Raw genomic sequence first — 120,017 nt, 5'->3', positions numbered from 1 at the left:
TTTTTGATATTGCAAAATCAGTTTATACAAATTGCTTACATTACGAAATATGCCGAAACTATTAATTTAAATTAATAAAATATCGTATTTTGAAGTTTATAAATTGATATTTTGAAATGTAAGATGTAAAACATGTAATTATTTTTCGGAAAAGATAACTTTCGGTACGATATTCTTCAAAATTTACTATAAAAATATATTTGAAGTTCGGTGGTTCTCGTGGTTCATTATGGATCCGGGTTCGAATCTGCGCCTTTCGTATTAATTTATTCCTGAACTTTTCTACCGAAATGCGGATAGAACTTTGTTCTTAACCTATTTAGTATGAGTAATATTTATTCATATTATATAAATACGGTTGAAATTTACGTATAATAGGCAAAACTTGAGATTGAAAAAAAAAAATGTGTGCTGCAAGCCAGAAATTTCCCACATTTTAGATAATAACTTATGAAATTTTATTTATTATATTACTTTAAGTAATTTTTCATTTGTTTTTCCTTGTCAAAATAAACGTAAATAACTTTTTAAGTAGAGTTAATTCCTACTGCATTTTATTTATTATTATCATGAATCAATCAATGAAATCATAAAATAAAATGACTTTAAAAATTAAAAACACAATTTTAAAATTCATTAAACTTCTCAAAAAATTCTACATTTTCTTAATGAAATGACATTTTTTTAATGCTTTAAAAAAAGAATTGGTTTATTATATATAATTATTTTTAAATAAAATAATATAGATTATTTAATTTTTATTTATTAAAAATAAATAATTTAATATTTAATACAGAAATATTTTTTTACCTTAAAATTTTTAATCGTTAGTTTTAATACTTTGCGGTATTTATATCAATTTGAATTTATATTAAAAATAATTAAACTTAATAACATGTAAATGTAATTATAAATGAAATTTTTTAAAAATTTGTAACTTCATTAATTTAATCTACATTTTTAATGTTATTTTAATTATTTTTATTATTTTTTCTAGGTTAAGTATTTAAAATTTATAGTATCGTAACATATCTGTTACACACAGATAATATTGTGTGCATTTTTTCAAGTAGATTTTTTTTTATTTTTATTAACCAGAAGTAATTCTCTTTTCAACAAAACATAAAGTAATTAACCTTGCTATTATTTATTAGTGCCACGTAATTATTTTATAATTTTGACTTTTTATTCTTAACGAAAAAAAATAAAATTGTATTGTGCTTTTGTTCCAGACATCATTTCTAATCATTCCTCATCATAAATTTTCATGTTAAAAAGAATTATGAATGCATTAAGAAAACTTTAATTCTTAGTTTTATTCTCGTTTCTAGTGACATTATTGTGTCAAATCTTTTGTCATTCGACATCTGTTCTTCTATTGTATCGCGATTTGAGAGCATTTCAGATTATTTCTTCAAAGAAAAGAATGTTTCTTATCTTTTTTTTTCATTTATTTTTTCGTTTATTTTTCCTTTGAAAAACATTTTTTATCTCAATATTCGCTTTCGATATTACCTTATCGCGATTTTTTTAATTAGAATAATCTATAGCCTATATTAATTGAAATTTGCAACTAGTAAAATGTATTTGATATATTATAACCACTTACAAATTTAACTATTTTGCATAATTATTCAATAGAAAATAATTTAAAAAATTGTTTTCGTTACTTGAACATATTAATTTTTCAATTTATAATTAAAAAAATATCATAATTATTATAATATATCATGGTGTTAATGTTAGACAAGATTTATATTAATTTAAATGGTAATTACTGTATTACATTATCAGGAATGTACAGTACTGGTAATCCTTCATTCATATCGCGATAATTCAGAGATATCGATAATTATATTATCCCGATATACATAAATCTTATTCTCAAAACAGAATATATATTATGTGCTTATCCTATATCTTGATAATTCATAATAAAATTTGTAAATATCAAGAACGTATATTGTATACATTCCAAACATCAGCATATACGTTTCTTAGTATCTAGACTTATGAATGCCAATGTATACATGCGATATTTCATTTATGTGGTCTTATAAATATGAATAATTTAATAAATTATACATGAATTCCCATATATCTCTATGAACTATTTGCTCCGGGGAGAGTACTTTTCTGATATTCTTCTTGACGTAATTAATGAAAAATTTATCAGAAAATGAGATAAGAATAGAAGTTTTTCAAAGAGATTATATCTTAAATTTTAAAATTAGAATTTAGAGCTATTTCATATTATAGACCTACTTATTTGGAAACAATTTTAATGTAACTTTTACTTATTTATTACGATCAAAATTGTTACAGCTAACCTAACCTATTTTGAAATTTTTCTCAACAATGAAAATAAGCTATAAATTGTAATATATGTTAAGAATTAAAGTTAGAAAATTATTTTATGCTATAAAAGTTATGGAAAATATTTATAAATTTTTATATATACGGTATGCAATAGCAATAAAATCACATATATCCAGCACCATATTAAAAATCATGTTAAAAAGATAACTTTTATTTTTGGTCCTGGCCATACTGGCATACTAAGAAATAAAAAAGCCGACTTTGAGGCTAAATCAGCTGCAAAGGACACTGACTTGGACTATACTCTCATATCCCTCTCTCACGTAGCAGCCTTAAAAATTATATTCATGTCAATGCTATGCAGAAGTGGAACCAGTAATGGTTGAGCAGTAAAACTGGTAGAATAACAAGACTTTATTTTCCTAGTGTTGTCTCATCACCACTTAGAGATTTAACGCTTGCTACTGCTCAACTACTTACTGAGCATGGTAATTTTCGAAGCTACCTGGCGATGTATAACCGGGCAGAAACTGCCTTTTGCTTTTGCTTTACAGTAAACCTTGACACCGTCGACCATATGATCTATCATTGTCCAATTTATGATCAAGATAGACTTATTTTGAAATTAGAAATCTTCACGCATGGTTTCAGCTGGCCATGTCCACTGGATAAGCTTGTTCAGAAGCCACTGTTTGATGATTTTTACAATTATGTTCAAAAAATATGGAAGAAAAGACTGCAGTACTTATAATTTCTAATTTCTAGTTTTTTACATTTTAGTTTTCACTAAAAGCCGAATACTAATTTTATGTTTACTTTGTATCATTTATTTTGGTTTATGTATTCTTAGTGTTATACTCCCATAGGAGTGGTGCACTTATTTCTAATTTAAAAAAAGTGTATATATATATATACGGTATATTTGTAAAATCTTTATAAGTTATGTAAAAATATATATACACGTTGAAAGGAAAAAAAAACATTCATCAAAATTTACGATCCTGTTTATAAGCTTAATACTCGTACAGTACATATTTGAGTACATTATTTTCAGGAAAATTCACGGGTTATTAAACATTGAATAAAATAATATATCTATTATTGTCTTACTCGTGGTAAACTTTCATTGAATACTAATAAGTTCTCGCCAGATTTTATACAACTTCTTCCTTCCTCTTACCAATAAAAAAGTTGTAATAATAATCTTTATTGATAAGAGTTTACATTCTCTAATCTATGTGTGTGTGTAAATTTAATGAACGTTTTATATTCTCCATTTAACATTACAATTAACGTCAATATATCAACTGAGATATTCTACAGATTGAATGATGATAAAGTTCACTGGTAACGAAAATCGAAACACGATTTATAAACGGTACGTAAACATTTGATATACAATGGGAGCGTAGAACTGTTGATGTCTGTTTGTTTATTTATTCATATAAATGTATATTTTTGTACATAATTTAAAAAATAATTAAACATGCACAGAATGTAGTTTCTTTTTCATCAATATTTTTTAGTTTCATTATATAATAATCTTTATATTATAACTTTAAATTATATTTTTAATGATTAGAAAATAGCCTAATATGTTAGTAAGATCATTATATATTAATATATATAATTTTAAATTATAAAATTATATATAAAGATACATAAGTTAAATAATATATATCTTTATTTGTAAAACTATTCTATATAAGAAATATTATAATTAAAAATTGATTAATTGGACTATAAATAACTAAATTCTAAGTTTATTTTTGAATTTAATTAATTATAATTTAATTTAATTAAAAAACTAAATTTTAATTAATTAAAGTTTTATAAAATTTCAATTAATTAAAACTTAGTTTTATCAAACTTATTATATAAGTAATTAAGATTTTTCCCCATTATATTTAATGGTAGATTTTTTTTTTAACTATTCAAATTATTTCTAAATAAATATTCCTGGCAAGTCTACAATAAAACAAAAGGAAAATAATAACATAAATATGCTAAATCTTCTACATTAAAAAATTATGCTCAAAACAGAATATAAACAAGATTAACAAGTAAATTTATCTTCCAAATCATTTCAATTGGAAAATATTTTTATATTCTAGTAAAATATGGCTGATAAAATCAGTTTTTAAAATTTATTTTTGTATATTTATATATAAGAAGATTTAATTAAAATATAATTTTTTGAGAAAATATTATTAGATAAATTTGGTGTATAATAAATGAATTATTTAAAATTGATTTCTTTCGGAGTTTGAGTGTGATTTAACTTGATGTTGATTCAATATGTATATAAATTTATAAATTAAATTAAGTTAATAGCATCTTGTGGTTTCTCTCTTTATTGAATTTGCAAACAGTAAATGCAACAGAGTGAGGGGGGAAATCCATTTATGTGTTAAACAACTTTAAACTTTGTCTACAGCTTTCATTTTTTTTTCTTTTACATTCGATTTACGCTAGTGTTTTATGGATTAGGAGCAAACTTATCTAAAAACCAGTTAAATCTACACAAGAGAAGTCAATAGACAAGAGTTACTAACATAAAATCCTTTTATATAGAGCAATAAAATCCTGAGTTGAAGTTAGTGACTCATCCCATATTGTTAAAATAGGATTTATATTCTCTAGAATTTTTTCTAAGATTATAAATGCCAAAAATCTTCTAAAGTATGACCTTTTTTTAATATCAAATACTCGATTTATTACAGAAGACATTTATATTCGTCAATATCATCACGTTTAATAGAGAATCAATTTTTTATATAGATTTATATAAATTTATACTTTCGCACTTGGAATAATTTTAGATCGACAAAGATTAAAGTCTAAATGGATAAACATTTGATTTTCATTTATTTTTAACGCTCTTAATCTAGTAAAAAGCATTAGTAGATTAGAAGTATATCTATCTAGAGGCTTGTAAAACATAAAAAATGCTGTATAAAAATGTTTTATTTGGATACAAACTGTGTCTAGTTACAAAATTGATTTTGGAAAGTTAAAAGAAAAAAGAAAAATCCGATCAAAAATGATACAGGTTAGAAGCGATATCCGACCAAAATCGATTCTATGTCAGCAAAGTCTCACTGGATATAAGATTTTATTAGGATCAAGAATTCGTTCTATTGAAAACTAGCTTTAATATACTTCAGTGGTTGTCCAGAATAAAAGCAAAACTCGAAATTTAAAAACTTAACTTACATGAAATAAGGAAAATAATAATACAAAACGGAACATTCTTAGTAAATTTACCTACTTTATCGTTTGTTTACGCAATTTATACAGAATCACATTAATAGCATACACTATAACTTACCCAATTATTGTGTATATTTTGTTTCTATTTATCAATATTACTTCGAAACGAAAAGTAAATTATATCTTTTTTTTTATTACTTATCTTCAGTTTGTTATGTTTATATTACTTATCAGTTTTAAAAGAAGTTTAGAAATATATATCAGATAGGTGTGTATGTATGTATGTATATATATACACGCACACACACCTATCTGATAGGATGAAGCAAGTCGTAATCAACAGTTATGCTATTAATCGTTTCCTTTCACTTAGATTTGGCAAAGATTTATCTGTTGTGATCCGAAAATCATCACGCTAATTTCTCATCGGTCTCTTTCTAATTCCAATAGGTAAATAGTTCTTGGCCATTTTTGGACATCTCTACCATTCTGATCTATCTCAAATGGTTGATGGTCTCCTTCATTACACTGATTATCTTCAGTTCATTCCTAATATCAACATTTTTCATCATGCGTAATAGAGCTAATCGACTAACGATCTCAGATAAATTTATATGCTGCTTCTTATCATTCTAGTTTACATATAATTTCCATTTTGATAACAAATTTTTAAATTATTACAAGATTTTTTCTCCTCTTCTCTGAAAAAATATTTTTGGTTTTGCTGAGATAATTCACCCAATTCAATTATATTTAAAAGCATTTTCATTTTTTCCTATTATTTTACTTCTCATTAATGATGTAATTATGATGAGTGAATTTTAAAAAAAAAATCTATTCAATATACTTATCATAGAAAATCAATTGCTTTTGACAACTTCTTTCATTTAAAAACCGTCTTTAATTTGGTTTTATAAAAAGACTTTTTTAAAATGCAAGTTTCTATAGATAGGCAGAACACATATCGCCTTCACTTACACAAAATTAAACCTGACACAATTTAATTTATATAGATATAATTTTTTTTCTTATATTCTTTTTATCTTATGTTTCTTCCTATAGAAATCTATCTATATCTCTCTGTCTTTCGACTCTTCTGCAATACAGCACACACCTATATTATGCACACCTTTTTATAGGTTATATGACATATTTTGAAATTTAAAGAATCTTTTATAATGTTTTCGTCTCTGTATTATATACTAGAGGAGAGAAATTCATTATATAAGATGCTTACAAAGTCCGTGTGCAATTTAAAAATTTAATATGATAACTTTGGATGTGTAGATGATAAAAGGACATCGTAACTATATCTAAAAGCTTAATCCCTAAATTTTATCTCAATACAGCTTTATCTTTTAGCTCTCAACATAACTGCGATCATTCGCGACCATCTGTCAAGCAGATTTTCCTATCCCTCAGTTGCTGTTCGGTGACATCTTGAATTACATTCATGATTCTGACCTTAGGGTCATTCAAATTACGTGGTTTTGTCGAATATGCAACAACTTTGACCCAACGATGTTTAAATACACAATATGTAATTAACCTTTTCTTCTACTGCCACCATTTTCATTCAGTTGTGGGTTCTAAAAAGAACATTAAATTAAAATTATTTTAATTCATTGACTCAAAACCAAATACACAAAAATATCAGGAACAAAGCTTATAAATGCCTTTTATTTTGTACATTTAACATTTTAAGATACGTCTAAAATTATTAACGTTTAAAATTGCACACAAACCTTATAGGTCTACGATATAAAAACATAATTACAATTTTAACTGTATGCGTATATGTACCGTACTGTATATGTAAAATCTTGCATACATATACCTATAAATGCATTATTTTAATACTCGACTAAAAAATAATATGTCTGATTTCTAAAAACCATCCATCTTATATTCGTTACGTACAGTACAGTACATGTTATTTGCCTTATAATGTATACTTAAAATGATTATTCTCGATAAAAATAAGATACGTAATGACATTTGGATGCATCTATAAAGTATAAAAAGTTCCTACTAAAATACATTGTAGGCTATAAGTTGTAAAGACACGTATTAATATAATTAATAATTTCTCGTTTGATTTGGTAATGATATTAAAATAATAAGTGAATAAATAATTACAAATTTTGCATCAATTATTTTTTACTTATCTGAAGTTTTTATCTATATTAAGCTATAATAATTTATTTAACATCTTATCTCTTTTATAAATAATCTAAGTGTTTTGTTATAAAAATAGAATTCAGATCCTGTTTTTAGCATAAGTGTAGACTAAGCTAAGCATTATAACAACAATTTTCTTTAATTAAAACAACGTTCATGTTACTCGACTTGTGTACAACAATAAATTATGCTCTTAAATTAAGGAAGAAAAATATAACTTTGATAAATTAAATATTGGAGAAAAGTATCATAGCTAAGCATATTTTTCTTAAATTTATATGAGATTAACGTAATTAATCATTATTTTTAAAAAAATGTGTAAGCTATTTATATAGTAACTAACGTAAACTGTTTATTTTTACGCTAATTAATATAAACGATTTTATTTTGGTTTTTACAACGAAATCTTAAACGATAAAAATCATTTCCAGATCACCGATTGCATCAGGAGAAAAAAGAAAAATAAAAAATTCTCCAGAAATTCTTTACATTTTCAGAACTGATCCCATCTCGGAGATTATCCTTAATAATTTTGGGAAGTAATCACTGAAAAAAGAATACTAAATCCGAACTGATTTTCGTCTGGAACATCTGTTTTAAGAGAATTAAAGTCCTCGAAAAATGTCATCAGATAATGAAACTGAAAGCAGTTTTCTTGTCATTCTAATTGTGTAATTTATATTCTTGGTAACTGCCACGCAACTTTTAGATTTGTTCTTTTGGAACTTAATGAGTAAAAGTCGGCAGTCAACACTTGTAATACTATACTCTATAATATATAATATAATTACATAAGTATTAAATATTTGTATGCCAAACTTAGAATATTTTATACAGACCTAATTAAGCATGTTTATTAGTTAATGTTTATATATAATGTAATAGTCATAATAAAGAACTTTATATTGCCTTTAATATAATATACATAACTTAATTAAAGGAATATTTTATGACTAATAATAGAGTTACATATCTTACACATGATGTAATTATAAGAATGTAGGCTACATAAAATACGCTTATGCTACATTTGTTACAAATAATAAACGTGTTTTTTATGTTATAAATACTAAAATATACGTGTAAAAATATACTTTTTGATTATATTTTAACATAAAATATCGCACGTTTATGCTAAACTCGCTACAAACAGTAAAATATAATGTTTATGATAAGCATGTTCGTCATAATAGAGAATTTAATGTGTAAATAAAGTAGAGTCTTCGTATTAAGCAAGACAATAATTGAGTATTTTAATCGAAAGTAAGCTTCATTCACGTTTAAGTGAGTAAAAATAATTAATTTAAGAATATAAAAATATATAATATCTAAAAAGGCACTTTAATGTGGAACGTACAGCGCATTTTATGTAAAGTAGAGCATTTCGTGTAGGCCTACATGAGATACATAATAAAGGATTTTATCAAAAATTTAGAATCTTATATAATAGACATTTAATATAAGTTAATATTAAAATGATATTATTTGCCCTATTACGTTTAAAAATTAAGTATAGTGCATTCTTTAATAATTAATTAAATAACTATTTTTATCGTCATTAACTTTTGACCATTACTCAACGCTAATCGCATATTATGATTATGTTTGATCTTGGTATCTACTGATACTCTAACTTCCATTGTTCAGTTATTATAAAACATGAAATAATTTCAACGAAATGATAGTCCAAACAAACGTTGTCTGACAGGAATGATATTGAAGATAGAGCGAAAAAAAAGAACTTGAAAATCGGTTGTAAGCATTCCTCAGTTCTTTTTATTAATAAAATAAATATATTTTTTAGTTATTTTAAAACAAAAATAGTACCGATGCGGTTAAAATTTGTTGATATTATGCTACAAGCGTAAAACATCAATAAATTTAACTTTTTACAGCGACTTATGAAGCAAGCTAGAGAAGGATCAAGTGTATACCGGTTTCCTCACAACAGTATTTATGTTAAATCTCCAAGTATAGACAAATTAGACGAGAACTGTTATACAAAATTGTTTGTGAAAACATCTAAAAATAACATTCTACCTGTCAAGCTGCGTATATCCATACATTTGACATATTGTATCGGCTTAATAGACGTAATCAGACTTAATTAAGGCGCTTACTTTAGTTATAATTTATGGAATGAAAAGATACCATCGTTTATCTTTGCCCCCTAGCATTTCTATTTTGTGTGACAGTTTTGTCAATAGACAGCCCCTCTCTCTACAAGACATTAAATACCTTTTTAATGTCTCGATAATGGATCGTTCAGATAACATGTCATATCAATTTCGTTAAGAAAATTCTTGAGGTTATCTTAATTATAATGTAGTTTGACAAGATTTTTGTTTAAAATTCAATTTTAAAAACTTTTTTCCTTTATATATATATATATAATATTTTGTGTATATTTTAAGTTGACGAAAGTATGCGAATGTTTGCATGGAAATAGGAAGCCCTGAGGTTATTTTACTGTAACAGTTTTGACATAGAAAAAAAAATCGTGACCTAAAATTTCACGCTGGAGAAAGTAACGCATTGGCAGCCTTCAATGCCATTTTGAAAAATAATATGTTTAGTTTTTTCTTTAAAAAATATTCCCATATTATTAATAAATTAATATATTTTAACGTTATTTAATTAATTTAAAATTATTTAATATGAATTAAGTTCTTAATATTTTAAAATAATTTTAACCTCCAGTTTTTTTTTTTTTTTTTCCTTCTAATTTATTTGTAGTTAATTAGTTTTCTCCGAAAGCAATCTAGAATTAAGGAGTATTCATTTATGTAAATCCTCGTTAATGCGTTAATTATATAATTTAGAAACGAAAGTCGTAATTAATTATAAATTATAATTTTTTAATAGTTATAATTTAATTATCAACGTGATGTCAACGGAATCGATGTAAATGTATAGAAAACCTACACTTAAATATGTTCGACGTCAGATATTTGTAAAGTAAATATTAAAAAAGAAAAAAAAATTGCGTCAATCTCGTTAATATGTATTCTGCTTGATTATTTTATGTAGGATTGCTGTTAGAAAACGTTAAAATGTATATATTTTCGCACTAAAACAGCTTTAAAAGTGACGTTTAACGTTAGAAATTTAGCTATAATTTTGCCAAATAAATGACTGACGATATTCTAAACAGGAAAAATAACTTTAGAATTTTATTTATTTATTTTTTTTAAACAATTTTTTGTATTTTTATAATAAACTCGTTGGCACTATCTATGCAAAATGATGCGGAAATAAATAAATAAAGTACAACAAACAACATCTGTCACTGACAGTGTTAAGTGACAAACAACATGAGATTATGTAACTATTGCTGCAGGCTAAAATGAAGAAATACCCTAGAAAATGTTTAAAATTTTCTTAATTTAATTAAGAAAATAAACATAGTAATTAATATACTTTTTTTAAAAATATAAATTTATAAATTTTTGTTGATATAAATTAATAAAAAATACGCTTAATATTTAAATTGGCACCGACATTAAAAATATTCTTATTATTTATTAAATTACAGTAATAATTTAATTATATTAATTTTATTATCATATTTAAATAATTGGAAATATTTTATGAGAATATTTAGGATAAACATATAATTTATAAGCCTATCATGCAAGTAGCCTACATAATTATAGGCCTACATATGCATATGGGTCTTTATGATGTGATTTATGTAGGCCTAGATATATAATAATTCTATGTAAGTAACTGTAAATATATTTTATCTGTCTGAAAACGCTTAATTTTGTGTAAAAACCATTTAAATAACCAATAACATGTATAAGTATTAGTACATGTATATGACTCTGCGCACCTATATATTTATAGTATATAAAATTTTATATTAAGAAAATATTGACTTTTTTCGATACTGAGAATATAAATTATGGTTATAAACTTTGAAAAAACGTTATATATTTTAAACGATACGTCACATGAGTTATTTTATTTTAAATAATTCGTGCAAAACGTTTCTTTATTGGCACGCAACTCACAGTTTATCTTACAATATCTTCTTTTATAATGTTATAATATCGTTAAAATATAAGAAATTATATAAAATAAATTAAAGAAAAGTTGTTATTTGTTTTACTTTATATTAAAAGGCGTTACTGTAATGTATGCAATAACATATTCTGTCATAAGGTATCATTATCCAATTATTTTTTAGTCACGCTGTTTTGTATATAAAGACAGGTGTACGAGATTGGTTTTTCACGTGAAGTAATATTGCTTCCTTTAGTTAATTCCCTTTTTTTATTTAAAAAAATTATTTGGTTACTTGATTAATTTCATTCTGTTGATATTTTTAATATTATTTTTTAAAGAAAACCAAACAATAACTCGAAAGAAGAAGTAATAATAAAAATGTATCCAGTCTGAAAAGTAATTTTAAAGATGAATTCGTGCAGAGCAAACATTGAACTTTTACGTTTTGGAGTTTATCCAGTAAAGTTCATTACTTTCATTTGTCAATACCGTATAAGAGAGATGTATACTAATTTAAGGTACGCTATCTTTATTTAATCGCATCTAAAAATAACTAAGTTTAGTTTGAAAAGAACACAATGCATTTTTTTCCTTTTTTTTCCCCTGATTACCTCTTGATTTTTTAATTTGCATTTTTTTAAATATACATAAGCGGAAACATCGGGCAACCCTTCAAAAATACAAATACAAATCGAATGGTTCGTGGAGGTTTACGCATCGAACACAAGCGCAATTCTCGTCATACAATCGAACTGTAGCAGCAATTTTGCACTGGTGTAATAAGAGTTGATAGGATCATCTTCAACTTGTCAACTACAAGATTAACAGGAGATTTATTTGAAAGCGAAAGCCAATTTAGAAATGTGCTTACGACTAAGTTACGGTTGCTATAGACGTACTTTATAATTAAATTTTATCTATATATTAACAAATAGAAACAGCAAACATAGATAATTCTTTAATTACTTAGCTTAAAATAGCATTTTATTACATTTTAGAACTTATTCGAAAAGGAAACAAGACAGTTGAAAGAATAAGAATTTACTTAGGAAATTAAGATGCGATATACGGTTTATTTATTTATACAAAGTTGTTTTTTTATTGAAGTAAAATTACTTTTCCGAGTTAGATCCAAAATAGAAAAGTTTAGGCTACTTGACAAAAATCACTAAAGTAAGATCTCTGTAATTGAATAAGAATGCACGAATGGCAGTTACAACAACAGACACGTGTTTAGGTAATTTACTATTATAGACGTAATACATAAAAGAAGTAAATTTGATAAGTTTATTTTTATATTGGCAATTAAGCATTCCTTGATATTTTACGAGTCTGTTAATGAACTATTAATAGGTTAACTATTAATTTAATAATATAGAGTGAACGTATTTAAGATTCGTGCAAAATATATTTTAAATTGCATTGAGTTTATCCGTGCAATTATATTTATCTTCTTGTATTCAATTATTGAAATCAATTATAATGTATAGTAATGCTGACTGGTTCGCATTATTTGATACACATTTAAATAACCGTGTAATAAAATTATTTATGTTTTAATCAGTAGTGGTTGTAAATTTTTCAAGTATTAAAAAAGACAGTAAAAATTGTAAGATTTTCATATATTTTTTATGTCCAGTTTCTGAAGAGATTGATACACCCACGGGTGTTTTTAATAAGGTGTTTGTTACGATAGGAGCGTTTCAATTTTTAGCGTAGTTTCGAGCCAGTACCTTGTAGAAAAGTAAGCCGTTCTACCTGAGCTACCGTATTTTATCGATCACCAAAAATCATCCGCCATTGGCTAGACGTGACGATCGCAAGTCTAGTGACGCCAGACTTCCACACGTGTGTTGACCGAACATGAACATGGAACTCGGTATGCCAGAAAGAAGAGAATGATGTTAGAAATTCCTTTATCAGCTGGTGAACTGCAAAATTATAATTTGCTCGCTCCATCGAATAAATGTCGTTCGTTAAGTCCTTCTCCATTGATTTCGAGAAATGGAATGCCAAAGTCAGCATCTTTTCACGACTTGAAGAGTACTTCATTGGATATCGAAGATTTCTCAGAAGATGGAAATCAGAAGACGGAGGTCCCTATAAGAAATACAAGAGAAGAAAACGAAGAAAGTAACAAAAAAGCGGCTCTTGTCGTTGCTACAGTTACGATATTTATCTTCCTGGTAGCATTTCTACTTGTTGGTATCTCGCTATCTTTATCGCCTCAAATCGACGAAATGTGTAAGTAATAATACATCTAATAACTTTCAAATGTTATATTTATTTTGCAAACAAATATATTTATTACTAAACATTTTTATTATTAAATTTGCTTGCATGCACAATGATCTTTCTATTACATTTTCGTTTTTTCTAATGTGACATCACGCTATAATTCTTGATTATTTTACAAGTCTGTTTACTTCTTAATTTTTTTTTTTTAACTAAAAATACCAAATTTAATGATGAAAGAATAATAGCAAATTTTAATTATCATCATTCTTTTGTATAAGTATTTTTTTATTTTAATTTTTTCCATAAATTCTCCGAGTGCTTTCTGATGTCGTTAACTTGTTATTCATCTTGTTTAAAATAATTAATTATTTCCTGTAAGATTGAATCTTCTAATTTATAATTATCCATTTAAAAATTAATAATAATTATTATTATTTATTTTTAGAATGTTCAAAATGTAAACATATATTAATAATAATTTTGTTATTTGTTATTATTTCTGCATTTGTGCGATCAAAATGTTTATTTCAGTCTTGTAGAAACCTGTTAATGATTTTTAAAATATTATCTTGGATAAAAATCTATTCATAGATTAAAATAGAAAGTTTTAACTGCAACAAAAATGAGAGAGACAGATTCATTTTCTGCTACGTCTACATTATTTTCTATTATAGCAGGATATTTTAACTTTTACTTTAACATTTTTAAATAACGCGTTATTATTAAACCTTTTTTTTAATTATTTTCTTTTACAATATTTTCAACTCGTATTTTTGAAATGTTCTTTTTGAAAATTTTCCTTCCGGTATATTTAATTTTTAATAAAAAATGTTTTTAATAAGACAAAAAATAAAATTAATAAAAATACATTTTAAATGCTTTCGTTTCTTTACAAAATATTGTTATTTTTCATGCTCGTATTTTAAATATACTTTAAAAAATTACATTAATAATGATTGCCTAATTAGTTTAAGTCGTTTAAAAACCATGGATTCGTTTAAGAGCACTTTAATTAATTTAGGGTTTAGTCATATTAGATAACTCTCCAAGTCCCTGATCTGATAGAAACCCTTAAATCAATTTGTAAATTTACATGTAAATAAATAAAATTTTAAGTATAACTTATAGTGAACAATATGAACGTAGTAACATTAATAGTCTTTTCAAGAGGGTACAGCAGAGCCAGCATCTTGAGTATGCTTCTTGTACTGTACATTCGCATAGGGCTACGCGCTTAAAGGGACCTGTCAGGGTCTGGCACTTTGTTAATGCTCGATTGTCAGCCAGTAGCTAGAACTGATATTAGAGGAGTTCGAATTAAAACATGCAAACCAGTGGCGTACTCGGGATTTATTTTTGGGGGCCGAGATGAACGGATAAAAAATTTTTAATGCAAATTCAATAAAATTCCCATTTTATGTGACTGCTAAAGTAGTAGACACCACAAAATATAAATAAAAAAATAAACTTTAATTAGGAGAGAATGCTTGAAAAAATGTTTACTGTTTGTTTTCCTTTTTCTTTGTAGGGGCCAGGGCCCCTTGGCCCTCTGGGTGCGCCACTGTACAAACATACTTTCGTTCCTGTATCACTTGCACTGCGGATGAAGAGTAAACTGAAATATTGTATACATGTGTATAGGTACTGTACAGTACAGTCATCACATTTAAATCTCTTTCTTCGTTTATTTATTCACAAAAGATAGAGGGACCAGGACTTCAGGGCCTATGGTTACGCTATTGCCCTCATCATCTTGCTAAAATCCACATTTATATTTTGCACTGGACCCTGTGAACTACAGTGTGAAACCACTATAGAGAACTAGTAGTAGATATAATAAAAAAATTATTAAGCCTTTTCGAAAGGCTCGAATCGTATGTTTGCCTAAAGTCCGAAATTTCCTCAATCCATCGCTAAATTATTGTAAAATATAAAAGGAATGGGTTTATAATTCAATATAAAAATTGATTTCAATTTTATTTTTTTTTTTAAGAAAAGAAAATATTTTAGATTCAAAAAGCGCATTACGTAAATTTTCATTTTCTATTTTCGTTTCTCTTATATATATATATATATATATATTTTTTTTAGAAATAGAAAATGTTCGAATTTAAAAACAAAAGAAAAAAAAAACTTTATTTATTTTTATTTTATAAAAATATATAAAATATTCTAAACGTTAATCGTTTTAGTTTAACTGATTTCCAACTTTTCTGTAGTGAAAATTATCCAACGGTTAAAATCCAATAGATAATGAAGTGCAGAATCAAAAATAAATTTCTGGACTTTAGCATTTTGAATGTAATGATATGTACGTATATATATAGAAAACAAAATCCCCTATCGATTTTATAATTAGGAAAAGTTTGTATGGAATTTAAGTTTCACTATTTAAAGGGAAAAAAAGGAACTGTGTTCAAATATTTTAAATTTGGAAGATAAAATTACTTTCTGAATAAAGATCACGGCCGGAAAAAAGAAAAAATATGCCGGCTTAAAGGGCTTAAAGATTAGAAAACGCTAACATATAACCGTACAGTGCAGTAAATGATACATTTACTGTACTGCATTACAATAAGAAACTGCATTACACTGCTCATCTCTCGTACACTGTGGTTTTCTTCATATTTTTGAAAAATTAAAAAGAAAATTATTCGTTTATTGTGTAAATTTTAAAATGTAATACTGAAAAGAGTGAGAAGTTAGCTACCTCTAGAATGAAGCCCCAAAAAAAAAAAAAAAAAAAAAAAAACAAATACGAAGAAAACAACAATAATAAACAGTACACTATAGTAAATATATAATTTATCTTACTGTTTCTTTATTAGCTTTCTTATATATCTTTTCAAAAATCGTTATAAATATTTATTTATTTTACATAAATTTTAAAAGTTAATGGTCACAAGAGCAAGAAATTGTCTACTTCTTGGAAAGAGCCTCATTTTTAAAAAGATATATCAGGAAAACAACAGTACAATATTGTATTCTGGTTTCCCTTACTGTACTGCATTATACTTTACTGTTGTTTTCCACGTTATCTTTTTAAAAATCTTTCTAAGAGGAGATAATTTACTCTTTAATTTTTAAAATTTACGAAATAAATAAATATATAAAAAAATGTTAATCATATTTTATCAGTAATTAAATTTTTTGTATATAAATATATATTTATATTTTTAATTTATAAATTTACAAGAAATTTACACGTAAATAAATCAATAATAATTAACAAGTAGTTAAATAACCTTTCAGTAGCAGACGTAACTGTTGCAATTGAATATCTGATTATGTTAATATATATCACAAATATGCTTAGTTAACCTGTTTAAGCCGGATATATAGACATCAAAATAATTGTTCGTTTCATAATATAAAATTTATACAAAAAATATGTTTTAAATATACATATATTTTGTTATTATGCTGTGATATATATGCAAAAATTAACCAAAATAAAATATTTTTGTCTGAATCATAGAACTATATGTTAATATTTATCACTGAGAAGTTTTATTTTTGTAAAATAATCTTTTTATAATGAAAAATGTATGTTTAAATGTTTATACAAAATATTGTTATCTATATACATGTTTATAGATTAAATAAACTAAATTTAAAATACAATCAAATCTCGATTTAGCGCACGATTCGTTCATCTACGAAATTAGCATTAAATCGAGGGTGACTCTAAGGTACCTCAGACAATTAGAAATATATATGGTAATGAGGTCCACAATGGTTTGAGTTCGAAAATTTAAAATTACACGACTCGTTATGAAGTCATTTCAATGCAAAATCGTATTGGGGAAGGACCATTAACGAGTATTCATTAACGTTTTACGAAGGTGGTGTTATTTAGAAGAGCGCTATATGGGGTTTGACAGTATTTTAAAATCTACATAAATTAGTTATATTCCAAAATAATTTTTATATAATAAATATATATATTTTAACTCGTAATTTTATAGAGATTTAACAGTCAAAACAAAGAGAAAATGTTTGTTTTTATCTCTTTTAATTACAGTAATTTCGAAACAAATGCATTAATTAATTACATTTTAACTGTATTAAAATGTGTATATTGAAATATAAAATAATTATTTTTGTAAATTTTAATTATATCAAATATAATATAATTCAACTAATACGTTTGTAACGAGTGATGTACAGTACTTCTATAGTATGATGATAGAATAAAAAATAATGTTGTGTTGAAAAGGCAGGAAATCAATATGGGATGTTTTGCAACAGGTGATAAATTTTCTGCAGGGGATATCAGTTTAAATCAAGAAGTTTATATGTTACTACTACAAAACATATATCATTAAATGCAATATTATTTCGTGTATTACATCGTTAATCATCGTGTAATCTGTATAAGTATTAAAAGACTACGTGAATTATACAATTTATTATAGTGAACTGCAGCTCTTTTATCGTTAAGATAAATGCTAAATTTTGAATTTATTCGTTAAATTTATATAATTATACCGTATTCAACTTATAAAAATAATCGTGCCCAATTATCGTAAATAAACATTAAAATAATTGTCGATATTAAGTTGTTATACCGCATTAGTAGAAGTTAAATTTCTCTGATGTGGTCTCTGACAAGCACTGGATTATATAGCAGCAGTTGAAAGTTAATTAATGTAAATTATTAAAGTTAATTAATGTTAGAATAATTATGAAAATTGTTATTATAATACATATATTAATTATTTTATGCGAATTAGTGAAAGTTTTAATCGTGTTTTATCTGTTAAAAACTTATTTTTCGTACGAAAGGATAAAAATTACTCGTTAGATCATGATGAATTTACCCTATTTTTAAGAAATAGCAGCTGCTGAAGCATTTATGAAGTATTATTGCAGATGATTTTTTACTAATTTATAAGATTTATAGTGCAAAGAATAAACCATCCATCTCAGATAGAAGCTGATTCTGAGTTACAGATGTTCCTTGATATACTGTATACATTAGAATAAACTTTTCTAGAGATCGATAGTCGAAAGCTTGATTATAGGATCCAAAATCGATTCGAATACTCTTCTAAATTTTAACCATTTTGAAAAAAAATTAGAAAAATTCGTGTGATTATATTTGAAGATATGCACTTTGGGTCTGTTAGCGCATATCAATCATATATGCTAAAGGTTAGAGAAGACAAAATACTGTTGCATTACTCTTCTTCTATCACGTTTAATCTCAAAAAATAATATTTTGAAGAATATTCTAAGAGAAATATATTATTTTTAGCTCAAGTATTATCTACTGAAGCTCGAAACGATCGAAATTTGCTCTGGAAAACTACCCAATTATGACGTAACGAATATGATAAACATCTCGAGTTTGCATTATAATTACATATATATACTGTATATTGTTTGTTACTGATACTTAAATATTTATTTTCATCGCAATGATTAAATGAATAACTATGATTATATTTAAAACATTCTTCTTTGCTACCAATTTAACGATTTCAATACATTTTGTATATTTCAAAAAATATTATCGCTAAAAAATTGATAGATGGATCTTTTATATCAATTTATTTGTAATTTTATAAAATATTTATTTATGATTTCATTTTATTTATTACTCCTTCTATATTTAGAAAATATTATTTATATTTTTGTTGATATTTTTATGTTTTCATTCGACTAAACTCCGCTTCTTTAATGCTTAAAAATTTTTGAAAATTTTCCGACTTGAGCGGAAATAAACTTATACCATTAAAATACATAACATTCTACCCTACAGGAAATAGTTTTGGAACAGATAAGAACTACATCTCTATATAAAATTTGATTTATATTGATCTAGTACAGGTTTTGAACTTTTTAAAAACGTTGAAAAGAGCAAAAAGCGTTGGAGTAATGCGCCCCACTTACTACGTATTCCGTTAAATTTAAAAAAAGCAGTTGATAAATTGTATAAATTCAATATTAAAAAAAATATATATCTCCTTGATATTTATATACATTTTATCTTTAATATTATAAGAGTTGTGTGTAAAAATCTGTAAAAATTATCATCGCATTGGTTCTTAATTGATATCACGTATAAGCTATATTCCTCCAGGTCATACTCTACATGTTACGATCTATATGGATTGTGGTAAAATTAATAAAATTACAACAGTTTAGATATTGTATTCAACACGGAAAACTCTTGATTTATACATTTTCTAGCTTCGTAACTGGCTTATAACGCTTAAGAAGTATTTTGAATTGTGTACAAATTTATGTAAATATCATTAAGAAGTCGGTAAATATTCTCCAAGAAAATGTAAAAGAATATTATAATTGACTTAATATTGAATTTAATATATAAATTATGAAGGAAATTCTCTTAATATAATCTTATAAGAGATCAATTTATTTTTTCTGGCAGTTAAATTTATTCCTGTTTTAATTAATTAATTACTATATAAGATTTTTCATAATTAAAATGTCTGTTTTTATTTAATTATTCATTTAATTTTCTTTAAAACGGAATGTTTAATAAATATATAAATTCAAAAAATTAATATTTATAAGAATTAATTAAATTTTTATTTATTAACATGAGAAAATTAAGCTGCATTTTTTTTTCGGTATTTTCTAAAATTCGTGTAAACGAAGAGGAATAAAATTGCTAATAAAAATAAAAATTCGATGTTATAATAAATTAAATATCATCATCAAACAATTAATCTAATTATGTATAATTTAATAAGTTAGAAAGTTTAAAGTTAATGTAAAATTAGTATTCATTAAATGCAACTTTTAATAATAAATTGTAAATTTTATCAAATCGTAAATCACTTATCATCATCAATTTTAATTATAACTAAAATTCATTTTAATAAAAATTAAATAAAATACGAAAAATTGATTTTTGTGTATTTAAAAATTAAATTCACGCGTCCAAAAGAATAAAAATTTCCGTTTCTTCCTTCTAAAATATGATAATTTATTGAAGAAAATAGAATCAAATTATTTTTATATTTTTTTAATATTTTCAAAATTTATATAAAAGTAAAAATATTTTTATTTTTTCTTTTAGTTTTGCGAAACGCGATCGGAGAAGAATAGTAAAATAGAATATTTCGCTATACTTTAGATCGGTATCGGATTATATATTTTTAAAAAAAATGAAAATAGCGAAAAATTTCTGTTTAAAATCCAAATTTCATAAAGAAAACTTTGGTAGGACCAGGCGAAAATATGAAATAGTGCGCAGGCGCCATGTGTTTCATTCTCACAACGAAGCGTAGGCGCTCTTGTAAAAGGTGGACATGAAACTCGCGAGATGAGAGAAGAGTGCGGGAATGTCAAGTGAACTAACGAATCATCAGAGCCATCTAGTGAGCCCGACAAGAGTCCGTCCTAGTAGCCCAGAATATTTCGAAGTAAGAAAAGTAGATTCCGGTATTTTATTAAAGGTAGATCAATGGCAAGAGGAAAGCAATCCACCTGGCTCCTGGTGCAGAGGTGCACATTACCTATCTCTTCCAGATAGCATCGGCTTTACGGACGAACTAAACACCTCATTGAAGAAAAATAGAATCTGGAGAGTCTGTTCTTATCCGGACGAGAAATTAAGAATCGCAACGAAAAGAAGAAAAATGTGCCTACGGCCGGAATGCGGAAGCAAGAGCGACGGAAGTGGTAGAACGGAGGGTCGCAGGAGGCATCATCATCATCATCATCATCATCACCACCATCATCACCATCATCGTCGTCATTATCACAGGCATCATCATCATTGCAGAAAGAAGCCTCCGAATGCTACACTGTTTGCATCTAGAACAATTAGCAATAAAACTTACACGAACACACCGCTGTATCTTCGATATTCATTAGGATCTGCAGGAACGTACGGAAAAGATCGGAATGCGGCAGAAGGAAGCGGTAGACGACGGTTGGTGGTCGCAGTAATCGGTGCTGTGGCTGTATTCATCATGATGACTTGTGTGTTCTTAGTTGGAGCCACTTTATCGTTGACTCCGGCGATTGACGAACTGGGTGAGTTTAACATCTTATAAAAATATTATTACTCGAACAATTTGCATAATTTATGCTTTAAAAAAACAACCCGCATCTTTGCGGTGAATTTTTGAATACTGTCCAAATATTGTTTATAAATTTTCTTATTTAATTACACTTTTAAAAAGATTATAAATAACCTATCTCCTCTTTTTATTTTGAAAAAATGAAGTTAAAAAAATCACAAAAACCGTTTCGATTTTCTGTAACAGGAATATACGAAATACAAAATTTTTTTATAACAAAAGCCACAATAAAATGGAACAAGAACATGAGAAAATGCCTTTATATATATATATATATATTATAAAAATTGGAGAAAAATTATTAATTTTTATTATTATATAATATAAATCAAAACACGTAACTTCGACAAAAATATAAAATATAATAACTAAAGAATTACCACGAGAAAAAAGTACAAAATTCTTTAAAAATCATCTGCAATTAATATATTTATACATGTAAATAAATGCATATTTATTCAAATAGCTTCATTTCCTTTCTTCCATGAATAAAATATGTCTATTTTAAAATATTAATTAAAAAATTTAATAAAACGAATTAAAATAAAATCCAATAAACTTTAAAACAACAAATTAATTAATAAAATATTATAAATAAACAAATGAAAAATATCTAAACATTTAGATATTTTATACATACATCATATATATCCATACAAAAATCTGATGTATATAAATCCAATAACAGAGATTCCAGATGAGATCCATGATACATTGCATATATTCATCCAAAAGTTTTGTCTTGTATACTTGTGTAGTGTATTATATAAATCTAGGATGGGCAATACAGAATATAAAATAAATCAAAAATGGATGTTCCTGTGTAATTTTGAATTCATTCGTTGTTTGCAGCTGTAAGGTTGATTTATTTAATAATAATAAAAGAATTAAAAAAAACCCGAAAATATTTTTTATTCAGGAACAGCAGCAATGCGGGAAATTGGGAGACAGCCAAAATTTATCCATAAACAATAAAAATATATATTGTGTATCTAAATATCTTTAAAAATGCATAATAAGATGAATAATTTTCCAATATTTTTGATTTTTTAATAATTATTTTAAATATTAAAGTAATATTTTGATAATTAATTTTATCATTTTTAGTTAAGAGAATTTGAATAAAAATTTGCATTTTGATAATGTTAAAGCATTTTTTTTTCTAAAGAAAATTTAATGAAAATGTAAAAAAATAGGAATTTTTTACGTTGAGAAAAAGTAAAAAGTTTCGAGTTTTACTAGACTTTTGTTAAGAAATAATAACAGTTTTATTAAAGCGCGCATCTTGATCAATTTTTTTCTTTATCAAAAACTGAACTACATCTCAAAGAAATAGATTTTTGTAAGGAAAAAAAATTAAAAAAACTAAAAGTTTCAGTAGCTTTATTACAGTTTTTAATACAGTAAAAATCCATGCATAATCATTAATCAAATCCACATATTATAAATCACTTGTACCGGGATGTACAGAGTAAAATCAATCACGATAATGGCTATCAGAGTTACGTAAGTACTTAAAAACTTCCTAAGTTTACGCCAGATTAATGCTTATTTTAGTAGCAATTTTTAACTAAACGGAAGCACAAATAATTCATATTAAGGTTAATTTTCCAGTTTTAATACGGATTATATACATATATGAAAGAATTTCCGAGAATGTACAGCTGTCGGTGATAAAATCTGACATCATGACAGTTGTGATGGAGTGTCCTTCACAATATTTTCCAATCGGCTACACTGTTGTAGAAACACTCCAACATAGTGACGCAATTATAATCAATGTTATTAACAAAGTTTAATTTAAAAATTATCAAAATAATAAATAATTATCGAATATTTTAAAAAGATTCCAGCTGGCAACTTGTAAAGAAAATTCTAATCCGTTCATCCCATTGGTTAAAATTCAAAGTTAACGAATCGTTTGAAATTAGTTTATTAAGTGAACTATGAAAATATTATTTTTAAAAAATCTTTCTGGAATTTTATATTTATAAATATTTTACAGTCTAAAATTAGGCGCATAAACAGTAAATAATTGGACAAAATTTTTGATCGGATGTAAACAAATTAACATTGAAGAAACGGATACTATGTTAAAATGATGATAATTTATTGAAATTTAATCATAATTATTTAATAAATAGAATTTTTATTACGAAATTTATGCAATTAGCTTTTGATCAATACTCTTAAAATTTATTCAAATTCTATTAGCTGATTGGTTAAAATTTCAAAATATTTTTATACTTTATTTAATTATAAATATCAATAAAATCGATTTTATATCTAACTAAATTAATTTAAAATTATTTCTCATACAAATTTATTATTAAACGTTTTTATTTTGAATAAAATTTGCTCGATTAATTAATATTTTACGTAACGTAAACTGGTATAATTATTGAACATTTTATAATTCTTTTAATAATAATTAATTACAACAAATTTATTGAAAATTAAGGAAAATAATTTTAATAAATATATTAAGTCGTAATTTTATATATTTTTTCACATTCTTCAAATACGTAAATTAATTATTATATAAAAGCTTAAATATTTTCATATTAGATAATGTAGTAGTTTATTAAAAATAAATAAAAATTGGATTTTTAATTATCAAAGCAAAATTAGAAAAATAAATATTTTATTTTCGATATTTTAATTTTTAAATTATTTTTTAAAAATTAAAAATGTTTAAGATAAATAAATTTTAATATGTCCAAATTGGTTAGTACAAGAATCTTGATTGGTAGAAAATGTAATAATGACGTAAGTGCGAACTTTGGTTTATATATATATATATATATATATATTATATTATTACAAATTATAATAATATATGTAATAATTTACCATATAAAATATATTTTTAAATTTATTAATTATAATCTCTCGATTTGTTATCGTGACGTAATTTTTTTCCTGTGAACAATAGAATTGAAGTTATAGATTTTTGACATACTGTAAACAGATAAGTTTTTTACTTAATAATTCAATTAATATAGTTTTTACCGATATTTTTTATCTTAAAAATTCACAATTATTGATAATAATCGTAACAACTGATTAACGTGGTAAAATAGAAAACAACGCAATTTTCGTGGGGTATCTTAAATATTCCTATTCAATTGTTTCAAAATTAGCATTTTCAAACGAAAATTACAAAAAATAAAAAGGTTATTTCTACATAAATAGACTTTTAAGGTAAATTCAAAGACCCAATTTTCTTCAGAATAGTAGTTTTCGGTCCCTTAAGTGTCGTCAAATAAGCTTCTAGTCCCATAGATTCCCGTAAAATACAGGTTCTGCCACAGATGACCATGAGATATAGAGTTTTAGCCCTCATAAATATCTTAAGGCAATTCTAATTCCTAAAAGTTTCCATAAACTGAAAGTTTCGAACCTTTTATGCGACCTCCGCGGGATCATAAATATTAAGCTGAATATATTACATAAACTTAAAAGATATCAGAAAAATGTTAAACACATGTTATAGTATATTAATCTTCCGAGTCGGTACACGTTAGAGTAATCAAGATTTTAAAATTCCTGTTGAATATTTACAACTTACAGAAGAGATATTACAGCGGTAATTAAGCGCTGACACCATTTTAAAATTTACTAAGTAAAATTTATGTTAATTATTTCGAAAGAATTATTTTCTAAAAGAACTGAGAATTCTTGAACTTCCTTTAATTAAAAAAAAAATCAGAATAAATCGATTGAAAGCTTATGATAATATGTAAAAAGTAAAATAATTCGATAAGAAAGAGACTATTGCTTTAATTATTTGGCATAAATTTTTAATTATTGTAAATTAAGATTTAGTCACTTAATATCTATTCATGCTGTATATTTATTCCGGCCTTTTAACGCTCCTCATTTTTAATTATTATTTTTAAAAAAAAATATTAATTAATCATAATAGTAATTAACAGTCGAGCAGATGTATTAATTAAAATTATAAAATATAAATCACAATTTAATTAAACAGAACATATGCATAGACTCTGATTTATATTTAAACTATTTTAATGAAGTTTAAATTCCTCGAGTTATGAAGTTGTTTCAACCGAATAATAAACTGTAAAAGTTGCCATTGTTCAATCTGTTACTAACAAATTGAACTGTTGAGTTTTAAGTCTATTGTTATTTATTTATTTATTATTATTATTATATAAAATTTTTTTAAAAAAATGACACCTTGTTTATTCCTACACGAATTTGAAGCCTGTGTAACAATTTTTAATTAATCAGAATTCCAAAATATTAAGAAACTACAGATATTTAATTTGTATATTCAAGAGCTTTCTATCTTGAGAATTTTACAAACTACAGTAATAATAATTATTAAATCATACTTGATTTACAGCCATACTTATTAAATAATAATTGATCTATGGAATTATAATATTCTTTTAACTTTTATTTTCCCCCCTTTTTTTATCTTTGATATTTTAAATAAATAGTCAAACGTGTTCGTGATAAATTTTTAGATATTCATTCATCCGTTTTAAAGTTTTTCTAAAAAGTAAAATGGTAGTTTTTCTCTTAGAATAGAAGCTTCAGATAAATATAGATACGATTACTTCAAAAGAGGATAAACGAGTATTCGCTTATTTTTAAGAACTAAATTTATGCTAATCTGCTGAATTTTACAAAGATCTAGGCAGTATTGTTAAAATATAAAGTTTTCAAAAAATAATGAATAATATTTCCAAATATTTTTCTACGTGTAATCATCCATAAAAGATGTTTTTACAAATTAAATTTTTAGTACCCACATACATGTATAAATACACACACGCACATATATATACACATATATATCGTGTGTCAAAGGTTCTGATTATATATTATATATTTAAAGCATCCTTTTTAATTAAATTCTGCACAATTATTCAAAATGGAAATCCTATTATAACCAGAATTAAAATGATTATAACGATTTACTTAATAATTTCTAGTCAATTTTATATTATTCACTAATATTTATATAATATTTAGTTTTAAACGCCATTACGAGTAAAAGTATTCAATAAATTATGACGTAGGTTGTAATTGTCACTTCATCTAATCAATTGATGGAAATTTGCCAAGATGTTTTTTAAAGCATACCTGTCTTAATCTCGAAAAAGTTTCAATCTATTATTTCTGCATTACAGATATTCATTATTAACAGATTTAGGGGTGACTTGTCACGTTTTACGTGTTGCGTTAATAATATTTAGATCTTAAAACTGAAAAAATTCTGTTTATATCATATTAAATTTCGTAAACTTTTTAATCTGTTGAATGTTATTCTATTCAGTCGTTAACTATACAGTAATTTAACATATACATTTTTTATAACACAGGTATATTGCCAGTAATCTGTTATATTTTCAAATTTTGTTATCCATTTAACTTTTTCGACAACCCACTTTTTAACTTTTAGATACTAGAAAATTTTTTTACAGATTCAATTTTGTACGTTGTTTTTTCAGCTCATTGATTTCAGAAGCAAAAACAACTTCCCTGAAAGATAAAACATCGAAAACAAATGGCCTTCAGCATTAACCTGTACTACATGTAATCTTTGCGATATTCAGAATTGATAAAGATCGTATTTTAATGTAAATGTACTGTATCTCCAAATGAAGAAAATGATTATATTGTTTATTATTTCTTGAAGCTGTAGATCATACACGACAATATTGATAAACAAGTAATAAAAAAAATGTATTTAATTTGAAATAATTCTGAATGTAATTATATTGTAATTTCTATTAAAATTATAATTTTATATTATTTAATTATAATTACTATCTTTTTATATCATATTATTATAGTACGAGAATGCTAAATATATGATATGTTAAGTCAAGTTAATAGTTTTTAATGTATCTGCATTAATCTAATTACTATTTCCTGCTATACAAATATAAATAGGCTTGACGTAAAATTAGTAGAAATTGGGAAATTACTTTTTTACTATTATATTACTTTATACGACATCATTATTTATCAATCATATATTATAGATATAAACTTTATATACCATTCTGAATTTTATTATATTATATTATGTACTACAGATTTTTCTATTTCAACGTAAGTGCAAACAAAATACCGCAAATTATTAAATTTTTTTTTGTATCAGAAACTAACTTGTAAGTTTGGTGTTTATCCTGTATCGTGCATGAATTCTTTTTTAAGTAAAACGTAATAATAAATTAACAATTTATAGTCTGTTACGTAGGCATTATACTTACAGCATTATATTAAAGTACTTCAGTTATTTTTATTATTTTTTAAATATTTTTAGCATTAAAAATTGATTTCATGTCTAAATATAAAACTTACAGTTTTTTTAAATGTATTATTATTATTTTTTATATCACCAAATATAAATTAAATTGGCTTTTTATTATGCTTTATAAATTTTAATTGGATCAAAATAATTTATCTATTTATTGGTTGTTTTTTTTCTTTTGCAGTAATTATTAGTCACTTATACGATTTATCCGGAATTGTACGTATTTTTCTTAATTTTCAAATAATAAGAAGATAGCTAAACTGTAGTTCTTTCTTATAGTCTTCAATTATTATATTAAAGAAAACCGAAAGTTTTGGGTATTATTAAAGAATCTTGTAAGAATATCTTATTGCTAGAGATGGGCAAAATGTTAGTAAGTTTTCGAGTATTCGAGATTTTGAATATAACGTTGAAAATAATAAATTCGAATACTACTAATACCTTTAACACCAGATGCTGAAGAAGCGCACGGTACGTCAACGCTTCTTCAGCATCTGGTTTAATTTGATTTTAAAAAAGAAGCAGACTAAATTCTGGTGGTGTTCGAATTCTTTTCGTAAGTAAAAGTCTGCAGTTAGTGGAAATGAGAACAATTATTGATTAATCTATTATAGTTGAGATGACAGTACCTAAGAAAACACTGTACAGTACAACTCAAAGTTAAAAAGTGAAAAGTTTTATTTCTTAGAATTTAGTAAATTGTTTTTCTTTTTTACTTTTTATTTTACTTTATCAATTTATTAATATATAGAAATAAATAAAACAAGCTAAATAATAAATATTAAATGAAATTATTAACTAAATAAGTTATATAAGGTAATTGAGTTCACTAAGTATTCGAGTATTCGAATTCGAGAAAAGTTATATTCACCCATCTCTAATTATTACGATATTATTCAATCTAGTTACAATTTTCTGGTTGATAATCTTTCGCTGGCTACTTTAAAGCTTAACAGTTAGTGAAGCTGTCAATTCAAAATATTTTATCTTTAGAAAAAAAGTGATTTTTAATGAATATAGAAAACTGCTTTTTTTCATTATTAAATTATTCAAATTATTTAAGTCCATAACGCCAATTTTTTCATACGAATAATAATGAAGTGTTTTTGTAATTACAGTGTTAACATTTCTATAAAGATTTTATGCTTAGAAACATTATGGTCACTTTCACTCATTATTTAATTTTATATCGATTTTTAGATGAAGATTTTGAAATACCCCAAGGAATGCCGAGAAATGATATCATGCGTGTTATCTTTGTAAATTAGTTTTAATGCCGATTTCACGATATAGTTAACATTAAGTACAACTATAACCATAAATAATTTCAAATAGAAATTTTTAATAGACTATTACAATGAAATCGTAATCACTCATTCGTTATTTTCGATCCATTTTGTATGTTCGTTTATTTTTAACTATAAATCTCATTAAGATTTTGTTAGAGATTACTATTAATTGACACTGATAATAAATTAATTAAAAAACATAAAACAAAACATTAGTAATAAATAAATAAAAAAAAATTACAGATCTTATCTGTATTCTGCATGAAAACAAAACAACTTAATTCTTACTTCCTATTTTACTGGCTATATAATGTAATATAAACATGCGAATTTGATACTAAAATTAACTTGCTTACTTAAGAATGGCTAAATGCTAATTTTGAATTTTTATTTTTAGTTATAGATAAATTTAAACCATTCCATTATCATTTTTGTTACTTAAAAATGATCAATTAAAGACTTCCACGCAGAACGCAATCAGCTGTAACTTAGTGATTCAGATATAAATTTTAGTTATCTCGTTTCGTGCTTTAAATGTCCCATCGAATGATTTTGAATCGTTCGTTGCATGCTGAATTGTCCAAGTAGTGATTAACGGTCTTTATTCAGTGTACGAATCGGTTTTTAACAGTGTTGAAAGCACCTTGAAAATTTGTCGCTCTTTTGTTCTTTTCTTTTGAATTACGATTTAATGACGCCTTAAGTAATTCTTTTACGTCTCTTTGAAATAATATTGTGAAACTTTTACATTTTTAACCTTCGATTTTAATACACTTTTAATTAAAAGTATTTTTTTTTAATTTAAAGAAATAATACGTTTAAACAGCGAGAATATTTGGACGTAATGTTTCAATGTAATTTGGACCGGGTCAGGATTCTTTATTAACGAATTAACAAGTTCGAATCACAGATTGTAATAGTGGAATTCTAGTCTGTGGTATTTGACATGATCGAATACAGTAAGAAAACAATTAAGATTTAAATACAATAAGCATTAGGAAAATATTAAATACAGTAAAATTATATGCATGGTATACATTTTATTGTGTTTAATATTATTTATTAATGCTTAGTTTATTGTATTAAAATCTAACGAAAACGTTATATTCAAATATTTCTTGCTATTTAAAGGTGTCGTTTCTTTGAATTTTAATTTTCACGGCGTTAAAGACGATTATTGTTCTTATGTTTGATTTTTTTATAATGGAAACTAAATAAAGAATTATTATTGCTTCTAATGAATAGCGTTACAATAAAACTTCAATTATCCGAATTAATTAGGGTATGCAGAATGTCCGGATAGTTGAATTTTGCTTCAAATAGTCTTTTTTTTTTCTATCCAAACATTTCATTTTGTACGTGTGTACATAATCATATGCAAATAAATGACTACTGTTCATGCATATACTGTACATATACATGCATGCTTATTTATTTTTAAGTTAACAAAGTCAAAGGACAATCCGGATAATTGTCGATCCGAATAATCAGCGTGTGGATAATTGTAACTTTACTGTATCTAGATCTTATATTTATGTTTAATAAAAACATTTATTTAAAGTAATTACCTTAAATAAAACGAGAATATTTTAAAGAGCGTTTGATAAATGTAAAATAATCTGTATATGCAATAAATTTCTCTTTATTTTGTCTTTTAAAATTTGATAATGATAATGATAATAAAGCTATTCTTTCAATAAAATATATTTATTTTTCTTTATTTATAATTTTTCACATTTTTTACACGTTTATTTGTCTTAAGAAGAAAATTCAAATGTAACTTCAACGGTAGCAAACGGTTTAAAATTAATTAAGAATAATTTTAATCCAAATAAATTCTGCTTTCGTTCCTAATTTTATACGTTTATTTTAAAGTTTAATTAATTTAAGAATAAAGTAACATTTAATTTTATTTCAAAAAAAAAATTCTTATTAATAATTTTCTTTATCTTTTCCTTGAATAATTTTTTAAATTATTTAAATTCGACTGGCAGTAAAAATGAAATACACAGAAGATTAACCATTCTTTTGTTTTTTCATATGTAATATTAGCTTTTGTTATTTGTGGGTTATATTATTTTAATTTATTGAATTAAGTATCGAGTTGGTTTAGCATTTTTAATGCGATTTGCTATCTTTGTAGGAAGATTAAAATTAACAAGATTGACAGAAATCGAGTTTGTGTGCATAATCGACAAGACTTTTTGGCACCAAAATGAGCGCCGACAAGACTAGATTATAATTTAGTTATTCTATGAAAATTAGAAAAGTCTGTATTTTTTAATATAAAATTGGAGATTGAAGAAATTTCATTCATATCTTCTGTTCTAACTTTCTTGGCAATGCAACTCCCTAAAAGCAGTGGCGTAGCTACGGTTCTCCGGGCCCGGTGCGGAACCAGATTTGTGGTCCCCGAAAAAATTTTTCGGGTCTTTTTTCTTGTGATTTGGGGGCCCCCATGGGCCTATCCCTTTCCAGGGGCCCGGTGCGGATCGCACTTACCTCACCTCCTAGCTACGCCACTGCTTAAAAGTAACAAAATCTTTAAGGCATAATCATACAAGTGTTTCGCTTTAATTTAAAATATTACAACCAGTTCGAAATAAATCGTATTGAATTCTGATTTAGACACGTAAAATCATATAATAGAAGACACACCAATCTGTCGAAAGTGAATTTGTGATGTTAAAATGCAGACTGTAAATTGTAATTCCAATAAATTCAATTTATTTTAGAAAAATTTAGTAAAAGAAAATTGCCATAACATTTTAAAATCTGATATGAAAATTATGTTTTAGATTAAATTTTCTAAAAAAATAAATTAAATAATTTATCGTAAATGTTTTCAAATTTTTATAGATAATGAATTCAATTTTATATATATATATATATACTTATCTACGAACACTTTTAATGACGGATTATTGACTCGAAGAAGTATTTTGCTACCGACATTATCAGAAATATTAAAGATAAGATTTATAAATAAAACAACATTTTTAGACGTAAATGTATCACAATAGTTAAATTTTAATTATGCTTTAAGTCTGTTTAAAAATTCATTTAAAATCGGTCGTTATGATTAAAAGAATGAGTAATTTTCCTTTGATTTTGATACTAATTAAATATTCATTTAATATTTAATTCCGTATTATTTCTCCGTATGTTAAAATTAAAAAGACAAGCTTAAGAGGATACTAAGAATATTTATGGAAAATAACTAGATTTAATAGTTTAAATTTTTAATTTATTATTATTATTGTTAAATTTACTTTATTTAATATTTTTAAATGGAAGGAAATTTTTGGTTGTTTTATAGCAAAAAAAGATTTTTCCAATAAATTCTTTTTATATTTAAGAATAAATTACTTTGTGTAAAAATTGTCGATTTTTGATATGTAAATTATTTAGAGTCAGTGTGAATGCATCTTCTTGAAATTAATATTCATTGTTCTCGAACGATTTAATTTTTAATATTTAATATAAGCTTTTGTTTTTTCATCTGTAATTTCTTTAAAAACTTATATTAATATGGATATGGTAGCATTTTCTAATTCTCAATAATGTGTTTTATGTTGATTTTCTCGTCTTATATATTTTGACTTGCCTTTCAGATAGTCTTGTGTTAATTTTTTCTTATTTAATGAAGAAACTCTGTTTTCATTCCCTCTTACCGAATGATTTGATTGTAGGTCCAATTTAATACGTTTGTTTCGTTGCTCTGTCAATAGTCTAAATCAAACATGCTCCCTTCTTATTATTTTCTGAAGCATTTGCTACTGTGTAATTTCTTTTGCATATCACGATTTTGTTGTTTAGAAACAATTGAGTTATTATTTTCCTATTTCAACGGCAGGGAAACGAAGCGTTTCACAAATCTAATGGCCGAGTGGATAAAACCACCGAGCAGTTGGTAGTTGATCATGGGTTCGCATCTTGCCGACGGGCTGGCCACGTGGAATATAACGCCTAAATGGGAGCTAGTTTTCCATAGAAAGTCCTCCTGCGAGTCACGTTGCCATGTACAAACAATAACAACGAAGCGTTTTCTTTAATTTATCGTTTCTTTTTTTATCGATAGCAGTTGAAATTTTTGCTGCTTCACCAAACGATTGGGCAACTTAACAAAGTATTTCAATTGAAGTCTATTTTTTCGGAATATAATAAAACCACAGAAACGTTTTCGACCCTTCAGGATCTTTGCCTTTTATTAAATTACTTCTAGGCTAAAGATAGAACTTTTATTGACTTTCCTATACAGCCCAGAATTTAAAATGCCTTGGTGGAAATGCTGGTTTAACCAAAAAATAATAATAATAATAATCTACATTCTTATGAAAAAATTAATAGAATTAACTCACTTAATTAAGTTTGTTAATTTTACTGGCTTCTTGTTATTTATTTAAATTTAGTTGTGTGTTAGTAACATTATAAATATCGTTAAAGAAAATATTACATAATAAGTATATAAATTGGTATAAACAGTTCTTATGCTATTTAATAAAATTTTATAGCAGTAAATAATAAACAGCGCATCAATTTGTCTTTTATTCTTCATTCAGTACATTAATTTTTAAAGTTTTTAATCTATATATTACATAATGTTGTTTTTTAAATATATATTTCTATAAAATTTAAGTAATAAATTTAAATTATTATAAGTACATAAAATTTTAATTAGATTACTAAAGTAAATTATCATAATTCATTAATTTGTAATGAATATTTTATAATAATATTAAACTTTTATTTAAATTGTTGGTTTTTATATGAAGATTCTACAATAAGTTTATATTAAAAATTATATTTCTCAAATTTTTCAATATATTTTTAAAAAAATAATAATAACGTTTATAAAGTTTTTATTGTTTTATTTATAATAATATTACCATATTAAAATAATTCACTAATATATTTTCAAAAAATGTATTTAAATGCAATATACGTAAATTATCGTAATTTGTGTAGTTAAATTGATAATATGAACTTCTGTAAATCAATTTATACGAAGAGGATGTATTAAAATGTCGCATTAATTTTATATATAACACTTTTAATAATTTAATTTTTGAAATTTGTTATATAAAAAGATTAAATTATTAATAAAAATTTGATTATTTATGTATGGCACGTTTTTAGGATATATTATTAAATAATCTTAGCAAAAAATAATAATATGATCACAAAGAAATTTCCGCAAAAGATTTATTAAATTTCTAATTTAAAGAAAAAGAACATTTACGCTCAACTGATAAAAAATCTGAAAAGTTTAAAATTTCTTTATCATTGAAATCATATCAGAATTTATATTAAAATTGTAAAATCGATGCTACTTAAAAAAAATTTTTTTAATTAATTAATAATTCATATAAGAACAGATTCAAATTTTTTACTGCGAAAAATTATATTGCCTTTGAATTATTTTGTTTTGTTTATCTTAAGTTGTAGGCCTAAGTAGAGATTAGCTTTCTTTTGAAAGTTAATCTCCACATTTGTTAGTTTCTTGTTAGGAATTATCGATTAAACGATTTAAAAAAAAAAAAAAAAAAACTATACCTATCTTCTAAATAAGAATTTAAGGAATAAATAATCTGAAAAATAATCTTAAAATGTACAGTTTTCTGAAGAATTTTCTCAAAAGATTCTTTCGATAACACATAATAGAAGCAAAGAATTCAAAGGTTAGACTCGTTTCTCGTTTATTACACCTTATCTTCAATACTTCATCGTAAGAGAATAAACTCCGCAATTGTCTTGTTTAGTCAATAAATAAATGGAAATTATTTAAATATTCCGTGTTAAAGTAGAACTTAGAGAATCTTAGCAATGAAATTTCAAGCATTCTTTTTAAATTAGGAATCGTAGTTTATTCCAAAAGTACTGTATATCTATCATGTTTTCTTAATTATTGTATATTCTTTCCACGATTAAATTGACCTATATTTTTACATATTATCTACCAGTTATTATTCTGCTTCATATCTATCGGTGTTTATTCGTATTACTTAAGCTAATTAAATGTAATTAGCATATTTATTAATGTTTAGAGTAAATATCAGTAATATCCTTTCATCACGCGTACAGGGCGAATCTGCAAGGAGAGCTTTTCGTATTTTTATCAGGAATTTATGGCCACTAATATACTATAGTGAAAATATTTGAAAGTGGTAATCTTATAGCAGGGATTTTAAGAGAAATTAAATTATAGATCTCCTTTTAATTCCATCTGGCGCCACAGGTATAACTATAATTTGACTATCCAAACAAATTTTATTGTCATTAAAGCGTAATATTTAATGATTTATATTGTCCATTTTCGAATAAGTCTAGGAAAACAGGCGCCATTGGAAATTTCTCGGAATTTATTTTATATTCACAGAATAACTGAATTGAAATCGAATAATTGGATTTGAATTTCATAAATGCCATCCGCTCAGAATATTCTAACGAACAGGCATAATTTATCTGTCGTGTCGCATTAAAATGGCAAATTCGATAAAGTAATTTCTACATTTTTTCTCGACCGGTTTGCATCTCGTTAAATGTTTTCTTAAACAGGAAAATATAACGGCATCCAAATACTGTATAAAGCGGACATAAAAATACATTATTTGTCATTTTGAGTATTCATCGCGACACGCATGCATTTTACGAACGAAATATTAATCAGAAATTTTAATTAAGTTATAAATTATTAATATATATATTATTACACCCTTGCAATAAATGCATGTTTTATTTTGTCTCGCACAGAAATTTATTCGATAAAATGTTACAAACGACGAATTTATTGAACAGAAAATTTGATGCGTTGCGTGCTCTGTTTTCGTGTTAGTTTCATCTGTCAGAAAATGAAAAATATTCTCCCGAAAGTAAAAAAATTAATTTTGCTTTTTTTCTTTATTCATTTATCTTTTCAAAGTTATCGAACACAAAACTTAATTTTATTTAATTAATATACTTCTACGCCAATGCCATTTCGGATGATAATTTTATTTCCAAATATATGAATTTCGACTAATCTAGATAATTTTTTTTTTTTAATGCGGCGAAAGCGGAAATCATTTCAGGTTGTAATCTATCGAAAGTACGTACATTTTACGACTCTATGAAACAACTTTTAATTATTTTTACTGTTTCATTTCATCTTCAAATAATTATCTGTAAAATATTAATTTTCCGTACGTTATACGATCGAATTATGCAGAAATGTAATAGTTAAAAGTAGTCCTATTATTTGAATATAATTATAACCTTTAACAATATTAACTTTTGAAGGTATTTTTTTAAAAAAATCGAAGTACATATAAAATTTAAATTTTAATTATTTAAATTGGTCTGTGACGTTATTTTACTGGGACTTCTTCTGAAAACTGTTAAATTCTCATTATCAGATTAGGAACCTATGTTAAGAAAAGAAAGCTCGCTGTAATTAATTTTTATAGAATAATCTTGTTTAGAATAATAAAGTTGCTGCATAATTAACAAAGCACTTTTATGTACTACATAACATTTCCAAGGACAACATTTATAATTATAATAATTGAAAGAACAAATTACTCTATAATTAAATACTAGCTGAGTGTTTTTAACACAAAAATTATCTCACAACTGTAATTTTTGCTTTATAGTTTAATAACGTTTCAATTAATAGGTATTTTTTTTAAGTTAGAACGAGGTTAAAGACTTTTTTTAAACATTGATACACTCAATATCTTTATACGAATTTTTGTTTAACTTAAAAAACTTGTGTCTTATCGAATGAAATTAGAAGTAAGGAAAGAAAAAACTTTTGTTTGTGAAAGTTTAACATTTGTTATCAGTTTTACTTGAACGAACACGTTGTAAATAGTCCTGTGCAAACTTGGATAAGAAAGATATAATAAAAGGTGTATCTTCTTCTATTCTCGGGACAAGTAGTTGTCTTTGCGCCTTGGGATATTCTGATCTCTACAAAACATTCGTTCGATGGTCATTGATTGAGTACTGTCCCCGAACAATGTTTGTTTTTCTCTGGTGTATGATAGATTTAAGAAGGTGAAAACGCTAAATTTAAAACTATTTGAAGCTTAATAAATAAAACAACCAGACTGTTCAGTAATGTTTTAATAATTTTCTAAAAAAAATAATTAAAATAGTACTACACAGTCTGTTTTATTCACAGTCATTAAACTATTACTGCAGTGATTTTCTAAAAAAATCATACATTTTTTAAAACTATTATTTTACATTATTCTTCGTTTGTAACAGAGGAATATGGTCTAAAATGACACACCCTAAGGAAAATGTTAAAAAAATGTTAAATGTTTTCTTCGACAAGATGTTTAATGATAAGATACTATTGACATGTAATATTACACTGAATAATACAAGCAGCACTACAAAAACGGAAAAATTCACTGTTTTTAAGTAATAGGTGCTTTAAAAATAATGATACTGTTTTAGATGTTGTATCGTTTTACCCTCGTGACTAGGATAAAACGATAACCTAAACTAGTTTTTGCATAAATTGTATTTAAAGTTGTTTCCCTCTTGGTGAGACCTCACATTTATTATGTACTCACAAAGAACATTTCTTACATTTAAGCCATGTTTCTCCTGTTAGAACGGCTGTATTTTGTTCCATGACTTCCTTTTGTATTTTCCCGACAAAATCTAAAGTAAAAATAATATAAATTATTAAATTATTATGTTAGCCTGTGACATTCAATCAAGCAGCTGATATTTTATTTTACCCTCAATGAATAATAATAACAAAAGTAATACAGTAATATAACACAACCATAGAGATGAAGAGCTAGTTTGTTACAATTTATAAAGATCACTTATACTTGAAAGCATTACGTTTCAATTATTTATGAATTGCGTGTACGATGACAAAAACGTGCATAAACAGTATTATATTGCAGAGAATTTGCTTGATTTTCTTTCTTCTTCAGCAAGCACTCTTTGTGATATCGAAACTTTGTAATAATCATAGAATGGTAAATTCAAATGTATCAATATTTTATAGCGTTTTTCAAATATAATCAGTGTACCGTTTCACTCCAGTGTGTCATTTTAGGGCAGATTCCTCTACAGATTTGAAAATTTTCATTTGTTACTTCTAAGCATGCTCTAGGAAAATAGACTCTAAGAGATTTTTAATTATTAAATTTTTACATTTCCAGTAAACATATATTCAGCTAGATTTCTTTCTTAATTCAATATTTTTAAATATATATATAAGTTATAAATAACATCAAGTAAACATTTTAATTATAGATTATGTCAGATTATGTTCTAATTAATTATAAAATTGTTTTATAGTCTAATTTTAAAAATATGTAAAAAACAGAGGATTATTTTATTAATTTACTTAACTTAGTTTCATTATGTTTTGCATTTTCCTTCCTTTTTTAAACTAAGACTAATAATAAATTTTGCAAATATTTTATAAACTATTTTTGTATTTTGTTTTATAGATTTGCTTTTAGCAGGAACTTGCAAAATAAATTCGATAAACAATTTATTCAGTTTTGTTCTTTCAAAATGTATTTTGCTATTTTTGTAAATAAGAAAGAATGAAAGAACGAACTTATATTTTTCTTTCGAATCGCATTGTTTTTAAAATTAATCCTTAGAGAATTGCCTTAAATTGAAAGTATAGGGATGACAACTTTCCTGAGAAAGCTAAAGCTAAATTAGGTAAAGTAATGAAAATTTTATGGGCTTAAAAAGTATAGTTTATATATAACTTTTTAGACGCTATTTACGGATTACGAAGTTTATTGTGTAAAATCTCTTAAAATTAATTATTATAAAGTCATGTAGCGTGTAATATTCCGCAGATTGTATTTAGTATTAATTTGGAACTATGAATAAATTTAAAAATTCTTAATCATATACAGTACACTTATTGATAAAAAAAAAAGTTATGCATCAAGAAGGAGGCATTGAAATTCAATGAAGCTGATTTGTGCAAACGTAGTGACAATGGTAATGAGTGACTAGATTATTATAGCAAAGAAACAATTTCCTGTGGAACAATGATGCAATTTAAAGGAACCTTTTATAGCATCTGATAGGATCTACTCTTGTCTGGATACATGCGACAATACGGTTGGGCATGGATGCATACAGGAACTGTACGCTATCCTGTGGCAAGTTTGCCTACATCTGTTTCAACTACCGCTCCAGATCCCATATATTTGTAGATAACCAAAGATGACGTCCCATCTTTTCTCGTAAATGCCCCATACACGACAAATGTGGAGACCATGCAGGCTTAGGAAATGTGGCAACGTAACAGAGACATTCCTAGATTCCCTAGCTGTGTGTGGTCGAACATTATCCTGCAGAACTATGGCTGTTTAGGCAACAAACCAGAGCGCAGGATTTCTTGAACGGACTGCTGTGTCGTTTAATGTCCCTTGAGCAAAACTAAGGATGATCGACTGTCATAAGAGATAGCTTCCTAGCAGTGGTATACTCAGAATTTAATTTTGGGGAGCCTAGTGGAACTGTTTAAAAGCTTTTTAATGCGAATTCAATAAAATTTTTACCTTATATGACCACTAATTCATAAGTATATAGAAATAGAAGACACGACACAATATACAGAAAAAATGAATTTTAATTAGGAAAATATTTTTGGAAAGCTTTCTATCGTTTTTTCCTCTCTTTCTTTGGAGGATGCCAGGATCCCTTCACCTCTCACTGGGTGCCCCACTGATTCCTAGACTAGCATGTCAACAGTGGGGCAGTATGCCGCTAAACAGTAAAGTGGGATTGAAGTCCTCGCCGGGAATCATTCACACTAACACAGTGGTCGTCCGTTCATAAATAGAACTGAAATTCGTCGCTAAAGATAATGCACTGCCAGTTTGTAGTAGCCCTCTGTCACGACACCATTGCAAACTAAGCTGACGATGTTAAGATGCTAATGTCAGGACGAATAGCGGTCGCCACGCATTCAAATTTACTTGCCTATGCTAGTTGCCTGCTAGTGGTACAGGAAGAGACAGGATTCTGTAGTGAAATTTTCAGCTGTCTCTGGATAGTACGAACAAAGACGTAATTGCAGCTGTTCGTGTTTGTGGAGTCCAGAGTCTGGCCGCCATGTAGCCTATATGTGCCACGTATCCACTGACCCCAACATCATAGTCAAGTCAGAACGGTCCAGATAGCGGGCAACTTGCGAAACAGCCATTCTGATTCCCTCAGCCTTATGATGCGTTTTTTCTCAATCTCTGTCAGCTGTGCATAATGTTTTTCATACAGGCATTCGAAGACCTCCACACAATAGATACATTGAAAATTGTGACACGCAGTGATCCTTTTTATTGATAACGATTTAAGGCACTCTGATGGTATTGCATAGCGTGTAATCGGACGACAACTGTAATCATTTACGTATCTGAAACAGCCGTTTTTGCAGTAATTGGACAGTTCTATCTGAGTAAGTAACTTTTTGTTATTGATTATATAATCAGATTAATGCATAAAATAAAGTAAATAGCATCTTTTAGTTTACATTTACAATTGAAGCATTTCAGATAAACTCAAAAATATCTGCCAAAATGCAATATTTTAAAGAAATCCTTTACTACCTTGTAAGAGAACCGATTATATCTCCAGTATATTTGGCAAATTGATATTGATTACGTTTCTATCCGCTATGTGATATATTTCTTAAATTTATTTTCTTTTTTTTTGTTTATGATGAAAAGTGATTTTTCAATAAATGATGTTTCTCGTTTTAAAAATTAAAGCAATTTGAAGAATTTACAAGGATTTTTTTAATTATATGAATAATATAAAATATATACGTTATATACGAATTATTTTCTTAAATTTTTCACCAATATAAACAGTAATTATATAAAACTTACAAATAGCGTTATCATGCTTTGCTGTTTCTTTTCATTCTACAGAAGAGACTAACCTCCTCTATGATTCATAATATTCTTTACTTTCAAAAATTTCAAATATAGCATACTTTTCAGTATTTATTTTAAAATATTTTCTAAAATTATAAATTCTATTACATTTAATCAAAATATAGTTCTATTCACAACAGATAACTTTGCATTTTGTAGAAATGACACTTAAAATCAAATCAAAATTCGTAAATTTTGCGAATTTCTGATATGATTATTATGTGATATTAACACATTACAAATAATATCTATTACTTACAAATCAATATTAATTTAAAATTTGGAATTTTACTAGCATTGTTATTATGTTTCCTATTTCATATACTACAGTTGTAATAAACTTTATCGATTATTAATCATTTCAAAATTAAAAACTTCTTTGCACAAGTTCACAAAAAAAAGAGACTTTCCGAGTTATGTTTTCATTGCTTTTTAAATTCTATTATCTGTAGACATTAAAGATTATTCATTTTCACGAAAAATATAGTTACGAAATTCTATTTAAAGGAATTTTTCAAAAACTGTTTATGAATAATTACTAATAAAAACTGAATAATTTTTAAAAATAAAATACGGTGTCTTAATTTGAAAAAAAACCAAAATGTTCTGTATAATTTTAAAAGTAAAAATACAACTAAACAAGCAAATTTTCTGAAAAGTACATTCCATAATGACAGCTTTAATTTTCTCAAAATATATCTCTTTCGGTCAAAAAATTAGTTAATATCTATTAAAGAACTTTTATAGATTAAGCTTTGTTTCAAATTTCATAAAGAAGTAATTTTAATAATTTTATCATTTTTCATTCAAGCAGAAAGAAGATAAACCTTTTCAATTATTATTATTTTTTTCGAAAAAAAATAATAATAAAGAATGCATGAAAAGAGACTAAAATCAATATTTAAAAAAATTCTCTTTTGTAATTATTTGACATGTCCGCTGCATAATTTTCTTAAATTATACGTACGGTATATCAGAATATTTTAATTATGATAATGAACTTTTTGGAATTAATAATTATTATTATTTTTTATTTTTTATATCGATTAATTCGAATGATTTTTAAATATTTTCTTTGGTACTTATTCATTATAAACCAAATAAATTTATTTGTCGATTCTAAGTAAATATTTACTAACAGAAAATTGAAATTTACTATTTTTGTAAAGTGCTATAGAATAATCTCTTGTCTTTATACATCGTTATCATATTTTTAAATGCCTTCGGGTGTATAAAATGTCTTAACGATGAATAAAGATAACATTTAACAAGATTTTGTGTATTTGATATTTTATCCTTCAAATATTTTGCATAATAAAAATAAAGCAATTAAGAAACGTGGTTGTTAGTTTACGTATAAATATATGTATTCTGTATAGAATTTTAACTAGGAGTAAATCTCCTGAGGGATAAACTTATTTATTTCGAGATAGGAAGAAGTATATTTTGGAAAATATCATGTAATATTTTCTTGAATATTTATCGAAGTATTTTATATGCAAAGATTTTTATTCCAATGATATTTGAAAAGTCAAAAAAATACTTTTTTCGAAGAAAAATAATCTTGTCTTGGCAACAATTCTGTTCTTCAATCGGCGTGATGCATTTTTTAAAATGAAAAGAAACAAATGAGATGAAACGGCATGAAACGTTCTCTCTGGCAGCAACTGTTTATGATATCGTCCATAAATAATATATATCTTTTTATAAAAATTCAATACAATTTATTTTCAAAATTCAATAACATTTCTTTTGATTATTGTTATATATATATTTATATATATATTTCAATAAAAGGAATAAATGATATAAAACAAACTGATTTCGATACTTAAGTAAACAATATTTGATAGTAAGCGATTGTTTTTCTCTTATAGATTGTTAGGAAAATATGTTTTTAGCTGGAAAAGATTATAACAAATTGAAAGAATTTTACATGGATTTCTGAAATTGTGAGTTGAGTATATTAAGTTATCGAAAATTGAGTTGATATATCAAATTTGTTCGACGAAAACTAATCAAAGTTACAACTGTGCGATGTAAACTAGGAGAAATGTTTGTCTACATTTTTCTATTCTACTTGAGATGACGAAAATATCGATATAAAGCAATAATAAAAGTCATACGTCAATTAATGATAAAAATAATATGCCATGCTCGCATTTTTTTCCATTGAGCACAAGGAGGCTTTTATGGGCTGTGAAAGATTACGAATGTCATAAAATTGTGTAGGTAGTAGCATAAAATGAATTGAAAATTTGCATTCTTTTCGCTTATTATACACATGTATATAAGTAACGCAAAAAATTACAATTGAAGCGGAATAATAATTAATATCATAAGAAATATCTTTTTATTTTTAATTACTTGATATTCAACATGGAATAAAAATAGTTTTAATTTATGATATCCAAAGGCTAAAATGATAAGAATTGAGATCAGTCCTTATCATTTTAGTTGGAATATCAATGAATTGCTGGGCTACGAATGAAAAAGATATTTAATATTCTGCAAAACAAAATTATTTTAAAATTTCTTTTTAAAAAATTTTCTCTTTAACCTCGGTTAAAATAGGATTTTTTAAGGAAAGAATGTTGGGTATAAAGAATAAGAATAATGATCGTAATTATATCGCTCATTTTAACTAAAACCGATGGCAACAGTAAATGTATAAATGAAAGAAGTTTTTCTCGAAATGAAATAGGTTATCAATAAGTTGCGGTATAACTTACTGCAGGTTTTTTGATGGCCTGCTTCGTTTTAACAGTCTTTCGTTTTCTATATGCTGACTGCAGAAATTGCAAATGTCTTTAAAAGTTATTCTATACGGCTTTATTTTTCTAAATTGTGATAATATCTGTAAATTAATTTTTGTGCAAATTATAAGGAGTACAAAAATAATCTACGATTTCAAAAATTTATTTAAATAAATGTAATATTTTAATTAATAAATTTTAGTAAATAGCCTTTACATTTATCTTGTTAAAATTAATAATTTAAAAATATTTATTCGAAACTTATAAATTGGCAGGAAATTATTACATCTTTCAAATCTACTAAGAAGAATGAAATATTTTTTATGTAAATCTTAAATCATTCTTATCGATAAGATTTGTTTTTCAAAATAATAATTTAATTGAAAATTTGCTGCCGAATTGTGTAGTATCATAGAGTTTGTAGAGAAGATATCATAAATTATTCAGGATTTTATAAATAGTATTTTAAACATATCATTTAAAAAACTTGAAAAGCCTCTTCGTATAGTATGTCCTGTCTTCTAATCCACGTTTAGAAGATTATGTTATCAGGGTCTTCTAAAAAACATCAAGAATCTATCAGACTACTAGTATCAAATAACGTCAGAACTTTTTTATTTCTGTTGATTACTTTTCATTCTAGTCACATGGGAAATGAAAAGTTCGCCCGGAAAGATTCGTTGAGCAAAAAAAAAGAACTGTTTTCTAAGATGCCACAAAAACATTAGTTTTTTGGGAATTGTTTTTGTGACATCTCTGAACAACAACTAGAGATTTTCTATATACTCACTTAAGATTTACTTATACATGATGTAGTATAAAAAATAAATTGTTTTAATATCTCAAAAGAAGAATTTTTAAGAGTTAGTTAAATGTAATTTATATTTTAAAAATTTAATATAAGCCAAAAATTCTGGAATAAATATCTAAAATTCGTGATATTTATATCCACGAATTTGTGTAATAAATGACAAATATACATGTTTAATTTAAAGAAACTTAAATTGTAACATTAGCTAGATCATTGTTAATGATTAACAGTCGCTTAATGATCTTTGTTCGTCTCATTACATGCAACTACTGGAATGTTTCATCGTAATTATTCATTAAATCAAATTTATCTTGCAACAAATAAAATCTGCTCAAAGAAAACTTCAGTCCGTGGATCGATTTCTGAAAGTAATTCTAATCGATTTTATAATATACGATACAAAGATTGCGGATATAAGCTTGATCGCATTGCAGCAATCTTTAAGCAGAATTATCATACTACAAACGTTTAGAATAAAAACGCCATTAAAATACAATTTTTTTCATTTTAAAATAATTCTAAATTTATTAATATTATAATATGTAATTATTTAAGTATAGAGTAACTGCAGCGATTTATTAACTTTTTTCTTATAACTTGAAAAGGCTTTTGACAATGATAAAAAACAGCAATTAACTCTCCCTAATGTTTGATGATGCTACTTGTTTCGGCTGTTTGATTGCTACTTAGATAATTGTGTTTTGATTTCTATACCCAATTACAGCGTACACACTTCAGTTTTTTTTCGTTTTTTCTTTTTGTTTTTTGAAATACTCAACAGTTTTCTCATAATTAATTAAACTCTTAGCTACTAAGTTGGGTTCTAATTATTACGAAATTGTATTAAGAAGCAGATTTATTTTCTTTTAATTGGCACCGAGAAGATTTATCTTGTTTTTCAGGATAAATTTGCTGCGGTTGACAAGATTAATGAACTGTATGAAGGCTTTTAATGTAGGTTGAAGTAAAATATTGATATAAGAGGATAAACAAAAATTAACGATTTACCAAAGGATTAATTTAATTTTCAAAAGCTTCTAAATGCCGTATGTGAATATGTAGTAATTTAATATTTTATTCTGATTTTTTTATAATATACACTATAATCTATTTATAAAAAGTTGAAGCTATTTTTTAAAGTTATATCTTGCCAAGTAAACTTCCACTATTTTGGGCCTCGGGCTCTATCTCGATGTGCTCAATCGTAAATCCACCGTCACTGGAGGTGATAACGGCAAAGCTAAAAAAATATATAGAAAACTTTGAACTAAGAGGTAGATGATTTTAAAAAGATCAAGTTATCGCAAAGAATTAAAATTTAGCAAAATTCAAACGAAAATGAAACAAATAATTTCGAAATTTCGTCAAATGTATCTTCGATCATTATTTGTAAAATAAATTCCCATTATAACACATGTTTGTTGGTAAAGAAGAGTTCTAGACGATTGCATTTTCGCAGAAATGAACTACCGTAGAAGAAACTGTTTTATGTTTGCAGCATTGGGAGTTCTAGCAGCCAGATCCTAATCAATTCCCGAAGATAAACAACAGAAGTACGTCAGCCTAGTTACTGCCTTGAGAATGCGATTTAGAAACTCATTTGTAACAATTCCATGTCATCCTGCTGAAGAACCGGAATACAGTGGAACAAAGGATGGTCATTAATATCGAAAAGTTAGTTCTCATCTCTGTTTTTTTATCCGATGTTCAAGATGCCAAGCATCAGCAGCGTTTTCTGGATGCTCTTTATGAGCAATTAAGAAAACTTTTTCAGTTCGATTAACAAGATTACTTAGTCCAGTCAGATTTCATTCTTCTATAAATACTAATCCTGTCGATCGTGCTTATTGTTTATTGTATCGTTAAATCCTGATATTCGCAAGAAAAGAAAAAAACCGAAAATATTATAACAATTTTAGTTAAAATCGATGAATAAATATCTATAAAGTAGATTTAATAACAAAATTTTTATTTATTAAAAATAATAATTTACTAATTAAGTTGTAAATTGTAGAAGTTTAAAGACAAATACTGTATTCAGTAAAGCAGAAATGAAATTTTAGATTTCAGAAAATCTGTACAAATATTTCGAAAATTGATCTAGAATCAATAATCAACAAATAAATATAAAGATTAAAAAATTGTTACGAGTTTTTTTCTATAATTCCGAAAGATAAATAATTTTTCTAAGCAGAAGTGACAAGGTAAAAACATTCTTTTACATTCTTTAGAACAGTTTTTATATTCTTTATAGTTTTTATAATATAAAAACTGTTCTAAATATTACTGTATTATTGCTGCTGGGACGGATTTTATGTTGTTGTAAGTAAAAATCGTATTGTATCAATGTACACTTTTTAAATAAAATTCATGCTTTACACATCGTAAATACTTAAGATTTTTCCATGACGTTCTCGACGTTTAGTACTCATTCTTTCACATCGACGGTGCTCTTTTACAGAAAAAAAAATGAAGCCTTTTCGAGCGAGGTCAACATATAAAATTTTATCCAAAATCATATTGAAGAAATACGTCACTAAAGTATACACCTTTAACAAGATTTTGGACAAAGTTCAATATCTCCCGGACCATGCCAAGACGACATCGATCGATATTGTCGTTAAAGTGAAATCTGAGTTCGGTAAAGATGTGAAAGACTAAATTTCGATTCAGTCCTTTGAATTAGGTTTACTACATATGAAGCATTAGTTTATATGAATTTCCTTCACCAGGATCGATCGAGTGACTAATATTTGCTTTCAATTTCGATAGTTTATTAAATTAGCTTGATTTATTCGGTTTATCAAATACAAACCATTATCTGGTTATATATTACATTAAGGTGTAATATATATTGTGATTATTATAAAATTTTCAGTTTGTTTCAAGGATTGGAATGAAGATTTCTGAAATTTTATCTTTTTCGAACGATAATTATTATATTTTATTTGTTAAAATATTGAGATGATCAATTTTTATGTGGATCTATATTTGTGTGATCGTAAAGATGGTTGATTATGCAGGATTTTTAAAATGGATGCAATTTGTGGCTCTGTATCATACGTAAACAGTTCAGAACAATAGCTTCCATTTTAATGTAAACTGTGTTTATTTAAATGTTGAATTAAAAAAAATAGTAATTTTAGATGTTTTTTTCTTAATAAAATATTCTCTCAATAATAAGAAAAGAAATTAAGTTCTTTGTTTATTACCAGATAAAATAGAAGTCCTATTCAGTCAAAAAAATCGTAAATCACAAAATTCTTTTCAGTAAGCTTTGGCAGATCGAGTCCATTTGTTTATATTGTAAATAGAGAAATTAGAGACAAGAATTATTATTATTGAAAGAAAAGTCGAAAGTATTAATAAAAAGTCACGCAAGCGAATAGCATTTATTCAGAATAAACTAGACCAAAAAACATTATATTTTGAATACAATCATAAATGAAACATTTAGAATAAATTTTTATTCTAATTAATTAACCATTTATTGTTATCGAAGTTACTTACGAATTGAAACGAAATGAAATAATACAAGACCTTTAAAAAAAAAATAATTTTTGTTCAATTTGAGGAACTGAACATATGTTCTTCGATAATAGAATAAAGTGTTCTAATTGCTTTTAGGAAATTACAACACTCATTCGGTTTCCTCAGGAAATCGAACACGTTTTTCTCTTTTGTGTCTTTATTACCATCTCATTGATGGACTTTGATTTTGTACTGTACATTAGAATTTAAAATTTTACATGCTTCTTCTTTATTACTCAAACTAATTACTCATTATTATACAAATAATAAAGCATTTAAATCTTTGCACTATTAAGACACTAATCCTTTGTACATTATTACAGTGAATGTCTCCATATTAAATATATCATAAATTTTACACAAGGATAATTTATATTTTGTCTAAGTGTATACAGTATATCAATTTCGATGGCGAATCATTAAAGTGAATATTCACAAATTTGTTATCTTTAGCAAAATTTACGTTAAAGCCACTCATTTTTCGAATGGGATCAATAATCCGAAGAGTGAGAAAAATAGTATTTTGTCATAGTTTCTTCCATTATATCTTTTCCATATTTTCAAAATTCACAATGTTTATTTCAGACGATTCCATTATATTTTATACTTCCTTTCAAAATTCAAAATGCTTTTTCAAAATTTACGATGATGTCACGCAGTTGATTTATCGTTGAAGCTATAAGAACAGTTTTGAATAAAACGAGAACCATCGTTAAATATCTCATAACGGCAAGTCCTATATGAAATTTGGAGCAAAAACTGGAGGAATTCTACGATTTTTTGGTTCAATGTCTTCTATTTCGTATATTTATTATGTACAAGCTGTAACTTCTATAAAAATGTTAAAATCTTTTAAATAACATTTCGAATTTAAAAGAGGCAGTTATTAAATATAATCATTATGTTTAAACATCATATCATCGAGCGATCGAGTGAATTTTAATATCATTTTGATGCTAATTTATTCTAAGTGTTTGTTAAATGTTTTAATATCTTTGAAAGTTCTCGAGTATCAATACAATAAAATTGCACTTTTAGCGTTTTAAGTACGTGTTTTATTTAAGAATAATTTTCTTACAATATTTTTCGTTCTAATTTGCATGACTTAAATGCCAAGTAAGTAACATTCAATGTTTTAAAAATTCTTATTACACCCGGAAATCTTAAGCGATCGCACAAGAAACACTTTGCATCGAAGTATGCATCAGCGAACAAAAGCAAAAGACGATTTTTCTCCTAGAAAGATTTTGAATAAAGCGTAAGTCTAAGATAAAATAAACGTAGGCAGGGAGCTTGTATACAAAATTAACCAAATAGAGTTAGCTGGTATGAAGCAAAATTTCTTCTGACGTTTGCTGTTTGTGCATTACGGAAATACAGTAAGTTTGACGTTCATATCTAAAAAATATCATTCGTTATCAGATAGAATAAATAGCATAAAATAATCTAATTACTCTCTATTAATATATTATTTTCATTTTTAATGAAAAAAAGATTATAGATACTAGAGCGTTGTGATATTAGCAGCTGCTGTAGTCATATTTAGTTATCATTATTTTATCCGCATGTTATCTTAAGTAAACGTAGAATATTTTAATATTTAAATCAATTAACATACAATAAACAATAAAAATTAAAATAAAATATGATTTCTCTTATCATATTATTTTCAAGTAATATGTGTCTAACTCTTTGTAGCTACTTTCTATTATGTTTAGCTATATTGTTTATGGCCATTTTATCGCTATTTAAAATCGATCTTCGAGTATATTTCGTAGAAGAAATCAATATTTGATATTGTTTTAATGAAATAAAGTAATCTAACGGATTTATAAATTGCGTAACATAATTTACGATGATTTACAGGCTTAGATTATATCTGTTTTATCGTAATACATAATTTACATTTATGCTAACATAATTAAAAGTAACTGCAGGCTAAAAATATAGAAATATTTATTTCTTTACTCTTTAAATAAAAAAATAAAACTATAATTCAACAAACAGGTCAACGATTTCTGTAATAATAACTCTCTCTAGAACATTTACTAATGTGTTTTTATTTTGCCAATTCTCACGACCTGGTGAACCATCAAAGATTAAATAATGAGCTTATTGTTTAGCAGTTTGAATTATTTTTAATATTATTATTTATTTCTTTTTATAAAAGCTCTCATTTTTCTATACACCATTTAAAATCTCACCAAACATAAATTAAACGAAAGTCGTCTTTCTTTATCTTTCTTTTAAATCATGCTATTATTTCAATTATAAAAAGTGCTGTATTAACGTAATGATGTTTCTTAAATTTAATTCTACATTTTTATATTATAAATTTCGACTGAAAGTGGCTGTTTCAGTTCTTTACGTAGTACGTAAATCACGTCATTTCTATTACCAAGAAAGATTTTCGAACAAAAAAAAAGAGAAAAAATAAACTCTTTCCAATCTGCGACTACAGTACGATAGGAGAAAAGCGATATCAAATTCCAACCGAGAATCAAAATCTGGATGTTATTGAGGAATCGGAAACGACGTTACATTAAATTCTATTGGTGTGAATATCATGCAGGAAAGAGCCAAGAATAGTTGAATGTTTGTATAGATGCTCAGAAATCGTTTCAGGTTTACAGGTAATCTCACAATTCCTCTCATTCAACAATAGTGACCACGATGTGTAATCCACGAATTATGAACGACATAATTTTAATTTTGTTTCCTAAATAATATTTTCCATTTTAATTTCCTAGTTTTAAAGTTTAATTATGTCGGCATTTGTAGTAGATTTTATACTCTGTATCGTGTCTAACCTTACGATTCTTAAATATTATTTTATATGTTTACATAGTTTATTGTCTTCGCAATATTTTAATTATTCAATAGTTTATTAACGTTCTACACAAAAGTTTATAAGTAAAACTAATAGAATGAATTATTTTTTCTATTAATTATAATATATATAGTCATATATACAAGCTGACACAAAATACAAACATAATATCTTACTAAAATCTTCAAAAGGTGTAATTTTTTAAGCTGAAAATCTTAATCTTAAAAATTTATATCTGAAGTTTGTTATCTTTAAAGATGTTTTTCTTAATTTATTGTAAATGAAATTTATTGTAGGCAGTATTTTTCTATTAGTGTCTTCGGAGAATCTATTATAAACTTTTTCAAAAGTTTACTGGAGCCGTAATATCGACCATAATAACAACTTAGGTAACGTTCATTGTCTTTTTTTATACGATAATTCTTTACATTTATCGATTTTACAAAAGAATCGTGTTATTACTAGAAAATCGCCGTTGATTATTTTTTGAAAATAGAATTTTGTAAAGTTTTAATTTTTTTTTTTTTCAACCAGAATAACATGTAGATTAATTCCTGAGAATATTGTTTCATGAATGAAATCACATTTCTGGAGGTGAATTTTAATAATCGTGTTAAAGAACGTGTTAAATTACCTCTATGCATCTTTATAACAGGTGTTTCACATAACCATAAACAAAGAATAATAATCGATTCTAGAAAGAATCTATCGATTATAAATGCTCACATGTATAATTCACAGAGTAACTTTTTGAAAATACGCCGAAAAAATCAATTTTTGTAACGTTTGAACAATTTTGTCGTCGGTTTTCGTGTTTTGCTAAATCATAGGCCATTTAAAGTCTTTTCTTCGCCCATTTAAATAATTTATTACTGTTTTTAAATGTCCCATTTTCCCGTAGAGAGTTAATAATCAAGAATATTAAACAGGTAAATTTTAAATTTCCATTAAAATTACTTTAAATAATGAATTTTGTCCATTAATAAATTTCGGTCATTGATTAAATTATAATGAAAAATTTGCAAATCGGTCATCCATCAAAATATCTCTTCTTTTTTCTTTTTTTTTTTTTGTTTCTTTCCTTGGTTATTGCTTATATGATTGATTTTGATACTCTTTTAATATTTTATGGCTTGAAATAAAACGTTTAAGCCGTATTTCACATTAGTACTTAAACTTATAACAACACATAAATTTTTGGTATTAACAACTTTGTTCATATCCATGTCTTACTTTTTTCCCCCAACGTTTTATTACTTCTTGTTTACATATTTCTGAATTTCTTTTGGTTCAAAAGATTTACGACTTACCTTCATTTAGCTATAAGATAATTGATAATAAATTATTCATTTTTCTTCTTTTCAAAAGTTTCTAAATTAAATTTTAAAAAAATAATTATAATTATAAACAATTCTCTGAAATTTTTTTAAAAAAAATAATAAATAAACTTTAATAAATTAACATTTAATAATAAAAGTAGCAAAAGTAGATTGAAAATTGTAAATATTTCTTTCACATTTTACAAATTATCTCAGAGCTTTTGTATTAAAAAAAAAAGAAAAAAAATTAAGATTAAAGTAAAATAATTTAACCAGTGGTGATTTCAGTACAAAGGACGGATTTAATTAAAACTTAGGGTCAAATTTTACATAATTTTGTTCTTAAATTAATGACGTAAATTTAATTGCGTGATGTTAGACTCGCAGACGACATTATTTGAATTTTAACATTTAAGAATTCTGGATGATGAAAAATATCGATGAAAACGAATACCTTAATTTATTTTAGAAATAGTTAATTTTGTTAGATAACGTTAGAATATTCAAAGATTAAGAATTTAATAATTGACGATATCAATAAAAATTATAAGTTTATCTTTGCAACGTGATTAGCTGCTTGTTCTTATTTATGGGAAAGGCATTTGAATTCAGAAAGAAATTCACGAGTTGATCTTCTTGAATCCTAAATAAGGCAAACTTTTCTACTTTATATTCTACCAAGCCTCTTGCTTGTTTTTCAGTCTTGAGTAGGGAATGTTTTAGAAAGAACGGTTTACCTAAATAAAGCCTCTCTGTCAAAAAGAAGTGTTTTATCTTCACATTTTTTTCCCTTTTTATTAAGACTCCATTCAATTCCGTAAATGATCTCTTATATTTATTATTATTTCTTTTTTATGGAGTTTCATTTATCTTTTAATACTTTTTGACTTCTTCTAAATCGATTATAATATACAATGTGAGTTTAAGATAGTGCCTAAAATAGAAGATTTTCTGAAAGGATAAGGTCAATTAACTTTTCTAATAATGAGGCCTCTTCTAATCGATTTCTGAACCATTAGTGACTCCAATGTATAGTTTTTTCTTTTCTTTTTTATTACAGTTACACGATGCTATCAAATTTTGAGAGGAAAAGATATTATCGTCTAATCAATAAACAAAAAATCGCACGCACTATACCACTATTCTGATTCTACATTAATTTTTGTCCTACAGTTAGAATCTTGGCTACGTCGTTCCCTTCGTAAATATGTTGTTATCTCTTAGAATTTATAAACTATAAATTATTTTTTTTATCAAAAAACATAAATTTTATTTTAAGCTTTTAAATTATGTACACGTAATATTCGTAAAATAATATTTTCAGAATTTTTAATTAAATTATGTATTTCTACACACATAAATATTTAATTTAAAAAATTTCTAAAAAAATAATTATTTAAATAAAAGACATATTCGAATTCTTTTAAACAAAGTTTAATATTCTATTCACGTTTAAATGGCACAGTTGAAAAGAAAGTTTGATTGAATGGATTCAATTTTTGCTATGTAATTTATTCCAGAGTTTACTGATAGGATCTAGAAAAATATATAAATATATATATATATATATATTTTTCTAGAAATAAATTATTCCTTGAAAATTTATGTCACATTAAATTATGATTTATTTTCTAGTTGTGTTTCTTCGGTTTTTATAGTTAAGCAAATGGAGCCATAAAGCTGTAACAGAATCCAAAATTTGATAAATTTGCATTAATTAAAGCCAGATAAATATAAATTTCCGATATATATTCGATAATAAAATGTAAATATAAAATGAAAGCCGAGAAAGAAAAATAATAACGCGATAGCTTGATATATATATAATATATATATATATATATATATATATATATTAATAAATTACTTTGAAAATGCATACTGTCGAATCGATACTTGAAGTATGATAATCGATCGGAATATTTCAATACAACGGAAAATTTTTCCATAAAAGAAATTAAAATATTGTAATAATCATAAAAATTTCAATTCTTGTAAAGTAATCATAATTTAATTTTAACGACATCACCAGTCACCGACTTTTTTTAAGTTATTTTGTCAGTTTGTCATGTCACTTCGGAAGGTGGTAGGAAATTTCTAAGGAAACAAAGAAGAAAATGTTAATAAATTACAATTTTTTAAAAAATTCTTTTGACTTTTAAACAATTGATCAAATAATTTAAATTTCTTACTTTAAAAAAAAAAAAATCATAGATAATTTTAATATTCAGATTAGTAAAAATTTAAATTTATAAATATAGTAGAGTTTGAAAATAAAATTATTTGATAGATTAAAATGTATAAGTTTTATTATAATTTATATTGAAAAATGATAAGAATATAACTATTTGAATTTGAAAATACGGCAATTTTTTTTTTATTATTTTGTAAAAGTTATAATTTTACTTGTTTGAAGTTAAATTCATAATTTCCGTTGAAATCTCGAAAAGGAAATTAAATTTGTGGAGAAAAACAAAAATGGAAGCTATTTGAAATATCGACTTTTAAATAAAATTAGATGAATATAAAGACATTTAAAATATTTTATAATATAAAGTTATATTAATCTTACCATAAATATTGTTTATATCTCCATTAAAAGCTTTAAATAATATAGTTTATAAACATTTTTTATGATGAAAAAGGCTTATATATGTATATATTTATACCCAAATTTTAAGAAAGAAAACATATATTAATTCAGTTAGAATTCGGTATTTTACTACCGAATAAAGCAAAATTAATTTAAAAATTGCTTAATTACAATATATATATATATACACTTTAAATTTTATTGTTTATATCTCATTTATTCTAACCCCTATTTCTTTTATTTTTATACATCTCATGCAATCATAAAAGCTAATTTGTTATAAAGCAAATAAAAATAAATTTAATGATCATAATAAAATAATTAAATATGGTTTTATGTTTTTGAATTTACGATGTAAGAAACTCACTAAATTATTATTTTTTTCTGGGTTTTTTTTTCCTGCTGGTGTTCTCATAAATATAAATGAAGCTAACCTTTTTTTTAGCATTGAACTATTCATTAAATATTTTTTAAAAATAACTTGATTGTTTTTTCTATATATTTCTAATTTTTTATAAAAAATTCTGCTTGGTATTTTGCTTCAAAACAATAATTAATCAAAATTTTTTTTATATTACTTTGGATTATATTATATTATACTATTTAAAGTATAATCCAAAATAATAAGTAAACTTTTATGAATTTTTATAATTTATCGGGCATCGAATACAGTTGTAAAACGAAATAGCCTATTTATATAAATTCATAATTTTGAAAAAAAAAACAGCAAAAATTGTTACAAAATTACGTTTTAATTTCTCAATAAATAAATACATTCTAATAAATTTCAATTTATATTTTCATTAGATTTAAGTTACGAAATTCTCGTTTACATGAATACGTTTCTTAACGATAAAAGCTTAAATTTATTTAATAAAAGTTTAATAATCTTTACAAATGAGAGTTGAAAGTAAGTGTCAATGTCGTCACATTTTACTCCATCGAATAATATGATAATAGCAGCAATAGCAAGAGAATAAATAGACTAATTATATGATCAGAACGAGTCATGTAAATGAGTTAATAGAACAGCCAATTAAATGTTATATGTAACAACTATCAGTTCAAGTATTTAGTGAACTCTGTCTTCATTCAGGAAACGAACCTACTACTTCATCATGAAGTGTAAGTTTAGTGATTTCTGAGAATTCGATAATGTCCTCGAAACTTCTTCCAACAACTTTGATAAATGCCTTATTGTTTAGTCAGTTTGTTCGAAGGCAGTATTTGTAAAAAAATGAAGATTTATGACATTCTTGAAAGAAATAAGATTGCAAAATCTTTAATTATTTTAAGCAAATAGAGCTTTTACTGTTTATAAATAGGAAATTAATTAAGTTTTTATTATCATAAATTTTATACTTAGTTTTTGCGATTTGCCAAACATTATTAAATAAAAAGTCAAAAAGAAATTATGAAAATGATATATTAAAACATGTAACTTATTACGAAATACCGATATATATTTTTAAATGTTTATTTTATCTGGCTGAAACTTAATTTAAACGATATACAGTCCTATTTACAGAATTTTATTCAGTATATTTCAGTAATATCTTCGACACGTTGTAATATTGAAATAACTTACGTTATGTTTATTTGTATGAAAATTTGTAAGCAACAGTCAGACAAAAATCATTTTCAGACTCGCCACATACGGTAACGACTTAATATATTTTAATTATTGATTTAGAAATGAATTCCTTTACGGTACATAAGCCATATTATTGAAAACACTCATTAAGGAAGATGTTTAAAATCAATTATTTAAATTTATATTGTAGCTTCATTAATTCTCTCTTTCAAACGCTTGTTATTTAATCGTAATCTATGATGTAATTAATTTTCACTGCTTATGTTGTCTCAAAATGTTATAAAGTTTATGTAATACTCCTTTATGATAGAAGCTATACTTGGATAAAATTATATTTCTGTTTTCTTAAACAATTAAAGTAATTCGCAGACTTTTGTCATGTTAAAACTTTATACGCTTTCTTTAGTTTTAATAGGAAATAAAAACTATATTTTTTCATTATTATTTTATACATCATAAAATATTTTATGTTTTTATTTTGAGAATGTTTCTTTGCTAAACATGATTTAATTGAATTATTGGCCAAACTTCTACAATAAGAGCATTCGTATACGATTCTATCCACAATATAATGAATGCTGTAATTTATTAAATCAGCAAATAAAGATGACAGTCTGTGATTGTTATGTACCGATCGTAAAACAATATAAACTCTATTTTATTTTGTTATTAGGCGTCTGTAAGTCACGTAAAAGACTTTTAAATACCATTTAAATAATATTTATGTAGCTGCAAGATATATTTTTAATTGAGTAATATATTTTATAATAAAATATACTGTATATACTTATATATGCATTTTCTTTATCAACGTGTATCATATAGGGAGTGAATTTTTCTTTTCTTTTTTTGAAGCTTTAGTAGTGAGCAGTCAATTAATCTAGAAGCGGCAAATACATGTTAGGGACTATTGTATTATTATATTCTAAGAATAATTTTCTAAGTTGCGTGATATAAATCATTATAATAGAATCTATAGAAATGATTCTCATTATTTTTAAACCACCTTATCTGTTTAGAATTTTCAATGGAAAAAAAAAATCAATTCTATGATTTCTCTTCTTACTGCTTTACTAGAAAAATGTTTAGTTATTGTGTTAATTCATTCAACCACCTAAATGTGTTTTTTTACTCCAATATATTCAGATTTATCGGTAATTTAAAATTAAAATCTTTGAAGGAAATTCTGTTATCTCGAGACGTATGGTAAAGTATTTTAAATAATGTTATACGAAAATAATTAGTAAAATATTAAATTTTAAATCAACCAGAGATGCAAAAAGTCAGTATAAATAAGTAAAAAAATAAATAATTTTGATAATGATATTTCTAAAATTAAATTACTGCTATAATATAAAGAATGAATTAGATAAGAAAATAATAAGAGTTTTCTTCTTCTCATTTTGTTTAATATTTTATAAAGGATATACGCAATTTTCTAGATTTTTTTCTTCTTAGAATAATACATAATTACGTATATAAAAACAAAATAAATAAAGATTAAAACAGCTGTAGATTTTTTTTTAAAAATTCGAGGAAATTTCCAATTTAACTTTTTTCTCTTTCTAAAATTATTTCACGTTGATTGGAAAATGAACATTATTAGAATCATTTGTTTTATATAGCAATTACTCACATGTTGATCATATTAGGATATTGTTATCTCTGAGAAAATATTGTTCAAAATAACATGATTACATACAGTTTTATTTTATTTTTTTTTATACGAATATGTTTTTAGTTTTATTTTATTCCATTTGTTATATTACTTTCCTAATTTAAAATTTTATTTTTTTTATTTTATTTTTTCATCTTATAGATTGGAATTTTTTGCAGAACAGAAAGAAACGAATTACAATTTTCTTTTATTCTTTATATATATATATATATAATATAGCAAAAACAAAAATATAAAATTACATACGTAACTTAATATATATAATAGATAGATTATTTTCAGAATTATAACAAATGTATTGTTTGCTATTATATATCGAATAAAGATTAAAGGAAAAATTTTAATTTTAAAAAAATAAAACATTTAAATGTATGTTTTTACTCGCATCAGTTCGGATAAATAGGTTGTATATATACAGTGTATATCTATAATATCGGAAATAAAAATTAATTTGTTACATAAATTGTTACGTTTATCAAATATAAATAAATTGTTCGTCGTTAGCTAGATTTATTTTTTAGATAAAGTTATATTCAATCCGTAAGTCTATTTGTCTTTCAATAATTGATGACCTAGGTTAAATACAAGTTGACACTTTAGATAGAAGTGTGGGTTTCATGCCATACACTCTAGGAAATGCAGTATACAGACAGTATATATACTGTCTGTACTATATATAGGGTCTATATAAAATATACTTTAAGTATCCAATTGATTTAAAACGTTTATTTAATTCCGTTCTTAATAAATTAATTTTACCTTATTTAGAATGTCTAAAAATGACATCGTAACGGAAGGATATTTGGTATCTAAAGAGAAAGGTTCGTGTTAGTAAAAATTATACACAGTTAAAATGATAAATTAGCAAAATAAACAGTTTGGCATCAACTTACAAAATTGTTTTGTTATTCGATGCTACTAATGTTTTTTTACTCGTAGGTGACTTCATCATTTATTGTGTTACTTGATGGATGAGATAGAATTTCGTTTTTATAAATATACGTATTATGCTAAATGTTTTAATACCTTTATTACTCGTAATATATGAAATATCAAAAGTGTAAAACAACCAAAACTGTGTAATAGAAGTACTAATTATATATTTATGTATTAAATTATTAAATTCTGTCAGTATGTTGAAACACCGAATTTAATAAAATTCATATTTTATTGTTAAATTCATTAAAATGTGAATTTTGTTATGAAGGAAATTTAATATTAATAAATATATTTTTGGAAAAAATCACTTTTTTTTTTGTAAAAATTTTCGATTTTGTCAAGAGGAAAAAATATAAATTTCAAATTTAAGAAGCTTTAAATATACCAATATTTTTGAATTAATTTATTTTCTGAGAAGTTATTATCGATAATGTATAATATTCAATTAAGATTTCCAAAAAAATACATGTATAATTATAAAAAAATAATTATTTAATATAAAAACATGCATCTTTTGTTCTACCTTAAAGGAATTATTTATTGATGCACTAAGTCATCATTTTGAATTTTTGTAGCAAATTTATAAATTAAATTATACAATATTTATTATGTAATATTTTATATAAATATATAATTTAAAAAATGACTGAATTTTAAGTATTTAAATGTTTTGAAATTGTTGCACTTAATTTTTTCCCTTGTAAAGTTTTTGAAACATTGAAAGTACTTAAAGTAAACGAGTTTCCATTAAATGTATTGATTTCCTGCATATACTTATCTTTAATCAGAATGATTAATTTTATGTTTCTAATTTTTAAAATTAAATGGATTTTTTCCTTTTAATTTATTCAATTTTATTGTTGTTTTTTTAAATTGAAATGCACGAATTTATCGATTTTTATTTAAAATTTTTAATAATATAAATTCAATAAACGAGATTTAATTAATTAAATACCTCAAATTTTTAATGTATTAATCTAATGCAGCCGTATTGAATAACTTATTAATGTATGCAAATTTTTAATTAAGAATGTTTATAAATATTTCAATAAGCTTTTATCTAAATTAATATTTTAAAACATTTTAAAAACAATATATCGTATGTTTAGAATATATTAAAATTCCAGTAATTAATTTAAGCAATTATTAAATTATTTAAATCGATATTTACATGAAATATTACTTTAAAAATTGTTTTGTTGTTAAGTGATAATACATTTACATATTTCATATGTATATAACAGAGAATAATGCTATAATTGGGCCATCTGGTGAGAGAAAAACGAAAGTATTATATTTATTATATTTCAAAAATATTAATAAAATGTAATATTTTAATGCATTATATACTTTTCTGCAATTATTACCATTTAAAAAAAATTTATAATTAATTCATATTTGAAACAATTGCAAATAAAACACGTATTTTAATAGATATTCTAATATTGTTTACACGTTACTTGTTTACATTATTGCATGCTTAAATCAAAAATAATAAATTTTTGATAATTTTCCTGTATATATTACTGTAAAATTATATTAATAAACGCATTTATGTTCCGTTTCGTTTATTTTGAAAGTATTTTGATAAAGTTTTAACACGTTTCGTGCTTTATATGCGTTTCTATTACAAAAGCCATTAAAGAATGCAGCCTATATCAAAGCTCTTATATGTTTAATTCCTAAATAAATAAAGATAACATCTGTATTTAGACACTGACCAGAACTAATTATTGATAGTAAATTATAGACTTTATATATAAGTAAATTTCTTAACCCCTTAGCTCTGTCTAATGATTAAATATGGACAAAATATCTCTATTTATAAATATATACTGTATATTATAATTTATGAATTTTATTGTGCGTGTGTTTGTTTGTAACGATATATCAAATATATATAAACCAGGATTAATAATAACTGATATAACCGAGAAGGAAATAAATATGATATATCTTCATTAAAGTAGGAAGATTTTGTTTTCTTCTCGTTTCATTGATATAGAAAACATTAGAATAATTTCCCAAAAGGCGTTATATAACATCCAATTTTTCAAAGTAAAATGTTAAACCTGATCATAAAGTATAAAATTTAAAAACTTTCCCTTAACTCTACGGAATGAAAGGATTTTTATTTTATTTACGTTTTAATTTTCTTTCGGAGTTGTATTATGTCATTTTTTAAAATCTAATTAATATATAATACAGAAAAAAATAATTTTTAAATTAAAATTCATGAATGTAAACTAATAACAATGCTAAAATTTTTAAGCTGACTTGATAAAGACTTGATGAAATAATTCTTTAAGAAGCTTGGCCTCAGGAAGAAAAAATTAAAAGAACCTCTGGGTGTAATTCGGATATATTGAGTTAATGTGGAATTAGGAATTTAGCGAATCAGCTTCGTCACGAATTCATTAATGTTAATAGTATTCCTTCTATCGCCTGTCTTTCTTAAAGGGTTTAAATAATGCAATTGTCTCAATAAAATAGTTAGAAACGTTAAAGTTTAACACTTCCCATTGCATTTTCAAGATCGCTTTAATACAAATTCACCCGTATAATAAAGAAGAGGGGAGAAAAAGGTACAGAAAAATGAAAAACAAAATATATTTGTAAAGTTACTCATTGAGTAAACAAACTTCAATTTATTCTGAATTAATTGCATTATAAATATTCAATCTCATTCGCCCAGGGGTTTGATTTGTAAGAACTAAAAAACATTCTTTTCTAATGGTTTTAAAATGCATTTTAACTAGATTTTATTATATATATATATATACAGTAGAGCATCAATTATCCGATTTCCGATTAACCGACTTATCGGTTAACCGATCGCGTTCTAGTCGGCAAATTCAAATGTCCGCTGGTGATGTGGCCCTACAATATTTAGTTATGTATTGGCTACTTTAATATTATTTTTGTTAAATTTTTGCATGTTTTAGCTGGCAGACTGGCTCGACCATGAAAGGGAAGCTAGTATTTAAACCAGGCCTAATACACTATACTAATAATGTATTTTTTCATACTTTTCGGTTATTCGACTTTTCAGTTATCCGACCAACCCCAGTCCCCAATTAAGTCGGATAATCGATGCTCTACTGTATATATATTTTTTATTGGTTAATATAATTTGCTAAAAAAAGCTATTACAATATGCAAATCATACAATATACGTTTAATATTAATTTGGATATCCTCCATGCATGCAGGTTTTGAGTTTCTTAATTATTTTATATTCGAATATAATTAGAAAAGCATAAAAATTTTAAAAATGCTTTTAAATTAATATAATATTTAGGAAACGAAGTACAAACTCTAACAATTGAACACATTCGTCTGGGAATTACTATGAAAAATTTCAGTAAAATGTTCTTAAATCTGTTGCTCGAAACTTATTTATTAAAAATTAAAATAAATTTAGGATAAAAATTTAGGAATTCTAGTATAAACTGTAATCGTTTTCGAAATTAGTATGATATATTAAGAGCTGATACTTAAGCTTTAACAGATTTAAGCATTTATCTTTACGCTATTTTGGATATTTTTTTATGATTTGTAATTGTTTAAGTTGAAGAACGAATTTCAAAATTATGGAATAATTTCTCTATTAACAATTCCTGCACTAAATTCCATCAAAACCTGTTTAAGCAGTTAATGTTGTTTACGCGGATAGATAAACCAGTTGAATGCTCGACCCACGCAAATACAGTATATATTTTCAACATTGACGTTGAAATGCATTTAAAATATAGTTGTAAAATAATGGAAAATTTATATTTACACTATTTTTAAAAACAGAAATGAATTTTCGACATATTGAGCGACATCAAGCTTGAGTTTGATCGGCCTAATTTTATTTTTAGAATTATCTAATTTATATTTCTCGGTGTTGTTTAACGGTTATTATTATTATTTTTATTTTTATTTTTTAAATCTTGAACGGAAATTGATCATTGCTTTATATAAATTGTTTACACAATTTCGCATTATAGCCTTAGGCCTAAACTTATAAGAAATAATCCAATATAAAATAATGTTTTCTCCAACCTTTAAGTTAATTCAAAATTAATGGAAGCTGGCCGGGATTGTTTACTTTTTCAGTTTTTGATCGATTTTTCGGAATGTCGCAGGAGAGCAACATGAAAATGATTATATAAAAAATGTTTTATCGAAGTTGAAATTCCAGTTAGTCTTCCATAAAGGAAATTTGCAAATATTTTTGAGATATAAGTAAAAAAAAAAATGAAATTTCAGATTTATTATATATACAAACAATAGATTTTTTCCTTTTATTTGTTTAAAAACATTCATCTATAAAATATATTCAAATTTAATACGGATTTTCTCTGAGAAAAATTGAAAACTTTGCTTTTTATTTATATTTATTGATAAATTATTTATTTGCTATTTTTTCGATGTTTTCGTATTTTTTAAAAAAATTATATTTTAATATCTTTAATTAAATTTGTTTCCATGGAAAATTTTAATCAAAATGGGCTTATTTTCGGCATTATTATTTTTTAAGACTTTGCTGTAATATTACAAACAGTTGAAACTTACATTTATCATGTGTTAGTTTACCTTAAAATTTTGCAAATCCAAACTAAAACATGATAAATCAAAATAAAAGCAATTAAATTTCATATAAAATATGTCTTTAAACATTATAAAATTTTATTAGTTGCTAAAAATTAGCTAAAAAATAAAAATATTATTCAAAAAATTTATCAAATTTGTTTAAAAATGTTTAAACAAATCTTCCAAAGTGGAAAATTTTAAATATAATCAGTTTTAATTTACAGAAACCAAATATAAATGCAAGTTTTAATATAAGCAAAATTATTTCGTCTACAGTAATGTTTTAGTTATATTGTTGTGGTGTATCAAAATATCTCGTAAAATGAATCGCACGTTTCATTAACCTAATGTGTATGATTTACAAACCACTCTGACATTTTCCTTTTAAAATTTATGCAAGTGTCTATATATAGACGAATGAATACGATTTAATTGTAAAAATATCTAATTATTATAAAATAGAATTTTGTCTTAAATTAAAAAATATATGCATAAAAAAGTATGTAATTTTTTTTTATTCCGGTGTATATTATTTCTAATTTATATAGTTTTCAAATTTTTATAGTTGTTATATATCAAGAAGCGAGAAATTAATAAAAATTGAAGGCAATACGTTATAAAGATAATTTACGCCTGAACCGATAATGATAATGCTTTTATCTTGTCACTTAAAAGGATAATTTGTATCCTAACTCTTCGCATGTGTGGTATGTTTCAATCTTATTTGATGCATAAAACGTGCTATTGCAAAAAATGAGAAAAAATAAAATTTAATGTAAAATAAAATGAAGTCGTAGTTAAGATATTTATGACGTGGACAAGTTAATAATTTAATTTTCTTATTTAATATGGAAGCGATAATATTTGTGGATCCTTTCGAAGGACGTTTAGAAAACTGCATCAATCGATACTGCACAAGGAGAACTGAAAGCTGCTTGTAACCTCAGTCGTGTGCTGCTTGGGACGCAGATTTACACGTACCTCAACAGATCTTCGTTGCTGGGGTATTTTACGATGTTGTCTTGTAATCTGAGAGTATTACCTAACGTATGATAATCATAAGTGTGTCGGAAGTGCGAATTATATCATCTGGTATGTGTCAGCTGTCAGCCATTGAACAATTTTTAAACAGATAATCTTACTTCGTACTGAAGAATGCCGAAGCAGATGCAAGGTTTCTTTGGATGTTTACATAGAGTGAAGATAACGACAATCAGTTCACGGATGTTTACATGATAGAATTTTTATTATTCATAGAATTTGCATTTGAGAAAAGGAAGGTATCTCTTTATAATAGTTAGAAAAGATGTTTTTTTATGTATAAAATTAAGTGAAGAAATCGTTACATTCTCTTTGCAAATATATAAATATATATATAGAATTTTTAAAAACAATAATAGCAATTATGTCGAATGAACCTCACCACGATACAGAATTTTTAATGGACACGTTGCATTTAACGGAAACGGCAAAACCCAGAACGTTTAAAAGTCACAGTTCGTTTTGTCTGAGTAGTCCCACAGATGCTAGAGATTTTGATGATGAAATTTGGATTAGGGTCGGTATACCTCCGGTCACGTGTGCCACTCAAGCCATCGACGACAATTTAATGTACAACTCGAATTCTGCCGAAAATAAATCAGTTTTAGGATCCAGACGTAATGGAAAATATGAACCTTTAAATCGAGGTAAAAATTTCCGAAATTTAGAACAAAATACAAGCGAAGACGTCATTTCACGTAAAGCAAGGTGGATAATTATTACTACTACATTATTACTTGTATTTATGAGTATGTTGTTAGTCGGTATAACCTTACGCCTAGCTCCTGTTATTGATGATCTAGGTAAGTAATGTATGTATATATATATATATTATATGTGTGTGTAGCATACATACGAACACTTTTTAAGAAATAAATAACCTATATTAAATTTGAAAACAGTTCTAGTTATTAATAATAGTCAAACTATACATTAAACTTGTAAATCCTGCGGAATATTTTGAATTATTACCTGAATATTTTTGAATTTATTAAATATTAAGAAGCGTGTTCAATATGTAAATTAAATTTCTTATTACAGTTAAGCATTACCACAAAAATATGTGAATAATAAATCTTTACATCTCAATTCTTACAGTGATTAGCTCATTCATTCTACACTGTACCATTAATTGGTAATTATGTAGCTTCTTTATGACGTGTAACTTTCATTCCATCAATTTGCTTTAGAAATCTTCTATTAGTTTCTGTAGATGTGAAATAAAATAGAAAACAATATTATCTTTTATTCAGAATTTCTATCATAAATTTAATATTTTATGAGATTGTTTATTTTTGATATATATTATTACGTTACCGGATAGTTACATTGTATACTTTGTTTTTCCAAAACTGCAAGGGGTATCAATTTCTTTTCATAGCAATAGCGCCGATAAAACATCATCTTTTCGAATAAAATCGTTGTTTCGAGTTGTATATGGCAGTTAAAAATATATTTACGTTGTCAGGTGAAAATAATAATAATTATTATATATCGTACGAGACAGATTTTTCACTGCTTCTAATCATAAATTGAACTATCAGTAAAACGGAAATATCTAGACAAATAATAATTTTGGATCGATTACGGCATTGTTATAGCCGTGGATATTGCAGAATCATCAATTGGAAACACTTCAAAAAATTGCCAGAATAGCAATTTTTGATTAATATTACTGTTTCCGCTAACAAATTCTTTCATTTGAACACGCTTTATAATTGATTTTACCTTCTATCGATTGTTTTAGAAATGAATTAAAGATATAATTCTTTCGTCATGTGGAAATAATAGTATTTTTTTAAAAAAATTGGTAACTTGCTATTATTTAGAATCGTTGTCTGAAGTTTCTTTTAACACAGGAAATATATTCATAAATTATATAATATTTTATTAACGGGTATCTATCTAAAGGTATCAATGATTTTATATCTTTCATGAATAATGTAAGGTTTATAGTTTTTGTTTTAATTTAATAATAATTTTATAAAAACAAAATTATCAGAGGATTTTCCTAATATCTATATTGCACATATTGTTATTTACATATTTTTCACGAATATAAGACGTTGGAGAATTAAAGCTTCAAAGGTATTAATATTAGGATATTATAAAGATGATTATTTTAAATCCTGTTATTTAAAAATATAAAAATTATACAGATAGTTCTTTCAATTATATTAAAATTATAAATATAAATTCAAATATTTGATGATTCCATAATTACCAATTAAAAAGTATCACTTTTTATACAATTTAAAAAATATTGTATAAAAAATTAGACACTTTTTTTCACTCTTCCCACGTCTGGCACAATTTAAGCTAATTGTTTTCTGTGCCAAAAATTAAAAATTAATCAACTAATTGATGTTTTTTCTTTAAATTCTTTAACTTTACTTATCAGTTAGCAGAAAATGACGAACTTTTATATCTCCCCTTTTACAAACTTGATGTAAAGAACGTTATATTACAACATATTTTATGATAGCTATCTACAGTATACAGATAATTTAAATTTAAAGTAACAATTACGGTAGAACTCCGATTAACCGAGATTCCTCATTATCCCAGAGAACCTGTAAGCGAATGCACTATTTTTCTTATATATTTTTTCATAAAAGAAAGTTTAAAGCGATAACGTATTAAAAGGAATTTGTTTCAGTTATCTTTTATCATTTAACTTCAATGCGATACAAATTATCCATATTAAAATGTAACTACAGTAATGCACATTTTTATTCTTGAAATCATTATACTGTATTGTACGTATTAGCTGTTCTTATAAATAATTAAATTGATGAATGCATGAAAACAAAGTTAAAAGTGATACTATATAAAATTTCTTATATTCGTAACTTTTAATCCGTACGTTTTATCCTAGTTTTCGATTATTCGGGTAGCATCGGCCCGCATGAACTCACATAATCGAGGGTTCTTCTATAGTAATAACATAACTAACAACATTAATATTTAAATACACATTAACAATGTTGTTTTTATATAAATTGAAGAAAGCATTATTCATTTTTAAACCGATATAGTAATTTATCGATTTGCTATATTAAATAATTTAATAAATAACAATGAAGTTAAATTCTTTTTATCTCTATTTCCTTAATGTTATCAGTTTGTTTGTATCCTTGTCTACTTGGACCTTGTTTATTAATAGGTCCAAGTAGACAAAGATACAAATAATTAAGTTTATTTAAGATTTAACATTTACTTACATTCTTAACATTCATAATTTTGCAGTTTTATTTTTACATCTAGTATTTTATTTATCTATTCATTTATTTACATAATACGGATAATTCCATAAGGCAAGGAAACCTCCCCGATATATAACATAACAGAGCCCACTAGAAATTAAAAATAACAATAAATTAAGATGAATTCAAGGGATAAAATATAAAAGTGACGAACAAAAAAGGATATAATATAAAGAGACGTGGTTATAGTACGATGATACATGTAATAATACATGTACTGTACATGTATACATGTAATAATACTTTAAGCAGGACCGACTCGAACTATGCAGTTTCCTATGCTCCAAAAACGCTTGGGCAAGCCCTGCTTTAAGGAATATATTTATTATTATTGGTAGGCTACGTTATGTAGTTATATAAAGTGTTTTTATTTTTATTAATATATTTAAATTAATTTATAATTTTTATAAATACTATTTTAATTTATAGAGTGGATAGGTAAATTTCTTAAGTTTTCATAGAATTTTTCCACAATATAAATACTTTTCAACTAGATTTTTTATAAGAGATGCCATTAAAAATATAAATTATCAGTCAAAAATATATACTAACCAAAATTTTTATATATAGTAATATTTTATTTTTTATTTTAATAAGGAGTTTTAAAAAAAGTTTAAAACTGATTTTTTTTTTAAATTCGAGATTAAGAACAAATAACGCTACTAAAATTTTTATCAAGTTAGTAATTCATTTTCTTAGTAAACTGTTGTCAAAAATGACATAAAATTAAGGATTGACAATTCAAAATGCTTTATAGATAATCACTCTCTCTTTTCGAGACATAAAATTTTATTGTAGTCATAAATAGAATAAATATCATAAAAAAATAAGATAAAAAAACTCATAGCAGACTCCTTAATAGGCCTACTTTTTTAAATAGGAAACATTTTTATACATTGTATTCTATAGTATTGTTCTTTTCATTGAAATAAATACTTTATATCCATGAACAAATATTCTCATCTATTGCAAGAAAAATGAAAAATTTCTGCTATTTTTTCTTGTTTTTTGTTACATTTTTAGCTTTCTATGACAACTTGTCGAGAAAAATGACATAACTCTAGTTATAGGTATCTTCTCTTGGGATGATTGATGCAATACGTACAGTATAGTAGAATGGAGTCATATTCCAATGACTTAGAATTAATATTTTGTCATGTAGACTATTAAACATCGGAAAAAATGTCGAGAAAAAAGTCAAAAAGCCTTTTTGCTATTTTTTAAATATTTTATTTTTCAATTTCATCGCACAAAAATCAATATGTTTTATCTTTGTAAAGTATTCAGTTTTTTCATTTAAATATGTATAATATATAAAATGTAAACTTATTATTAAATATAATTTACAACTAGTTAAATAAATAATTAATACGAATTCATGTGTAAATCTATCAGAAATTTAATAATGCGTTATAAATTAATGGCATAAAAGCAAAATTCTTATCTAAATCATTTTACCAATTGCTTCCAGCATTGATTGTTCTCCGGTATCCTCAATTTCTTAAAATATCTTCGAAGCAAACATCGAGGAAAGTTCATTTGCCTATAACATTTCAACTCAATTAAAGTTAATAGAATTTGTCTTACAAATCATTGATTTCATTAGATTCGTTCAATATACGGAATTAACATATTCTCAATAGTTTGTTTTCGTATGGACAAAAGTAATTTAGAATTTCTCTTGTATCTATTCTGATTCTTTCTTCTTGGATAATTATTTCTAATAGTAACTATTCGAGAATATAATTATTTCTAATAGTAACTATTCGAGAATATATATATATATATATATATACGCAGACACAATAAAGGAGTCTTTATTATCTGTAATAAAATATTCTTTATTTTCTGTAGAAGTTCAATTTCGAATTTTTCATTGAAAATGGCTTTTTAAAAATTTAGTACTTTGCCTTCTTATTCGTCATAATGTGTAAGCTTTTTCAAAACTTTACTTTTGAAAATACACCTTAGAGACGATAATTTTAAAGAATATTATACCAAATTCTAGTACATCGCCTTCGAAATAATAACTTCTCTCCGTTTATTACGCAAATATATACCTAAAACTACACGTACTTTCTCGTAATTTTGAATTTTAGCACGCCATAATTCTTGCTAGACATTCAATTTACCTTCTTGAAATTCTTTTAGATGAATTTTGCTCTAAGTATAATATCCAAAAATCTTTTCAAAATTAATATTTTAATAAAAATATGAAAAGGAAAAAGTAAATTATTCGATAAAATAGATAATGATGTGATGCGATTGCGATGATGCAAACACAGAGTCAATACGTTTGACAATAGATTGCAATTTTTAGTAATGGAGTCTTTTCACATCTGAAAATCTATTATAATTATGAAAATGAAAATTTTAAATTATGATTTAGTGTAAGCGATCACAATATGGATTGGGATACGTTTTTGGAAATGAAATTAAAATAGTATAAAGAAGATAAAATTATTTTCCATATTTTACATTCGGAAAATATAAAGTATCTCGAATATTATATTTTATCTACGTGCGCATTTTACTAAATTTGAAATTAATTGCTAACTTGAAAGGAAAAATATGCGGTAAGATAAAGAAATTGAAGTAAATGTTTTCTAGAAAGTCTCTGGGGGAAAATTCACTCCGATAGATATAAAAGATCACAAGACAATGCTACAATTGATTATTCGAAACGGATTTTAGTGTTAATATATTTTTTAAAACAGTTATTTACACATCTTCATCTACAAGATAATTTAACAAATTTATCTGACATACTATTTTTTAAAATTCTTTTGTTTTCGAAATATAACAAAGTCTGTCTCCATTTTTTTTTTCGTGTATATACATATAAATGCATAAAATGTTTAAATGAATTTGTTGGGTTGTCTGCATGTTTATGTTTTTAAATATTTAACAATCGAGATTTGAACGTTGCAGTCCTGATAATGTAGTAATATTGATCGCTGCATTCAGTTGACGCGAATGTGTTAAAAATTGTAAATTGTAAAAAATATATTTTGTGAACGTATCTATTTTTGTAGCTAGCATTTTATTTTTAAAATTTAAAACAAATTGGACTTAAAACATTTATATTTTATGTTTTGAACACGCGTAGAAGTATATTGTTGTAAGAATAATTTATATAGATTATTTTAAAGTAATTGCTTTAAAAAATAATAATAAAAAATAAATGGGAGAGTAACGATCGATTCGTCACTCCACGTTTTAAATATATTAATAATAAATAATATGTTATAATTAAAATAGCCAACCATTTGAAAATTTGAGAAAATATAGAATGATGAATTAACTATTTCATCGATTGTTCAAAATTATTCTACATTTTATTTTGTTTAAATTTCTTAAAAATATATTGAAATTTACCACGATTTAATCGAAATTCCAAAGCTTTCGATATAATAATAACATTTTTTCCATTGTACAAATCTCCATCTTTACAGTGCTTAAGAGCATTTCCAAAGAAGCTATCTTCTTGTAGAATAAGAAAAATTCCAGAAGAAGATGACTTTATGACTCCGAAACTAAATTTTATTGAACGCTTGATAACACGATATCAAAGACTCAATACAAATCGATTTTCAATAGAAAAAAATTTAAGCAATAGTTCGTATTTTTTCCATTTTTCCAGATCGATGCGACTATCTTTTGTAGAAGATCTATTTAAGAAAAAAAGAAAAAAGAATTCACTTTCACAATTGTAATGCATTTGACGTTACGCTTTTCCGTAGTTTATAGAAAATGTATTCTTTCGACCGAAAATTGACAACAATGTTGAATACTTTAAATCAATTAGAGGTTTTCCATTAGACATTTTTCTTTACCTTAATAGAATAGAACTGATTTTCAATAAAAACGTCATTTCAGATTTACTGTTTCCATTCGTTGTTTAGCATTTTACATCGTTTTACACTATCCAATTCTCTTTACATCGGCGAAATCCGCATTATATATTGATGTAGTAGATTGTGATAAATTTATTTTCCATCACGCTATCGATCAAAGTATTCATCTCTTTTCAGAAAAATCCAAGTAAAAGTTTTTCTAGGTTATATTTAATACTTTCCAAATGAGTTAATTAGAATGGTTGATCGCTCACGCTTTTATTTTAAATGATTAAATAATTTTTCCCATTCTAAAGTAAAATTTTATGATATTTTAGAAAAATAATACATAGAATTTAGCGATTTAGACCATAGAAATATTAGTAAATCGAATCCTTTTGCCTGTAGACGTATTCCCAATACATTGGAATTACTGAAGATAATAAAAATTTATGTTGTTTTGCTGGCAGAATTCATTTCTTCTGAATCCAATTTTCTCCACTTAATTACATAATTATAGTGATTGGTTAATGTTTGGGTTAACGGTCAATAGAAAATAAATATCCGCTTTAATAACGTAATAAATTAAGTACTATTAATTAAAAGAATTAAATTAAATATAATTTTCGCCAAAATAAATTATAAGTGCGATGTAATCAGCAAGTGACTAATATTTTATACATTCAGATTTTTGTGTAATTTCTTGTTCTTAATTTAATTCCTAACATAAATTCTTTTCACTCATTCATCACTTAGACCTATATGTTATAATTTTTAAACTGATTAGGAAAGACGTCAAAGTTGTCAAAAAATATTTCGTGAAATCTTTATTGATAGAATAATATTATGCAAAGTGTATTTTTTAGCATAATCGCTTTGCATTACTTTCTAAAATCAATTTTAATTTATCTAAAATATATACAAAAGAAAAAAAAGAACTAAAATTAATGGAATAAATTAATGTTAAGTTATGAATAGATTACTTACATAAAACTAAAATGGAAACAAAATTATTGATTATTCTTGTAAATTTGCTTTTTTTTTTTTTTCAAGAAGCATAGATATTGTATTTAATAACAAAACTGTCAAGAAACTTTTATGATCGTTGTTCATAAAGTAGAAAATTAAATATATTTTTTCTTGAATTATTTAAAAAAATAATTCTTTTTTTAATAATTCAAGAGTGCCGCTACATGTAATTAATTCTCTGCTCTCTCTAAAAAAATGAATAAAATATTATAGGTTATATAATTATTTGCATAGCTTAAAATTAAATCGAAGATATTTTTCTGTGCTTTTTCGTACATACTGTTTTTATCTAATATTTTCAGTCAACGTCATTTTCTTAGCAGGAACTTCTCTTTTTTATTGCATATTATGATTTTATATCAAAAATAAACCACCTTTATCTAAAACGTTTTTCTAAAGATGCGCTTATCAAACATTATAAACGTTTGAAGATTTACGCGGCCGTCACACGGAGCACTCGTGAATCTGTGGATATCTGTGAAGTTCTTTGAAAAATAGGAAGGAAATAGTTTTAAAAAAATCATTAGGAAACTATTATTATTTGTTGGAATCGAGATCAACTTCTTCTATATAGATCTATTACAAGTATGATGGCTTTAACATGTTGTGGCACACGTTTTATAACAGTTCATTATTTGAAGAAAACGAATGGTTTCACCAAATAATAATGGCTTACTAATGACTTTTTCAAATTTATTATTATTATTATTATTTTAATGAACTTCGCAGATATCCACAGATTCACGCCTGCACAGTGTGACGGCCGCGTAAAACTTCAAATATTCATAACTTCCGATAAGTGCATCTTTCAAAAACGTTTGTTTGTTTTTGATTTAAAATAGTAACAAGTAATAAAAAATGGGGTTCTCGTCAAGATAACGAAGCTGATTCCGTTTTCACTGTTAAAGCCATCTTGTGGCCCCTTCATACAGTACAAATTTTGTCTGTAGAATTTTCTTTTTTCTTTTTTTTTTTTTGTAGGATGCAAATTTTTCGTGATATTCGCCTATCAATGCACGCGAACAAATTGATTAAAAAGGAACACCAAGGTATATATTCACGAAATTTTTCGTTCCATAATTTTTTAAAAGAAAATCACACTTCTCTCGCGGAATATACTGTATGCTACGTAGTATGAGAAACGACTAATCGCAATGATTAGTAGTATCGTTGACAATAGACATAGCTTTGTCGCTGTTGTTTGTTAGATAATGCCAATTCCTTATTTTTATTGAATGGTAAACACTTTTCAGAAATTCAAAATAAATAAATAAAACTTATTTATTAACTAATTAATAACTAATAATTGTTATGTAGACAAGGTATTATTAAATGCCAACGCTGTAATGTATTAAACCGAAAACTTATGAGTTTTTAAAAATAACTTTTCATCTATAATATGATTGAAAAAACAAACTATATTTAGCAATAAGCTCCCTTGATCGATTATTTGAGGAATAATGGTTTATTAACAGATTTCAATATGTAACATAAAATAAGAAATGGTATTGTAAGACAGTGTTTCACAAAAACCCTACAGTGTGACACGTTGGTTTAAAGTGAAATGATCATTAAATGTAATGCAAATACAAGATTTCAGAAATTCACATAGATGTTCATTTCTGAAATCTGAAATCCGGCATATTGCTGAAATTAGAATTTTACTTTAATTTTTAACAAGAAGAAATTTAAAATATAAATTTATTTTATTAACAATAATGAACTTAGTGTATTTCATTTATTAAAATCTGATCATTTATTCAGTAAACAAATGTTTTGAGAAATTTGGTAATATTATCTCGTATATTTTGGTACATTTTAATTTTTTTTTATTTGCCATCAATGCATCAAATTAGTAAGTTAATAATAAGCAAGACATATTTGGTTTGGGTTTTGTAACGTGTGATTTCAACAAACAAAAGTTAGAGGACGGGTTTCAAAGTCTGCTCGTTAGCACAAAGGCCAGAAAGTGGGTGAACGATGGAGATCCCATATCCAAATTTCACGAAAAATCACGACAGTTTGGATTCGATTTGAATACACTCCATCACGATAGATACTATCTTACCGTATAAGATAACTTCTGGCCTATATGAAAGCGAATAAAAAATGCATAGAAGAAACATGTGTTATTGCATAAAAGATATGAACTACATTTTGTATTTTTATAACTACAATCTAAAATATAAGCTGGCAATCATGATGAAAAAATAATACCTAACATTCCGTTAAAAATTCAGTATTTATTGTATTTAATGATTCATAAAAGATTGGGAAACACTAATATATATTTACAAGTTGATGCTGCACACATTTGGATGGAATTTCTTATGCAAGATATCAATTTACATTGAGCTATATTGCCTGCCTTAATTTTGTTTATTACGTAGAAAGAAATGATCTAAAATATTAAGAAATTGAGAAGCTGGAAAGAAACATTTCTAAATTGCCAGTTATCTTAAATAAACTCTCTAAGGAGTAAAGTGTTCATTACCTCGTTGATATATATATATATTTTTTTTCCATTTTGTATGATTAAGAATGATGCAGTTGTATTTTCTCACAGTTCCATCAGTGCATGAATTATTTTGCATTTCAAATAAGTTATTTACATGTAATCCATCCCTCTTTTTTTAACATTCTACAGCTTTTCATTCTATAAACCATTTGCTATTTTTAATTAAATTTTCACTCGTAAATTATATGATTTGCTTGTCCGAAATTTATCATTGAAATTAAATCTTTTTAATATTGATTTCATAAATATTATTTTTAATGAATAAACTTGTCGTATTTATTTATAAAAAAATATTATTAATGATTATCATTTTTATATATTTTCAGTACGCAAGGAGACTGATAAAATAATCGGAGCTCTGACATCATCAATTACAATATCACCAGAAGGTAGATCTAATAACGAAACTACTGCTACAACTGTCAAACCGGGTTGATTTTCAACGGATAATTTGGACATCGAATAATGCTTCTTATTAATAATTCAGGAGTGATCAGATAGCAATAACGCTATTAAATAATACACTTCACCGACTGTTTGTTCTTTAGAGATATTTATCTTTAGTATAATTCAGGAGAGGAAAAAATATAAGACAAATGAACAATTACTTTCCATATTTAAATCATGTTTAGATATCAATTTTTAAATGAAATCTAAACAAAAATTTAGATTCGAATCTTGTTACATTCTTAAAATTTTATATTAGTTTAAATAAATAAATAAATAAAAAATAAGCATATCTCAACTAGACAATCCTTTAAGATAATTGTTCATTTGTCACACCGTTTACCTTTTTAGACGATATTTTAAGTGAATATCAAAGGAACAGTTATAATACCCTTAAATATAAAAGAATTTTGTTAAATTTAATCGTGACAAACCTTTTTAAAATTAAGAAAAACAAGAAAGAAGAATCTGTTTAAAAATTACTCTTTAAATCTTTCTGATATATCTGTGTAATTTTATTCGATAAAGTGATATTAATTGGAGACAATGCTCATTATAATTGAAGCTTTGTACATTTCAGATATACGGTATATAAATTATAAATAATTAATGTAAGAGAAATCGTTACAGATTTTAAATTATCTATGTGATATTTACTAAAAATGTCAACGATGACATTTAATATAAGCACTAAAACCAATACAGTTTATATGTGATCTCTTTTGAATGCATGCATCTTTTGTAGTTAATTCTGACTCTGCAGTCTTTTTTAAAAAGAAAATATATTTATTGTTAGATTTTTCAAAATCTTATCATGAAATTATTCATGTAGAAAAGAATTTTTAATTCCGGGAAGAAACTTAAACTGGCACTGGAATAATTAAATTCACTTGTATAAACATAGAAAGGAAGCAATGACGTGTATTAATATAAAGATTCCCTATCTAATCTGGTATGATTCAATAATTAATAATTGTTGCTGCTGCTGCTGCAAAAAAATATTGTTTACGGACTTATAATTTTTATTCGTATTTAAATATCCTGAGGTGTTATTTTATTAATTTCACCTAACGTAAGGTAATCGATTCGATTTGTTTTATAATATAAAAAATAAGATTCTTTAATTTTAGAAACATTTTATATTATTTTTCTCCCGTTAAAAGTTAGATTGTTGGAAGAAATTGTTGAAATTCCTATTGAAATATCGTTTCTAAAATAGTAAGTAGAAATAATTAAATGTTGTAAATTTTTCCTTTTTTTAAAATGTTAATGATGCTGAAGAGTTTAGATTTTTTTAAAAATTATGTAAATATAATTATAAACATTTATCAAAAAAAACTAATAATCTTTAAAAACTTCTCCTTTTAATAATAATAATAATAATAATAATAATAAATGTATATCTGATAGATTATTAATTTTTTCCTGAATGAAATTTACTATTCTATGAATTTACAACATTCCAATATTATTTGTTCTTTGCTTAAAAACGAGTTGAATTTACTAAAAATTAAATTTATTAGAATATAAAAAAGTTTTAAAATATTTTCTTCTTTGTCTGAATAAAAAAAAGAAAAAAAAATTTGTTCTGTAAATTACATTTACAGAGCATTATAATAATGCTAATAATAAACGTTATTCTGACGTTGTTTACAAAAATATGTATTCATAATTGAATAGAATGATTAAATGTTTCATTTATTGAAACCCAGCAATAAAAACAGTATTTTTTGTCATTTATATATTGTGTATAAGAAACATATTTTCATTATACAGTACAAGAAACAAGTTCCATCTACGGCTTGGTAACGTTTTTGTCGTTAATTTTGAATTAAGTAAATATAAATATTCACTCAGCCATAACGATTTTAGTGAAGTAGCTTTCCTCTTTAAAACAATAAAAATAATTAGGGAAATGCTAGTAATAAAAAAAAAAAACTGTTTATTTCGGTAATAGACGAAGAACTCCACCGATAAATTAAGCAGATTTATGATGTTGCTATTAACGTTCTGTATGTAGTTAAGGAATTAAAGGGTATCAATAATGGAAGAGGTTTCTCGTGCCGTAGTGAAGCTGAAGTAGTTAGTGGTCTTTTATATTGTAGTGGAAAGAATCCTCTTGGCGGAAATCCTGCTAAACTGGATCGAGCGGAACAAACACATAGAGAAGTACAACAAAGAGAGGAGATGAGATACTCCAGGATTTTTCTTCTTTCCTATAGTCTTGTGTAGATGTGTTCTTGCTAGATGCTACAGAAGGTTTGTTTTAGAGAGATGATTCATCACCCAAAATTTCCACTTAACCGCAATTCGTCTCGAAAAGCAGAACATCCATAAAAGTTTTTTTTTTCGTGAACGTTTTCCATCATTCTTTAACAAAATGTATTACGTTTTTAAAAAATATGTTTTTGTTATTCATTTTCGATTTTTCGAAACTTTATATAATAAATATTAATATTTTACTACGTTAAAATGTCCAGTATTTACAGCTGGAAAGTAATGGAATTAAAGGAGGAATTACTACTTACAGCGTAAAATTTCTCTGGAAATAATTATTTTGAAATTTTTTATCGATACAAAAAATGGAAGATATGATTGCAGAAAAAAAAACAATTAAAATATCGTATCGTTAAATTAAATTATATAATATTTAATTAACGCAAAATTGTCATTAACAAACTCAGATTGAGTAATATTAATAGCCTAATGTTAACAAAAAATTCCTTAACAGCAATCACGATAATAATTGCTACAATTTCTATGAGAAGAGCGGAATACATAACGAAATAAAAATAATAAAAAGATGTAACAATTTTTACTATTAAAATCATTATGTATTTAATATTAATTTCATAAGTAACATTTCAAACATGGTTCTTTACCTTACATTTTCTTTATGAAGTTTTATATTTTTATAATTTATAAAAAATACATTAACAATGTTATTTAGTAACAAAAATTTATTTACAAAAGTAACATTGGCCCTATAAATATACTTTCTAATAATTTGATCTTAAATGTACAAATATAAGACAGAAATTTATGATTATATTCTTTTTCAGCATTCATTATAAATAGGAAAAAAAAACTACATTATCTCTTCCATCCTAATGGATTTTGAAAGAATAAAAGAATTTTTTTTAACTTCCAATAAAAAGTTTTCAAGAAAATGGAAGTAATCGATACAGTAAGTTTTATATAAATTTTGATTCTGTATTAAAGTAAAAAGTTTTCTTCGTATATTTTAAAATAAAATATTTAGTTATATTCTCTTATTTTCTCGAAACGAATCGCATGTTATTCGGCACGAAAAGACTAGTTAAAACCATTATTTTTTTTATGTTAGTAAAAGCATTGATTGAACGGAATAGTTTTAATATAAATAGTAGGCCTATACATTAAAGAGTAACGAGAATAATAATTTAAAAACAAAACATTTTAAATCTTACTTTACTATTATATTTTCAGTTACTATTGAGTTACTATTTATATTTGCATAAAGCTAAAAAAAATAACAAAGATCAACATTCATACAATTAATATAGTAGGCTATATTTTCAAAGTCGAGATATAATTATAATTAAATACAGAAACATCTACACGACTGTACAATTTAATAATAACGCTATTCCGTGATGTTTATCTCATTTTATCACACAAATATTACTGAAGAGGGATGAGAACTTTTACTCGTGTTCTTTTAAAACCAATAAATAAGAATACGAAAAAATAAAGGAATAAGCTACTTAAGAGTTCAATACTTCTTTACATAATCTACATCATCATGAATTTTGAAAAATTCCAAATGGTACACTTTCCATTATTATAATACTACTGAAAATGATGTCTAGATAATGCATTACGAATTCATTCACACTTGTAATATTATTCCGTAAGGAATACATTTGAATATAAATCTGGCGTATTTCCAATTTCGTCGGCTGTTTTTAGACAAAACATTATATTTTGTGCATTATAAAAGAAATGGCATACCGTATATCTTGTCTCTAATAATACAAAAGTTATTTTCTGAGAAAGTTTTACTGTAAAAGTTATATTCGATTTATTCCTTTCTTTGTTTTTAACAGAAGAAATACAACGAATTACGTTGAATATATATAACAAATAAAGCATTTTTAAATTGAAAATTAAGTAAGGAAAATAAAACTAAAGAAAATTACCGAATGAAATTTGTAATAAATTTTGAAAATGCAACTGACTTTTTTTTATAAGTTGCATTTAATCATATAAAATCGCTGGACGATAGCAGTTATATTCCCTAAGCTCTCGTTAAACCGTTTAAAACTCTCTCTCTCTCGATCTTTCGCTACTAGAAGTGTGGAAATGCTTGTTTACGAAATTTATTTTCGACTAACGATAAAGCTAAACAACTCAATAAATCTACATATGTTGTCCCTAAGACAGCTTTCGATTACTTTCAATTTAGACATGAATGATGACACAAAACAGCAACATGATTAAGTGAGGAAGACGACAATCCAATACGTAGGTCTGGAAAACTTCAGAATATTTAAGAATGGCTTATGGTATGAAGGGTCGGAAAACTTTTTTCTGCTATTAATCTTGAAATGATCATTTTTCAAAAAAAAAAAAAAAAACTAGGCCTACTTTCAAATAAAATTTCAGGTTTTCAGGTAATGGATTTTAATTTTTAAATAGAATTTTTCTACTTTCTTCATTATAATCGTTTTTAACAAACGTATTGATTATTAATGCGAAATATATTACGTTAATAATTAATAAAACATAAATAATTTTTATTACTTTTTGACAGAATAATGTTTTAAAATTAAAATATTAATTTTGTATTTTTGCTTAAGAATTTTCTTTGAATGTAAAAATAAAAATTCTGATTTAACAAAACATCTTTAGATGGCCATTCATTACCGAACAATGAATTAATTCCAGATTACATCTAACAAATACTTATTATTACATTTCTTTAAAATAATTAGTTAAGTCAGCAATTAAGAAAACTTAAAGACAGTGACTATTGATTAATTTGTAATTAGATTTTTTAAGTGTTATACTTTTTAAATCAAAATTTCATTTATTTCAAATTATAATAAAAATTACATAAGTATTTCTTGATAATACATTATTACTGGTATCGGGAAATTTGAACAATTGACGACAGAAACCTTATAGTATTACAGGCTTACAACGTCGTAATGTTTGTTTTATATATTTATTATTATTATTATGTTGGATTGTTAGATATACTCGGTTAACACCGGTGGCTGTGTACTATGCCGGACCAAAGTCGAGGCATAGTAACCAAAACAAAAATTAAAGTGTATCGGTGTGTGTGTCTGTATTCAGGAATATCTTCACAATATGACATGTATTCAATATTGTAGCCTTCTGTAGTGTGATGTATGTGTTTCTATTCAATTTTAATGTGCCCAGGCTTTTGTGTAGTGTGTGTGGTATGACACCTATAAAGGAGAGAACGACAGGTACAATAAGCACCCTATCCATCCTCCACAGATGCCTGGGCGAGTTCTGTGTACTTGCTGACTTTTTCAGTGCATGTGTTTTGTACATTGTAAGTGTTTGGAATAGATATGTCTATAATGTATGCGATTTTATTGTGTTTGTCAATGAGTATGATGTCTGGTCTGTTGTGGTAAATTGTTTTATCTGTGATTATGGCTCTGTCATAGTACATTTTGTGTGTGTTGTTTTCCAACACTGTCTGTGGAATGTATTTGTAGTATGGTTCATGGGTGTCTACTAATTTGTGTTTCTTTGCAAGCTCTTGATGTATTATATTTGCTACTTGATTATGTCTATGTAAATAATCTGTCTGTGCCAAGAGCTTGAAGTGATGTGTTCTATAGTTTCTGACATGATATGACATTTTCTGCATGTGTCATTTGTGAGTGTTGTATCTTTGAGTATATGTTTTCTGTAGTTTTTAGTGTTTATGACCTGATCCTGTATGGCAATCACGAATCCTTCCGTCTCCCCCAAAGAGGCATCCCCGAGCTAACCAGCTGTTTGACGCAGTTTTGTCAACAAAATCCTGGGCCAGGTCGTAAGGATGCCTGCTATGGAGTGCCTTTCGAGCCCACGGTTGCTTAACGGTGTCTATGCTTTTTATATGTTGTGTAGTGTCCATATGTTGTGAATGTAAATTTAATGGTGTGTTACTCGAGTCTGCTACAGTTACTGCTTTATGTAACTGTGATGTTTCTTGCTTTTTATAGAAAAACTCTCGCAGTGTCCGTATTTGTTTGTAGTGAAGGTTAACTATGTCAATCAGGCTACGTCCGCCATCTTTACGTGGAAGGTTGGTCTTTCTATGGCGGATTTAGGATGATGTTGTTTCTGCTTAGTAAGTGTTGTTCTTGTTTTCGTTTGGAGTTGCTCGAGATCTGTGTGAGTCCAAATGTATAACTCTAAAAGAATATGTGAGTACTGGAATGATATATGTGTTTATTGTTTTAACTGTGTGTTTTGCATTTAACTCTGTTCTGAGAATAGCATTTAACCTACTTTGGTGTTCTTTAATTAATCATTGCTTTATTTGTGCGTTTTCTGTTAGTTTGGCCTGTTGGAATCCTAAATACTTGTAGAATTCGCCCTCTTCCATGGATTCAATAACATCCCAATTTCCAAGTGCAAAATCTTCTTTTTTCGGGATTCCTTTTTCTATGTGAAGTGTTTTGCATTTGTCTAGGTTATTTTTTTAAAATTATTTTTTCGAAAAACTTCCTATATGTCTGTACATTTTCCCGCAAACTATTGCCGAAATATATTCGATCACCAAAGAACGCGATAATACTTAAATGTAAATCTAATTATTCGTATGAAATTTTCCAAAAGTTAAAACTTTTCGAAAACTGGATATGACAAAATCCGTAGTGAATAATTATACTATACAAGAACTAATAAAATATTTAATCACGATCAATATTTTAAGCCGGTGTCATACCTCAAAGTGTCCCGCGATGGCGGATACTTTCAGGTAATTTAATATGTCCACCCGGACACTTTGAGGTAGCAAACTTCATACTTCCGTATGTCCGGGATTATCTGAAGCTGTCAGGTACAAAAATAAATAAATAAGTTTAAAGAGATACATTCTTAATTTCATATTTTGACTATATTTATTTCATTTTCGTATGTAGGTTGTTTTCTTAAATTTCTGATACATTTACTTGATTCGTAAATATTAAAGTTCCGGAAACTAATATAAAAATCTGTATTACACCAGGTCATTTGGAGGCAAGTATTTGGTGTTATGGCATGTACAGAAATATGGTGTATGGATGCCATTTACACTACATCATAGCGGCACGCCTTGGATAGATTAGATGCACTAAAAAATAATAATTTTGTCTTATTTATTAATATTAACATCAGATTACCTATTAACAGGAGAAAGTGATAAAAGTAAAAGTAACAAATTACAATCGGTTATTATGATTTCTATGTGAATTAATAATACATTTGATAATCATAATTATTTACAGCAGACTTTACTTTTTATGAAAACCTATTGGATCTGACAGCTTAAAATAGATTCAGACACGTTAAAGTACAGTTCGTTTCACGAATCTTGACCGGGCTGTAACAATACGTAGTAGTAGCAGGGACAAGTCTATTTACTCAGTGTTAGTGAAGGGAAATTACGATTTATCAAGAAAGATTAATTTGTAAACATTTCAGAAATTAATTTGAAAGAACTGACTCCAAACGCTTAACAGTAGTTGCACCACTGCCTAAAATAGAAGAGAATCCGTTCCGAAGGCGAGCAAACTACGTACTGTATATAAAAGTTGCTGGGGAAACACTACTTTCCACTTCTCAAAGTATGGTCTGCAATTCAGAAAGCTTAAAATTTATAATGCAAGATAGTGAAAAGAAGTTGAATGTTTTTAAAACTTTATTAATATTATTTAAATGTAAACCTTATTGCACAATATTGTATGTAATAATCGTGAACTTGGTAAGATGGTAGTCTTGATAGAAATTGTCGCGCTGAGCGTATTTACATATTCGAGATGGACCTCAGAAAAATTATTGAAACTATGAATTTCTTGCTGGAAAAGTTTGGAAAAGCTTGGAAAAGTTCACAGACCTATTAATTGATTATCGAGACGTACATGAATATACAGTATAATCTATTTTCTGATACAATGAGATTTTTTTCTCTCAAACACCAGAAAACAAAGTACCACATGTCAAAGCTCAATTTGTTCATTATGGATGGAAAGTTTTTTTTTCATTCTTTTTTTCTCTCCGCCCCGTGGGCACTAAGGAAATCTTTTTTCCGTATCCATTGCGGTTTCGGGCGGAGTGATGGAGGACGAGATCAGACATATTCGGGACCGATCGCCCGTGAAAATTTCCCGAGTTGCTCGCCCAGATTTTATTCCAGATCCCCAGAACCTTAACCGACATCCTGATTGAATTTAATTAACTTGGATGAAGAATCTGAACTTTTCGTGAAAAATAACTAGGGTAACGTGTCAATTAGCTGTACAGTACATAGAGAAAATTTCCTATTGTACAGCTAATTTTGAAATTAAAGAAGTTTTTATGTCAATAATCTTGTGTTTGATAGGAATAATGATTTTAAATATTTTAAATCAGATTTTCTTTTCGAAATTATTTTAATCCTCAATCTAGTTTAATTCTCAGGTCTAGTTGCAATATAGTTTAATAAGCATAAATAAAAATTAGTTTTTAAGAAGCAAACATTCTGATATTAATGTATATTAGAGTTATCATTAGCAAAAAGTTATTTAATATATTGTATTTCTTTGAATTAATAATAATAATAGTAATAGTAAGGTTTAGCCAAGTAATAATAATAATAATAATAATAGTAAGGTTTAATAAACTGAATAAAATAAACTATGAACTCAGTTTGGGTTATTTATCTAAACTGAAACTTCATAGCTTGGGAAAATCAAATGTTAAATATAGATTAAACAACATGCAATAATACCTCGAAAAACACTCACTGTACAATACTCTCACGAAACATCCGATTTTTTTCGTGTAATAAATTTATAAAGATTCTTCCCTTTCGTGTCTGGTTCTGTTTACAAGTTCTCATAAAGATTTCAGAAATCTTACGTTTACTGTAAATCTTACATTTTTTCCCTTCGTGTACTGTACCATATGTCTACCGAACTAAGAAAACTTAGTCCGTCTTCAAATCATATGATTACTACTACTAAATTTTATCGAATATTTTTTGAACATTATTCCTATCATTCATAACATTTTGAGTAACGGATACATTTCCACCAGAAAAGCGCTGTTCACAATTTCACTAGGAATAAATTTCGTCTTTCGAATGGTTATTTTTAATGCAAAAGTGAATCAGCTGTTAATGGCAACGAAAGATATTTAAATATTCCTAAATTTTCTAATTCCTAAGAACTTCATGAAAAATTTTCATAAAATTCCGCATCTCACATAAGCACAGATTTAATACAATGCCTAAAGTAGAAGTATTTCCTAATCGGATTTTAGTCTTTGTTTGCGGATTTCGATATTTACATTTAATATTTTAATTAATAAATTTGTTAATGAACGTTTTGTATTAAAAATAATAATTTTTAATATGTTAACAGCGACGACTGTAAATGTTGATTTTCAATATATTCTTGAGAGAAATATAAGCTGATGAAAAGCTTTATTAAAGTTTTAATACGGTAACAAGATATTTTCTAAAAGACATAAGAGAAAGAAAAACTATCCAGATAAAAAGTACTACCTATTCACATTTAGCAAAATTAAAACTATTAATGATCTAATTTAAGACACTTTAAATACTTATTTACTTAAAGAATTTAAGTAAATAAACGTAAAAAAAACAGTTTACGATCACATTCAAGTTTTCATTTTAACAAAATTTAATAATGTAAATTTTTTGAAATTACAATTTCATAGTTTACATAAAAGAACACTTCATTTTAAACTTACACAAAATATTAGAAAATATCTAAATAAAATAATTCTATAATCTTAAATGACTAAATTCTTAGCATATATAATCTTAAAAACAACTAAATAACTATACAACTGACACACAAAAAAAAAAAAAAAAAAAAAAAAATCCAGCGACGAGTTGCTTAACTTTCTCGGCAACATTTAGTGGCGCCATCTGTTACGATATTTTATTTTGAAAACTTTTTATATTTTTAATTATTATAAAACGGCAAAAAACTTAATTTTGAGAATAGGGATGAGTTTTATAAAAAAAATTTAAATGAGTAAAATCGTCATTTAGTCAGACTCTACTCGAGATATGATACGACTCCATTATCTCCCCACCCCGTTGACGTTTAACAACCAAAATTTAATAACATCAATCTTCCTAATACATAAACCTTCCTGACAAATTTCAAAAATTTTCGACAAAAAGCACAGGAGTTTTTAAGCTTCAAAGAGGGTGAACAAAATCGTGCCCTCCACACAATTGTGCCACACACCCGTACATACAGAAAAAAAAAATCCCTAATTTGTTTGCATTTCTCGATGTTTCAAGATTTCCTGAGTCCAAAAATGTAAAAATCTTGAAGGGGGATTATTTTTTTTCACCGATCGTCATAATTTCCTTGTGTTATATATAACAGCTGGAAAAGTAAAAGTCATTCAAAATTTACTTTGAATATATTAAATGTATTATTGAACGATTTTTTTTTAAATCTAAAAATATAGTTACAATATAAATATTTTGTACAACATTTTATAGTATCAATGCATCACATGAAATTTTATTACGAGAGATAAATTTCTCTAGTATTTCCCTCGAGTCCTGTCGTAGTCGATATTTTTTATTTTTTAAATCTGATATGGAAACAAAAATATTTTCACTGAAGTCAGTAATCAATCTAGTTTAAAATATTAAAGGATTTTAAAATAAAATTTTGATGGATTATGTAATTCTCGCTATTTTACATCTCATATTTTATTAATTTAAAAAAAGATACATCGTTTTATTCGTCAAACACGTGTAGTAATCTCGTAGGAGAAAGCCCCAGTATTCGGATTCAAGTATTAAATATATGATATTCGTTATTTTAATTGTAATTAAAAACTGGAACGTCTTTCTTAACGTGATTTAAAGTTAATTAACTCCAGATATGTATCGGCTTTCTGCATACTTTCTGCATATTCTATTCTCAGTTTTTCGCTTGGTTATTTGTAATCGTAAATTGTGTTATAATCCCATCAAAAATATTAATGTAAATATAAAATCTTTTAGCAAAATAAAATGTTGCAACAAATATCATCCACATTGTTCAAATTATAAAACAAATTTAATTTGAAAAAATTGTAATTTAAAATAGCGTATTATTTTTTAATTTTTGTTTCTCGAGGTTCCGAAATTCAAAAATATCAATGACAATTACTATCTGTAATTTATTATATCATTGAGCTAATTTTTAAGTTTTGAAGTTGCTCTTTCTCGCATATTTTCATAAATCTATAAGAAAAGTCTTCGGAATTCGATGACTAATTTACATTACGAAGCTGGAATGCATTAACCATGCCGATTAAATTCTTCCAGTACCAGAATTCTTTCTGTCGTCAATTGAAAGCTTTAAATTAGATGTTTCCACTTTCTGGGACGTGGACAAGAAGTTAGATTTCTGAGAAGCAAAGTGAGTTGTTTCATTTTGTTCATGTATAACAAAAATAGCGGATCCACAAATATTTAGAGGGGTGCAGAAAGGAAATTTTTGTCTACCTGATTTTACTCGGATAAAACCCTCAACTGATTCAGGAAGTGCAGCTGCGCCTAGCGCACCCCTAAATCCTCTCTGATAACGAGTGAAACAATGGTTGTTGTATTAGTGAATATATGTGACGATCGAATAAAATTTAAATAGTGAATATCGTTGTGTGAATCGTGATTATGTAAATGCTTGAACAATTTCTAGAAAATTCAAATTGCTAACGGGATGTTTGAAAGACCGACACCGACATTTGTCTTGGATATATTCGGCACCTTCTAAGGAACAAAATTCTTCAAGCAAATTGGTCGAAATTTTCAGTTTAATAATTTTACTTTTCCGGCTGTTATGTATACATAACAAGAATTGGAATCGTGTCAAATTTGACCATCCGAGTTTTTTTTTTTTTTTTTTTGCAAATCTCCACGTTTTGAGATCTCCTGAACCCAAAAAAGTCAAAAAAGGAAAAAAATCCCGATGATATGTGTGTGTGCAGGGCCGGATTTAACAATCAGAGGCCCATGGGCACAAATAAGGTGGGGGCCCCTTTAACAGTAGGCAAATTTGATAATTTAGAAAATTTATAAACTTGCACGAACGTGTAAAATAATCGCGCGGTATTTGAAGTATTTTAAAAATTTCAACTGTAGAAAGTTGTAAATTTCATTTTAAAATAAGTTTATTGTAAACATACATATATTTTATTGTGTGAAACTAATTATTTTAATTTAATTGAAAATGCTTATGTAAAATTTTTTTTCTGCAAGTTAACTTTACACCAGTGAATTTTATATATATGTAATAGTTAAGTATATAGTTAAAAAAAAAAAAAAAAAAAATATGTTTAAACATAATTTTGTGGGGGCCCTGGACACCGGCTCCAAATGCCCTTATGTAAATCCAGCCCTGTGTGTGTGTATGTGTTAAATAGAGATCAGGATGGGATGAAGATTAAGAGACGAAATTTGACATGGTAGCTGTGTATAAGGGGCATTGGTACTAAAAATGACTTTTATATTATTAATCATAATAAGTAAATACAGTTGTGTGTGGCGCCATCTGTTATGAGATTTTTGTTTCTGATCTGTTTGAAAAATCTTTTATATTTTTAATTATTATAAAATGGCAAAAGACTTAATTTTGAGTGTAGAGATGAGTTTTATTAAAATAACTACAAATGCTAACAAGTAAACTCGCTATTAATTAAGTCTTGACCCCACGCGAGATATGACATGTGACCACCCTCTATCTCTTCATCCTCTCGCCCTTTCACAGCCAAAATTTAATAGCAACAACCCCCTAATACACAAACCTCCCTGCAAAATTTAAGAAATTTTCGACAAAAGACAAGGGGTTTATTAAAAACTCTTCTGGCAGAATTTACTAATTTTTAACTGAACAAAGTAACCTTGGACGGTTTTCAGAGTTCTCTCATCTTTCCTTCTTACGCCAGGATTGTTAGTCAATGGTCTCCAACCAAGAACTAAGCATATTCTCTACGTCTTGGGGTACGTTCGTAAAGTCAAACGAGTTAAACGCGTCAGTAACGAATCGTTCGAAAAGTAGTCTCGTTCAGCGCGCATGCTCTGCGGTGGTGACGTTTCGAACGAAACTCTAACGAAGCTCACGAAGGAAAGAGTTAGTTTACTTCATTAACTCAGGCCACATACTACAAAGTTCTTTGATGACATTATTGGCGAATTCTCTGCCATTATTGCTTTGTAGGATATTCGGTGCATCGAAAATTGTAAAGATATCTGAAAGAACATAGGTTACATCTTACAGCTCTTTTGTTTATAACGGTCGTAGTTGAACTTAGGTAGTCTTGGCACGAATATAAATTTATATTGCTCATCAGCTTGCGATTGCATATCTGTAAGGTCGACCTGACATCTTGAGTTCATTTCATTACCTAATAAGGTGTAACTCAACATCTCCGTAAGGTAGAAACTTCTGGGTTGTAAAATTAGATAGAGCATTAAAAAACTACTACTAGTAGAAGGCTGACTAGAATGCCGGATAAATATATTTTTATTATAATCGTGTTCCCCATCGAATAAAAAAAAAATTAATCGAGATTGGCTAAGTAGAAATTGAGAAAAGAGAGAATATTTTCCCATAAGCGAGAGATATAAGGATTCAAACGTAGAAATTGCGAGTGAACTGCCTATGATAAACAAACTTAACTGAATGTTTTCATTATTGTTTTTACGTTATTATTTATCTGTATCTTCTCTTATCCAATATCCAGTTCAAAAGAAAAATAAACTTTCTTCCTCTCACAACATGGCGGTTTGCTCTACAGTGAAGCCACTTCCGGCTTCGAGTACGACGCTATTAGCAAACAGAGAGCTACCGCTTCAGTTACATATTATAGCTCCACGGTCTTAACGGCTATGATCTGAAAGCAACGACAATGACACCTGATTGATAGGAAAAGTAGAATAAGGAAGAAAAAGTCTACTATCACTTTTCCTTAAAGTAAACCGACGAAAGGCACAAAAAATAAATACTAAAATCTGTGGAAAAATTTGAGACTACACACATGATTACTTGAATAAAAAAATATTGAATAACGGAGTTTGCACTTAAAAGTTATAAAATTTTGTACAATGGATTTCCCAAATTCTCGAACCACGTTGCATGAGAAACCGGAAAACGCGTTGTATGAGGGATACTACCTTTATATATTGATATATAAAATATGATAAAGTTATAAATATATTTTTTGCATATGAGAACTACGAGGCGCGCTTTTAAACCTATTCTGGAGTTTGACTAGGCCACGACCAGAGGGCCGAAACATCCGAGACCCATGAAAAATTCCTGAGGTTTCTGACAGGAACTCGAATCCGTGACCTATAGAACGATATACTAGTATTTTTCCGCCTCGGCCATCCATTATATTAATTTTACATAACATAAACATTTTATTATTTTAAAATCCTGCTTATTTTCGTTATATTAATATATATTATTTAAAATGAATAAATAAATTTAAATAATTATTAAAAATTATAAATTTTTGATAAATGGAATTATAGGCAAAAAATTCAGGAAATCATTACATTTCATTAGATCGTTGCGCCATCTACTAACAGCTTTCGAAGTGTTAGAGACAAACAAGGTGCTAGTAATGTCACTTAGATTATTTGATAAAAGTTAGATATATTCATCCAATTAAGTTGTCAACTTAATTCGTAAAAAAAAAACAAATGCTGATTAGCTAAACTGACGTCGTTTATTTAACGGAACGGTATTTTTATAGGTAAGTTTAAAAACAATTTTCATTAGACAAATCTAATGGTATTTGTTTCATGAGTTATGAGTTTTTGAATGTCATTTGCTATGTTTTCATTGATTTATAATAAGCTTAAGTCTCACTTATAACTAATTATCATATCTGATCAATTAATTTTCAGCATCAAATACCTGTTTTTGAAAAAGTTTTCATTTTATACAAATAGATTAATTACATTGCACTGGAAAGAATGTCTGATGTGTGGAAGTAATTGTGACATGTGTCAATTCATTTATCAATTAATAATGGGAAAAATGTGATTACCAGGAATATTAGTCATTGTGCCAATTTTTTGAAAATGGTATCAGTATATACCTTTAAATGAAATTATCTGATGTTTGATTTGACCTGTAAATTCGACAGTGAACAAGACCCATAAAACCACAGTTTGGTTCAAAACCAAATGGTTGGAAACTCTGGCTACTGTAGATGGGTTAGTTTGGTTATGTTGATCACCAAAAATAGAAGGCTACCTGTTGGATACGTTAAGGGAGCGGAAGAAAGCGTGCGTAACACTCGAGCATTTTTAATTTAAAGATCCTGTCTAGTCAATGAATGTAGTTGTTATTTATGTACCAGTTGCACCAGTCTTAAATTAAAATCAACCATGCAGTTCTTCATAGGCTTACTGCAATGTGGACAGGAAGTTAATTAAAAAGCCCCTGATTTCCTGTATTATGTGAATATAAAATCATTCTAATTCCTTTTTTATTACAGTGGTGTGATTGTGCTGTGCACCTGCTAGTATACTAAATAAACCAATAGGCATTGAAGTGTTTCTTACCAATCGCGACGGAAAAAAACAAAACAATCTGTCTTTCTCGCCTTTGTATATAAATTGAATCTCTGATTACTAAAATTTATAATGGTAACCTGACTTGATTGAGGACAGTTTGTAATTTATTTTTCAATATTTTCACAACTTTAAACCATAAATAAATAATAAAATAAATAAATATATATTTAATTGATAGATACTAAACAAAACTGCTGTTATAAAAAGTTAAAACTAAAAAAGGCTGGGGAAAATATTTTTTAAATTGAATTTTTATAAGATATTTAAAAAAATACTTGACATCAATTAGTTAATGATTAGACAATTAGACAATCCAGAATAATCATTCATTGTTAATTGACTAACTTGATAGTCATTCCATCCATAATAAAGTAGATTATTATGTATGAGATTTTTATCTTGTTCAATGTTCTAATAAACTCAATATAATAAACATCAAACTTTTATATTAAATAAACATTTCTAGAATTCTGATTCTATTATAAGACATAGGCTACAATTTGTCTTAAGATTCTGCATAAAATATTAGAATAGCTTAAATATTAAAATCCTGAATTTTTATTTATTTCTGATTAATAATTTAGGATTTTACTAACTTAATATTCAAAAATATGACAATCAGAATATTTGTCATATTTTTATATGAGTAAAATAGAATCTTATAATGAATATTTATTTTCTAGGTTAGAATTAAAAGACTAGTAACATTACTTCTGTATAAGAATGTGATTCTTGTAAATTGTTTGTTGTTTTATCTTGTTATAGAATAGGATCAAAAGTATACAAATTTGATTTTTCAGTATATAATAAACATGACTGTAGTATGAACTTAGGAGAACAGTAATAACAGTATTTCAGACTTATAAAATCAGAGTAACAGTTACATTCTTGAAAAAATTTACAAGTTTTAAATTAAATTTTTGAAATAATAAATATAATCTAAGTAAAAATTTTAATGAGTTTATGGTATATCTTTGATAAAAAGTTCACTAGAATTTTTAAATTAGGAAAATAATTGTAAAAAGAAGTGTTTTAAAGTAACGTGGATTTTGATTTCTGTTGTTTAAAGTAAGAAAATTAGACTGATACTAGAGATAATATTAATGATGAAAAACCAAATATGATGGCTTATTTTTTGATTCAATATATTAAAAAGTGTTTAAGATTAGACTTGTAGTTTATTTGGTTATGTTTGAAGTGCTCTAAAGACTACAACCTTTTTATTTCATAAAACATTTCCAATATATATGTCTCTCTCATAAGGTAAAGATTAAATTCTAAATTATTCTTATATATATAAAGAATAGAACAAGAAAATAAGCATGAAAAATGAAACTTTGATTGTCTGTTTATATTCTGTCAACATTGGATTCTAGCAAACTGGAAGTGTCACCATTATTTTTCTCTCATTTCTAAGATTCAATCAATGATTTCCAGTATTTACAACATATTTTGATTTAAAAGTTTGTTGTAATCTGCATATATTTTGAGAGTAGTTATGTATGTGTTAAATACTTTCTTAATTACTTTTGTGTTTATAGTTGTTTGAGACAAACAATTCCTATTCTGAATGATGATAATGGTAGTTCATCCAGTTTCATTATGCATGTAGTTTTACTTTACTTTTTAAAATTTATTTTTTTAATTTAAATTTTTATATTATAAATTTTTTATTCCAAGTAGGTATCTATCTTGTGCATTGCTAATCAATGCAATTAATTTTAAATTATTCTGTGTTTTATAAATTTAGGGACTACCCTTAAATTAAATTTTACAGGTATGGATGGATGGGTATGCAGATAATCATTAAGATGCTTTACAAGGGGTAGGTTGTTTACAGAAATATTAGGTAATGCTAGGGTCTTTGGTAACAGAATGATTCCTTTTTGTTTCCAAAGTGTTGCATAGCAATTATACTGTTTATGTCACTGCTTTGTACATAATTAATAAAATATGTAATGTTCGATACCTCATGTTATGTATTATTCCTTAGTACAATTAAGGTGGTTAATCAAGGATATGATTTATGTAATTTTTATCAGTGGGTATGTGTGATATGTTATACAGCATTACAGGATGGTAGTTGAAAATTATAAAAACAGTAATTTATGGATGATTCTATATACTGATCCATAAAGATCCTTATAATTATTTAAATGTAAAAAAAAAAAAAATACTATTCACATTGAAATATAGTCTGTATTAAATTCTTTTTAAATTATGTATACAGTATTAGTGATATGAATGTATTATGTGTCTGCTAGCATATACAGTGATACCTCGTACTTTGAACATTCTATAGTTTGAATACAAAATTTGAGACAACTTTAACTCAAAGTTTAAATGATTGAATTATGCATACAGTGAAAAAATGCACTTGCTACATAAACCCCAATCTGTAGTTCAATCAAGTTGTCTCTCATTCTTCAATAAATTTTTCTGTTTGCTTGCATTTTTTTAACTTACCTTTATAAATGTAAACAATATTACCATAATCTTTTATGAATTTTTACATACTAAATAGATGAGAAAATGTAACTTTTTAATTAAGGAAGAAAACAATTTAATAGATTAGCATAAAAAAATTATAAATCAGAATTATTACATTAAACATATTACTATTATATATTAAATCTAGTTCTCAAAGGATAATTATTATCTTCAAAGTATAAAATTATAAAAGATACCTTCATTTAAATTTCACTTCAACACACATGGTAAATACAGTATAATAATTCATATTTATTATTTTCATTTTAATTATAAATTTTAATAATAATCTTTTAGTATTCTAATTAAGAGTATATATAACCATAATAAAATTTTAAATGAGTTCATCTTTTGATTATAAATTAACAATTTACAAGTTTTTGTTTAAAATAGTTTAATAATCTAAGATTTATCTTTTTACTTAAATGGGCAACCTCTTGAAATAGTGAATAACATAAAATATTTAGGTATAACCTTTAATTGGAATGGTAATTTTCATCTACACTTGAAAGTCCTTACTACAAAAATTAATTTACTTACTGACAATGTTATCTATTTATGTTCAGCATTAAAAATTATGGATCTAAAATTACAGATGAAAATATTTAATGTGTTAATTTTCTACGCTAGCCTGGTATGGGCACTTGATTTACTTTACGATTTGGAAAAATTTCACATTACTTACTTGCGTAAACTGTTTAAAATTGAAAGATCAGTTCCAGGTTATGCAATATGAGCCAAAACGAACAGGTACGTACCAATTGTTTCCTTTTTTTCGGAAGAGACTAATCAGATTTTATTGCAGATTAAAAAATACCGACGACAACAATGTAAAATTTTTTCATCAAATTATGCTAACTCAAATCAATGACTCAAGTTTTAATAAAAGCACATGGCAATATAAGTTTAATAAATTACTTCAAACATTTGGAGTTTCAAGTGCAATATTTGATAATTCAGAGGCAAACTGGAAATACGGTTATACACTGATGATAGATTCAGCCTTGTCACAGTCCATAATAAAGGACCAAAATTCAATATTGAATTTGATTTATCATGCTTGGTACCTATATACTCTAAATATACCTACAAACTTGAACATTATAACTGCTAATACAAATATGAATATTAAACAATTATTATTTTAAATCAGACTCAACAAATACTCATTATTTGTCAACAACACTTATATAGATTTCACTAAAGAACATTGCTGTTGGTGTAAATCCAGTGACTTTTCCTTGCTCCATCTGTTAAAGGTCTATGAAGCATTAGAAAAAATCGTCAACAATATGAAATTACCGAAACAACTCATACGAACCAAAACTTAAACTATAGAGCTAGGCTAGGTAACCTAGCAATAAACTAAATGTATAAAATAAACAACTTTTTTATTCAAATTACTAACGAGCTAAGATGTTATGTAACTAATTGAAAATTATTGTTGATTAAATACCTTATTAATCAAAATATATGTATTTTCATGTACTTAATGTCATATAATGTCATAAAATTTATGTAATCCTACTTAAAGAACTATACAAAAGAATAACGGTAAAATACTACATGTAAACTTATAGGTAGTTATAAAATTAACACCCTGTAACAAGTTTGCCTTAGAACAAATAAAGATTATTACTATATATAATATAATCTAAAATTTATTAAATATAGATAGAAACTTTTTAAATGAAGATACGAATTATTGTTTTAAAATGATACTTATTAAATTTTTATGATAGTGTTAAGAAGTTATTTTTTTAACATTAATACTTTTAAAACATATGATTTTAATAGTAATATGCTAGAATCAATATAAATAACTTTTGTTGGAAGTATATGTAATAATAAATGTTAATAATTTATTTGAATTGTTTTTCTTATATACTAAACAAAAGGAAAATAAATAATCATAATAAAAAAATATAACTAAAAATGAAACTTTACAATTTCTTATTGTATACTGCTTATTTATAGAAAAAAATATTAACTAATTTTGTCTTCTAGTCCATGAAATGAAATATATTTTATTAGGGAATAAAATGAATTAAAATAAAATATTTTTAGATTATAAAAGAAAATACAAGTGTGTAGATATTATAGAAATGAAATTAACAACAATAATTACAGCCTGTTGTCATTAAACAGTATTTTATACCTGAAAGTTCTATTTAAGCATATTATCAAACAAGTTGTATAAAAGTTATGTTTTTTTTAATAAATCTAATTAATATATAATGTTTAATACATTATTTAAAAGACTTTTTTATTACTTATAAGATTCATATCAAAATTCAATCTTGTAATCTAATAATATATATGGAAAGATTATTTTTGCATAGGTCATGATTTAAATAATGACAGGAAACAAACTAGGATCTTTTTTGTAAATAACTGAATTGACCTAGAACTATTTAAAAATAAGTAAGTAAGTAAAAAATTGTCAATTGATAATATGAGAAGTTTGCTGTTACCATATTTTAATTAAAATTTTAAAAATTATTGAATTCTTGTACATAAAATATTATATAAAATATCATTTTTGTGTTTTTATGAAGCTTTTGCTAAAATTATAGTTTGAAAAGAAATTATAATAGTGAAATTTTCTTATAAAAATTTTCTTACTGGAAAAATGTTAATGAATCAAATAAAAAAAATCTGAATTCAGATTGTTTTAAAATTAATTTTATGTTACTAATCAAATTAACAATTTAGCCTACAGAAAAGCATTACCCATTAAAACTCAGAATGATACTTTTAAAAAATTTGAATAATTCAATTTTTAATCATTTGAAAATGTCAAGAGAAAAGGATCAGCTCGAAGCTTAATTTGAGTTTATCAAGTTTTCCACATACTAGTTATATATCTTAATTTCAAATTTATCTCTAGAAATATGAATTTATAGTAGTAAGACCTATACACTAAACAAAAATATTGGTGTTACAGACATAAGGAAGTTTTTTAATATAAATTTACAGGTATTTAAATTTAGCTTAAAAAATTTTAGCATTTTGAAATGATTTAGTAATTTATTAAAATGAGTTTTTTTAAACATTTTAGTAATGATTCGATAGAGTGATATGTAAATAAATAGAAATGAGCTGTAGTACAATTATTGTATTACAGTATCATGACAGAAATTTACAGTATGATTTAAGCGATTTTAAATTTTTTAAAAATTTCTTTAAAAATAGTTTTTAAATGAAGCAAGTAATAATGCAAGGAATATTTATATATACATTGGGTAATTTGTAAAATTCTTAGTTTGTTAGAAAGAATTGCATAACCTTTGTTTGAAATTATATAATACATTGTTATTTGTGATTCATTAACTTAATGACAAACTCAAGATAGGAAGGTGGTAGAAAAAGGACAAAAATTTGAATTTACTAAGTATAATATATATAATCTAATAATAATATATTTATATATATTATTTAGAAAGCAATAAATAAATTTAAAATAGTGAAAGTTGTTGTTATTCTATAAATATTCTTTTTAAATATTTTATATAGTAATCTTATAAAATTTATTCCATTTCATTGTTTCATCTTCAAACTGACACTAAGATGGTAAAACAGTGATAGATTAATTTCCATAAGCTATAACATTAATTGGGTTTTAATAACTAACCTTTCATTGGTATTTTTATAATTAGTAACTCTTTAAATAAAAAAAATACTGAGATTTTTATATTTAATTAAAATCTTATCTTTCTTTTCTCTTCCTGTTTAGTTTTAAAATTTCTAGTTATTGTAGAATGTGTTCTTATTTAAAAATTTCTGCTACATATTTTTATAAATATGTTATAATATATGATTGAAAAATTTCAAAATTAATTTAATCCGTATTAAAAAAATTTTCAATATCATAAATGTTATCTACTATATAATAAAATTGTTTAATATTTATTGCATAATAAAATTCTTAAAAACTAGCATTTTTAATTTCTTTATATTTGTAAATATCATTATTAATTTAGAGGTGCTCATTCCTTGATTTCTGTAAATCATAATTAAATCACTTTGTAAACTTAGTAACTGTATTCTATTTGTGATAAAAAATTTTAAATCATTTTAGTCACGAATAACTTGATTATAGTATTATTCAAGTAATTTTTTGAATGCTATTTCTTTCGATGTTATTTTATAATAAATATACTTTACTACTTATTTTATACTATAATCCTGTTTTAAAATAGAAAAAAATACTGTAGCCATTTTAATTGAGTATCAATTGGTTTGTATAAAAAACTTGATGGTGTGTTTGTTAATAGGATGCCAGGTGGAATATCATTTCAGGCACCTGGTTCTAACAACAAAGATTGCATTTCATTATTATTATTATTATCAATAAGAAAGTTAAGTATATTAATTCCTGTTTCCTATTATTTTATTTTAAAAAATTTGATTATTTGATAATTTTAATATATTTCTGATTTATTTTAATGAAATTGTCATGATTACTATTGTTTTATATATATGAGTTAAGTATATCGTATTAAAGTAAAGCATGTATTAATAAATAATAATTTAATCAAATAAAATTTTTGTTGAAATGTAAGGAAAATGATGTATCTTATTTTTATAAATATAAAATTAAAATAATTAATTTAATATTAAAATATATGTTTAAAATTGTGTAATGCCGAAATAAAAATATATATTCAAGTTTGCATCTTCATGAATAAAATTCCTTTAAAATCACAAAACCTAACTCCAACAGACCTTGCTTTGTGCACTATTGTTGGAATGTGAGGTGTTCAGTTCTTCATACAATCATACCTTCACCAGAACAAGGGCTACTTCATTATTTTAAGGAGTCTTATTCATCAAAATGTTAACTTAAAATATATTTTAGCTGTAAAACTAATATATTGTTTTACAATTATATGCAGCTTAAAAAACATTGTAACAAATATCCATTTATAATATTTAATTATTACTATTATATAAATTAAAATATTTATTTTTTAAGTTAATGTCTTTTTGTTTTAGGAATTCACAATTTTTATATATTTACGTTACATTAAATTATTTCTTAATTTCAGGCTAGTAAGTTATAGAATGTCTACAGACAAATTTTAATTCATTGTGAGTATTTAATTTTAAAATTTAATTAGATAGATATGATCTATTTTAAATAACTTTCTCAGACAGTTATTAATTTCAATATTCTGTTTGTCAGGCAGATAATTTTTATGAAAAGCTGAACCATTTTTATCTCATTTTAAAAAAATGCAGAATTCATCAGGAAGTTGTATTTCAGTTTTAGAAAATCATTCAAATATTAACGAGGGAAATTTAATGATTGCAACAGAGATTCCTCAAGGTAAGTGTTTTAGAATAAACTTTATTTAAGTCATGTAATAATATAATGTAATACTGTATATAGTTTATAAATAAATGCTAGAATATCAAGATTATCTGATAAAGCTGCATGTTTGATTTGCTCTAATTATTCTTATGACATGAGGAGAAAAGATTTTTTTCTAAAGATTTATTTGTAAATGAGATAATATGAAAATTTTTTACTCTTTCTACATGTTATTTAAATATTAATGTGGCCTTGAAGGCTTCCTTTTAACAGTGCATGAAATAAATAAATTTTTTAATTATTAAATTGATCTGTTGATAAAAGTTTAAATTATTACTTAATAAAAAAATCTCTAATATGAAGCTATATGAAGGTCCAGAATTAAAATAATGTAATAAAAGATTAGGATGTGTGGTAAGTCAAATTGGTATTTTCATTATTAACAGAGGATTTAAAATATGAATAATAATGATATTTAAGATTTCCATTAAATCTTTTTTAAAAAGTTAAATGTTTAAAAAAATTGAATGGAAACAAAAAATATTTAATTTAAAAAGTTAGCAAATTTACAAATTTTTTTACATTTTATGACATTAGACAAATTAATTAAAAGAATTAAAATCTGACATTTTTATTTCTGATGTTTTGTGTTGAAATGTTTAGATCTCATTTATTTTGATTTGTCATTTGTATGACATAACAGGTGATAGTGTGTAAACAAGGTGGCTGTTAGCATATGATTGGTGTGGCTGTTATTCACCTTGTTTTGAATAAAATGAATAACAGTGAAAATGCATATGTAATGCACATACAAATAATAACATGAAAAAGGAATATTATCCTGTAATTTTCCTCATAACAAACAGCTCTAATGAAGAAATGACAAGTAAAAATTAAAGGTTTTAAGTTTAAAAGTTAGCACAAGAATTTGTTCTGTGCATTTTGATGAAGATTGCTTTGTTTATTGGCCATTTACTAATAGAAGACAATTAAAACTAAATACTATACCAACCAAATCATTTATATTTTAATGAGTATCAGAATAAACTGAAACATGAGCAAACTTCATCTTATGAGAAGTTATAAAAGAAAATGAAGGTTAGTCAATTATGAAATATTTTTATAATTTAAAATGTAATTTTAATTAAAATTCTGTTTTTTATTATCATATATATCAATTGATTTTTTATAAAATAAGATAATTTATATAGTGCCATTACTGTTATATAGTTTTGTTTAGTACAGACTATTGTTCCAGAAGAATAAATGAATTATTACAAACAAAATTATTAATTATAAAATTTTAGATCTGAAATTTAACTGAAAATGAATACAGCAAAAGATAGTTTTTTTTTACTGAAAATAATTAAGGGACTTAAAAATGTTACCTATGTTATTAATTCATTGATTATTGGAATTCAAAATATCACCAGAAAATTGTTATGATATATTTAACAGAAGAAGAGTATGATGATAGTCTAATCATCCAGTAATAAATGAATAATCTCTTTTAAAAAGTTTAGCTCTATAATCTGTAAATTCATTAATTCCATTATATTCCATTATAAATCCATTATATCGGAACAGCCAAAATCAAGGTCATCAAAACACCGAGAATAAAGTATAACCATCTGATGTATTAGAAACCGTTGTCAAACCTAGTCTGGAGTCCATTGTCAAGCGCCGTGTTTTCAAACACATGACTTAAAATTAAGAAACCAGGAAAGTGATAGAGTGCATTACAACTATTTTACTGAATTATTAATAATGAAAATGACAGAAAATTGAATGTTAATAATGATTGCTAATTTAAAAGTAATTACTTTAAATTTTTAAAATTAATTTTTGAATAATTTTTTCTTTTGATGAAAGAAATTCAAACAAATTACAATCATGTTACAGAAAATATACATTTACATTGAAGAACATAAAACTGGTCTTCCTATAATGAGCATTTTGTCATCTGATTCAGAAAATTATAAGAATTTTATTGGAAGTGTTTTCAATATCAAAGGCAGGCTACTGGGATTGAAAGGAAATTATAGTTTAAAAATGAATATTATTAAAAATTTACATGAATATCAACACAATTGGTATTTATATAAATTTTAAAGCCAATTATTCTGATACATTAATAAAATATGACAAAGAAAGTATCAAGGTGATACCTCATTGTGAAATCCAAAATCCACTGAATAGCTTCTCTCAATTATCATCATTTCTCTTTTGATAATAAACAAATACCACTCTTAAGTTTGAATATTTTAACTATTTAAATTTTATACTTATAATACTATATTAATATTGTTTTTAATGTGTTTTGTTTGAAATTTTCATAATATTAGGAATTGTTAATAAATTTTTTGTTGTATTAATTGACTGTATTGCTTCTGTTATCAGTATATTTAATATTATTATTATAAGAAAATCCTTTGTAAAGATTTTTCAAACAAATCTTATAATACTTAAACTGTACAAATCCAAAGTTCATTACCAGTTTGCACTACAAATATATTTTAGAATTCTGGACATTTATTATAATTACCTGGTGTAATGCATATAATTTTTAATATTATCTACAGGGAGGTCATTAGTCTAATTCATATAATGAAGTCTGTCGAAATAATTATCTGCTAATTCATATCTAGAGATAAGTTTTTCATAATGAGAAAGAGAATACAATTTTTAAAATATTTATTAGGATTAAGTCAATTACTCAAGAATTGGTTGCAATTTGTAATTGTTTAATTACATTTTCTGTTTATCATTTGTAAATAAATGCTTGATTTGTAATTGTTTAAAACCTTACTATGATTTCAGTCTGCTAATTCTTCATATTTATTCAATCAGTCTGACAGCTAGCTGATGTATTGATAAATTTCACATTCTTAGGAAAAGATATTAGAAAATTAAAAGCAAGAATACAAGCTATACCTGTTAAAACGTACGAAGTTAATCTCCACATTGTATCTCATTATTTTGCTTTCATATTCTATTACCATGCATAATTATGCAGATTTTTTTATACATATGTCATAAATGCAATTAATTAGACCTCAAAAAATATTTTGCAGTTTTTAGTGAATATATTTTTGTTTTGAAAGAAATACAGGTATACCTCAGGTTACGTCATTTCGAGTTAAGCCGTTCTCGATTATACATCATTTGTCAAAAAAATATATGGAAAAATAAAAATCAAGTTTAAGTCATTTTATTCGACTTTATGTCTGTCTGTCTGCCACAAATATTGAAGTTGTAATATAACTAGAAAAGCATTAAAAGCACATAAAATTATGTGCTTTTAACACTTTTCTAGTTATATTACAACTTCTGTACTGTACTGTACTGTACTGTACAATAAAGAAGAATAAAAATAGCAGTCTTTAAGAGCTCAATATTGGCATTTTCCACAGTAGTTCCAATATCTACCGTTTGGTATCATCATCATTTTCACTCGTGATTCCCACGAAATTGAATTGAAAAACTAAAATTTGTTTGTAAGCTTAAAATAGATTCTTATTAACCATATATTATTAAAAATGCATTTATAAATAAAATACAGAACTGGGAATGGTTATTTGTGGTTTAGCCTAGTGACAAGTAAATTTGACTTAAGTTGCCTCTCCTGGAACCAATCACTGACGTAAGGTGAGGTATTACCTGTATTAAGTTCAGTGAATGGATGCAAAGTTGATTTATAGTTTATAACAACTTTTTTCTTACATATAATTTTAATAGTTCTTTGAACTTTATTCTAAATTCTTCCTAAAATTTAAAATATCTATTTTAAAAAAATTTTATAGATTATTACTATTATTTTTATAGAAATAAAAATATTTAAATACTTATTTATAATCTCAGATTTTAAGAATAGATGCAATTCTTAAAAATGTTTTTTGCTTTTTAAATTGAATTTTATTTTATTTACATATAATTTAAAAATTAATTTTTTTTTTATTTAAAGAAAATAATCAGATTGATACTGTAGTGCATATTGATGATGATGCTCATGATTCAAAAGAGGTAAGTGAATTAATCTAACTTAGAAGATAGAACAATTACTATTTAATATCCAAATGTAAGATTAAATACTTTTTGAAGTATTTTTTAATGTTAACTTTGACTATAAGTAGGAATATAATAAATATACAAAGATATTTAGTGAAATTTTAAATGGTCATAAAAAGTATTATATTGGCAGTTTCCTTCAGACAGGATTATATGTTATTAAATTAAATTCTATGTTAATCTTTATATTTATTAAATGAATGAAATAATTCATTTCTTTTTGAAATTCATTGATTGAAGCCCATTAGCTAATCTCCTTTCTCTATTGAACATTGAAGCTGAAATATAGAGAATGTAAAGGGATCTCAAATATAAATTCAGTTATTTATATATATTGTTAATTTCAAAAAATTAAAAATATTATTATTATTTTGTTCATTTTTACTTGTCAAGAGCAGTGGTCTCCAAAGTGGGGTATGCATACTCCAGGGGTACACAAAGTGATACTTGGGGATACGCCAAGTTTTCCTTCAAAATACTGTATGTGTGTCCTGTCCACAGTCTGTCTAATCTTAGTCATCCTCTCAAAGTAGTAGGCTCACGATCACTTGCGATCATACATGGAAAAAATTCAAATTGTGGGTAGTGGGAAATTTAGCAGAATTACATGCATCTGCCAACATTCATACCATTTATTAAAACAGTCTTGTATCCTATTATATATTACTGCCTTGAGTACAGTCAGTGCAACATTTTTCACTTCAGCTCCGTTTGCTGATTTGAATCTGTGACCTTTGACCTTTGACCTTTCAGTAGAGATTGGTGCAGAATTTAATGTTAATTGTTGCTGATGAAGCTTAATATTAGATTTTCACACAAGCACTGACATTTTAAGAAAATGTTTGAACAGGCACATACTCATAATTACAGCTGTTGCTAAGCAAATTGAAAGTTTGATTTATTTTTTGACTGTTTTATATAACAGTTTATTTTGAAGTGATTAATGTATCTTGATAAACTAAGTGAAAACTATTTTGTATTACAGAAAAAGAAGGGATGGGGAAAAGCTATGAAAAGAAAACGTAACATGTGGGATGTGGGACCACCCAGACAACCTCTGACAGGCTATGTTAGGTTTTTAAATGAGAATCGAGAAAGGATTCGTGCTGAAAATCCTAGAGCTTCATTTCCTGAAATAACAAAAATTTTAGCTAATGAATGGAGTAAACTTCCAAGTTCTGAAAAACAGGTAACGCATTACTTTTTAATAAAGTAAATGAATTTAATTACTTATACATAATGTAAATTTATGTTATTAGGGATATTTTGAAGAAGCAGAAAAAGACAAAGAAAGATATATGAAAGAATTAGAACAGTATCAGCAGACTGAAGCTTATAAAATTTTCACTAAGAAACAACAAGAAAAGAAAAGGAAAGGTATTTTTATTGCATTAAATTAAATATTAACTATTTCATATATATTTAAAATAATAATTTAAAGTTTCTACAATGGAGTTATCTGAAGATTGCATTAACTACTTTAACTTTTAATGTTATTTTTGTTAAACAGTCCAAAAAGCAGGACAATGATAAATCACATCTTTCAAATATATATATTGTGCAAAATGTCACCAATTTGTTTTGGTACACAGATAAATAATTGAAAAGATCTGGCATTTTTGTTTATTTATTTATTTACTATAGTTTATCATCAAGACAGTCAGTCATCTTTATACATGTTATATAGATTCACTATCTGTTATTATTTGTATAGAAGCCATAGATTTTTACCATTATTATTATTTTATATGTTGAAAATACAGATAAGTATTTGGTCTCATATCCTATAATCTTGTATGTTCTTTGAAATGTAGTATATTTTGTTCAACAGAATAAAGCTCTAAAGTATCTCACATTCATAAATCTTTGTCATATGAATTGGATATTTGAAGATTAAAATTAAGTTTCTTGTATTGTGTACTTATGTTTTCAGTTATAATGATTACATAAGCTAAGCTCTTTAATCCTTGTCTTATTATTTGTGAACAATTTTTATTCATTATAAATTGAAAAAATTAAAAAACATAATTTTATTGCATGAGTGTATTGTACACAGTGAAATGTGGATAAATTTTACTGCAAAAGATTTTGAAATTGTTCTTGCTATTTCAAATTATATATCAGATCTGTTACTTACAAGGGAACTGTTGGAGTGTCATCTAATAGATTTTAATAAAATTTAGTTAATAATTACGTTAAAAGTATACAAACTCTATGACAAATTTCTAGTATTCACTAAAAGTGTTAATCAGAGTTATTAGCAATCAAATGTCGTACTATTTTATAGTACTTAAACACAAATATGCAAATTTTTAGAAGTGAAAGGGTCGCGGAGGAAGACAGCGATATTACATTTAGAATAAATTCTGGAATTTTCGAAAATGGGAGAAGAATTAATAAAATTTAGTTTAATTACGTTAAAAGTATACAAACTCTATATTAAATTTGTAATGTTTACTAAAAGTGTTAATCAGGATTAATAGCAATCAAATGTCGTACTATTTTATAGTAGTTTAACACAAATATGAAAATTTTTAGTAGTGAAAGGGTCGCAGAGGAAGATACAGTAATACCTCGATTTTCGTTGACTTTGGTTTTTGTCGATTTTTTGCAAAAAATCGACAAAAAAAATGATTTTGTCGACATGCCACATGATCTCGTTGCTAATTTTGCGAAAACAAAGAGCGACCCACGCATTTTTCTGCTCACAAGTCCTCGTGGCGGTGTTTTTTGCTGTACGAGCATTACTCCGCGCATCTAGCCAAACAATTCCATTGCTTCCATTCTTTTTAGTTCCATCGTGAGACCAAAGAAAGTTTCCAGAGCCAGTAGCCCTTTGAACAAGGCCAGGAACACGATCGAGTTGAAGGAAATCATTAAAAAATACGTGACTGGCATTAAGATTGCTGAAATCGGTCGCATGTACTATACGGGAAGTCGGCATCCACGATAAGTTTCGTTGTGGCGAAAAAGGAAGCAAAAAGGAGGCTAATGTAGCAAAAGGCGTAAATGTGCTAATGAAACAGAGACCGCAAACAATTGAAGAGGCCGAACAGTTATTATTAATTTCGATCAATCAAAAACAGTTAGATGGCGATTCTGTTTCGGAGACCATTGTATTAGTTTTTTATACTCATTTTATATTAATTTCTTAATTTTTTTAGTATTAAGCACTACGAAAACAGAGGTATCACTGTATTACATTTACAGAGTAGAAGAAGGAATAACTCAAATAAATATTATAAAAGATTAGATATATATACTAGTTTAACAATGAAATTTAATATAAAAGTATTGATAGAATAAATATAAAGAAAACAATCGAAACATAATAAATAAATACATTTTAATAGATATATTTAATAGTTATTATATTCACAAATTATTAGATGGGCAACTATTTACATGATATTTTTCAACAAAGCAAAATAAACAAAGAATCTGTTGGCATCGTGCACATTTAACAAATCGAAGATTTTCGCAATTACTCTCGACACAATTTAAACTGTCAGTGTTTAAAAAAGAAAAACAAACTTGTTTTACATTTAAGAATTGACACTTTTCATTTATGAGTCTAGAAGCGAACCATGCATGTTTAATCAAATTATTAAATATTGGCGCAGATAATTGATGATGAAGAATCGATTGTAATTTTATAATGCCATTTCTAGTTGTCCAAAACAATTTCATCGAAGAATCATTACAGAATAATTGTATAGCATTTAAAATTTCTTTAGCTAAAAGTTTTAATTGTCTATGAAATCCGACATCTAAAGCTTGGCATATAGACGTACACTTTGGTGGAATAATTAATATTTCGCATGAATTTTGATTTGTAGATGTTTGAAATACTGTATTATAAATATTAATATTTGTTTGTCCACTCCACGAGTCAATTATTAATAAAGAGTTTTCTGTTATATTTGGAGATAATACGTCTTTTACATAGTTTGTAATAATTGCTGTAGATAATTTGCCAGATGAGCTAGCTGTAACAGTTACGTTTGGGGCATTGAACAGCGATGCTTGAACTCTACGTCCAAAGGTTCTATGAGCCTCTTGTAAGCAAATAAATACATTACCTACAACTTGTCCGTTAGCATTAATTAAATACTGAACAGTGTAGGAATGCGTAACTTTATTACTTGGAGAATGTGCAAATCCAATAGTGTTTTTTTCTCTTTTATATGAAAGTGTTCTTGGTGAAATAATTTCATATGAAAAACCACACTGATCCATATTGAATATGAAGTTACGCGAATAAGATGGCAATAAATTTTTTACTGTTGTTTGAAATTGGACAGCTTTTACTAAAATATCCTTTTCGTTCACTATTTCTGTTTTATTTACAAGTTTTGTAATCTTTCGAGATACTAATCTATATTCTTTTTTAAATTTTGCAACCCAAGAATCACTAGCTGTAAACTTAATTGAACTATTCAGTTGAAGAAATTTCTGTAATGCCCATATTTTTAATTGATTTCCTTTAACAATTTTATAGCTGCCTCGAGCTTCGTCAAACATTTGTTTAGTATGTTCTTTAATGATTTTTAACGTTTCAATTCTATGCTTTCGAGATTTAAATTGTTTTGTCATTTATATAAATCACTAAAACGTTTTAATTCTTTAGCTCCTTTCCGCTGTAATGTGTGTAATTTCCATTTTGGGTGTTTCTTATGCAAGTTAAGAATTTCTTCTTTTCGTTTTGTTGAGATTATATTCTTATCAAATTTTTCATCATCTGAATATCCCGATTCACAGTCAGTGTCTGCGTTATCAATTTCTTTCTCTAGAAGCAGACGTGTTATTTTATTATCTGAAATAGGCCTATCTATAATCAAATTATTATTTTCCATCTGACAAAACTCTTCGTCATCTCTACTTACATAACTACTTAAAATATTGCTAAATGCATTAAAAAGCAGTTCGACTACCTGTTTATCAACGTCTGAAATATTAGGCCTACAAATATTTTCTGTAGGCCAAACATTATCACATAAACGTTTAAATTCTGCTATAATGTTTTGAATATTTACATTTAATTCTCCCATTTTCGAAAACTAGAATTCATTCATAAATGTAATAGCGCTGTCTTCCTCCGCGACCGTTTCACTACTAAAAATTTGCATATTTGTGTTAACACTTTTAGTAAACATTACAAATTTAATAGAGAGTTTGTATATTTTTAACGTAATTAAACTAAATTTTATTAATTCTTCTCCCATTTTCGAAAATTTTAGAATTTATTCTAAATGTAATATCGCCGTCTTCCTCCGCGACCCTTTCACTTCTAAAAATTTGCATATTTGTGTTTAAGTACTATAAAATAGTACGACATTTGATTGCTAATAACTCTGATTAACACTTTTAGTGAATACTAGAAATTTGTCATAAGAGTTTGTATACTTTTAACGTAATTATTAACTAAATTTTATTAAAATCTATTAGATGACACTCCGACAGTTCCCTTGTTAGTTAAATAGTAAAATAGAAAATGAGAAACACATACTTTGCAGAAACTTACATTTAACTTTTGATTTTCTCTAATAAATATTTGATATAAAAATAAAGTAATTTAGATTACATTAATGTAATGTATTCACTTCTAATTTTGTTAGATTTAGAAGATAATGATGGGAATGTGTTATTAAATTCATCTAATACTGAGGTAAATTAATAATAATTCATTTGATTAAACTAATATTTTTTTAATTTATTTTGTTAAGTTTGGTATAAAATTTAATTAACCTAATCTCATTTCATGATAAAAATAAATTATGTTTTGATAAAACTAGTGCAATGGAGAAGATTCTTTTAGAGATGATGTTCCTGGTTTTGACATTCCAATTTTCACTGAAGAATTTTTGGATCATAATAAAGGTATATATGTATTTTTAATTTAAGTTGTAATTATTTTAAGAACACTTTTAAATATTTCCAAATTTTGTTTAATCAAAAAGTTTAGTGACGTTCATTAAGGATCCAATGTGATTGTAAAGTCACTTTGCAGTGGGTCCGGCTTAGTGTTGACATCATTTAACAGATACAATATTTATGGCATTGGTATCTCTGAGTGAAACTGCTTAATTTCTCATCATGCTCACCATCAATCAGTTTTTTTCTCTGAGAGACTGTGTTTAGGGCCAGTGACATGTATACTGAAGATGTTTAGGAAACCCTCTGGCAAACATTTCTTTGAGTCTAGAAGAATTCTTCATAGAAGTACAGTGCAAGATCTCATTTCTAAGTTTTAATGACTGTAGAAGATGAAGCAAGAACAGTTGTCCCAATATTTTAATGGATAACAAGCTGTCTGAAATCATTTAAAAGATGTTGGCAAGCCCAGCAAAAGCATTGCAGAAATTAGCACAGGAGACAAACATCAGTTACAGAAGTGCACAAAAAGCTTTATGGTAATAGCTAAAGTTCTATCCTTACAAAGTGATGTGTATGCAGGAATTAAAACCTGCAGATAATGAGAAAAAGGAGTATTGTAAGTGGTTCCAAGATTTTGTAGGATATGAAGGAATCAAGGTGCTCACAGAACTTTGTGCCAGACAAGTGGAACTAAGCCTCATCCATAATTGATTTTCAGAATACTCACTATACATCCACATGGAGTGCATGAAACACTTACACAATCTGAAAATTGGTGTGTGGATAGCAATGTCAAGAGACAGAATTATTGGCCCATTTTCTTCTATGAAAAGAATCTCTGAGCAGTATTCTGTGTTAATCATTTATTAACAACTTCATGAAAGTGATGTACAGAATGGTTACCAAGATGGTGCAACTGCTTATACCACTAGGAGTACAATGATACTACTGCACAACACTTTTGGGGCGAGGACCAGATCTGACAACAGCAAAAAGCTGTGTACAAGAACAAATCCCCACACCATGCATGCACTGAAACAAGTCATCTCTCTTCACCACTTCCATTACAGCTTCAAATTTAAACAACTTGTGCAGAAGAGTCAAATTATATCTTGAAAATGGAAGACATTATTACAGAAGGTGCTGAAAATGAAGTCAAAGATGAATTTTCTGTGTATCTGAAGGATCTGCATAAGAGCAAATATCTCAAAATTGGGTGCACATCAAACAGTTTATTAAAATCCATGGTGACTCAGCACAGATTGTGTTGAAAGTCAACTCTTTCTAATTAAAATCTGCCTGTAACATCATCACTTTGTTCCTGGAAGCTCATATACCCCACCCATTGCAGAGTGACTTTATGATTGCACTGTACTTACTGTGCAAAATATTGATTTACTTTCAACATAGTCTGTACAAAAATTAATATCTAATACCAATTGATAATTGACTTTCTTGTTTGGTTTGATTAAAGGTCATATCAGTTCAAATGATTATTTAATTGAAATAACTTTTAATGCATATTTTAACCTTTAACCTTTAAAAAGCAATTGTACAGTATATGCAGAAAAACATGGAAATTTACTTCTTGTCGTTAATACTAGGGTTTCTCATTTTCTGGTGTTTTGCTTGTCCCGGGATTCTGGGAAAAAGTGAACTGTTTTCCAGGAAATCCTGGTTATAAAACATTCCATTTCAAGATTATTTTTTATTTTTAAAAGTAATTTAATATGTTCTGCAACCTCCAAAATCATAATATATATTTTACACAGCATTATTAATATTAAAATTACCTTTCAATTATGTAGAAATTTTCACAAATAGAAAAAATTTATTAAAGTTTGTTGGAAACTGCTTACAAAAAATGCCTTTGAATTGAGTTGAAAATTTAAAGAAAAAATGAACTTAGATCAAACTTCTAACTTGGTAAATTTTTCTTTTATTTAAAAAACGAAAATTACCTTCTATGATATTTTCTATTATAAGATTTGAAAACCAAAGATGGTCAATACCCCGATCACTCATTCTGGTTATTATTTTAATGAAAATGCCCTTTCCAAATCAATGAATGTGGGTGGAATCATCTTTAATGCATTTAAGAGAAGACAAATGTTATGTATTCTTTCACCCATAGCGTCAAAGATTTCTAGTTCGTTTTCAGGATGTGTTGCAGTACTTCTTTTGCTCTCAAGTACTCTTGATTTGTCTTCCTCAGCTGCTTTAATAGCAGCATCAAACTTATAGTCCGATAATTCAGTAGTTTGTTTGGCTTTAATAATCAGGTTTATGAAGAAAAACTTCATACTTGTTTCTATCCTTGCCCAATTTGCACAACCTGGCATAATGCAGTTATGGAAGCTACTGGGCACAGTTGAATAATTTGTGCTGATGCTGTCTTAATTTTGAGATATTACAGGTTCTGACAAGTAAAGAATTTTCAGTCCTGCCACAAATACATATTGATTATTGACAATCTGTGAGATGTCATAACAAGCAAAAATTTAAAAATCTAATAAGCACAAATGTATTTTGACAGTTTATGAGTTAATTATATTTTCTATTTGCAAAATTTCCTCCACCTTAACACAAAATAAGAAAAAAGGAAAATTTTAAGAAATATGTGGGATTTCCCAGGTTAGAAAAACAGCTGGGATTCCGTTTGAGAAACCCTAGTTAATACCCATCATAATTATATTTTATGGAGTTTTAAATAATTTTCTTTTAAATTTGATTCCAAACTCATGGTGCATCTTAGAATCATAATAAAATAATTGTTGTATATATTATATTAAAGCATTTCTTTGAATAATAGTCTGCTAAATTCAGATTAACAAATACAGTTTATCAGACTGTTATTTATAATATTTTTTGTCTGTATATAGTGTATAAAATGAAAGAATAATCATAATTTAGGTAATGAAAAGTTTGATCCTACTGCACTTTTTTAAGTTAGGATAATTGTTTTTTAGCTTTAGATGTCAATTTGCTAGTAATATATATATGAAATCTTTTTAAATAAATAATAATTAGTTGATAAATCTGATTTGTCAAATTTTGGATTATTTATCATTCAAATTATTCCTTCAGCTAGAGAGACTGAATTACGTCAGTTACGCAAATCGAACACAGAATACGAGGAACAAAATGCAATACTGGGAAAACACATTGATAATATGAAGGGAGCCATAGAAAAATTAGAAGTGGAGACTATACAACAGAGAAATAATAATGCAGCCCTCCAGCAACATTTGGAGAATTTGAGAGCAACTCTAACTGCAAGTTTTGCAGCTATTCCTCTACCAGGTATAAAATTTTCAAAATTAAATATTTCCTTTATTTACATTTTACAAGTAAATTCAATGCAGACCCTTTTTTTCGTAATAAAATGTAAAATTTTTAAACAAACAAACTATATAAATACCTTTGTTTTGTTGTAAATGGGAACTTGTGTTAGTATATTTTGGCAGTATTTTAATTTATCAGAGATTTCCTAATTTTTACCCATTAACATTTTATTTTAACCAATTAGGTAGTAACGAAACTCCGTCCATTGAGTCAATAGACTCCTACATGGCCAAATTGCATAATCTGATTCTGGACAATCCACAAGAAAATGAAGTTCTTATATCTACAGTTCGTGATATCGTCAGCAGACTAGACTACCAAGGATGAGAATTCATGGCCATTCATAACTTATTTATCTTTGGTTCTGCCATAATTTGTAGATGTTAATCGATGCCTCATGCCTCATGTCATGTCATGTCATATTATATGTCAAACAGTAATTAAAAATTTGTAGGTTTAAAAAAACATTAGTTTTAATCTGTCTTTTCTTCACAATATATATATATATTAAATTAATTAATTAATGTACAGGTCCATCTTGAGTGTTTGCAGTATATTGAATCAAAGCTCTCCAAATTTCTTTGCGTGTTAAAAATGTCAAGACAACCTTGAGGGGGATTATTTATTAATGGTATTAGCAAAACAAGGAGGGAGTTGATAAGTCTGGTGATCTAGTATTAAACACACCTACAAGGGTGGTATTTTTTCAAGCTCCGACAGTCCATAAAACAAAGACAAGTGTTAATAACAAAAAGTCTTTATTACCAAAAGTTAGGTACAAACATGATTACTTTTCAACATAATCACCGTGAAGATTGAAGAATTTGTCATATCTGTGGACGAGCTTTTCCACCCCCTTGTCATAGAATGTTGTCGCCAGTGAATTGGCCTTAACAATGTTGTTTTGAAGATCGTCATTAGTCTCAAACCTATGCTAGCCATGTTTTCAGTTCAGGAAAGAGGTGGAAGTCTTCACCACCTTTAAACACTCAATGTATATCCCCAAGTGACTTCCACCTCTTTCCTGAACAGAAAAAGTGGCTAGGAGGGCAGAGGTTTGAGACTAATGATCTTCAAAACGTTAGGGCCCATCTCAAGTCATTGGCGGCAACATTCTATGACAAAGCTCGTTCACAGATATGACAAATGCCTCAATCTTCATGGTGATTATGTTGAAAAGTAACCATGTTTGTACCTAACTTTTGGTAATAAATTCATTTTGTTATTAACACTTGTCTTCATTTTATGGACCGTCGGAGCTTGAAAAAAAAAACAGCCTACATACATTCTTGTAAACTAACATAATCCATTGTACTAATAATTTTTAATGAACTGTTTCAAACATACATGGTCAATTTTGACCCCAGGATAATCAGTGGTCCTAATACAAAGCATAGTATGATAATATGAGAGTATCAGGAGAAACCATTTGTTTGGAGTTTTTTAAATGATAGCAACATGAATAATTTATTGTTCTATGTTGAGACAAATTATTATACTTGTTACTTTTAACATGAATTCATTTTCAATTTTTATGCTTTATAAGTATGAATTTGATAAAGATTTTTTTATTTGGATCCATAGAAATGGTTAAAATTTCCCTTCAGATTTTATTTAGTATACTGTTTACATCTAACTTATATGTCTGGAAAAAATTCTACTGACATGTAGAACTGACTTTTGAATGTAGATATTTTTACTTTTCCTTTTTATTCTCTACTAGCCATGAAAATACAGTGATCAGTCAAATTTTGACTCTCCCAGTTTTTTTCATTCCTTGATGTTTTGACTCAAGCCAAAAAATCCATTTAAGAAATTCTGTGCACGTGTGGGTGTGTATTTTGCACATCATCTCAGGAATGGACAAACCAAAAATGTTGAAACTCGACAAGATTATTTCTATATACGGAGTATTGATACTATTAAACTTTGGTGGTCAAAGGTCGAGAGGGTGTGGAGATAAGACGTAACTTCTCTGAGCAGGGTCAGATTTAATGAAAATTTTATGAGCATTTACAACTTTTTAAAAATTCATCTCTACCCTCAAAATTAAGCATTTTTTCTTTACATATAAAGTTTTTAAACAAAACTCTTAATTTTTATAACAGATGACACCACAAATAATTTTAATTTTGTGCTAACAAAATTTTTAAAAAATATTTGACAGTGTATCTCAAACTTGAATTAATAAAACTACTACTCTTAATTTTCAATTATACTACACTATAAAAGTTTATCAGACTTTCTTCCTGGTCTCCTGTTCAAATGCCAAGAAAGTTGAGCAGGAGCTCTTGTCAACTGATGGATTAACTTTGACTTCGTGGCCATTATTTATTATATATATTGTCATAGAAGATGGAAATCTGTAATGCATTCTTACAAGATTTTTGGGCTGCAATTTGAAAAAAATTGTAGACCTATAAATTTCCACTGTCTTTCACTATAAATGTCCATCTTTCCTTAATCTTGAATGGTGTTAGATAAATGAAATTCAAGACCAGATATAGAAAGCTTAGGGGCAGGAGGCTCTGATTAACTACATAAAAACTTCCAATGCAAACCAGAAGTCACGTTATTTCAACTCAATAATTTTCCCTTGAAAGGATTTAGATAATGATCGGCATGACTCCATTGCTAACGGAAAAGGATGTACAGGGGCAAGACACTACAGTACTAATTTAAGGTGGAGAACATATTTTAAATAATTTAAAAATTACAGTCTGGCATTGTGACAACATCACAATAAATAATCACCCATTTTAAATTGACTTCATAAAATGTTTAGTTTTCAAAGTCAATTTAAAACAAGCGATTACTTATTGTCATAACATTCTGAATTTTTTAGTGTTTTGCCTCTGTACATCATACTTTTCCTATAGCTTAACAATGTTGTTTTGAAGATCATCATTAGTCTCAAACATACGCTAGCCAATCCAAGTTGAGCCAGTTATCAATTCCTTTCAGGCAAAAATTTTTGAATTAAAATAATGTGACTTCTGGTCTAAACCAGAAGTTTGTGATATAGTTAATTGGGACATCCTGCCCATAAACTTTCTGTATCTGCTCTCAACTTTCATCTAATTAACTCCATTCTCAAGATTAAGGGACAGACAGATAACTGTGGGAATTTATAGGTCTACAATTTTTTCAAATTGCAGCCCAAAACTTGATAATTAGTTTTATGCTTTACAATTAACAATAATATAATCATAGTTATAACCATTAAAGTAACTACACTTTAAATTAGATAAATTATTATAATTCTAACAAAAAATTAATTGCTATTTTAATATAGTCACACCTGTCAAAATAACTGTAGTAGTAGTATCAAATTAATCACAAAATAAGTGCATTAATGTAAGTACTTATTCTTTGATGACACAGTCTGTAAGAGGGTGAAATCAGTCTCAGGTTTTTTCTATATTATACCAAATGGATGAGGGATAAAATACACTGAGTGGTCAAAGCTATTATGGCTACATGGTTGGTTGGGCAAAGTTTTACTTGTAATACCACTTGAATTTATCTTGATATGGACTCTGTTAATTCAGTCTCAGGAGGAATATTAACTTAAGAATTGCAGCCTCCAGCTCTTGAAGATTTGATGGTAGTGGATCCAGCTACCTGATGCCCCTGTCAATCTCATTCTACAAATGCTCAATTGGATTGAGATCCTGTGAGTGGGGGTGCCAATGTAGCAGAGAAAAGTCTCCATCATGCTTCTAAAATCACGACATGAACAGTGGTGCCCATAGACTATGAAAATGGGCATTGTACATTATGCAAGGAGCTTCAAACTATGTTCAAATTCAATCAGCACTTCCAAAAGGTAGCACTGGTTGCACTAGGGGTTAAATTAACGTTGAAAATAAGGAATGGGGTTGTGGTCAACATATGACGAAGTTGCATGGGTCGATGAACAAATATCGTTCATTAGTTTCTTTTATATTTGTAGAATAAGATAGAAGTCATGAATTTTTTGTTGTTTGTGCCCTGAGATGAAAAAGGGGCAAGTGTCTCAATGTATGGGCACCCCTGGACATGAAGCATTTACCTGCTGGAAGTAGCCACCTCTATTGAGATAAACCATCAATATAACTGAGTGCACTGGTCAGCAACAATATTTAATATTTTCTGGTGGTCAGACATTGCTTCATACAAGCCAAAGGAACCAAATACCCATAAAAACATGATAGACTGTAACACTGCCTATACCAAGTTGAAGTCACAAAAACATGAACACGACGACCCATGCTCTCACATCTCCATATCCTCTCCCCTTCTGCATAGTGTAATTGAAAACATTTGTCAGACTACATTGGCAAATAAGTGGAAAAAGGTAATGATTCTGTTCCCAAGAGAATTGGAAGTGTTTGTTGCAAATAGCAATGCTTACAGACAGCATTTCTTCTGTAATCATATAATGTAATATGCAGCAAACTGTACATTAAGAGGCCATTGGATTTGGTCCAGTTCAGAATATGTTATCTGATTAGTGTTCTGTCTGTTGAACTGAACTTTGCCAACCATCAGCTGAACAATCATCATGCACTCAGACCCATTTTGCCTGGAGGTCCACTGTAGTGCAATCATGTTTTAAGCACACAACATTCCATGTTCAAAGTCTGTCAGATTGAGTCTTTTACCTATTACTTCTTGAGCACTACACTTAGTCTCTGCATGTCTTAAGCATTTTTTTCTACTGATCATCATCTAGTGTCACAGCATTATCTGCAGATAACTACTATGCATAAAATGGTCTAGTGATGATGATAATTTGGCCATTCAATATATAAAATAATCTGAGTTATGCAGATAGCAATATTTCACTTTGTACATAAGAAACATGAATGTTTCAAACATCTTTGGATATATACTAATACAACAATTGACTGATATGCTATGGACAAAGTGATTAATTGGGCATTATTCATAATGACCAAAAAGGGTACACAGTCTGATTAATATTGATTAATTTATCAAACTGACTGGTCATTATGAATACTGCTATCACCTAGTAGGACAAAGTGGATGATAATAAGTTGAGGAGTGATAATCTGACATACGCTAGCCAATCGGCATCTGAGTTGCATGTGCTTATCGTGTTTAGTACCAAATTTTAAATTTGATTAAAAAAATTCCACTTATTTCATTTAGAAATATTTATTTTTTGTGAATTATTTCAAAGTACTATTATCTGATAATCTTCCAGTAACTTAGAAGTAACTTTCATTTTTGACTCTCTTCACTTTTTGTATCATTGACAAATATGCTGATTTTGTAAAAATTTGATTGTTTTCATCTTTTTCTGCTTTTAACTCATTTAATCAATTGTTGAAGCAATTATTCATATCACTTAATGATCATTACTTTTGTCAAAGAAGAAAGATTAACTACTGGTCACATGAAATTTATAATTCAGTACTAAATGCAATACGCATGCGCAACTGCAAGTTCTGATTGGCTAGTGTGTCAGATGATCACTCCTTAACGTATTATCATCACTTTTCCTGACTAGGTGATAGCAGTATTCATAATGACCAGTCAATTTGTTAAATTATTGAATTTATTACAATGCTCGATTTTGTTGGTCATTATTCATAATGCCATATTAATCACTTTGTCCATAACATATACGACAGAATGGTTGGAACAAGGTTTGGTATGAGATAATTTTAGGGTTCAGATAGGGCACACCAGACTTTTCTCTTGTCACTCACATTGAATAATGTAAGGCCACTTGTAACATATTTTTGCTATTAACAAGTACAGAACTTTGTTTTTATTGCACTCACCAGCTGCTGAATGTGTGTTGCAGTTCAACAACTCAATGAATAATGGCTCTTCAATCCAATCATATGCATAATAGTATCTCCAAGGACATTGACTTTTGGGTCCATTTGAGATCGTTGGTTTTTGCAGTCCATTTTCTTTTGCAGATGACAATCTTACATGCAGTCCACTTTTCATTGCCAATGTAAACTTTGTCTATAGTCTTCTCTTTTGGTGTTTCATACCAAAAGAGTAAACTAAAATTAGAAGCATATGAAACTCAAATTATTGATTTTCCTGTTTTTTCAAATGACAGCATATAGAGCACAAAGCATCCATAATTTATCATGGATAGTATAGTCATGGACTCATAAATGTGATTAAAAACATTATTTTCCAAAAAAGTTAGTTTAGATCCTTCAGGATCTCTAAAATAAATAATTTTTCATAAGTTCTTGTAAAAAACAGAATTTTAAACAATATTCTGAACTGATTAAGCCAAAAATTATAGAGTAATTATTTATCTTTTAGAATTTACTTAGAACTGGAAAATAAACTGTAAATTCTTTGACATTTTTGTATTGAAAATCAGCTTTTGACAAACATACAACTGACAAGATGAAATTATAAATTTAAAAATAAGCATTAATCATAGTTTTTTAATAAATCTGTTTTCATATAAAATCTGTAAAAACTTAAGCATTATAAACTCAATGTTTTTGAGTTTATAATGCTTCAGTTTATTTGTTCTTTTGCACATTTAACAGATCAAGTAAGTTTCATTACACAATAATAATAATAATTGAATATTTGTGTATATCATAAAATTTTTACCAAGGATTAATCAACTGTATTATCACTTATCTATCAGAAATAGAAATCCAGATTTAAAAATTTAATGATTTCCACCATTAAAAGAACAAGAATTACCCTTTCAATTCTTGAACTAAAATGAACAAATCCTACTGTTTAGTGTAGTAGTAAGTTCAAATAACTACAGGAATATGTATCATTAAGAAAGAA

General features: G+C 26.1%; 2 protein-coding genes across 7 annotated transcripts; both read left to right on the top strand.

The window, feature by feature from the left end:
* Window positions 1–21,071: 21,071 nt before the first annotated feature.
* Window positions 21,072–77,282, top strand: LOC136985154 (uncharacterized). 2 transcript variants are annotated; one of them, XM_067282362.1, is made up of 2 exons: window positions 21,072–21,978; window positions 76,182–77,282. In XM_067282362.1, exons 1-2 carry the CDS (start codon window positions 21,282–21,284, stop codon window positions 76,289–76,291), a joined length of 807 nt encoding a protein of 268 aa, XP_067138463.1. In that variant the 5' UTR covers window positions 21,072–21,281; the 3' UTR covers window positions 76,292–77,282. The 2 variants fall into 2 exon arrangements, with proteins under 2 accessions (XP_067138463.1, XP_067138464.1); XM_067282363.1 differs by lacking the exon at window positions 21,072–21,978 and adding an exon at window positions 65,097–66,009.
* A 13,833-nt stretch (window positions 77,283–91,115) lies between these two features.
* On the top strand, window positions 91,116–113,687 carry LOC136985203 (high mobility group protein 20A-like). Of its 5 annotated transcripts, XM_067282431.1 has the most exons (10): window positions 91,116–91,296; window positions 99,667–99,709; window positions 99,804–99,947; window positions 103,897–103,955; window positions 104,986–105,189; window positions 105,260–105,377; window positions 109,619–109,668; window positions 109,796–109,880; window positions 112,965–113,180; window positions 113,407–113,687. In XM_067282431.1, the coding sequence occupies exons 3-10, from the start codon at window positions 99,854–99,856 to the stop codon at window positions 113,547–113,549; spliced, it is 969 nt and encodes a 322-aa protein (XP_067138532.1). In that variant the 5' UTR covers window positions 91,116–91,296; window positions 99,667–99,709; window positions 99,804–99,853; the 3' UTR covers window positions 113,550–113,687. The 5 variants fall into 5 exon arrangements, with proteins under 5 accessions (XP_067138532.1, XP_067138533.1, XP_067138534.1 ...); XM_067282432.1 differs by lacking the exon at window positions 99,667–99,709 and having other exon boundaries at window positions 91,116–91,300; window positions 99,860–99,947; XM_067282433.1 differs by lacking the exons at window positions 91,116–91,296; window positions 99,667–99,709; window positions 99,804–99,947 and adding an exon at window positions 100,744–101,030.
* The last annotated feature ends 6,330 nt before the right edge of the window (window positions 113,688–120,017 follow it).

The sequence above is a fragment of the Centruroides vittatus genome, unplaced genomic scaffold (genome assembly GCF_030686945.1).
Source record: "Centruroides vittatus isolate TY-2023 unplaced genomic scaffold, ASM3068694v2 contig_955, whole genome shotgun sequence".
Classification (NCBI taxonomy): Eukaryota; Metazoa; Arthropoda; class Arachnida; order Scorpiones; family Buthidae; genus Centruroides; species Centruroides vittatus.
Note: the sequence above shows the minus strand (reverse complement) of the source record. Positions and strands in the feature narration are given on the sequence as shown.

Bases quoted from the DNA above. Each gene is read 5' to 3' on its own strand.
- LOC136985203 (XM_067282431.1), top strand. From the start codon at position 99,854: ATGCAGAATTCATCAGGAAGTTGTATTTCAGTTTTAGAAAATCATTCA. The intron at 103,956-104,985 runs GTAAGTGAATTA...TTTGTATTACAG, and splicing joins ATGCTCATGATTCAAAAGAG to AAAAAGAAGGGATGGGGAAA. The intron at 109,881-112,964 runs GTATATATGTAT...TTATTCCTTCAG, and splicing joins ATTTTTGGATCATAATAAAG to CTAGAGAGACTGAATTACGT.
- LOC136985154 (XM_067282362.1), top strand. From the start codon at position 21,282: ATGTCAAGTGAACTAACGAATCATCAGAGCCATCTAGTGAGCCCGACA. The intron at 21,979-76,181 runs GTGAGTTTAACA...ATATATTTTCAG, and splicing joins TCCGGCGATTGACGAACTGG to TACGCAAGGAGACTGATAAA.